Here is a 144,179-nt window from a genome sequence, read left to right as displayed (position 1 = left end):
AATGAGCATTGTGGATTTGTTGGTCATGATTTGAAGTCTAATTGTTTGGATACCTTAACATGTGTCAATTTTGTCCAACTACTTGTGAATATAGTGCTTGACTAGTTGATTTGGTTAGGAAATGTGTGATAGTTCCATTTTTCCTGGTATGTCAATGAATTTTAGTATTGGTTTGCTACTATTAGTAATGTTTATATGATTCATTATTATGCACATTGAGGAGGACGAAGGCATTTGTTCTTTTAGGTAGCCTCCAGACATTGTAGATACATTTGTTCCCTTCTTGCTACCCATGTTGTTGCTTTGACCTTTTGTTGTTTATTAGCCGCATTACAAGCCTATTTTGCCCCATTGGTTACTAGTCCCAAGCTTGGCTTGGGGGAGCTATTAGTGAGTGAGGTGAGGGAGTTGTAGTGTGCTTACTATTTGCACAAATTTGGGTGGGATTTGAGAAGTTGTTTTGTTGTTATTCATGTTTATTTTTGATGAGTTTCAGAGTTATATTTTCTTGAAAAAAATAAAGCATGATGTTATGAAAAAAATAGAAGTTCAAAGAAATAAAAAATGCGAAAAAAATAAGTGAACTTCGAAAGAAAAAAAAAATGTTCAAATGTTCTAGTTGGAGGTTGATCAAAGAAAAATAATTTTGAGCCTCAATGAAATATTCAAGTTGGGAAAATAAAGTTTGTTTATTCACTCTACTTCTTCATTATTATATCTTATGAGTGAAATTGAAGAGTTGGGATTATTTATTATGATTGGAGTTTATTTGGTTGATGTTAGAGTTGGTTATGTAGGAGATGTATGATCATTATTTATTTTGATCATGGGTTTTATTAGGATATGGCTCCTTAAAGCATAGCTTTTCTCTCACTTATTCCCAAATTTATCCTACCCTTTACCCTAGCCTTACATTACAAGCTTTAAAGACCTTCTGACCTTTGTGCATAGAATTATATGAATGTGAAAGTGTTGTTTATCAATGCAAGTTATGATTTGGCATATTTCGAGTCGACTAGTAGGATTGAGCGTTCATTGTTTTATACACACGAGAGTGTGAGTTGGGAGGGCATTGTTCACATTAAAGGGGTGGTTGGAGAGCGATCGAGTACATCTTTTACTCGCCACATAAATGAGAGTTGAGTGTGTGAGCACTAGTCTTGAATTCTATATGCTTTTGTGGTTTGCTCTATTTGACAATTGTTAGGGAAGATTGGTAGTTGGATGGATTTGATTGGTTGACTTTGATACATGTTTGTCAGATTTACCTTAAATCAAATTTGTTAATTTAAATTGTTTTTGGGGTGAAGTATTGATTTATTTATTCATTGCTTTGCTTAGGGACAAGCAAAGGTTTGGCTTGGGGGAGTTTGATGAGTCTATTTTATATATATATTTATTCCCCGTCCCACGGTCATATTTGTGCTTATTTGGGCTCTACGGAGCTATTTTTATTACTAATATACGTTTTCTAGCGTTTTTGTAGAGTTGGTATTATTTTGTAGAAATTTGAAGAATTATGACAATTCCCGAGCTTATTGAGCCACTATGAAAATATTAGAGATGATCGTACCTTATGACGAGTTTTTGAAGCCCAAGGTCGAGCTAATTAAATTTGGTTCGGTGATTAAGGGCTCGTTTTGTTTGGAGTATTAATTTTGTTGCAAGTCCAAGACAAATTAAGAAAAGAAAAATTCAGCCCAAGTGAAAAAGGCCTGTCGAAGTTATGCCCAGATTATGAAGTCGAGGAAAAAGGCGCGCCCGATCGGGCGGCCCTTTGCCCGATCGGGCGCGTGTTTCCGGAAGTCGGTTTAAGCGTTCGTTTTATTTGCTTTAGCTTAGGTTTCGTAGATTAGTATAAATACTCTTTTGTGGAGCTAGTTTGAGTTGTCTTGGATCATTGTGTGAGACAATTTTCCTTAGATCATCTCTTTTCTCTCTTACTCTCTCTCTACTTTTCTCTCTCTCTCTACTTTTCTCTCTCTCTACAACTCTTGGTTTATTCCATACTCTATCTCCTTTACTTTGGTAACTATTCCTCTCTCTTACTTAAATCTCTTTCTATTATGCTTTATTTAATTGCTTTGTTTAGTTTAGTTTTATTATGTTTGAGTAATTTAATTCTAGGGTTTATGGGGATCCATAATTAATATGAAGGGATAATTTGTTATTGTTGATTATTGATATTGCATGATAATTTCTTATTGAATTGTTTTAATTCTTTGCAATTAGATTATGAATCGAGCAGATGTAATTTGATTGTGAATGTTTAGCGATATTGAATTGATGAATCGAGCAGATGTTAATTTAATATTAAAGGCTATTTTCAATAGGAACTTAGATCTAGTGAATTGCGAGAGCCTGTTAGATCTATGTTGGTTAATAAATTGCGAGAGCCTGTTAATCATGTTATTTATGCAATGTCAATGATTGATTACCCTATTTTACCCCGGAGTATTATTTATTGGTGAACCTATGCCCTAGATCCTTTATATATTATTTTCTCCTTTTTCCTACTCTTTTTAGTTTAGTTTCATATTCAACTTTTAATATTGGTTACTTAAATAATTTAGATTATAATATTTAATTAGGAGTAAAAAGACTTGTTTCCCTGTGGAGATCGACCCTACTTCCCTATCTACTTTAGTTAGTGAATTAGGTAATTATTTTTTATTAGGGGATACGACTTTACCCTGTCAACGAGCCATAGCTAGAGTTGCAGTTTGGGCTAACATAGGGGCTAGGGTTATGGTTTGTACTGTGTTTTGGACTAGATTCTTGACCTCTTGGGACAAGGGGTTCAGGAGAATGAGGTGGGGATTCAAAGTCATTTGGGTGAGGGATTTCTAAGTCATCGGATGATGTATAGTCAAGATGCAAACGTGGAGGTGGTAAGGGTGGCATAGCATAGTTTAGATTATTTAACTTTTGGACTTCATGAGGTGTAAGCCGAAGAGGAATTTCAGCAACTATTGGTCTTGGAATTCGGCTCCAGTCAACTTCGGCGAAATGTAAGTCTGCTTTAAAATTGGTTAAGGTTCCTAGCCATTTTCCTTCATGCATATAGGCTTCAATATTCCACAACCCATTAGGTTTAATTACATTTCTATACTTTCGGATTAATGTATTATATTTAGGTGTGTTGGATAAGTGAACTAAGGCCAGTAGGATGATCCATGGTTCCTCGATCATAAATTTCATATTCCTGTGTCTTTTTATATAAGTAGCATGCCAAACAATGTCTGTTATAAAGTCACGCACAGATATAGCATTCGATTTTACTAGCCTTTGATCAAAGAAATGTCTTCTAATAGTTTCCATCGTCTGTGATAACACAAACTATTTAAGTAAGCAATTCCAATTTCCTCAAGGATAAATCCAAAATGAATACCAATGGAACCAAAATTCCATAACCATACAAATAACTAGACGACCCTAATTATACTTAGACTAATGCACATTAGGTGTTTACAAAATCAAATAGTTTCAATTCATTTTGTTTACGAAAATAATAGTGTACTCGCTTCTTGATATTAGACGGTCGAGCCCGCGTCTCCCAGGAAAGTTACCTACAGCGTCGAGGCGAGCCTTTCCTAGACAGAGAGTCGTACCCATTATAGGCCTCCGAAGAGAACCCGGGCATCCTTTTCTCAATCACCTTTCCAAATAAGAAAATAGTTTTTATAGAAAATAATTTTACTTCGAAGAATGCAAAACTCTATCTATCCTATATGCCCATCTTAAGTCTAACCATAAGTTTTATTTTTCAATTTTAATTTTTCGTAGACCCGGAAATCTGATACCACTTTGTAACACCCCCAAATCTCCCTCTACGTAAATACTATATTTTACGTATAGAAATACCGTAGAGATAGACTTGGGCGTATTACCGCCACATGAAAACGTAAGACTTAATTAATTACTCAAATTGCAGCGGAAAGATAACTAACTTTTATTAATAATATGAATAACCATAATAACTGTTTCAAAATAAACCAATAAAAACTTGTCCATACATAAATAAAACTAATTCCTATCTATGTGATCCCAATCCCGACTCTAGTATGCGCACGAACAATTTCACACCTGAAATCAAGACTGCTTACCAAAATGGTAAATAGGGCGAACCAAAACAAAAGGGAAAACAGATTAGCAAAAACGCTAAGTACGTATAAGTGCAAGGCATGTAAATACTTTTATTAGGCAAACATGCTTTCGAAATAACCATTTAAATTTAAACCTGTCACGAGTCATTTTCCAAAATTAAACTTTCCAAAAAATAATTAAACCTTCCAAGGGTAGTAATATCCATCAATAAAAGCTTTCCAAACCAATAGATTTCCAATTTATAAACTTCTCAATTTTTGATATATTTCTAAACCAATTTTCCTCACCTAAGTGTGCACACCCCCCAAGCAAGTTATACTATACTCGAGGAAAGACCAGATCATACAAAGCTCACGGTCTTACTTAACCAGTCCCGGGTAGAGGGACAATTAAAATATTAAATACTCAGGCTCATAATGAGCTACAAATTAATTAAACCAAGTGATTTATAAATCAAACAACTTTTATTAAATCGATCAACACTTTTAGAGATCAAACCTTCAAATCATAAAATTATATACTTTAACTTGTCATGAAAATTGTTAACTTAAATATTCATACGCAACATTTATTCAAACAATCATTAAAACAAACATTATACAAAACACGCATTCAAAAATTGTATCAAGGACCTAGCCACCTATACGTACCTTGATCACGAGAACAAAAAGGTACGACTACTAAACTTGACCACGATCGAGAGACTCCTCCTACACAAATAAAATAACCTTAATTAATATAAGGTTAACAAAATAACACAAAACCAAAAACATCATTCTATTGTGCATGAACTACCTAAATATTATCAAAATAGTGCTATTAGTATAGTTGGGTGGTCGTTGGTGGCGGAATAGGTGGTTGTTCGGTGGCAACAACTTGGTTATGGGTTGCAGAGTTTATTTAAGCTAGATAGAGTAAGAAGAAGGGGTGATGAAATAGAGAGTAGAGAAGAGAATTTCTGATTTGGTGTGAATAAGTGGGAAGAATTAAGGGTCTATTTATAGTGTTTAAGGGGTAGTAAGATAGAGTTAAAGGAGGATTGAGATTAACATGGGAACATGATAAATGTAAGTTTGTTAAATGAATATGAGTGAAATTTAGTCTAGGTTAATTCATGTAAAAAAAATCCAACGGAAAAGATTAGAGATGGAATTAAGATAGATGCAAATTTGGTTAAGGAAGGTAGAAGGTAAAGTAAGATAAATTAAAAGATTAAATGCTTAAAGTTAAATTGGATAAAGCTAAGCCATGATAAAAACAACTAGGCCTCAACAAACTCACGGCCATTTTTTTTTTTTTTTAATAAAAAAAAACGAAAATCATATATAATAAATATAATAATTGAATTTGATGATTAAATCAAGTTATTATATAAAATATAGATAATATCAAAACTAAGATTAGTTATAATTCATGAGATAATAATCAAGATAAGATTGTTAAGTAATGTTAAGGTAAAATCCGGAAAAATAATTTTTTTTTTAAAAAAAAATAAATAAATAGCGTACAACGTTAACTAACATATTATGGACCGACCAAGATCATAATGTATTCAATTATTCCAAATAATTAGAGAAATTACTAAAATAATTAAGAAAATCTTTCAAAAAAATTAGGGGTATTACATGATTGTTGGCATACCCAAATATGTTCCGAAGTCATCAGTTTTGTCCATTTGAAGTGCATTTGAGATCTCAATCATTGCTGCTACTTCCATATTCTGGGAGAAAAAAAAACTCTAGACTTTGCGTAGCTGACCTTCTGCCCAGAAGCCCCGCAACAATCTGCCAAACATTGTTGAATAATCAAAGCCTGCTCCGTAGTACTAGCCTAAGCAAATAGGATTATATCATCGCAAAACACAAATTTGACAAATTTGGCCCATGTCGACTTGCTCTAATGGGTTTCCATTGATTTTTTATGATAGAGTGTTCAATTACTTAATTTAATCTCTCCATACATAGCACAAATAAGTACGGAGATAATGGATCCCCTTGACGAATACCACGGCCCCGGGTTAAAAGCTTGAGTCAGTTCCCCATTCCACAAGACCTTCATTTTTGAAGTTGTTATGCATTCCATAATAACCTCAATTATCACAAGATGGAATTTGATTTCGAGAAGCGTATCATGAATAAACTCCCATCGAAGCCGATCGTACGCCTTTTCAAAGTCAATCTTAATTTCCATTAAACCACTCGAACCGTTTATTCTTCATCGTGTATTCGTGTGTAACACTTCTTGGACGATCACAATGTTGTCAGTGATTTGTCTTTTGGGAATGAAACTAGTTTTAGTACACAAAGTGAGGTGAGGCATCATTGGTTGATTGTATGTCCAACAGTTGTGTGGTTATAACTTATAAGTGATATGTTGATATATGACAATTTTTTACATACGGGTTAATTATAGGTTTTTTCAACTATGCCTTGAATTAAGAATTTTGAGCATAATTTTATTATTGGTCATTTCTCATTTTTTTTTATAAATAGATTCATCTGGTATAACATTACAACTCGTACGCTTTGTTTGGATAGCAAAGAAGGAAGGAAAAGAAGGGGAGGGAAAATGGAGGAAGGGACGGGAAAAGAAAGGGAGGGGGAGGTGAGCTCCATTTTCCCTCCAAATCTCTCCAATTTTAGAGAGATTATGGTTATTAAAGAGAGAGGAAAAATGGATCCCTCCCTCTCCTTCCCCTTCCTTCCCCCAATCTTTTACCCAAACAAGAGATTTTGTCCCCTTCCATTTCTCTTCTCTCACTACGTGAAAAAACGAATTTGGCACCGGTTCAAACCCGGCCTAAGGCACCGGTTTGAACCGGTGCCTATGTGAGGGGTGCCAAAAAGGGGTTTTAAAAGGCACCGGTTCAAACCGGTGCCAAAACTTGAAATTGGCACCGGTTAACCGGTGCCAAAAAGTACAAAAAAAAATTATTTAACAGTTTTTGGCACCGGTTAACCGGTGCCAAAAGTGCCAACATATTAATTTTTTTTTTTTTACTTAAAAATTAAATCTGTATTAATATTAATATAATCAAATCTATTCATTATAATATTAATATATATATATAATAAAAAAAAATTACAGTACAATCAAATCTTAATAATAACCAAAAGTGCCAAAATATTAATATAATCAAATCTGTTCAAAATAAATTACAACAGCTAAATCAAAATAAAAAAATTACTAACATATAAAAAAAAATTACAATATAAATAAAAAAAAAAAAAAAAAATCAGTTGATTCTTCGATTTAAGATCAATATACTTGCATGTTGATTCTTCAATTTAAGAACTAAATCCATATACCTGCACCAATTAAAACAACCAAAATGAATCGATTAACATGAATTAATTCAAAAACCCAGAAAATCGAAAACAAAAAAAAAAATCAGTTCAAAAATCCAAAAAAAAAACCCAGAAAAACGGGAAAAAAAAAAGAAATTAAAATCAATTCAAAAACCCAGAACATCAATTACAACCCAGAAAATAAAACCCAAAATCAATTAAAACCCAGAACATCAATTCAAAGCCAGGAAATAAAATAAAAAAATCGACAAAAAAACCCAGAAAATGAAAATGAAAATCAGTTCAAAAAAGAAAATGAAAATGAAAATTAGTTCAAAAAAGAAAATGAATCGGAAAAAATATAAAAATTAAAACCCAGAAAATCGAAAACAAAAAAAAAAATCAGTTCAAAAATCCAAAAAAAAACCCAGAAAAACGGAAAAAAAAAAAGAAAAAAAAAACAAAATCAGTTCAAAAACCCAGAACATCAATTACAACCCAGAAAATAAAACCCAAAATCAATTAAAACCCAGAACATCAATTCAAAGCCAGAAAATAAAATAAAAAATCGACAAAAAAACCCAGAAAATGAAAATGAAAATCAGTTCAAAAAAGAAAATGAAAATGAAAATTAGTTCAAAAAAGAAAATGAATCGGAAAAAATATAAAAATTAAAACCCAGAAAATCGAAAACAAAAAAAAAAATCAGTTCAAAAATCCAAAAAAAACCCAAAAAAACGGAAAAAAAAAAAAACAAAATCAGTTCAAAAACCCAGAAAATGCATGTTGTTGTTGTTGCGGCGTTGTTGTTGCATGTTGTTGTTGTTGTTGCGGCGTTGTTGTTGCGGCGTTGTTGTTGCATGTTGTTGTTGATGTTGAGGTGGTGTTGTTGTTGATGTTGAGGTGGTGTTCGAAGAGAAAGAGAAGAGATTAAGGGAGATCAGAGGAGAGATAGAGGGGGTGTTGTTGCGGTGGTGTTCGAAGAGAAAGAGAAGAGTTTAAGGGAGAGCAGAGGAGAGATAGAGAAGGGAGAGCAGAGGAGAGAGAAGGGAGTAAAGAGGCGGAGTGAGAGGAGAGATAAGGAGATCAGTGTTTTAATTAGGGTTATAAAATGAGAGGAGGAGGCGGCCGCTTTTTTTTTTTTTAATAATTTAAGGTCCGGTTCACAAAGGCACCGGTTCAAACCGGTGGCCTTTATTATTTTGGCACCGGTTTGAAGTGAACCGGTGCCTTTTACTCTAGTTTAGCTTCCCACCAATTTTATAGGCCATTTTTGGCACCGGTTTGGACTGAACCGGTGCCAATTAGGGGGTGCCTTTTTGATATTTTCTACTAGTGTCTTCTTTTCCTTCCATTTCTTCCTATCCCAACAAAGTGTTAGATCAAGTTTAGGTGAAGTTTTAGAATTTTGATTTTAAATTTTTTCTTGAATTATGGGAAAATAGTATTGAAATATACAAGGTTTGAATGTTTGATTCATCTTAATGAATTGGGGCTAGAATTCATTTTTGGGCGAGGTTAGTTTACTTTGCCAATTGTCCTATTATAATTGAAGTTAATCTATTCCTTTTTGTGTGTTATATACTCAACTCATATATGTTATCTTGATGTAAAATCCCTTACTATATATTCTGCAAATACAATGTGTTATGGAAGCTTCATTACATACAAATACCTCATTTAGCTTTGCTAATTTTGATGGCGAATTGAATAAACTAACTGCATGTACAAGGAAAACCATAAATGAAAAAAAGAAAGAAAAAAATAGTGAAAAGAAAATAAAGTTCAAATTAAAGGAAACTTATAAGGACTTGTTCACTTCAGCTTTATTTCAGTTCAGTTCAGCTCCAATCAGTTCAGATCCTAATTTCCTTATCTCATAAAATATTCAGTTCATTTCAGTTCAGCTCTGTAGACACCCATTTGTGTCTCCCCAAAACCAAATCCAGTGATGAGTACCTTTCACGTCGAATCATAATCGAATGAAGTGAAAGTGTGGAAAGTTTAGTGTTGCGGATAGTTTTAATTTCTTTTCTCTTCTCTCTGTTTTTTAAAACCTATTTTAAGAAAACAGTCAATCCAGTTTGGTTGGTCCATGATATGGGTCCAATAGTAGTGTAGTTGGATAGGGCTTGAAAAGATCTTTCTAAGGATATATTATAAGCCCAATTCCGATGAATATTGAGGAAGTTATGGGCAATTTACTGAACTGGGTCCGGTTTGAGCCTCATATGCGGCCCAATGATCTAGAGGAGGGCCTAGTATAGATTTATCATTCCTAATGCAATTAAGAATGGTTTTAGTCTTCTAGATTCTTCTAGAGGGTTCTTTTCATTCATAATTCAATTAGCATTGATAAATTGACTTTTGTTGACTTTTAGAGTTTTAATCAGAATAAAAAAATGTTTTTGAGGAAAATACGATTTTATCCTCCAGTACGACAATTTCTATCTGATTTTTAGAAAACGCGTCAATTTCTTAGTGACAGGGTAAAGTCGTATCCCCAAATCAAAAGTAATTCCTAAACCCTCTAACTAATGTAGATAGGGAAGTAGGGTCGAATCCACAGAGAAACGGATCTTTCTATTCCTAATTAACTAATATAATCTAGATTATGAGGTAACCAATATTTATATTTGAATAATAAACTAAACTACGAAGATCAAGAATAAGGAGAAAATAATATATAAAAGGATCTAGGGCTAGGTTCACCAATAAATAATATTCCAGGGTTGAATATAATAATCATTCATCAATGCAAATATTAATCAGATTATAAAGGGCTTTCGCTACGTATTATAATCACACAATTAATTTACCGGCATTAAATCTCATCTTTCGAATCTCGACCTAACCATTTATAAATTAACCTGCCTATTGAAACTAGACCTAAACATTAATTCTCATCTGTCGAATCTCGAATCAATATTGTTAAACTCATGCATAAAAGATCTGCGCAAATCTAGTCACAGAGCATTAAATCAATCAATAGGAAATTAATCTAGCATTGACAATTAACAACAATAAATTACCCCTTCATATTATTCATGGATCCCCATAACCCCTAGAAATAAAACTACTCACACATAGTAGAAACTAAACTATTTAAAGCAATAAAGTAAGACATAATTAAAGGAATAGAATAAATAACTTAGATTAAGAGAATAGAAAAAGTTACCAAACAAATCTGGAATTAAGAGTAGATTAAGAACAAAGGTTTAAGAGAGAGAAAATCTAAGAAAACAATTAAGAGAGTAAAGAAAGAGTAAGAAGGGAAAAGAGAGATGAGAGATCCTAAAATCGTATTACGGAGGAGTATTTATACTCCGTACAAATCCTAAATTAAAACAAACTAAAACGACGCTAATCGTCCCTTAATGAATACACGCGCCCGATCGGGCGAGGCACCGCCCGATCGGGCGCGCCTTTTTGATCGATGTACTAATCTCGCGCCCGGCCGGGCGCGTCACCGGGCGACCACCTTAGCTTTTCCCGCCCGGCCGGGCGCGCCTTTGGGCGCCAGCCTCTTTGGCCGGGCGGCTCACTTGGGCCACTATTTGGACTACGATTGGGCTCCAATTCTTCGGGCCAATATGGGTTTCCTCTTCCGGTCTTGAATACTCGGTCCAAATGCCCCGGTATCACCTATACCGAGCCCTTAATAACCGGTTCGATGGCTCTAACCGGCCCTGGGCTATAAAATCTGGTCGTGCTTCTCTAATGTTCGTGATTGCTCCAAAATATCTCGGGAAAATACTCCAAAAGCATAAATCCCTGCAAAAGTCAACCAAATCTACGAAAACACTAGAAAACACCAATTAGTAATAAAAATGGCTCTAAAGAGCCAAAAACACTACTAATTACGACCAAGGGACGGGGGTAAAATACTATATAAAATAGACACATCACTTAGTCAGCGCCAAACGCCAGCATTAGCGCCTGACGCTAAGCTTGGCGTTAGCGCCTGGCGCTAATGTCGGCGTCTGACACTAACCTCCGTTTTACGCGTCAGAACTCTGTTTTGATTTTTTATCTTTTTGGTTGATTTTCTTTATAAATAGCCTTCTAAAAACTCCGATTTCAATCATCGGTTTCATCAATTCTTATTCTTTCTAATTCTCACCAACTCTCATCAAGAAATTCTTGATTACTCTCTTTCTCTCTCTCTTTTTTCTAAAATAGCTTTCTCTCAAATATAAAAATTCCGCATTCGCAAGACTTAGAAACACCTAGCCATATTCGAAGTTGCCTTCGCCCTAGACGTGAAAGGTTTGATATTTCTGAGGGTTTGGTCCCAAATCTCTCTTTCAATTATTTAATTTAATTGTTTGTTTTATTTTCCTTGGAGTTACTAACGTGTGTATTTTGTTATTAGAAAGAGATACGAGGCATCCAAGTAAGTGCTTTAATGGTTTAATTGATGTTATGATGTAGAAATCATGCATAGATTGTTATTTTGATTCCTAGTATCGTGTTAGGATGTTTTCCTTAATTTGATATGTTTAGGGTGACAACAATAAATTCCTAGTATCATGTCTATGGTAACTTTAATACCAAGTATGATTAAAAGTATGATGTCTTTTATGTTCTTCCTAATATTTATGATTGTTAGTATCATGTTAGGGCTAAATATTTGATCTTTATTGTTTAGTGACATGCTAGGGTTTGTTATTAATCTTGTTAGTATCATGCCTAGGATCTTGCTATTATTATGCTTTAACATGATTATTGGTTATAATTATTATTATGATTATTTTTATAATTGTTATGATTTATGATTATGATTATGTTGCTTGATTATTTATATTTGTTATTGCTTGATCACACCTTTTATGCATGTTTAATTTAAAGGGAATTTGTACTTGTAATCACGCTTAATAAGATAATTAATAATCTTGTTTAGGGTTAATTTTGATTATAATTCAAGTGATCGCCAATAATAGTTTTATTTGTGCATTAATATTCAACCAACATAGATAAATAGGTTTAGGGTTAACCTTATTAATTGCATGTTAGTCAGAAAGCGCACATGAATACGATCAGAATAAAGTAGAGGCCTATTATTAGGGCAGGTTCAATCTCTTTTAGGTTGGATTTATACTTTCATCCCCGAACTACCAGTCATGGTTCTAGACCTATTAGAGTTAACGATCTCCTGGATCGTTAAGGGGCGTAACCTTCACCTCGTGAACGGTTTACAAGTTTCTAAAACTTGTTGGTGACTCTTTTGCTCTATCTTCTTTCCCTTTGGACGCCATCATACTTTAGTGTATGATCATAGTGGGGTTCAAGTTAGGGGTAATGCTTGAAATATTCCCTACAGCGACTCTTTTGCTCTATCTTTTTTCCCTTTGGACGCCACCATACTTTAGTGTATGATCACAGTGGGGTTTAAGCTAGGGATAACGCTTGAAATATTCCCTACAAGCTCCAATCAGTTTTATTCGGCTCAATTAAGTAAATGTGAACAGCCCTTAGTAGTGACGGTTTTAGGGGTGTGCGAAGTGATCGACAAAACATGACTCCAATTTTAGGGACCCTAGCCTAAAATTTAGATATATCAATATTAGTTTTGTTATGTTGTAAAGCTAATATAATGGTCTAGCTAGAGCTCTATTTTGTTTTTTTCTTTTTTTGAAAAAAGATTTTATTAACAAAAAACGGAATTATAACCTATAACAGAACACTAAACAACCTAAAAGACTACAGGAAGAACGAAGAGAACAAAACATTGAAAGAGTCTTGCAGCAAACCAATAGCTGCGGAGCTTGTACAACCAAGAAAATCGAACCACATCCCTACCATGGACCACTAGAAGCCAAAAAACTAAAATAGTCGAGATGGACCAAGAGCGCAGATCATAAACAATGAAGAGAATCCGAACTGGCATTGGAAGCAAAAAAAACTTATGATGGAAATAGATGGGAGACGGAAGAACCCGAAATATGCATCCTATTGCTGAAGAACAGACCTATGACATCATTTCACTTCTAGGGGTTGAAAAGCACATCTACATCCTATGAGTCTATGAACATAACCTATAGAGTCATTTACTTTAACGACTCTATGAGAAACCGTGCATTCAAATACAGGTTCTCTTTTTGCGACTCTATCAACAGAGAATGCAAGAAAATGGAGGACTTTGCTTAGCCCAAATATCAAAGATGGGTAGTCTCCTTCAAAATTTCGCTTAACAGCGATGACTGACCTTATAATCACCCAAACTAACAAAGGGATGATAGCAATTGTATGAATGCCCATATCATCCCACGACCAAGCAACAAGACCAACTCTTCCCTCAAAACCACACTCCTCCTGCAAACTCCATATGCAGGGTAACCTATCCACCCGCGCTAATAACTTCACCCCTTAGAAAATTGTATTAACCATCAGGGGAACATATTCACACCCCGACAAGGCTACTAGAAGGGCCACCAAACCCAACTAACATGGGATTGTGTAAGCTTACAACCCCTAATACCGGCCAACAAGGCTTAGATTACCACGTCAACTCTTGAGTTAGAGTTCTTCTTAGTAGTTTTGGAAGTAGAGCTCTGTTGTTATTTGTGAGATATGTGAGATCACCGGTAACAAATTTTTTCATACAATACTTCAATTTTAGGTTTTTTTTATTTGAAATTTCTATTATTATCAATTAATCTTCAAAATCCTTCATCTCCCAAAATTAATTTTCCTTTTAGATTCTTAAATTGTAATAGTGAAATCTTTAATTTTAAGATTTGATGACTAAATCGTTGTCATTGTAGTGCTCAAAGTGCATTAAAATGTGCCAAAAAAAATATTCAATTGCACAATACAAACAAAATGGAACGACATGAATAGTATATTGATATTATCTTCTTTTGTTTGTTTATAACTGACATATTTATTCATTTACACTTTTTAGAGCACAAATTCAACCACTAACGTTTTTAATTAATTATTATTAAGCAAAACTTATTAATAGTTAATATTTTAAAATTATATATCAAGACTAATTTAACAGTACAAGACTCCACACATACTCACTATGTACTAAACACACAATCAAAATAACGTTTATAAATAGTGCTATTAATCAAAATGTATCGGTTGAAAACAAACAGATTATATGTGTTCGGCTGTTCGTGCCAAGAAAATTCAAATGATAGCAACAACCTCGTTCATCCAATGGACATCCTAATGAGATTACTCAAGCATAAGAGCTCTACATCACTTAATATCTCATAAAACATTAGTACTACCTCCGTTTCGTATTAGTTGCAACTTTGGAATATTTTATGTCTCACAAATAATACCCCAAAGTTGCAACTAATAAGAAACGGAGGTAGTAATTCACAAAAATGGAACATTATTCTACTATTTTGTATTCTTTTAAGGAGGTCATAATCAAATTATTCACAAGGAATCCATCCACAAGAAAAATAAGGTGGTCACTAGAATTAGAATGGCATAAAAGTGGGACCAGAAGATCTAAGGAGAGAAGCATAATGACATAATTGATGTCCTATAACCAAATGATATGTCAATTTTAGCATGTTTGATTGAATCTAATCCAACAAGGAGGATGTTCCCTGCCCCCAACACCCCATTCGTCATCTATCCTCTCTGCACATTCAGAATGTTTTTTTTTTTTTTTTTTTTTTTATTATTTTTTTTTATATTCATTTTTTTAAAAAAAAAAAATCTAAATATTAAGATCTATTTTTTTTTTTTTTTTTTTTTAATTTCTGATTTTCATCCATAGCTTTAATTGTTTGAAATTGATTTAGGTGTTGTAACTAAATATATTTTCTAAGTTAAGTTCACTATTCTTTTTTGTAACATTTGATTTTGCATAGCTTTGCAAGGCATGTTTCAATTATAAATATCTTTAATTATGTACCATTAAAATCATAGAGTACTCTAACTAGTACAATGTAAATCAATTTTTGAGAGAAAATACAAGTTTAATTTATTACCTTGATCGGCAAAAATGTATATATAAACATTAATAAAACTCAGATACTATCATGGTTGGGTTTAGAGGAATTTTGCAATTTTCAATTAGAAATTAGAAGACTGAAGAGCTAGATGTCATTATTAATCGAACTTTGCAATGTAACATGTAGCTATGATGAAATGATGAGAAGGTGGTTGGTTTTTTTTTTTTTTTTTTTTTTTTTTTTACAAGTTATGCTGTAATGTCTTACCTTTGTTGTGCTGAATAATGACAAGTTTAATTCGAAGTTGAGTCATGCTATATTACTTTGCCCAAATAAGTAAAAAATGTGAATCTGACTACTTTCAAACAAGATCAAATCGGGTGACTTCAACCCATAAATCATACGAGTTAATGAGAAGAAATTTATATACTACTATCTACTCGTACAAGAAATGAATTTTATTGACAAAGTCATACTTAAAAAGTTTGTCATAAATGGTTTGATTCATGCTTAATATTTCTAATTTTAGGTAGTCGCAAACTCACAATGCAGGAGCATGAATCATGTTTTGTTTTATTTACTGCATGGCACGTAAATGACAGAAGCATACAAACGAGCGTGTTAAGGGTTTATGCCTGTTCATGTATGAACACTGACGTTGTGCTTACCTCATCTTCTTAACTTTATTTTACTTTTACTGCCCTTCTTTTTTTTCCTTTTTTATTTTTTGTAAAAAAATAAAATTAAAATGAGGTCAAAAGTGAGGTAGTCAAGGGAGTTGTACCCTACTAGAAAATGAAGTTACACTCTCCTTTGTCTCTCCCTTTTTCATTCTTTGCGCCCCCCTCTCCATTTTTTTGGGTCCTTGCTTTTCTTTTTTATATATTTTTTTACTGATTTATTTTTTTACTTTTTTGGTTAAAAAAAAAAAAACAAAATTTTCAATTTTTTGTCATAGGTAAAGTGGTGGTGGCTTGAGAGCTTTCTATCTCTCTTTCCAAATGACTAAATTGCCCATCTATATTTTTTAAGTATTAAACACTTGAAAAGTGGTGAATTGGTGATAAAGTGAAGAGTACTAGAGACTAGAGTAGTATATTTTAAAAACGTTTCATTAAATTATTCACCGTTTTACTAAAAGGATTAGGGTGGTGTTTGGTAAAGACCAAAGAATATATTCCTAGGTTATTGTAGCAATAAAGAAAAAATTTAACCTCTAATGGTAGATTTGATTACTATTAAAATTACTATTTAGGGATTTTGTAAAATCAAATCTTAACCAATGTATAACATACAAAAAAATTACATTACATAACTAAGATGTGTATTATACAACAAATTGTATTATAGGTGTGGTATATTTATTACACTCATCATTTTTTACTCATTTGCTTTTAGTATGAGTTTTTTTTTTCAAATGAAATATGCTCTCTTCACCTGAAGTAGGGTATTTTGGTTTGGTTTATATCAAGCTTTGTTATTATCATATTTGAATCTTTTTTACTTCGTATTCTTGTTTGGCTGGATATGATTTTTTAATTAAATTATACTTTGACTATACTATCAGACTATCAGTAACATTATGCATAAAGATCTTATTATGTTTGTCTTAATGTGTATTTTTTCAAGTATGCAATTGTTCTATGAAGGATTTTGCTAATAAATTCCCTAGGGGCGTTAATTAAGCATTTAAGAAATTTTCAAAAATGGTATTGATATAGGAATGCATGTCAAAATCACGCATCGATCATTATATTGTAATTAATGTTTATTTCAAATTAACTTTTAACTATCTTATCTAATGCTCTATGATGTTCATTAGCTTTTGCCTTATATTAATAGCAATATAAAGTAATTAAGAATAGTAAACAAAAATAAGAAGTTATATATTATCTGATATGGTCTGAACCTTTTTTAGTATGCTCTAAAAAGATTCATAAATACTTGGTAACAAAATATAAATAAACATAATAGTTCTTAATGTATATATATTAGGTTTATTATAAAACTTAATATACCAAAGATTATTTAGAAGTTCTTTGATAACTTAAAATAGAAATACTTAGTTCATTGACATTTTTTTTACATAGAGCATGTAATTATTATAAAACTTAATATATCAAAGATTATTTAGAAGTTTTTAGATAACTTAAAATAGAAATACTTAGTTGATTGACATTTTTTTATATAGAGCATGTAATCAATCACAATTATGAAAATGCATTTCGATGTACTCCATACAAAACAATGTAAGATACCAAGCTAAACTTGAATTATTGATAAGGATATTCATTTCTAGTCTTAGTTAAGGGGGTACAATTCCTACAAGGCTACGAGGGTTCGCACATTTTGTAGATGAGAATATGTATGACACATTGACACTCATCCTCTTTATTCTCAAAGTATTTAATCGACTAACTCAAGTCATATTAATTTATGTTGGATTCAAACCGATAAAATAGTTCTCTCCGTTCCTTAATTATATGCCTATTTATTTCGTTTATTACTCAAATAATAAAGAGAAATAGACATATAATTAAGAGATGACAGAAGGAGTAAGACATATATCATAAATTCATAATCTTAAACACGTCTTTATCATTTATATATTTCTTTTTAATAGTAGATCAACTATACAATATGCTCCTCTTATCATTAGAATTTAGTACTATATATCCCATGATTCAATTCAATTGTTGATCCTCATATATTCTGAAACCGGACTTCTTTTTTGGTGGGGCAACTTTGGAATTTACTTTATGCTTTTTACACCACAAAAGCCCTCAAAGAGCCCCAAAGATGACCCACTCACTCACTCTTTACTCTTCTCTACTCTTTAGTCTTTACTACCCCATATCAAAATACTAGTAAATGCAACTCAATTTCCCCCACCACCCCAAAAACTTAAATTCAATTCCCTCATTAAAACATTACTACTACTACTTGTAGTAGTATCTTTATTATTCTTTTAGAATTCAATCCCTTCTTTCTCTCTCTAAAAAACCATTTTTACAAAAACCCCAAATGAAGACAACATCACCAACACCAACACCACCATCTCCAACCCCTCTCAAAATGTCCAAAGCCAACTTCCCTTGGTCATCATCAAGGAAAGTCCAAAATGATGATACTTTAGATAATAATCAAACTACCCTTAAAACAGAGGAAAACAGGGGAAAACAGGACACTATTAATAATCACCCTCTTAATGACATAATTAGTGATGATAATCACAAAAGTTTAGCATCATCAACAGCTAGAAGAAGGAGGAAATTACAAGCTATTGCTGTTTCAAGAATAAGGTCAGTTCTTACTGCCCTTAACATCAACAAATCTTCACCTTCAACCTTCCCAAATTTAGGGTCATGCCCTAAAGTTATAGGAACTTTGTTTGGGTATAGAAAAGGTCATGTCCATTTTGTGTTTCAACGTGAACATAACTCCGCCCCTGTTTTTTTCATCGAGCTCGCAACCCAGATAACCCATCTCGTTAAGGAGATGGCATCTGGGTTGGTTCGTATCGCGCTCGAATGCGATAAAGATGATCAACAAGAACAAGAGAAATCACAAAAATTATCACAAGAGCATGAGAAGAGGAAGAAGGTGAGGAGGAAGAGATTGTTGGAAGAACAAGTTTGGAGGACTTATTGTAATGGAAAGAAATGTGGGTTTGCTAATAAAAGAGAAATTGGGCCTAATGAGGCTAAGATTTTAAAGGCTGTTGAGCCCATTTCAATGGGTGCAGGTGTTCTTCCTGGGTTTAACGGGTCCGGGTCGGGTTCGGAAGGTGAGCTCATGTATATGAGGGCCCAGTTTGAGAGGGTTGTAGGGTCTAGGGATTCTGAAGCTTTCTATATGATGAATCCTGATTGTCATGGTGCTCCTGAGCTTAGCATCTACTTGCTCCGAGTCTGAGAGCACGGGTACACTCGGGTGTATAACAGACACTCATGACAACCTCTCCTACTTGGAAAGACAAAAAAAAAAATGTTTATGTGAAAAGATTATTGTAAGTTGTAGTGTTACTAAATTTGTTAGGTTTCAAGAGGTTGTTAATAGGGTGGGGATTAGTAGAAGTCTAGTTAACAAGTTGTTTTTTTTTGGTTAATTTATTTGTTTTTTGGGTTTGGGTATAAAAAAAAATTGGAGAAGTGGGTTTTTTACTGTATTTTGTTAGCTTTTTGGGGGTGGAATGTAATGGTATACTAGGAAAAAAAAAAAAAAAGAAGGGAAATTGGTATATTATTGGCATGGTGGTCAATTTAACTCAATGTAAGATCTTTCATGCAATGCAACTCTCCAATTGGTATATTATATTATGAACATGGTCTTTTTGTATGCTTCGTAATTCTCACTGTAACCATTTTGCATAGTTACTACATCAACTTTTGTTTGCGGAAATTAATTTATCTAAGTGAGTTTTAAATGAGATCACGTCTTAAACATTGTTCTTATGCTACACACATCTATGATTAAATTTCAACTAAAGGTCGAAAGGAGTATTGTACTTTTGTCGTGGTATCTAGAAAATAATTTATGATAGTGTGATGTCGATTTGAACAATATACTCAAGTAGTAAATTATTCACTGAAATTACACAAACTTTTTAAAAAATCGGGTGTACAATAATTATTGTACATCCATTATAAAGATAGACTAAAGTGATTAAAAGTTACCCATGAAATAAATAAAAGTTACCCCAATATGCGTTAAAGTAACCCAATTTAAATAAAAATTATCTACGCTTTATTAGTAAAGAGTCACATTTTAAATGACTAAAAATCAATTATTAGTGATTGAATGTAATTAAATTACCTTTATAAACTTTTCTTGTTGCTGATTTATATAAAAATTGTATTATGTAAAGTTACCCAAAAAAAGACAAAAAATTACCCTAAAATTAGCTAAAAGTTACCCTTATACTGCTCGATGTACACTAATATTAGTGTAAACCGGATGTATACAAAAGTTTTTGAATTATCTATTAATTATATAAAATTATTTGATTTTCATAACCTATGAGGAAAAAAGTAAAATTGAAGTACTGTAATTTCTATAAAGATACTAGTCTTAGAAATGTGAGTAACAAGGTTAAGCTTTACACATCACTCAATACTGTTTTGATGCTTCTTGATGTAATTTTGGTCTAGATTTGGTTAATATACCAGGAATTTAATTATTTTTATTTGTAAGAAAAAACAAAAAACATAGCAATATTCTTCTTAGATCATGGTCTCTCTCTTCTAGTTTTGGAATCATCTATAATTCATGTTACCTAATGATTGGTACGGACAATTATGACCATTAGATAATAGTTGTTCAAGAGACCATGTCAAATTAAAGGAATCATATTGAAAACGAGCTACTTAACTATAAGTACCTAATTACTTCTTGTCCGAATTTAGTTCTTTAATACTCCATACTCTATATCTAGTTTAAATTACACTATCAACGACAGTTTGTATGTTTCGGACAAAATGAAGCAAATTTTGTTTATTTTCCTTATTTAAAGGGTGATGATTTTTATATATATTATATAAAATCTAAAAAGCCTATTGTGATAACTTCTTTCATTGTTCATTATTGTCTTTCCTAAGAGAGGACGGCTTAAACCTTTAAGTTGAACATCACTTAAATTATGGGGTTGGATCCAAAGAGTATAAGTGCTTCCAACTTTTAATAATTGTTTTCAGTACTGAAGAAATTTTCTTGGAGAAAGCTAATCAATTGCAGAAAATATTTTCAAATATTGCAGGATTTAGTGCAATGTATCCTTTAATAAAGCTCTAACTAGACTTACTTTTAAAAAGACTCATAATATGGCAATACTTGGTTGAAGAAATGTCCATTGATCCACCTATATAACTATATTATTTTATTTTATTTTTCTTATTTTATAATTTTACAATTGGCCTTAAAGGAGAGTGAAAGGATTTTAAAAAAAAAAAAGGTTGCCAAAATATTTTGGATTCTCAAATACAACCATTAATTTATACATGTATTAATTTAGGAGTGCATGAAAAAATAAACCATGAATGTACTTAATTAATAGTATGATTTTTAGCTTTTGTTTAGCCTTGTAAATATCATACTTTCTCCATCTATATGAAAATAATACGAGTATTATATTCACCTTTAAAGAAGTTTCACAAATATTGCATTGTTTATCTTTAAGTAACATCTCATTTCAATAAGCAAAAACTAAATATACATTGGATATTTCTTAAGTTGTTTGTTCACATGAATTTTATCCGCGTTGTAGTTTTTGTTGTCTCTCTTAATTACCATTTACCCACTTTCAAATATCTCCATAGTTTTACCCTTTTTTTTTTTTTTTTTTTTTTTTTTTTTTTTTGTTAAATAGAGAGGAGTGATTTCATTAAAACATAAAAGTCATACAACATGTATAACCATCTCTTATCAGATATAAATAATCAAAATACTACCTCCGGTCCAAATTACTCGCAAATTTGAAATATTTTATATCTCACAAATAATACCCCAAAATTACGAGTAATTTGGACCGGAGGTAAAATATAAGTATCAAACTCCTGTAAACTAATAACACCGTTTTTTGAACTGCTCTAGAAAAATATATTTTCCCCTCTACTTTTCCCCCTCTCTTTGTGTAGAAGCATTGTATGTTTTGTGTGAAAATATAGTCCCGAGAGACATATAAAATAGTGAGTAATAGTAGGAAACTAAAGTGTAATCATGAAAGTTCACAAAAGCAATTAGTAGCAGTTTAGGAAAGAAAAAATAGATTAAAAATATCAATCTTGATAATAGTGGGGTAACCAGAATATTGTGCTTTCCCATTTTTGACTGCCAATTCATATACTTTAACGCCCCTTTGAGTAGATTTGTCCAAGGTTTTGGCCTATTTATATTAGGATTTAGGAGCATCATCATCTATTTCCCAAATAATTAAGGTGGTGGAACACAATTTGAACACTTAATTAGTTATGCTTTCTGCTCCTAAGTTAAACTAATTAGCAAGTTTTAGGTGGTGCACGTCTTATCATATACGAAGTATAATAATAATAATAGTTATATTAACATTTTAGTGCTATGATCATCAAGGTATGGTTGTATGGAGCATAAGGTATAACACAATACACTATAGCTACGTCTTGCATACTTCATCTGTTTCATATTAATTAGACACACTTTTTTTCCCCATCCATTTTTGATTAATTGTAACGATTCTTTATTTGGTAATTTAGGTCACATGACGCATTTTTATTTTAGTTAGTATTAATTTTCTCTCCCGGCCTGTTTCTCACTTACTCTACTTTTATCTCTCAAAACCAACTTAACATAACTCCACCACACTCTAATTTATATTATAAAAATCCTTATTTTGGTCTCTTTCCTATATTTCTTCTTAAACTATGTGTCAAAACTAGTGTTGTGATTAATCCGAAATGAATATGAGGGATTACATCTCATTGCGTTTGGATTTTTAGTCTTGAGAAAGATTGACCTAATTTTTGTGTATTTTGTCTTAATTAACAGTCTAAATTTCATTACTTTGATTAATTAAGTAAGGTTATTGTATATATTGGCTTAAAAAAAAAAGGTTATTGTATATATAATTAATTTAAAGGTTTGGGAGGAGGTCTCTTACATTAATATAATCTATATCTATAATATATATTAAAAAAAAACCGTTTGAATTAAGTCAACGTACCACATGACACTCTCCCGACCTTCTTTGCTGGCTATAATTTCATATCATCATATATTTGAAAAAATTGGTTTTATAAAAGAAATTGAACTCTCGAACATTATTATAATCTATATCTGTAATATGAGATATTAATATCTATTAGAAAACCTTTTGAATTAAATCAACATGCTCGTGACACTCTCCTTACCTTTTTTTGTTGGATATAATATCATATCATCATACATTTAAAAAAGTAGAGATATGGTGTATACAAGAATTGAACTCTTGACCTCAATATAATTAAACATTAGAAACTTAATTATGGAGTATTAAACTATGTCAAAATATATGTTTATAATTTTTATAAACAAATTAATTAACTTCAACATAAATAACATGCTTAACAAAAATCAACAATAGTAGGATTGAATTTACATGCATGTCATGCACAGTTATAGTAATACATGTATTAACTTGGGGCATAACTTGGTTACTTGGGCCAAAAATGTAGTTTCGTCAATTAAAAATGATCCCAATTTGGTAAGCCTTCCTTAAGTAAGAAATTGTGCTATTTTTAGCCTAGAAAAATCTTAAAGTTGAAACAAATCTATAAAGAGACAAAAGGAAGATAAAGAAGCAAGGCACCTAGGTTTGTTGTTAAATTACTCAGCTTGTCTAATATTGATATTTGTATGATTTAAGAAAATAAAAAAATTCACTTTATGTGGACAAATTAAACAAGTTTTTGCTCCCGTATAACGGTCAAAAGTTTTAAGTAGGGTGGACTTTATTCTCAGGCATAAGCCAAATTTCTTCTCTTTTTTATAAGTGAAGATTTAACACTTTTCTTAAGGAAAACGTTTGTATAAATTTTATAAATCAAAATATACTAAAAGTACTACATTATGTGGAAACAGACTCACACAAACAAATTCTGAACAACCACGAGTATCCTATCTTGCTACGAGGTGATCTAATGTGTTGCATACCCTTTGATACTTTGTATATAATACACAATATTCTTTTTTTTTTTTGGGCTTTGGCTTGTCTATGCATACAAATTTATTTTAATAAAATTGAAAAAAAAATAATTCAAAAACGATAAAATCAAGCTCCATTCACTGGGGATCGATATAATAACCTATAACCTTGACTAATCACTAATGGTACGGTGTTAATAAAAAAAAAAAAAAAAATTAATCCTGATGTTTAAACTTAATTGTGATTTTTTAATTAGTTGTGAAACTAAGGTTAGTTAGTTAAAAGGAAAAATGGAATCTAAAAATCCAACCTTTGGCCGGTCTGACAATAAAAATTCAACCTTCGTTTAATCTCACAAAAATCCAACCTTTGCCCCCTACCTTCTTTGACAGATCCATTACCTGTTGATGACCGATTTTTGTAAGTTACATGCCACGTGTCAGCTATTAATTGGTTAATTATTTTTTTAATTATTTAAAAAAAAATTAAAAGAAAAAAAAAAAACAGAGAACCCCCATCCCCACCGTACCCTGCCACCACTACCACCTTAGAGTGGTCGGTTTTTGAAGGGGAGGGGGTAGGGTGGTCGGATTTTGAAGGGGAGGGGGTTAGGGTGGTCGGATTTTGAAGGGGAGGGGGTTAGGGTGGTCGGATTTTGAAGGGGAGGGGGTTAGGGTGGTCGGTTTTTGAAGGGGAGGGGGTTAGGGTGGTCGGTTTTTGAAGGGGAGGGGGTTAGGTGGTCGGATTTTGAAGGAGAGGGGATTAGGGTGGTCGGTTTTTGAAGGGGAGGGGGTTAGGTGGCCGGTTTTTGAAGGGGAGGGGGTTGGGTGGTCGTGGTTGGGTGGTTTTGGGTCGGTGATCGGAAAAGATGGAGGGGAAGGAAAGAGAAAGGAAGGAGGAAGGAGGAAGGAGAAAGAAAAAAAAGGGAAAAAAAAAAGGTTCAAGGTCAAATGGATCTGTCAAAGAAGGTGGGGGGCAAAGGTTGGATTTTTGTAAGATTAAACGAAGGTTGGCTTTTTATTGTCAGACCGGCCAAAGGTTGGATTTTTAGATTTCATTTTTCCTAGTTAAAATGTCTATATGTGGATCAAGAAAAATATGGATGTTGGATCGTTGGCAGTTAAGGGTAAGTTTCTATTGAATTTTGGAGGGAAATAGGGACCAAAGCTAGCTATACTATCGCTTCTCTAACTAACTACAATGCCAAATTTTGCCTATGTAATTAAAGGGATCTTTATATCAATATCAATTAGTTAACTTCAATGTCAAATTTTGAACCTAAAGTTTGGCGGTTAAGATTATTATTGATTTCTATTGAATGGAATGTGGTGGAAGTACAGTCTATCTATATATATCTATATAATCTTTTGAAAAGTAAATCAATCTTTAAACCTAATATGATTAGTGATTCAAAGCATATTTTAAACATAATTAGTAATCATATGATAATACTTAATGACTTAGTGCATATTAATGTCAACTAGTACAACACTCAAGATAAGAAGAGGGGGAAAACATCTTAGTCGTGCCTTTGTTTTTGTAGTTATTCTTGTTTGATTTATAACGTTAAAAAATTCCAATGGTAAATGGAATTTAAAGCAAAATTTAAATAAAAAAATATATATTATCATATGTGATTTTGTTTGATTCTCAATGTGTAGCTTTTAATTCAAATATCAAATTTTTAAATGATATTAATTGAAGTTATTGTATATGTCCACTTCACAAGTTCAAAGGAGGTTCTATTTCAAAATCATATGGCAATAGATGGAGTAGCCCCGTTGCCTTATAAAGTGTTTAATTCTCTCCTTTTCAACCAATGTGAGACTCTTACATGTGATTCGGGCTGGCTAGCCTTCTCATGCTCTTATACCATTTAAACATGGGTCTGAGCCACACCCGCAAACCAAGAAACAGAGAGTCCACTTCACAAGTCTAAAGAAGATTTCATCCCAAAATCACATGACAATAGAAGGAGTAGCCCATTTGCCTTATAAAGTGTTTAACTTTCTCTTTTTCAACCAATGTGAGATACTAACATGTGGTAATACTTGAGACGTCTATTCTTCAATACAATATAAGCTTCGATAAATATGTGCATTAAAACTTTGTAAAAGTGATAGCAAAAGGAAAAAAGAGGTCCGGACGACTTTGTAATATTTATATTTCTTCATCGGGAATCAATAATTTTGCTAATGATAAGCCTCTTGAAGGTCCTGATTAGATTTTAAATAGGCGAATTTATTTATTTTTCTATAAAATAATACCCTCTTCATATGAATTTTTAAGTATTAACTCAATACTAATTGAGAATATAATAGCGTTTCGAAAAATTTATTGTTTCATAATTTACTTTATATTAGCATCAATCATGGAGAATCACAATAGGATATAATTTGTAATCAAATTATTATTTCAACCTGTTATCTATTTCATACTCCTTGGCATACCTAATTTAACTTTCACGGGATTCAAAATTAGTTTTTCTTATAATCAATAAGGAAATTTCATAAAAGAAGTTTGATTAAATATGATAAAATATTCTTTGAACAACTATTAAAAATCTACAATATAATTAAATATCATATGAGAGAATGAATGATAAGTCATTATATCTAATAGCTTTACCAAGTTGGTTCCTAATCATATCCCTTGTTACATTATGATCCAATTTGGTGATGGATGCTATTGTTATTTGTTATTTAAATAATTAATCATGTACTTACTTGTATGTGTTATGATAAGCTCATACACTTAAATTAGCAAGTTGTTATTCTTAATTAATCCTCATTTAAGGGCTTTGATGAATTTGATGTAAAACACTAAAGAGTAGAGAGAGTTTTCTCAAGGCAAAGTTTAAATAAAGAAAACAAAGAAGCAAAGGTAGGGAAAAGTGGAAATAAAGAGAGACTATTGTGTTAGAGTAGGCCTAAATTTTGGAGAAAAAGGTAATCCAAAGTGATCAAAAACTTGCACAATAATCGAGGATGTATTTCTGATGATGATCTTCTCATCATTCTTCCAAGATCAAAAGCTATTTTGTTGCCTGCAAAAAACAAATGTTAGGCTGGCCTTTGTTTCCGACAATTATTGTTTTAATCAATGCTTAACTCTTATTCACATATCTTAAAGTAAGATTAAGACTCTATTCTTTAGAATTGTTCTGTTTTGTTCTGTTCTACTCCGCTGAGATATATTCTATTCAGTTCAAAAGAACACGGCTTAAGACTCCCCTTGGCTAACCATCAAATGTTTTTTAAATTTTAATATAGCCGTAAGTCCTATTCAAAAAAAGTAGTGATAGTGGTAGCGATAGCGGGTAGTTGTTGGAGCATCAGATAATTCTCAAAATAGTTTTTTTATCTCACATGTACAAATGAATAAATGATGACTATATATTTTTTTAAAATCTTTTGTGATGTATGAATGATTGTCCATCCAAAAAAAAATATAATGATTTGTGGGGGCTGATAATCAACAAAGAATGAAATAGGAGCACTGCTCGAAGATTTAAGTGTGAGGCCTGTTATCACTAAGGAGAGTAGGAAATTAGAAAACCAAACGACAAAAGTAGAGCAATAAGTATCTCAATTTCTCATTAATTTTCCTAATTTAAAGTACAACAAAGAAGTCAATTAGCTAATCATTAGAAACCATAGAACTAAGCATTAAGCAATGTTACCTAATTCATCCCCACCTAGCCCCCCTCCCCCCTCCGTCTTTTTTTTTTTTGGGACCTATTCTGATATATTGAAGTGAGCTAAATTGAACTGATTTAAGTTGAAATGAATTGTTTATAAGAGAAGGAACTAAGGAACTGAACATAACTGAAATTAAGCTGAAGAGAACATGCCCCAAGTTAACAAAATTAGGTAGCGAATTGTAAACTCATATCGAATCACATATATATCGAATCAAGTAATATTGGTTCTAAGATCATGGTCCTATTTTGCTTAAAAAGTCAAAATATTTTACGATTTGAGAAAGATAAAAGAGGTTTCCACTTATCAAAGACAAAACTTAGTTATTTCAAAAATCGAAAGTGATGTTCTAACCAACTAAGCTAAGTCATCCGCCCATGGCTCATCCCATAATCCCTCATACAGTCTCCCTCATGGAATAGGATCCACTTAAGAGCCTGGTAGTGACTAGTGTGGCTTAAAGGGGCCATGCATATAATCGTAGGCTGAAGTGAAAGATGTTACAACAACAGGTAATGAGACTAACGACAATAAGTCAATAACTCTAATTTTTCTAAAGCAGTTGGGCCTTCACTTGGCCTACATACTACGTCTACTGAATGAGGATTAGCGTTCATATTAGTTGAGCAAAAATGTTGGGTTCTCACTCTTTATTTTTGGATAAGTACATGTTGCTTTTGATTAACGTGTTAATGACAATATTTACAAAATGAGGATTAGCGTTCATATTAGTTGAGCAAATAGGAAATGTATTTTGGATAAGCAAATAGGAAGCTTGGTCTAGTGGTAAGGATTGTACCTTTCTAGAGACACTTGGGTGAGAATCCCTTACCCTTTTCCCTCACTCTCAAAATATCTTTCCCGTAAATACTCATCAGATCAGAAAAAATAAGTTTAGATCAGACCAGATTAGGTAATAAAAAATAAGATGAACCAAACAAGCCATGAGGTGTTACCAAGGAATACCAAACTCAACTAGCCTTAATTCTTGCACTTTCACACTATTTATACCCTTTCACCAACTTAAGTTTAAATTTATTATTATTATTTTTTTTCATGTTTTCATCTTTTAGCATCCCTCACTAAATTTGAAATATTTTACTATTATAACAAGGTAAATTTGATGTATTTTAACATGATCTCACCATTCTAATGAGGTTTGATCTCATGACTTACTATCATAAGGAAAAGAGGTAACTATTAATTGAATCACCCTTCAACCTTTGTTGTTCTTGAAACAAAATTACAAACTTTTTATAAATGATTTTCTTGTTGTCTTCACATGAGACCTAGAGCCATTTGGAGCAACTTCTTTATTTCAAACAAAGAGCTTCAGAAAATTACTTTTCATTTTGCTTCAACATCTCATAATAAAGAATCTTACATAACTTTATCAAATAAAAAAAAAATAAAAAAAAACCCCTCTACAGTAGTAGTTTTATTCTATCCTACTGTCATTTCAAAGTGACTGTCCTTCTGTAAATGGACATGGTAGCACAACAAGAAAGTTCAACCATAATTCTAGTACAATAACAAATATAGAAGCCATTGACATAGGAGAAAACCATAACAAATTTTCATAATAAAAAAGAATGAAAAAATGATTGTGTTCTTTTCAGGAATTCTCTGAAGCAATGGCTTCATAACCACTACCTGCAGCAGTATTGCTGAACCACTCACATGATTCGATATAGCTCCTTCTCTAGCCCGGCTTGTTTGTATGTTCGTTTGTTTGTTTGTTTTCTTCCTTCGAGCATGGTCGAAAAAGAAAACAGAAGCAGCAGGCAAACTGAGGACTTTTCTTTCTTTTGGCTTGAACCACCAACTAACAGATTGCCAGCTGAATGTATTCCTGATCCGACCTTGAGATCAGTAAGGCGCGCCTTTCCTGTACATCATGTTCTCTTTGTTTGCTGTCACTGCCTGTAGGGACTAAGCCTTTGTCGAGCAAAACCTGGCTGTATGATTGTAATTGATGATGTGCAGTCCAAGGATCAACACAGACCAGATACATGGATGTTTAAGCTGCATCAGTGGCAGAATAAAGAAAAAAACTAATACACAGAAAAATAAATCCAGGAAATTTTTGCAAATTCTTTCTTGTTATAATAAAGCATCCCTTTTAAAGGTTAATTGAAATTTTGAAAAGAAGAATTTGGAGGTTAAATGAAAAGTTCAATGTAGGAAGCAATTTTTATCAGATTAGCTTTGAAATGGTTTGTATATTAGCAAATATGTCGATTATAGCTTTAGTTGAAAAAGGATCTAAACCATCTGATTAACATGGAGATTTTTTTGTTTTTTTGATGAAAAGTTGAATGTAGGTGGTTGTTTTCTACAAGTTAGCACAGATTTGCTTGTGTATGTTGAGAATTCTGTTCTAAGCTACATAATTTCTTATACTATTCTTCAGGAGATTTGAATAACAATACCTGAAGAAGCATGGAAGGTTGAGCAGTAGGATCAGCATTAACATGGCTTCTTGTTTTTCTTCCATTCACGGTAGTGACTGAAGGACTATTAGCTGTTGTTATGTCCCAAAAACTCCTTTTCTTCGCCGCTGGTGCAGGAGACAAAAACCTATGACTAGAAGTTTTTACTTCTGTGTTTGCTTCCTTTGACCTTAAGCTTGATCTAGTGACTATGCTTTTCAATCCTTCATCTCTCGGTCTCACCCCTTTGGATAATTTCGCAGTTAACTCCCTAATTTTTTCATCCTTTTTCTTTAGTTGCAATGCATGATCTCTCTTCAATCTTTCCATCTCTCCTTCTAATGTTTTCACCACCAACTGTAGTTCCCTTACAGCTTCTTCAGATTCCTTCTTTCTGTTTGGTTCTGGTGTTGTTCGCAATGGAGTCCTTGACCTTTGCTTGTTGGATGGAGGAGTAAGAATAGACCTAACAGAAGGAGGAGTTGGTGAGGCATTAGCAGCTAAGGAGTGAGCTTGAACACTTAATAGCTTCTGCTGTTGCCTTGCTAGTTGTACTCGAAGTTCCCGGTTTTCCTTCTGTACTTCGAGTAGCAGTTTAGCCTGTTTGGTTCCTTGACCTTTGCTTGTTGGATGGAGGAGTAAGAATAGACCTAACAGAAGGAGGAGTTGGTGAGGCATTAGCAGCTAAGGAGTGAGCTTGAACACTTAATAGCTTCTGCTGTTGCCTTGCTAGTTGTACTCGAAGTTCCCGGTTTTCCTTCTGTACTTCGAGTAGCAGTTTAGCCTGATCAGCATCAGATTGTACCAGCTCTTCATTCGTTTCATATCCCTGTAAATCATACAGAACCAATCAGGACATATGCTAAATTTCTCTTGCATATTCTGATTCATGATGCTCATCTAGAGTATATATATCGTTTTATTAGACTATATGTACACTCTCATATCCTAGAAGGTACAAGCACTCTCCTTAATTGCAAAGTAAATAGAGGCAGTAATGTTTAAACTAGTTTGATGCATTGAAGAGTAAAGGTGAGTACCTTGTTCCGAATTTCCTTGGCTCTATCAGCCCAATGAAGGGTATTTTGTGTTTCACCAAAAGTAAGGTTGTTAGGGCTGATATTTGCAATCATAACCGTGTTACAAGCTCCACCTAAAGAGTCCTTGAGAAGTTGAGTGAGCTTGGAATTTCGGTATGGTATGTGCTTCTTTCCTTCTACAAGGGCATTGATGCAGCTGCTAAGTGCAAGAAGTGAACGGTTAATGTTGGCACCTTCTACTGATCTCAGGGTTCTCTGATCTGTAGCTAGGGCTCTCTCTGAGCCTGCTAAATCGATCAATGATAGCTTCCCTATGCGATTGATTACATTCAACGAAGCATCTCTTGTTCGATACTCAATTGTAACCTGCACAATGCAGCTCATTATGTCATTGATCTCTTCAAGTCACTAGTAGTAGAATTTGTATCCCACAAAAAAAAATAACTTAATTGATCATTTTCCAATATAACATCCTCACAATTAGGAAAACTTAGTTCAGATAAGGGCTACCCTATTATCAATATACAACTTTAGTATGAGTTACACTAAATTCAGATAAGTTTTGATCAGCATTTTTCAACAAAGCAAAGCTAGAAGAAGCTGAAAAGGCAGGCAAAAGTACTGATGTAGTTACCTGCAATATAGCATGGGATCTGGAAGATGTCTCGTTAGCTCGAGTTGGTTCAGTAGTCCTATTCTTGTTTCCTTGAAGAAGTAATGCCATTACCTGTCACATTCAAACACAATTTACTAATTTCTCAATCACTTGGCAAGTAGTATGAAAGCTATTAGCAAGAAAAAGACTCACCTCATCGGTAGAATAGGCTCTATACTGTGATAACCCAGCTGCTATGATTCCCTAAAGTTTAAACAAGAGAACATAATACATTAGGCCAAAACAATGCATGAAGTATGCAACAACAGAAAGACAGATAAAAATTACCTGTTTATCTTCTCTAAGAACCAAAGGTCTTCCTGGAGACAGTAAATCTCTGACAGTCTCATTATAAACCTCTAAGTAAGATAGTTGTACAACATGATTACCATCATAACTTCTCTGCCTAATCTTGGTAAATAAATCCTTGATTGCCAACACCATTACCCCTGGACTCTCTACTGTTCCGAGCATTGTATACGTTTTTCCGGCTCCTGTAGCACCGTAACAAAACACTGATCCATTCCTCCCTTGCAACACAGCTTCGACTAGATCTGCTGTTCTGGAATAGCAACATTTTTAAGGTTTCAAATTTCATGCTGCAAAAACTTTTCAGTCACTCTTTTTGCTGATTGACATTCTAAAGAAACAACCTTGTGTAAATGTGTTTTCTTAGTACATATCCTAAGACTTTGATATGTGAGTACCACTCTCATAAACATTGTAGTAAGTAATCTAAGTATTAGTGCTTCATTTTACTCTTACATTCACTTTTACTCATTGTGTTATAGATATTATTATTCCATAATTGGTCAAAATAATAATACTCTAAACATATAAATTAATCTATAATTACATTGACTCTTTGCTAATATTAAACTATTACTTAATTTAACCAAACCAAATTGGGAGCACGTTGATAACAAAGACAATTTCTTTCTAATTATGTAATCATCAAATTGAACAAACTAAATTAAAAACTAACACTTTTTAGCTAGTTGTTGACAAGTTAACATCAAAGACGTCTAACATTGGAGGAAAAACAAGAAATTAACATAGAAATAGCAAATAAATGGATTCAAAACCAACCAAAACATCAAAATAATCAAGAATTCATATGAAATTGAAATAAAAACTAAAAAATTAATCATGAAAACTCACGTAGTTGAATAAACATCCATCTGAGAAGCTGACTCAGGAAAAGAAGCATCAAAAGTGAAATGTCTTCCCCTCAATCTCTTCAACCTAAGATAATCATTGTTATCCGAAGCGAATTCGGTCAAATAAACATCTCGGCGATTGATGATCCTAACACAGCTTCGACACCCGGTTTCTTTCTCTCTTCTCATCATAGGCCTAAGCCTAACAAACACCAAAATCCTGCTATTTCTACTATTACTCTGTTTTTGAAACAGGGGATCCATTTCTTGGCCTAATGACAATTTTCTTTCCCTTCTTGTCTCCATTTGTGATCCCAGTGACAATTTCCTTGCCACCGTGCTCGAAACAGGCGCCTTTCGAGGGCACGTAAACCCGACTATTCGATCCCCATTGGCTGCCACAGCATTCTCCTTAGCATCATCCAATGCTGAATTTGGGGATTGGGGTATAACATAGGTTTTTGTCACTGTTGCATTGGGCATTGAATTTTCTTTCATCACTGGACTTTTTTCAGTTGTTGCAGGTGGTATTGATGCTGCAATTGCTTCCTTTTCTTCTTTTTTCGATGAATCGGGTCGATATTGAGGTGGGATTGGAGGGAATTTCTGCTTTCTTGAATCAATTTCTTCGATTTTCATTGACCCATTTCGATCAAGAGCTGGAATTGGAGGAAATTTCTGATCTTGGGGTTTAAAATTATGATTTTTAGAAACAATTGAGGATGATTTTTGCTGCTCATATAGAAGAGTTAAACTCTTCAACTTCTCTTTCAAACCATGATGAGGGTTTCTCAAAGCATGCGCCATTTTACTATTCTCTGTTTGCTCTGTTACTGTTGTTGTTGATCCTCCATTTTCATCTTCTGTATTAAAAATCTGAGATCTTGTTGAAACTGGCATTTCTTTAACTGTTATAACCTTTTCTTGTCACAATCTAAACATACCCTTTTGATCTTCTTGCTAACCCAGATGTAAAAATCGGTCGAAAGCTCGAATCTTTTCGGGTTTTTTCAGGTTTTTGGGGAAGAAGAGAGGAGATTTTAGAGGGATTGAATTAGAAAGAGGGGAGCATGTTCAAGATTATGTGAGTTTTGGTGAGAGAAAGTTTGGGAGTGATCTGAGCCGTTGGTTGGTGGGTCATGGACGGCTGTAAATAGTTGAATTTGAAATGTGCAAGGATTAAAGTGTTATGTGCACTTCCTTTTTTACTTATGACACACCAAAGCTGCTAGTTTTTCTACTTTTAGGATAAAAATGAGTGTGGAAATAGTAAAATAATGGGGTGGTCAATGTTGGCTTTTTAAATTTTTGAATTTTTGGGGTTTGTAACGGTCATAATTATGAATTAAACGGTCGATTGGATCGTGGGTCCAACATTGCTGTGTTCACGGAAAGTTTAATTTTAATTATTAATATGGCAGGCCATAGACATATTATAGTATGATGAGCTTTTAATTCTATATTATGATAAATAAATCTTTATTCAATCTTGGTTTCATATCTCTTGGTTTAATATCACATCTTATTCTTATTCTATACAAAAGTAGCAAAGTCATTTTCTGTTTGTTTGTACTTTTGCACTAAACTTGGTACATTTTGTTCTTATTAACTTACTTTGAAGTCAAATAATCCCAAATCATTTGGTAAGTATGGTAGGGAGCAAAGTGAGTATGTGTGTTGTTGATTTGATAACTTGATCATTGACAAGATTTCTAATCATGTCCTATCATCACTCATATAGTGCTAGTAATTCAATATTGCAAGACCAAAAAAAAAAAAAAAACAACTTTTATAGTTTAGCCCATTCCTTTAGCTTCCTCCAAAATAGGTACTTGGAGTACTAATAATGTACCACAGAAGGAGGAAGAATTGGTATATCCGTAACATGATATTAAACTTTTCCTCATGATCTTGAGAAAGAATTAAGTCATTAACATAAGGGATTATCCTCCAAATCAAAGAAACTCAAGAATACTTTATGTAATAGCTAAAGCTTTAACTATTAAACAATCTATGTGCTCAATTTTTAAAACTATTTATTGTGAAACTATGTGATATTTAATTATTGTCTCTCCATTTAGAAATTCCTAGCTCCACCATTGAAATGAGGTGGTAAGAATTTTTAGGAGCCAACTAAATATTAAGGTAATAAGCTAACAATATGGTTTAGGACTTAACATTTCTTCAGCTTATTTGTACAATTAGGCCAACAATACGCAATGACACATACAATTTAGTTACAAAACAGTTGGGAAGGGATTAAAACCTAACCACCCAGAACTGATCTTCGAATCTGAATTTGCCTAAAGGGTGAACCGGGTACAACACCAAAAAAAACTTGGGGGGAGGGGGGGGGGGGGGGGAGGGGGCTGGTGGATGCCCGGCCCCGGTGGCCCAATTAGCGCCTTTATATTTTAAAGGCTGGCCCCCATAGGTATATGCAATAAAGGTGGACTTATGTAATGTTTTACTATTTTTTTCTAACTTCTTTTTAAGGGAATTTTTTTTTTTTCTCACTTGAAATTACACGTACTATTATTTTTACTTTATATTATTTTATTCCTTCAATCTTACTTTTATTTGTTTATCAATTGTATTGATTTCAAACTTTCTTTTATTATTTTTTCTATATTCTAATTTACTAAATTAGTAAATTGCATAACTTTTTTAAAAAAAAAATTATTCTTTATTCTTATATATATTTTATTGATTTCTCACCAAAAAAAATATTTATTTTATTGATTTTTGTGCAAATAAACCACAAGAGCACTACAAAATATAAACGGGGAGGACATAGGAGGAAATCAAGCCTATACTCTTATATCGTACACAAATCCTTCGCTTGAATCAATAAGGCAAGACTTCATAGGTTGTAATGTTGATTATTTTGATGAAATACTTTATGTTGCTTTATAAAGTATAGTCAAATCTAATTTATAATATCGCAAGTACCGTCGAAAAATAAAATATTTTGTTACTTAATAAATCCCGGACCCCCAAATTTCATATCTTGTCTTCGCCCTAGCAAGTGAATAGAGTTAAATTCTGCATTTTTATTAATTTGCATGTATAGACGACATACGCATAAATTATCCATCAATATCTCAATAAATAGAGAATCAATTCAGGAAAAGAATGTATCGTAATTCGTGAATATATTTATGACAAATTCATGTGCAAATCATTGTAATAAATGTCTGATTTTATCAAATACGGAGTATTACTACTTTAGGCTCCTTATGTATTTCCTTCTTTATTTCAAATAAATGAATGTTATTATGCCTTTTTATAGTAGAAAATAAAATGTGATTATCTTCTTTTAGTATAAAAGGGTGTCCTCTCCAACAATCCAATACAAACATTACAAGTCACAAAGATTAATAGGAAATTAAGAAAATATTAGCAAGCCATATAGTAAGTGAAAATATGGAGATGAAGAAGGTGATTAGTTTCCTAATGTTGATGGCTATTATGGTTGTTGCAACTAAAACTCAACCGGCCTTAGCCACCCGACGTGACCCCATTAGCCCCTTAGCCTCAAACAACCTCGTTACTCCGAATGTTGTTGGCCTCCAATGCGTAGATGTTGGGCAACCATGTGATCTACTCAACCAATGTTGTGAACCTTATTTTTGCAAATTAGATCCGGGATCTAGTGATGGCATATGTACTTCTCGACCCTCAATATAAACATATGTTAAGTAAGAGATATGTAGTTCCACAATATAATGACATTAGAATAAATTTTTTTTACTCTTTTATTGGTTATAAAAAGAGGAGATGATTAGTTTTAATTATTGTTATTCTCAAATTGATTCTTAAACAAATTATTCTTATTATTGTGGTCTTATATAGTATGGAGTACTAATTTATTTACCCGTTGTTTATCTTCTATCAGTTTTTTTGCTTTTTGATTTGATTGACATTCTTTTTTTCGAATTCTAATGATGCATTAATCAATACTCCTTAAATAAAAGTGATGCACAACTATTATTTTAGGATTAACTTTAAGGATATTTTTAAAAATAACACCAAAAAAAAAAAAAGGGTTAAAACACCACAAAAAAACAAAACTTTTATCATAACACCACAAAAAAAACCCATAAATTTGATTTCACCACCTCTTAACGGATTCTTGGATGAAATCCATTAGAGGAACTCATAATTGACATGCAATATCCTATTGATTTAAAAAAATTAAGTAAATTAATAAAAAGAAAAATTAAACAATAAAGAAAAAAAAAAACCCTAACCCCAACAGCCCCACAACAACCACCAGCAGCCGTACACTCCCACCACACCAAAACTGTCGATGTCGGTGGTAGGGCTGGCTGGGTTTGGGGTTGGTTTTTTTTTTTCTTTTTTTAAAAAAAAAAAATTCTTTTTCTTTTTATTAATTTAATTTTTTTAAACAATAGGATATTGACACGAGTCAATTATGGCCTCACTAATGGATTCCATCCAAGAATCCGTTAATTGGTGGTGAAATCAAATTTGTGAGTTTTTTTTTTCTTTTTTTCCCTAAAATATCCTAACTTTAAAACTATATATTATAGGTAGAATATACCTATTGGGAGCGGATTCCGAGCAACCTACAAATTAGGAAAAGATGAGTCAAAAGATCAATTACGCATAATAAATAAACGAGCTGAAAAGGAAACAAGCATGGTCAAAGATATCAAAGAATATTCAATAGAATCATATCAAGGATTTGATTTGATTGTTCAATCAAGAAGTTCACGATCAATTAAAGATCTTATGAAATCAATCTAGAGTTCTAGACCATAGTACGTATCAATCAATTAAAGCTAATTCAGGGGAAAAAATCACTTGATTGATGAAATACTATAAGCGCAGTGGTCAGAACTGAGTACGGACTTAACTGCACGTGTATTTAAGTCGATCGCCCTTCTGAGCCTTTCTAAGTAAGGCAGCTTCCCTTCAAAGCCCAAACCATTTGATGACGTGTAATTAATGTTTGGGCAACAAGCACAATTTCATCTCATGATTTAAGGAGCGAATTAAGAAATGAAATTTTATAAAAGATGAAAATGTCTATCAATATTGGCAGCATTGCCAAGACAAAGAATTCGAAGAGTATTAAATAATTACCTTTATTAGATTTACATGGAATATAAAATAGGATGCTCTTTGTAATAGAATTGATTCATACATTGTCTAATACAATTTACAACACTTCTATACTAAATCTGATATTACTCGTCTTTACTCAGAAATGTCTTTCTTACTTTGATCTTTGTTCTTTGCATTGATTTATTATCATTATCATAGTTTTATTATTTTATTTCTCTTAACTCATTCATTTGGAGGTTGTGTTTATTTTCTTTTGGGAGATTTGATTACTAAACCTCCTTAAGGGAACGTTTGGTTAGTAGATTTTAGGTATGAAAAACCCGTACCTAATGTTTATTTAAGAAAAATCTAATTTTTAAATACATATCTCAAAGACTCAAACCCACAAGGTATGGGTTTTAGAAACCCAAGAGGGGTGAGGTGGGTATGGCTCATACCACACCTTTAGGTATCAATCAAATAAAAATAAAGAATTCATTCCTAAACAACAACTAAACATAATGTATATTAAGAATCAAGTTCCAACCCCATACCACCCTAACTTCGTTCATTTGCTAATTTCAAACCCATACAACATTGTGAACCAAATGCCCACTAAAACCTCTAACAAATTCCTAAAAACTCGTTACTAAGATTTGTCTCCTTATAAACCCATCTTTTTAAAAGAAACTTCCTTATTATTTTGTTATTGAGGTCATACCTTAAACAAAAAGGTAAATATCTGGGACGACCTTTAATTTGAAGGCAAACTCAAAAAGGTAAATCTCTGGGACGACCTCTGAAGGCAAACTCTTATCAAAGTTAGGATTATTAGATAATAACCTGTAGTTTGGTAATTCACCTATAGTTGAAATACCATGTCTAATTGTTTATACACCATATAAGTAAAAAAAAATGATCTATTTTGATCTTATTAGATTCAAATTGATATGAATTTTCAATACATACCATCAACTTTGTATAATTTTTACTAATGCACAATCAAAGAAATTAAAGATTGCGTATGAAGCAAGTAAATAAATAACACTTAGAAAAACAGAGGTGAGTTGAGGACGAGGACAAGGTCATTCAACACATAGGTGATATTAAGTCTAAAGTACAAGTCTTATAACTAATTAATCTATCATAATATGATATATGTCATAAATCTAAGTTTTTTTTTTTTTTTTTTTTTTTTTTTTTTTTTGAAGGAAATCTAAGCTATTAAGTACACGTCCTATATAACTCGTTAATCAAATACTTTGTAATTGCCAAACAAGTCCATAGATTAGATTTCCTTATTATTTTTTTTTTGAAGGAAATACTTTGTAATTGCCAAACAAGAAACTTAAATTATAATCCATGAAATAGTGGTATCAGATTTCCTTAGATTTTCCTTAATTCTTACTCCGTAGAAGATAAAATAGTCCATGAAATAGTAATATAGGAAATTAAACAAGAAACTTAAATTATAATCTCAATCCCTCAAAACATGACTAATTAACATGACTAAAATCCATTGTTAAACCAACCTCAAAACATAACCTATCCAAATTCCTAAACAAATATGCATAAACCAAGAAACAACCTTAAACAAACACACCTATCATATCATATGAAATTAAACCCAACAATTAACATAAAAATAAACCCAACAAAACCCATCTTATTATTATTATTATTATTATGAGTTGCACCACTTTTCTTGTCAGTGTCTGGTGCAGCTGTATCATCACCAGATTGTTGATCATCACCAGGAGCAGGTGGACTTTCCACGTCCAACACCTTGATAATCATCTTCTGCCCTCTCTGGCAGTGTCCGGCCACGCCGCTCAAGAAGTAGAACAACCCCGGCCTGTCTAACACGAAGGTGGTGTCGCCGGTGTTGGCGAAGAATAGAGGCTGAGATGATCCACATTTGCTGTACTCAGCATCTGATACCACCATCACTGAGTCTTTCTTGTACTTGAAGTCTGCCAATATACACAAATTGGTTACTAATGTGCTTAATTATGTGTATGTGTGTACACTCTATATTTAAAGCAAAAGGGTTTTATAATATTACCTCCGTTAAATATTAATTGCAAATTTGAAATATTTTATATTTGACAAATACAGAGTAATATTTAAAACTATGATAACACAAATAACAATTAATTACACCATTTTATTATATGAAGTAATTAGGATATAATACAAATAAAATGCAATAATAATTCCTACAAATTTTTTAAGACTGGTTTTCTTATGTACTAATTTTAGATCAAACATTATTGATGGTCCGTCAAAATTAATTAGTAAAAAAATCTTGCTAACGAACGCCCCCGGGGCATTGGATAGGGCGTTGAAAGTACTTAAAATGGTATTGATTTGAAAAAACATGACAAAATCACACGTCGATCAGCGTAATTTGAAAATTTATTCTACGAGTGACAGAAATATAAAAATAACGCTACATAGTATGTTTTACCTAAAACATGTATCATTAATTTTTTGAGAAAAAATATATCATTAATTCGTTACTCACTATTTTCCTCGAAAAAAAAAAAAAAAAAACATTACTCACTTGTCATACGAACTACTATCAAACTAAAACTTACGGTACTCATAAGAAATTTTGCTACAATATTTCATTTTTTACAGTAAGATTTATCTTGTTAAATTTTCAGGCATAAAAATGACTTAAATCAATAATAACATGATAACTCTACATAATCAAGATAAAAACAAGCAGTTAATTCCACTACTTTTGATATTGAATCAAAGTACTCGTACTATTTTTACCACTAACATTAGCACACAAAAATTAGCAAGTCATACTATAAATATGAAATGAGAAATACCAAGGAAAATTTTACATATACATTTCGTTACATCCATTCAAATCTAGTTGTCACATTAAAAGTTGAAATTACACTAATACACGACAATTAAAATAGAACGATACTTACGTAGAGTGTCATTGACCTTGAACCGATTCTTTTGAGCCCAATCATTGTAAACTTGAGGGCGTTTCAAAGGAGGAACTTCCCATCCTTTGGTTAAACTTTCACCAACTTCAAATTCAGTACAAACTCCATAAAATATTAAAAGGGAGAAAATGCATAGAAAAATTAGAGAGAATTTGGTAGAATTTCCCATTTTCTTAATTAGGTTTTTTTTTTTAGTTGAAAATTGACTGTGTATGAAAGGGGTAACGTTGAGGTATATATGAAAGAGTTTGAAGAGTTTGTTGGAGATTATTAGGAGAAAATTATGGGTTATGCAGTTAACCGACTCACTAAACATGCATGATTATCATTGACTAAGTATTCACTTAAACGGTTATTATTTTACCTTCATTTTGAATTTGGTTTTTGAATTAATTATGTGTAGAAATTTCAGTGAATATTCTAGTTTGCATGAAGTTGGCAATTAAAGTGAGTATTTTTAGGTCAAATTTTTGCATTTGCACATGTGTCAGTTAAATTGTAAATAGTATATATGTAGTTATGCATAGTGTTTTAGACTTTTAGCCAAGTAAATTAAAGTGTAAATAATTTAGTGTGAATGAAATTAAAAATATATACGTAGTATATAATTTAGTTTTTTTTTTTTCTTTTTTTTTGCACAATTTATGTATTAATTTTGACTTGATTTTATACAAACATGTACATGTTATAACTCTTATGAAGACAATGTAGTACGATGTTGTATTAATTAAATTGTATATTTCATAATATTTTTTGTTAAATTTATAATTCTCATTACTAATACGCAATTACATATTGTAATGGTCATATAATCATATATCTATAGTACTATATAAAGAGAAAGGCTTTTTGGGTGATAAATTTGGCTTTTCCCAAAATGCCCTTCTCAATCTTTAAAATTACCTCAAAAATGCACAACTGCTTTTGTTAAAAAAAAAAAAAAAAAAAAAAAAAAAAAAAAAAAAAAAAAAGGCATAACTGCTCTTTTACGTGAAACATGGAGTTAATCACTTAACTGTAATGGATGAACAAAATTGACGAAAAAAAAAAATCATTAAGCATATCATTGTTAACTGGCTAACTGCTAATATATATGCATGTTTATCCTAATACAAGTAGTAAAAAAATATAATGGACTATGTCATTTCTCACTAACTACTAAGCATTTGACGATTTTTTTTTTCCTCTGAACAAATCTCCAATACTCAAAATCTGTAACACCATAATTGCTCTTTAATTATACTTGCCTCATTAACCTTTCACAAAAAAATTTGATTAACCCCAAAAATTTATTATTTCGTCTAATAATAAACAATTAAAGTCGATTGTCATATTTCAAGAAACTATCTTTTATTTAAAAACCATCTTTTATTTCAAGTATTCATCTATTTCGGATTCACAGATTCTATAGTTTTAGTGTATGTAAAAAATAAATTTATCTGTCATTGATTCACAGATTCTATAGTTTGTTTGATGATAAAAAAAAAAAAAAAACAACGTGATTGCATGATATTAGTTTTTGTGATTATAATTAAGATCATGTTTTTTATTTTTATGTAAACCAGTACAAATTTTTTATTTTTTATTGCAAAATATCAAATTCATCTTCTCCTTTCCATTATTTGAACCCCGTTTCAAATGCCTAAATAATCAAATTGTATGATATTCAACCTATCATAAATGATAAAGGAAAATATAGGCGAAAATGGTTCTTCGTGAAATGGTATGTATAAATAATTTTCTATTCTCACTTTATACTACACAAGCTAAGAGGCACACGCTACGCGTATACAGTAAAAAGAAAATTATATTGTACACGCGTAGCGTGTACCTCTTAGCTTGTCTTACTAAATGTAGCAGTCGATCAAATCTTTGCATCAAATTTTTTTTTATAAAAAAAGTACTCGTATATTTAAAGGTAAAATTTAATTGAATACTTTCACTCAAGAAAGTGATACATTATATTATTTCAAAACCGTTCAAATAAAACAAGCAAGTCGATTAATTAAACTAGAGCGTATCCGTGCTTTTTCTTTTTCAATCGTATATATCAATTCATTTTTTTTGAAGCAAAGAGAGCGGGAGCATATATCAATTTATTACTATGATGACATTTTTTGAAGCAAAGAGAGCGGAAGTTACTGAATCTATTTAATGGAAGTTATAGAATAGGAAGTTATAATGAAATTGATAGTTTTTTTTTAAAAAAAAAAATTCTTTAAAAAAAAATTTCAAAGAAAAGTAGAGTTAACATAAATTCAGGATTAATAGATTGGAGTGAGTAGTTTATTTGTCCATTATTAAGTGTTCAAAGATCAAGCATTATTGGTAGTACCACACTCCTTTTCTATCCCTCCATTACCAAAAGTGTTCTAAATCTCAGCTACATTAGCTTTCTAAACAGAAGCTTAGCTAGCAGCTTATGCAACTGCAAGCCTTTCCACCTTTGAACTTGCTGATGAATTCTTTGCTGCTTTGCTAAGTTGCTGCCTGACTCCGCAGTCCTCCCAGGCTCCCACCTATGTCACACATAGAAGGAACGAAACCCCCCCGGAGAAAGCTCACTCTTTGTCCTACGTAGTATTGAATTAGCTACATTTGGCAGGTGATATGCAAATTGAGGGATCCAAATTTGATCCGAGAAAGTTCATGCCATATTATCCCAGCTCTCTGAGACTCTGTGTCCCGGACAAAAAGCATACACAAGGAAAGATCATAGCATCACAAATTAAAGCTCGGTTTTGGTTATGGAAAAACAAAGAGCAAGGTAGTTTAACTTGTTTGGTTAAGAGGAGTAGAAACAAAGAGCAAGATAAAGCATACAATTTGATCAGTAAGTCAAAGCTCGGTTGTGTATAGTTATACACTGCACCCCTAGGCATATGTCAGCATAATTCTGTTTAAAATGCCTTCTTCTCATAAGACACTAGGCCATGGACTCCTCCTTCAACTTGTGCTGCACCAGTTCGAGCCTATAATCGGACCATTCAAACAATTCAGATCACATGAGCATAAAGAAGTTTTAGAGCACCTCTCTCAAGTATTAAAGACTACTACACGAAAGATTACTGGTAAATCAAATGAAGCCATACCTCCAGTCTTAATACTTCTGATCTCAATAGATCATGGGCTGACTGAAGTGAGGAGGCACCAAGATCCTGGAAACCTTGTTTAACTGCATGCATTGCATATGGAACGAACTTTAGAACAGAACCCTTGTCTGCAACAGCTCCAACAACACCTTGCGCAATTTTAAGCTTAGACTTGTCCCCAAGATATCGCTGATCACTTCCTTTTGTCATTGCTTCCAAAGAGCCCATTCCTCGATATTTTTTTAGACGACGACCATCCTAACACAAAATCTCATCTCCAATTAATCAGGTATGAAATACTAGTTTTCTTGACTTTAACTAGAGGGAATACTGTACTCCAAGTCTCCAGCTACAATTAATCAATCATAGACAGGAATTCACTGACAATACATGAAATGCCTAGAGACTAGAGTAAAGAAATCAATGTTTCAGAATATTATGTTAACTAACTACTAATTATGACTATATGAGGGATCATAAAGTATCCAGCAGCACATACCTGAACTACATAAGCACCAGGAGCCTCATTGCTACCAGCAAGATAGCTTCCCATCATCACAGTAGAAGCCCCAAGAACCAGGGCTTTAACAATGTGTCCGGAGTTTGATATGCCCCCATCAGCAATGACAGGTACACCACTTTGTGAAGCAATAGATGAAACTTTGTATACAGCAGTAGCCTAGTATCCAAAGAATATTTTGTCAGCAATATAGTTAGCTAATCACCAAAAGTACAAAATAAAGGAAAGGAGAATCAAGCGAAGCAACATTAAGAATCTCAAGACTCAAAATCATGAAAGCACAAATTAGAGCTTAGACGACAGAGGAACTTAACACAAAATGAAAAATCATGTAGCATTATAATTAGACAACAGAGTGTTGATTTAAACAACCGTCTCCTGAGGTTAATCTTCATTTCTACCTTAAGTGAAAATATGAAACAAGTAACAATGGCAAAATTTTAGCCATGATAATCTATTCATCTCTAATACGAGTACATTTATTGATAATTACCACTTTCTCTATAATGTTACATCCCTTCATACACAGAAAAGTCATGCCTATATCCCTCCCTGATCAATAAGGATTCAAATTAAATGAATGCAATAAGAATATACAACAACAATAATAACAAAGCCTTAGTTCCAAAATGATTTGGGGTTGGCTAGCATGAATCGTCATAAGGAACTGTCCACAAAAAATGAAAGAATGCAATTAGAAAAAATGTAACATTATGATAACTGAAGCTGCTATAACATTTACTTGTATAAATTTGAGATTTGACATTCCATACATATCTAATCATTAACAAGTATAGTAAACATAAGTTTTCAAATAACAGAGGCATTCAAAAAAGCTAATTTAGAGAGGACTGAAGAGTTACCTGCCCTCTACCCACAGCACAGACCTCCTGAGTGGTACAAATTGACCCAGATCCCATACCAACTCTCAGCCCATCAACTCCGGCTTGAATCAAGTTTTGAGCTTGGTATTTAGTCACTACATTCCCTCCAATGACATCCAATTCTGGGTATGTCCTCTTTATATATTTAATCATATCCAACTGATAAATAGAATTTCCTTGAGAACTATCCAACACCACTGCATCTACACCGCCCTTGACCAAATATTCCAACCTCTCTTTATCCGAGTCTCTGGTCCCTATTGCAGCTCCCACCAAGAAATCCCCATTAGGTGTTAATGATGGCAAACCTCTCTTTGGATATTCTTGAAACCTCTCAATATCCTTCAATGTGATCAAATCGACAACTTCCCCATCACTATCTCTCACAGTTGGTACCAATTTAACCCCTTTCTCTCCCAAAAACCCAGCAATTTGGTCCAACTGATAGCTACTTGGCACAGAAATGTCCAATTTCGACATATAATCACAAACCCTACCATCCTTATTCTTCAAGTATAACCAAGCAGACTTCAGTACATACCCCAAACCCCTTGAATTCCTGCTCCCCGTCTCAGTAACCAAAATCACACTCGCGTAACCAAAATCACCCTCTGACTCAATCACATCCGAGGGAGACTTAACCTCAAAATCCGAAACAAAAGGAATACGATGGGACTTGGCAGACTGAAGGAGAGCAAATTGCTCAGAGGGGGTATTGTTGGAATGTAAGATACCAATCCCACCAAGGGACGCCATAGCTACTGCCATGTAAGACTCGGTGACAGTGTCCATAGGAGAGGAGACACAAGGGATAGATAGAGAAATGTTTTTGGTAAGCTTGGTTTGAAGCTGAACTGAATCCGTTGCAAAATCAATATAATGAGGGAGAAAGATAACATCATCATAGGTATATGAATACCCCTGATTAAAAAGGTTCTCTGCTGAGAAACCATCTTCAATTATTAGGTTTTGGGGTGTTCCTTCCATAGCTTCAAAATCAGAAATCAATGGTTCAGGGTTTTAAGGGAGGTGTAAACAATCAACAAGAACTGGAACAAATCAGTAAACAACTAAAAAAACAAAAAAGTATACCCAGATTCTACCCTTAATTCAGATTTTCAAGCAAATTTGTTGTTACAATTCATAAAAACATAAATCAACAAAAACCCAGATGAAAAATCAAACACCCAATAATCTATTAGTGAGAATTAACACTCCTATCAATTAAAAATTATCACCCACTAAGCAGAAATTGGAATTAGCAGTAGTATAAAGAATAGAATAAATTGATTTCATTCATTTAATGTTTGTAGTTTCATTCGTATTAATCAATAAACTTATAACTAATTGACAGTAAACTTGCTTTGAGTAGTATGGTTTGATAATTCGAAAGGCAGCCATTTTGTTAAATTAAAAATAAGTTATTGAGACTGAAAAAAGAAGCAGATAATGATAAAAACATATACCGAATAAATGGCCGGAGTTTGAAGAAGTCGCCGCCGATTTTATACTGTGGTTTGTAAATTCCGGCGACTGCTTGTGGCACGATGATACGCCTCTGCTTACCACAGTACCTTTTTGTTCTTTTTAAAAAGTGAACTTTCCTGAGATACCCCTTGGGAAAATTTTCAAATTACCCTTGTATTTCTTGGAATGTCTAAAATACCCCTTAAGATTGTACTCCGTAATTTATTTTTGGCTTGGATTACATTAAGGGGGCGTTTGGTTCACAGAGTGGTATGGGTAGGGATGTCAATGGGGCGGGGCGGGGCGGGGCGGATGTTGGCCTTCCCATCCCCATCCCCACCTAATATTTTCATCCCCATCCCCATCCCCGCGGCGGGTCCAATTTTCATCCCCATCCCCGCCCCACCGGGTACAACTCCAAAACCATCCCCGCCCCACCCCCACTTGGATATCCATCCCCACCTAATCCCCACCAAAGACCCGCCTAATCCCCACCCAAGATCCACCTAATATCCGTATCTCAAATACACAATCTTACATAATTAATACGAATTATAAAATAAAACATTCTATACACATTTTGTGTTATAATATAAGTGTCGTACAAAGTATTATAATTAATATTGTATTTCATGTAATTATTTTATAAATAATAGAATAAAAGTATGTAATTTTGCTTTAAAAGATACATAGATGTGGGTATGAGGTGGGGATGGGGCGGGTACGAAGTGGGGCGGGTGGGGCGGGGCGGGGATGGGGCGGGTACAACTTAAAATCCACCCCCGCCCCATCACCCATGGCGGGTATGATTTTTATCCCCATCCCCGCCCCACCACCCGCCAAACCGAGACCCATCCCCGCCCCAATGGGGCGGGGATGGGGCAGGTCTCCTACTTGACCCGCCCCACTGACATCCCTAGGTATGGGGTTGGAATCAGGAATGGGGTTAAGGTGGTATCGGGTTGGAACTTGATACTTAATACCATGTGTTTGGTTTAATTCTGGAATGAAATATCTCACTATTTTCTCCTTTTATTTGATACCTAAGGGAATGGAATGAGTCAAACCCACCTCCCCCCCAAGGTTTCTAAACCCCATACCTTATGGGTTTGAAATTCATATTTTTGACAACCAAACATATGGTATGGGTTTTAGTCATTCTAAACCCATACCTCATACCTATATTTCGTGAACCAAACGCCCCCTAATAATTCCTCCCGTTTTATTTATTTATTTTTATTTTTAAAGCAGCACAAGAGCGAGTGATGAGAATCGATCTCAATATCTTTTGAAATCAGGAGGGGAGGTTTAACCGACTCGACTAAACTTGACACAAATGGAGGGAGGTTTTGCGGGTGACGGGGTGGAAAAGGTATAAAAAGTGTACTCGCCACGAGTGATTGAGCGGATAATAGGGTGAGCAAAAATTTCGGGTATTCGGAATTGGAACTGAAATTAATTAGGAACTTGTGCATGCGGAATCAGAATTGGACCCGGTGATTATATTTCGTAAATTACAATTCCGGGTAATAAATGAAGGAGCCGATTATTGCATGAGTAAGTCACACTATCACATGCACTCCATCTAACAACCACTCATGCTTTTTTCCCTCCTTGTTTTTTAAAATTCACAACAAACCCTAGCAATATAACATTTTACTCAATTCAACTTACTTCCCCACCTAATACTATATGCCGATCAAATCAAACCAACCCCTTGCTTATTAGTTATTTTTTTAACACAAAAACGAAAATTAGATTAATTAAAAGGCCATAGCCAATTCTTTATATATAAAAAAAAAGGTCATAGCCAAGCTAAGTGTTGGAAGTTCTTGAGTGAAATACAAAGAAAGGTGAGAGGAAATAAAAGAGATAGTCCTAGTTTGATAATTTACCAAAGCTTTATGTCGTTTATTCTTTGGAGTAGTTTTGTACTACTTGTTTGAGAAGCGGTAAGTGGGTTATGGACATCTTATATATCTCCTAATACCCATTATTATTGACGGTTTATTGTTATTAGAATATTGTATCTATTACAATATTCATGGTCTATTCATTTGAATTAAGTTATTGACAATGTCTTTAATATGAGAATTATGCTCATCAATGACGGTTGTTATGGCTCCTTAATTATCCCATTAAAAAGGAGTAACTCCTCTTAATTGTTGCAGCCTTTTCCCTTTGATGTTGTTGCCACTTTCTTCACCTATTGCTATATATTTTCCATTCCCAAGTTCAAATTGATATATACAAAATCAGAAATATTCTCTTTGATCTTCTCTTTAAAAATACTCCTTTGGTTTTTGGGCAAGTATTCTGAGTTCCAGTCGGGTTTGTGAGTGCACACAAATTCCGGCGCCGTGCTTATCCTGGAGGGCGACCGCTTGATGTCTACTGCACCGGGGTAGCGCGGAATCGTCTTTTAGGTCAGTGGTTCACCACGACGCGGCAATTGTCAATTTGGTCTACACAACATTGAGATAAGTATCTTCCGTTTAACTGCTTATTTTCTAACACTAAGTTCATAATTACCCCCCAAGTCCCCCGTCAAAAACAAAACAAAAAACAAACCCCCAAGTCCCCAACAAATATAGCAATAATAAGCTGGGTTTGTAGTCTTTGTACCAAAAACAAGCCAAATAGCAGGTTTGTATATATCGTTTATGAAAATGAGACTAGAGCATGTATGGGACACAAGATACTACCAAAGTCAAATTAATTAAATGTGATTATAATTTCCATCCTTAAATAAACTAATTCATGTGAATACGACTGATTAATTTACCATACTGTAAAACAATTATAAGGAAAAAAAAAAAACTACTTCGTAATAGAATCATAGCTCAAAATAATATTATTCTCCATAAGCACATATGAGATCCAAAGATATTGTGATACATACACTAAAGTAGTAAACTATACCATCCTCCCATTATCCCGTACATGACAGAATTTTATGACCTTGAATAATTTCATCCTATTGTCTAGATACTCATGCTCCAACCCAACCATGCGAGCACGAGAGACACGCCTTGTTTCCAAATCAAAAGCATAAAAAAAGCCATGTGTATTCAGCCAGTATAAAAAATATAAAAGCCCCCTAGTTTGAAAAACCCTAACCCAAATGTTTGAACTTCATTGAATCTTGAAGCAATAAATCCTCCCTTAGTTAACACATTACTTTCTTTGTTTTTTTTAATTGCAATTTGAGTTGAAAATAGGGCTATAAACAATCCGAGTCGAGCTGAGTTTTAGTCTGTTCGAACAAAGCTTGATAAGAAAATTTGGTGTTCGAGCTATTCCGAGCTGCTTGAACGAGCTTTCAAAAATCTTGTTCAAGCATGACTCGTTAAGGATTTGGCATGTTTGAGCTTTGTTCACGAACGTGCTCATTTGTATTTCGAGTTTAAGGTCGAACTTGAACGAGCTTTATTCAATAAAGGAGTCCAATATATATATCATTAAACTTTTAAATTTTAATGCATCTACTTAATTTTATATGAGAAGTTTTCATTCTTTCTATAGTAAAAAGATAATCCAAAAGTTTTCATGCCTATATAAGATGCAATAATTTGCAAACTTTTCAAATATATACGTGTAAAAGATACATAAATATACTAAAGTAGTTTTAATATAATAGAGATTTTTTGAGCTTGAGCAAGCTTTGACCGAGTTATTATCAAACGTGAACAAACTTATAAATATGCACAAATGAGTTGTTCACGAGCATTTTCGAGTCGAACATGGTGTTGTTCGAGCTTTGTGCATTTATTTGACTAGGTTAAGATTTTTGTTCAAGCTTATTTGCTACTTAATAAACGAGTTTTGACCGAGTTTGTTCACGAGTAGTTTATGAACGAATCAGCTCATTTACACCCCTAGTTTGGAACAAGATTTAAGAAAAAGGGTAAAAGATGGATAATGTAAAAAATGCCCATGTGAAAAAAAAATGAGAGAGAAAAGGTGGTGGGTAATAATGATTGTTATCATATGTGAATGAACAAGGGTAATAGAGAATTTTGTGTGTGAACACAACTAAAAAATGAAAAAACATACAATGTAGGGAAAAAAAAACATACCATGTAGGGAAATTGTGCAATTAATATACAACTTTCCAAAAAGAAAAATAGTAAAATTAAATAAACGGAGGAAGTATATATTTTTTAAAATTTCGTTTCACTTAAGCTAATTTTCTAATAAATCCTAACTTTGTTCAAAATTTTGATTTTTTTGAATTATCAGCTTTATTTATAAAAAACAAAGTAAGTCAAGCTTTCGAGAGCCAACACAAAGGAGTCCAATAAAATGGCTTGGGACTAAGGGTCTGTTCACATTTACTTAATTTCAATTTAGTTCAGCTCCAATCAGTTCAGTTCAGTTCAGCTCCAATTAATTCAGTTTAGTTCAACTCCAGTCAGTTCAGCTTTTAATTTCCCTCTCTCATAAAATATTCATTTCAGTTCAGTTCAGCTCCAATCAGTTCAGTTCAGCTCCATTCAGTTAAATTTCAGCTCATTTCAGTAAATGTAAATGGGCCCTAAACAATTCTTCAGCTCGTTTTTACAATCAAGCCAATATTAAAGCAATAACACCATAAACAACTATAAGATATTTTTGGTTGGTGCCTACAACATAACAAATATATATCATATAATGAACAGACATATTAAGTTTCCCATATTTTCGTTAATCTATATGACATACACATAATTTATTTTTTTTCTTGAAGGTTTTTTTTTTTTTTTTTTTTTTTTTTTTTTTTTTTTTTTTTGAAGGCATGGCATACATACACATAAATCATTGACCCATATCTCAATTAATAAAGAATCAATACTAGAAAAGAAAGAATCATAATTTTGATATATTTCCTTCTTTAATTCAAACAAATACGGAGTAAAAGTTAATTTAATATGCCTTCTATAGTAGAAAATAAAAAGTGATTTTCATATCTTTTAGTATAAAAGGGTGTCCCCTTTAACAATCCAACACATTTTCTAATCAAAAAGATTAATAAGAAATCAAGAAAATATTAGCAAGCTATATAATAAGAGTACAAGTGAAATATGGAGATGAAGAAGGTTGTTAGTTTTCTAATGTTGATGGTAATTTTGGTGGTTGTAACTAAAACTCAACTCGCCTCGGCTGTTCGACAATATCCCATTAGCCCCTTACCCTCAAACAACCTCTTCCAAGCGCTAACTCCGAATGTTGATGTTGGCCTTCAGTGCATAGGTGCTGGCCAAATATGCGGAGATATGAGAAATTTTTGTTGTCAAGGTTATTTTTGCAAACTAATTACTGAAGCTACCGGCATATGTACTTCGCTACAAACGTTACCCCCTATACCACCCCCTAGTTAAGTAAGACATGTTACGTTAACATAGAATGTTAGAATAAATATATTTCCTTTTTAATGGTTACATAAAAGGGGGATGATTAGTATTATTGCTATTCTTAGCTTGTTACTATGATTAATATTATACGAGTACTACTTTATTTTTTTAGTTTTTTTATCTTTATATTACTCCTTCCGTTTCATAATGTTAGTCCCATATGGAATCAATCACATAAAAAAAAAAAAAAAACAAATATATTTGGAATCTAACATTAAAGTACAACAGATTTCATAATTAGTTTACCTTATTTAACTTTTTTTTTTTTCATTAGGAAAATACAAGTCATAATTGCATAATTTAAGGTAAAAGTTTTCTTACCTAGAGTCAAGTCATCAATACACAATCAATTAATTACAAAAAAAATCAAGTTTAAATGAAATATATTTAATATGGGTAGATGTTTTTGAAACGTCCAAAATAGTATATGAGACTAACATTATGAAACGGAGGGAGTATTTTATTTTTCAATTTCAAAGGAAACAATATATTTTCAGGAAATATTTGTTTAGACAAAGGCGAGAATCGAGGGAAAAGAGAGGTACAATTGATAATGGGGTCCATAGTAATGTCATTTAGTGGGATTTGGGAAAAGAGGTTGGAGTTTTTATGTTTTTAAGTCGTTGGTAATATAAAATTAAAAAAACATGAGGTGACAATTACTAAAATGTGAACAATAATTGGTGATATTTTTCAAATTTTCCTTATATTTATTATCATAATCCTTTAACATTTGGAAAGGTTAATAACATAATTATACAAATAAATGCCCAATTAATCATGTGTTACATTCTCCTAACCTTTTCTAAACTTAACTTATTAACCTTCATTAGACCTCTCCGATAAAAACTTAGGGTCTTTTTACATGTACTGAACTGATTGAAACTGAACTGAATAGAGGTGAAATGAATATTTTATGAGAGAAAGAAATTAGGAGCTGAATTGAACTGAAATTAAGCTGAAGTGAATTGCTCCTTAATTAGACCCAATTAACCTTGATTAAACCTAAGACCCTATTCACTTCACCCTAAAAAAAATAATATTAAGTAAAAAAAAATTTAGATCAGTAAAAATAAGTTCAGTTCAGTTCAATAAAAATAAATTCATTTTAGTAAAAATAATTTCATTTCTGTAAAATTCAGTTATCTTAAAGAAGAAGTATAATAAAAAAATCAGTAAAAATAATGTCAATTCAGCAAAATTAATTCCAGTTCAGTAAAATCAATTTAAGTTCGGTAAAATTAATTTAAGTTCAGTAAAAATAATTTAAGTTCAACTAATATAATTTTGTTTCATTAAAAATAATTACAATTCAAAAAAAATAAAGTGAAGTAAAAGAGGCCTAATTAACCTTAATTTTTATTTATTTATTTATTTTTTAAATAGAACAACACAAAATAAAACCCAAATCCTCAACTTCATGAATCTCAACTCTCAAGAAATAAAGGCCCATTTTACACTTACAATTAGGAGTACAATTTTTTAGTAACTTATCAAAGAAAATGAAAAAATAAAAGAAGATTACATTAAGATTGAAAAATTGCACTATTACAGTTTATACCCATCAAATTTGAAGCTACAGTTGAGCCGCAAACGCTGAGTACTAAAGAATCCAATCTTATTCATTACAATGGCGGTCAGAAAATCATCTATCATCGAATAAGCTAACAAATATAGAGCAGAGTTGATTACCCTCAGCATAGCCATCCATTTGGTCATCACATTTTTAATTAATTTCTCTCTCTTCCACCTCATTAATGCCCAGCTCCCATACCCACTTATGCCCATGCCCTCCCATTGGTTGCCCTCTAATTTTGTGGTTATTGATTTCCTCTTTCTTACCTTACCTTTTTTTTTTTTTTTTTTTTTTTTTTTTTTTTTGAGAAGTCCAGATTTCCTCTTTCTTACTTTTACTCTACCCCACCATAACTATATGAATTAAATAATTAATAATAAATGATTACATTATTTAATCAACATTAATTAAACGTAGTTAATAATTATTCATTATTAATGTAAATTGTGATCTATTAATCGTTAACTAAGTAAAAAAAATGATAAAATGATACGATAACATATTATTTGACAATACGATAATAAATCTTAAAAATACACCAATACATAGAACATTTCTTTAAAAAAAAATTTAGCATGATATTTAAATAAAGATAGCTAAAATTGGAATAATACATTACTATCGATTATTATGCCTATTATTACCCCCAAACTTGAGCCACAAATGTTCCACTAAATCCGATTTTAGGGCTCTATGCATATCTTCATCACGATCACGAGCTCTATTAGACATGTAATTATCCAAACTTGCAATTCGATTTTTACTATTTTAATATTGAAAGGGTTCATTATTATTTCTGCTGCTTGAAGATGGAGGTGATGCTTGATCATATTCAGTCGGATCATAATATGTTGTATATGTATCTCGTTCATCCTCAACGATCATGTTGTTCATAATAATGCAAGATATCATAATTTTTCCCAACATTGATGCATCACGAGCAAAAGCGGGATTTCTTATTATTGCAAAGAGAGCCTGTAATACCCCAAAAGCACGCTCAACGTCCTTTCGCATACTTTCTTGTTTCTTGGCAAAAAGACCCTCTTTTTTTTTTTTTTTTTTTGACAAAAGACTCCTAAAAGTCATGACACAAATGGTTTCCATTTGGAGTTACCATAGGCACCATCTCAATATGTTGTCGTAGTCATCACGTAGAAAACGAGCACGACTAATAGGAAGCAGAGTCGCAAAAATTTGAATCTTATGAAGTATTAAGTACAATAAGATTAATAAAAATACGAGAAACATTAGTGGTAGCATTTACATCATATCAACAGAGCGCATCACTGAAAGCCTACACATATATACGAAGCATATCCAATAGGCACATCAAAGATGCTTCAAAGCAATTATGTTCAACTAAATCAAAGAATCAACTACATAGCTTATGAACACAACTCATATTCGGCATTCATCAATTCGGCTTTTCAGAATCTGAAAAGCAGGATTAACCCAAGCACCACAGCTACATTGCATGCCAGCCCAGTTGAAAGAACCTAATCGAGACTTGCACCCCATGCAATAGAGCTTCTCCCAAACATATCCTTCTTGAACTGGTGTAAAAGTAAATTACCAAATTTAGCATCTTCAAAAGTTGGATTCATGATTACTGTATTGAAAATAATAATAATAAAGACAAAACCTAAGCCAATACTCTTACTGTCTTACCTGTTTGCATCCACTTCAAAGGCTCGACAAATATGGCAGAGCATTCAGGCAACGAATTGGACTCACCCTTCTTCTTTCTCCATCCAAAGCTTTCCTCTCCCTTACCTTGCTCATGTGAAACTATACTCTCTTGTGAAGCAACAATTTGACGGCATTTCTTACAGCGATAAATTAGCTTAGTTTCCTCATCAAGATGTACTTCGGAGCTAATGTCAGAGATTACGGCTTCTGTCATTATATGAAAGCAGGTGATGCTTTTTAACAACCTAACAAGTTAGGAAAGAAGACAGATTTGTTGAGAAAGATATACGAAGAAGTCAAAACAGCAGCTGTTCCACAACATTAGCAAAATTCAAGCCATATTCAGGAACATGTAAGATGCAACATCAGCTAACAAACAATAAACACTCAATCAATACAGAAATATGTGCATCTGTTATTCGCTTAAATAGTGTTTAAGATAAGTAAGAAAATTTCAGCAGCTTCACTTGTTACTCATCATAGCATTCATGTCATCTTGCTTTAGTGGTCTTAAAGATGATTAGTCCCGAAGAGAGAACTGAATTATACAAATGGGAAGAGGGGTAGGAAGGAAGTAGCAAGGAATATTGCAATCAATCAAAATATATGCAGAAGATAATTATCAGGGGTAAAAAATCTAGAAAAGCACAAAGACTATAAAAGTTCTCACGCAAAGTTCTGAAACATAATATGCAAACTAAAGACTGCAGAATCTTCTTAGTCAATAGGCCATTTTGATCTTTTCAACAATATCCATTATATACAATCAAATACAAAGAACGAAACAAGATAAATCCAAAAGCTTAATACGTAGTATATACTGAGGACTATATTATTTGGCCTAATGTAAATCTCAGAATCTGAAGATGCTATAGTTAAAATCCTTCCAAGATTATTTCCCCCAAATTATTAAAACCATATCAAATGGAAAAATATGCCTAATACTGCCTCTAAATTAGTTTCAGAGCAACAACAATGATCTCATTCCAGCCAAGCAAAGTTCTGCAACAAACTCTCGTTTTACACATATTAAAACATATTACTCCGTAATGTGTTTTAGTATGTCCAAATTCAAAATTCTACCGATGTACTCTATTAAACACATTATTATAGTTGTGGGTATGTCATTATCATCTCAATAATCGATCATATGCCACATTTAGAATCAATTGTGATGTTGGCGAAACTTGAGGTTACATCCACTTGGAACTTGGGAAGGCATTTTTGTTTATCAGTCTCTATTATCAAATATTGAAAACCTATATTTCCCACTCTACCATATATTATTCTGATGATGGTAATCCAAAATCAGAAAAGCTATGTGTTAGCTTCAACATTCATATTGTTGTGTCAATTTTATAATAACAATTAACAATCCAATCACTACATGAATTATGTTCTAAAAATAAAATCAAAGCCTATGACACAAGACAGAGCATGAGAATAAACGTATTTCTTTGTTGTACCTGCATGAGCAAAACTGCAGAAACAAGTTAACTGGAAAATGAGAGGGTACCCACCTGTTCTATGGATCGCGTAAATTCTTATCAACAGATTTGACTGTAGATTCAAGTTTTGAAGCTCAAGTTCGACACACTGAATGGTTAATGAATTGAAACCTCAAGAAACACGTTGGTTGTTTAAAATTCGTAAACAATCACTGAGAGATAGACAAGGATATGAATTACTTGTTTAATCCTTCAAAACAGAATGAATGAATAGCCCTATAAAATTAATGATATTTCCTATTTTTAGAGGAGTCATTGAGTCAAGCATCATTCTTAATCAGAGGATATATTAAAAAAAAAAAAAACGGGGCGGCGGGGGGGGGGGGGGGGGGGGGGGGGGGGGGGGGGGGGAAGGCTTTACTCCAAAACTCAAACTCCAATAATAGTACAAGAAACAAGTTGCAAAGAAGTCTTTATTCTTGTTTAAGCAGCAAATATCCAACTTTCATTTAATACCTTGACTCAAACACACAAGAACCGAAAATAAACATCAGTGTTTAAATCGAATAAAAATCAATATCAATGTGTATAATTAATTAATTTGGGTTAAAAGGTCTTCACCAAGAAACAAACTAAATCCAATTAAAACTATCACAATTGTTCTTCAAACCGATTATAAAACCTAACAGAAAAATGAAACGACGAAATTAAAATTAAATAGCAGCAATTGAAGACAAACAAAAATAGTGAGAGTAAAAAATACCCAAAAACATTATATAATACCCAGAAAATACAAATATGACAATCAAACTACATGTTAAGGAAAACCCAAGTAGGATTTTGAACAAAAATTATAACTTGACGATTAAAAAGGTCGAAAATATTACGAATTCCGAACAAAAATCTAATGAATTCATGATCAAATAACAAAAGGCATATGTCGGAAAATAGGAATTCATATATAAGTATACACACATGAGTTGTACAAGATTGGCACACAAAAAAATTGATGAAAGCAAAAGAGAAAAGAGTACCTTAGAAGATGATGTTACTCCTGTCAGTGTATTGTGTGCAACAAGATGGTGAAGTTATTCGATGGTGCTCAAACTGCCCAAGTGCCGGAGAGGGTTCCTTCCTTTGGGCAATTAGGTGTAATTGAATAAACCAAATAAAACAACGGAAATAATCAAAGGTAACACTTATTTATCTGGGGGTAATTTTAGCCAATTTAAAGTGGGAAAATTTACTTGTCACAAACAAAAAAAAAAAAAATGGAAAAATTTAAGTTTAAAGTACGATAAATTTAATAAGGATAGCATGATTACCTTTGCAGACACACTAGATTTGATTTTTTACTGTTTTTAAATTAGCATCTTTATTCGGTTTACAAAAATACGTTGGTAACACTTAGTTATGTCAAGATAATTTTGATCATTGGAAAAATTGTCACCATTAATCTCAACTTTGCCTCGTTCGCCAATAATAATCCCTACTTTTGATTTTTTATCATCATTCCCAACTTTATACCTATTAATTTTGATTGCACCCAGCCGGTCATCCAACCTAATATTACAGGTTACAAGACACGTGTCAACCTATAATTGGCTTAAAATTAAAAAAAAAAAAAACCCAAAAACCACCCATGCCCAGCAGCTGCCACCGCACCCAGCCCCCACCCCCTATCTCGGAAAACACCACACCCCCACCCTATCAGAAAATCGGCCCAATCTCCGAAAACCCCTCCCCCGTTGCCGGAAAACGGTGCCCAGTCTTCCCCCTCACTCGAAACCCACCCCTTCCCTTCCCCCACCCCACCCCCAAAAATCCCCTTCCCCTCCCTCGAATTTCACCCATTTCCCCTAACCATCGGCGACAACCAGCCATGAAATCGGCCACAAACGGCCGAAATTGGCCGGTTTAGGGTTGAAATCAACCATTTAGCTCCAACATCGACCGATTTCAGCCATTTGTGGCCAATTTTTGTGGTTGATTTTGGGGAGGGGGTTGCTTTGTGGCCAATTGAGGATAAAAAAGACCAAATAATTAGCTAGGCGTGGCACTCAAATTTTAGTAGAAAGGAATGACGACTAATTTGTTCACACGATGCTCAGAATAGATAATTACAGGGAGAGGAGGTCGTAGGCAGTGGCGCATAAATGAAAGGTCAGGTAAGGACAGAGTAATAATTGGACAATAATTTTTCCAAGGAAGGATGGTTGCCAGGAAATGAGAAGGGGGTTGGGGGACTGGGGAGGAGAGATGTGAATTCCATGAGGGAAGACTAAATTTTTTAGAAACATAATATAGGGAGCTAATAATAATGTGCCATGTGGCCAACTAACTTGCTTAACCAGTTTAAGTCACCAGATCATTTTGAGAAGACACTGCTATAAATTAACATAGCTTAAGCATCAATATATACATGGCAAAAAATAGGAAGATGATGATTTTTTGATTAATAAACTGAATTAGAGCACTTTTGTATGATTAGTCCACTTCCTAAAGGTGGATTCTCTCCTAATTTAGCTATCTAAAGCTAACCCAAACATCCAACAATATTCAACATATTGATCTCTTCCCTAATCTTCTCTTATTTATAGCATTTCATTGCAGACCCTGACTATTGTTGAATAACACAAATAAGGATTAATTTTTGTAGTCCGACTATAGTTGAGATAGCTATTAATTATTCCTAGAACAAATCTTTCAAGGGTAGAATGACAAAACATCAACTGGGGAAAGCTAGGCAATTCGCCAACCTGTCAAAGAATGAAGTATTGCAATCCATCTCTGATGCAACTTCTATTAAATTTCTTCTGTGCGACTACAAAATATCATTGTGAACCAGGTTATAAAACATACTGAAGCTCGTATAAATTGTCTATAACAAAAGTCAAAGCACAAAGGATGGGATTATGGGATACATTAAGTTAAAATTGTCTCATACGCAGAGTAATGATCAAAAGCACCAGATAGCTCCATCAATATCGCAACTGATTGGTAAATTTTGGCACTAGTACTACTTCCACCTTACTCCTCAAAACCCTCATAATATATAACAAACACATCAAAATATCCAGCATCTTTCATATTCTCAGTTAATCCTTTCAGTATGGGATATATCTCATGTGATAGTTCCATGGATGAATCCCCTACCAAGAAAGGTTCGAAACCACTTCCTAAATCAACCCAAGCACAACCTGGGGACTTAAGCAACCCTAAGTCCCTCATATATGTTCGAACTCTTGCCAGTTTGTCCCAACAACTAGCAGCAGTGTACATATTAGCAATTAACACATAGAACCCTGGATTTCTGGGCCTCAATGCCAACTATTTCTCAGCTACCCACTCTCCTAAATCTATATTCCGATGGATTTGACATGCCCCGATTAGAGTAGCCCACATATCAGCACTTGGTTCAAAAGGCATTGTTTTAATGATCTCTTCTGCTTTCTTAAGCAACCCAGCCCTACCAAAAAGATCCACCATGCATGCATAGTGTTCCAAACAGGGTCTTATGCCATACACACTCTACATTTTTTCAAACAACAACTGACCCTGAATCACAAGACCAGAGTGGATACATGCTGACAAAATTGCAACCAAACTAATAAGATCAGGTTTGATTCCAGAACTATTTGTCTCTTCAAATAGTTTCAATGCAACTTCTCCCTAACCTAGAATACCATAGCCAGTTATTATATAAGTATATGTAACAATATCTTTCCTAGTCAAAATATTAACACTGTTTGAGCCTTTGAAACCCTTGATGTTCTTGCATACATATCCACTAGGGCATTCCATAATAGCAAATACTCACTGAAATCTTAACGCTTGATGATGAAGCAGTGGAGTTCTTTTCCATGTTGCAGGTTAGCTTCTCGAGCACACAAGGGAAGAATGCTGGCTATAGTAACATAATTTGGTCTAAAGCCACAAAGCAACATTTCCCTAAAGAGAAAGGAGGCTTCTTCATATTTTCCATAATGTGCATAACCTGAGATTATCGAATTCCAAGAAATTATATCCTTTTCTTCAATCTGTTGGAATATAATATGTGAATGTCTGTGATCTTGACACCAGGCATACATGGTAATTAATGCATTCTGAACATTTAGAAAATTAGCACAGCCACCACGGATAATAAAAGCATGCATCTCTTTCCCTGTTTTTATAGATCTCATGTGAGAGCAAGCGCTCAAGCCACTGACCATTGAAACAACATCCAACATAACAGCACAAGTTCTCATTTGATAAACCAAATCAAGTGCTCTATCATAGTTTCCGGTTCGCAAACACCCACCAATAATGGTGTTCCATGTTATAATGTTTAATTCAACATTCTCAAGCCGCATCTTCTCAAACAGCACAAATGCCTCTTCCCACATACCCTTGCATATCTAGATATCATAGAACTCCATGAATATCCATCCTTATTGGGCAAGTTATCGAACAAGACACGAGCAACGCCAACTTCGCCACATTTACCATACATGGAGATCAATGCATTTCGAACACAAATTGACTCCCCATAATTGCTGACCAAAATGGAGCTATGGACTTCCTTACCAAAACCAAGATCTAATTGTTCACCACATGCCTTTAGCACAGATGGATAAGTAAATTCATCCGGTCTGATCCCAAAATTCAACATTTGTCTGTAAGTACACAGAGCTTTATTTGAGAGTCCATTTCTTACATATGCAAATATAAGGATATTCCAAACCAAAGATCCAAAACACTAGATTCTTCAGCTATCAAATGTGCCTCAGGCAATAGATTAAAAGTTGAGTATAAAGTGACAAGCTTAGGAAGTAATAGACTATGTTGATCAAGACCCAAACATATGATCTGGGAATGGAGCAGCCTACCCTGTTGAAGTGACTTGTGTTTTGAACAAGCTATAAATAGGGAATATATTGGCTCTAAGATTTGATCATGTGCAGCAGAAGCAGTGAAATGAAGTTGGATCAAAGAGAAGGCTCTAAATGCTTTACCGAGATCACCATGACTAATGCATTCCTTTAGAGATATGAGAAAAGGATGAAACATCAATCTTTCCATAGTTTCAAATGTTTTTTATGCTCTTCCAATATCAGCAATTAATTTATTGCACCCAGTATGTTTGATATTTTGTTTCCACTTAACGTTCCAAGGTAAAAAGGGCTCAATCCAGAATATAAACAACTCTCTAGGAGACAACCATGAAGGAGAATGTGGCATGCACAAGGAAGAACATTATTTCTAGCAATTGGTGAAATGTACTCCTCATACTAAAAATCTTTGTAGTTGACCCGTCAAAAGTAAACTAACTTTTACCTGCAAACATATTAGCGAAGTTAGACTGACAATATATGAGAAAAATGGCATGATGGAAGAGCAAACATTGACATAACAGTATTTAACTCCTGTCATGAACAAATAAGTATCTCTGTTAGTGCTAGTACCAATCTAACTCATGCCCATTTCTAGGTATCTATGAAACAAAATTACTGGTAAATTAGTAATAATTGGACAATTATTTCACACCACCATTTGAGGGTGTGATGCATCACACAAAGACTGTTTATTGTTTTGATAACCCTAAAGGTTGAAGAAAATCTTGGTATTTTCCTTAACATAAACTCTAAATCTTGCTTAATTTTTGTTTAAACTTGTCTAAGTCTTGCTAGTAGCAGCTTTAGCTACAATCAACTATTGGAAAATCCATGTGCTATGATTCGAATATTCAATGCTAAGCTATTATATAAACGGGAATTCTCGTGCACAATGCTCAACAAACAACTTCAATCTACAATCAAATTACTGTAATTCAAACTATCTTTAAAAGAAATATCATATTAAGATTTCTGTAATCTATATAAATAAGACTCAATCCATATAATTCAGTAGTCAAAGCCTTAAAATGGCAAAAACTTTCTAGATCCTAACTCCACTTTTTCTATCCATCTCAATACTAATCATCTTGATCCAAGTCACACCTGCTAAAGCAAAGTATAGCCAGACAGAATTCATAAACGAGGTCCTAAAAGGGCATAATGCTGTCAGACAAGCAGTGGGGGTGTCGCCTCTGAAGTGGGAAAATTTGCTTGCTAAATATGCCAAGATATACTCAAGGCAGAGGTGACACGACTCTAAACTGATTCATTCTTTAGGTCCATTCGGGGAAAATCTATTCTGGGGTTCAGGGAAACGGTGGATGACAAAGGATGCAGTCGCAGCATGGGTGGCAGAGAAGCAATGGTATAACTACGATAACAACAGTTGTAGCAGTGGATATGCCTGTGGGCACTACACCCAAGTTGTATGGAAGCAAACCAAAATGGTTGGATGCTCCAAGATTATATGTGATAGCGGGAATTCATTAATTACCTGCGAGTACTATCCTACAGGAAATTATGTAGGGGAAAAGCCATACTAGAATCATGATTTACATGCTTAATTTCTCTGTGGTCGCCTACATTGATTACTCAGAGTGAAAAGTATTATATTTCCAGTAATACCTTTGATTATATTTTCCCTATTTTGTGTATTACATGTTGTGCAATCAGTGAGAAAGAGGCAGATACATATCAGGCTCTTCATGGAAGTCGTTCTTATTTTCTGAAGTTCCTTAAATGTGCAGTCAAAAATAGGAGTAACAACTAACAAGAGCTGTATTACCTTACACTTAAGCCCTAAATAAACAATCAACAGTAATAAAATTTCATAATTGCTATTTTCAATTCAAATGATCCAGGAATTGCAAAACTAGCAGTTAGATGCCGATTGGGAATAAAATAAACCAGAATTTTTTTTTCAGGACATTGGTAGTTGACGAACGGATATGATGTATTCAGATATAAGAGCAGTAAGCAGTTGCAAAGAGTCAAAAGATATACCAAGAAACATGATGAATTGTACAGAAAAATATTGACAATCTTAATTTGTTTATAAATTGGATATGAAAGCTTAATTTGTCAGAAAACTTCCCCTACACCATATGTCCATCTACACAATAACACAATCTTATAGTTGCTATACAATTTACCCCAAAAATGGCCTAGTAACTGTATTAAGAAAATTTCACCTTAGTGCCTGATTGAATCTAAACAACTCGTTTTAGACAAGACCAGATTTAAACACATACAAGCCTAACAAGGCATTGTAATGGCCCTTCTCGATTTCCTCCTCTTTCACCTGATGCAACAGGAGTGACTCAATGATAAAATCTTCCCAATCAATAGTATCATGACCTTTCTTCCTCTTCTTTTGGCTATTAACATTTTCTACAGTGCTTATATCATCACTACTACGTGATTGAGCATCCAACCCATTATGCAGGAAAGCATTACTGGATGTAACAATCGGGGGACTGATAATGCTATTGATGCGCCTCTTAGCCTCTCTTATCTTTTCCCTTCTCTTATTTACTGCATTACAACCACGAATATAAGACGGTGGAAGCACATCCAATCCAACATCTTTCTCCAACAACTGCTCCATCAAAAGCTTTTCACACATATCTGACCTCCCACTCCACCACTCATCAAAAAGTTCAACATCTAATCCACCTAGTCTATCTCCATAGTCAACTGTATCATTCTTTTTCGTTAAATTACAATTCAAAAACTCAGACTTGAACTTTGAGTAAACTCTAGCCAATTCTCCATGTGAAACCTTCAAATTCTCCAATCCTTCTGTTCCATTTAAACATCCCAAGCCATTATCAACAGCACTATCACCACCATCAATCCCTTTATACTCAACTTCCTTACTCAAACACTCCTCAACTACATCACCCAACTCAAACCCCGGACTCCCATATGAAAACTTTGATTTCTCTCTACCTCGATCCTCCATCGACTTCATCTCCATATACTTCAATACGAAAGGTGCATTCTTCACAATATTCTTAGCATTCACATCACTCCCCCAAGGCAAATTTTGTGCAACCTCCACCATTGCTTCCAAAAGCTCCTTATACCTCAACTTACAAGTCCTAATCGCCACATTCATCTCCTTGGCCACATCCTCAATCCGAACCTCAATCCCATTCACCGCGCCCACAAAAACCAACACCGCCACAGCAACAGGCCCCGGCCTCCGGCCTGTACTCAAAAACCACTTAATAGCACATTGTGTCACAAAAATCCCCTGTTTCACCATCAAATCAATCTTCTCCTCTTCAACCCCACTAAACCCAGAAAACCCTTTAATCATCTTCTCCAACAAACCCACCAAATCAAATTCCTTCAACTCTAACCCTAAAAAACCAACTACCCTATTCACCATTTTCCCCATTTCATACAATTCACAACCCACAACCCCAATAACCTCAGAAATAGGCAATGCTTTATCATTCTGACGCATAACAATGTAACAACAAGCACCAACAAGAACAGAAAACCAATTACCTAATCCAAATTCACCATCAGTTACCTTATTTATCATGGATTTAACTTCCCGGATTCGGGTATCGCCGAAGCTGAGACGAAATGTGATGTCCTCAATCATCTGATTGGATTCATAGAGCTTTCTTTCCTTGTAAGAGTAATCATTACCGGTACCAGAAGTTCCGACACGAACAAAGGTGCCTTGAGGGCCGGAAACACCGCCGAATGTATGCTGGTAATCGTCGAAATCTTGGACAATACCGCAAGATGAGCATACTGTTCCGCCGGTGACGGAATCGGTGACGAGTGCCTTGGATTTACAGCTTCGGCAAGCTGCCATTGATGAAGAATTGAGGTGAGACCGTGAGAGTGTTTTTTAGGGTTTTCTGATTTTAGGTTGAATTTCAGAATTTATAGGTTTTGTGCTTCTAACATCGCTCATTAAAACGATGTCGCTTTATAACCCACCCCGAAATCCCCTTAAACACCCCACCCGCTTGTAGAGGGTTATTACTTTATTTGACAGAGAAAAAAAAAAAAAAAAAAAAAAAAGCAATAAAATCCCAGAGTTCAAAAATGGCAGAAGATTCAGAAAAGAGATTTCACAGTATCATGGACAAACTCTTTCACTCTCCTAAATCTAATCTTCCTCTTTCAACAAGGTACTTTTTTTTTTTATTATTATTCTTGATTTTAATCCAATTTTATATGTTTTTCAATTCAATTATTAGTCCCTTTTCTCTAATTTGTGGGGATTTTTTTTCAATATTTTAAAATCTTATAATGGTTGGGAACTGTATTAAATATGATTTTGAGCTTATTAGGGTTGGTGGGATTAATGGGTTTTTGTGTAATTAAATTTATGTTGTTATATGAACTTAGAATTGTTGGGAATTCTATGAAATATGAATTGAAGTTTTCTGGGTTCTTGGGGATAATTATTATTGTGAATTGGGGTTTGTTTGAGCTTATTATACTAAGCTGAGCTGCTGTGTTGTAAGAACTGTTTGTTATTTGTTTCGAGAATTTGCAGTAGCATTAGAGTTGATTAAATAATTGATAGTATTTAGCTAATACTTGAATAATTACCTAGCTTTTTATTTGGAAGAGTTAGAACTAGGTATTGACTGTAGTTTGTGGATTATTATTGGTATTAAATGCTTTTTCCCCCTTCATTTTGTGGGGGTTTTGGTGAATAGTTCATCAAGTGGACAGAAAATGAGAGGGCAGAAGCGCCCCTTTTCAGCAACGGAATCGAATTTCAAAGGGGATAAAGGTGAAGGTCAATATGCAGCTCAAGCACCACCATGTAGACCTTGGAATAGGGAAGATCTTATGAGGAGGTTAGCTACATTCAAATCCATGAGATGGTTTGCTAAACCCAAGGTTCGATTCTCTATCAGTCATTTATTGATTGTTCTATGAACTGCTGCAAATTGGTATATTTTGTGATATTTCCATTTTCTTATTCAAATCTATACTAATATATTAAAAAGTATTCTTGGAACAATATATGTGCCACGTGAACTTATTTGCAATATGGATTTCTGTAAGAACTAATGCCTTTGTTCATACTAGGCTGTGGATGCTGTGAATTGTGCAAGGAGAGGTTGGGTTAATGTAGATTTCGACATCTTAGCCTGTGAAATTTGCGGAGCACGTCTACAATTTTCTACTCCTTCAGCTTGGAACCAGCAACAAGGCATGTTCTTTGTCTTTGCTACCTTCCTTTAGTTATTGTTTAGGTCCTTATTTGTTTTCTACTTGTCTAGGAAGAAAGCATGTATCTTCAATATTATAGACAAACATGTACTTAATTTACCTTTCATGCTTGCTTTTGGGCAGTTGAGAAGGCAGCTTTAGTTTTTAGCTTGAAGTTGGAGTCTGGACACAAGCTGCTTTGTCCATGGATTGACAATGCTTGTGATGCAAAGTTGGCATTATTTCCACCTATGCCTGCACCTGTGTTGGTTGATCACTATAAAGAGCGTTCTTCTGCATTGTTGCAACTTTCAGCTCTTCCTGTAATACCAGCTTCAGTTGTTGAGAGCATGAGAAGCTCTCAGTTGAAACACTTTCTCAAACAGTCAATAGCTGTGGAATGTGGTTCAGCACCTAATGATTCATGTTGGACAGAGTATCTCGGGAATGACGCTGAAGTTGTTTCTGCTGACTTGTACTATCAGGTATATCTAGCACTGTGTTTGGTTTACTTCCTCCCCTTCTAATAACAATTTTATAAAAAGTGCTGCTTGATATAATTTGGTAAAGGCACCTTGACAATTAAAGCAAACAAGAGAAAAATAGAGAAATATATAACCAGTGACAGTAATGAGTTTTTTTTTAACATTGTTATTATATCTTTAGATCACATCTATAAGTCTTCTCAACCTATATGAGGAATACTAAAATTCATGTGAAGTAGGTGGTGAATAAAACTATTGTTATGCTATAAGTCTGTAAGCGTGTCCATAATTTTTCATAAAGTGGCTAGCATGTTGGATCAATTTGGGTGCTACAAATTCTTTTGACTGAATCCAAGGTTGGCCGTAAAGTGGCTAGCATGCTGGTTCAATTTGGATGCTTCACTTTTTACCCTTATGCCTTACTGCTCTAATTGATAATGGAGGAGTAATGTAGACCCTGGCAATGGGTGTAAACATGCTAGGTCAGCCTAGGTGTTTGTCGTGGTTCTTGTTGCAATGAGGACTATGAGGATAAATTAAGGCCCTAAACCTGTCACAAGTTATTACCATAATGCAAAATAGGTTAAAAGAGCAACAGTAGAGGTTATTTGTAGCATTTCTCTATTCTCATCTGCTTACTAACCTTCCTTCTCTCCCCTCTATCCTACAAATATTTCCAATAATGAAAGTGCAATACTTACTTTGTAGTGCTGTAATTTTAATTGGAGTCATATGCATGCATTGTTTTTTATAAGAAATTCTTTTTCAGTATTCTAATGTTGAATATACTAGGTTGAGTTATTTACAATGACATGTGGCTGATGTGCAGGCTCATAGGTTATTAAGTTTATGTGGATGGGAACCTCGATTGCTTCCTTACATGGTTGATTGTGAGGACCAGCCTAAACTGTCTGGTAGCAATGACAACACCTCCAACTTGTCTCATGCAGCAGCTGATGAGCAGAGCAATAGGCTGTCTGTGTCCATGTCTGGTTCCAATGAAAGCATTAGGGAAGACGACGATCCTGGGGCTTCCAGTTTCTATTATGATCCTAATTCTACTGTATTGGATTGCAAGCTTTGTGGGGCAAGCATTGGGTTATGGGCCTTTGCAACAGTTCCTCGGCCCCTAGAATTGGTTAAAGTAGTTGGTCAAGCTGATATTGGTGGTAGAAGCAATCTTGGCAGCAAGACATCTGCAATTGAAAATCATGCCAACAATGGTAAAAGTGATCTTTCTGCTGCAAATGGAGAAGCTGCATCACCGAGGAAAACAGTGTTGAATTTGACAATTGCTGGTGGACCTCCTCCAACTAGACAGAACTTCAGGGCAACAATCTCCTTACCTGTTATTGGTCGTAATGTAAGGACTCGACTTTCTTACATGTCATCAGATGTAAGTACTGGTGAAGAGGAACCTATAGCTTTTAATGCCATTATGGACAGTTCAACCAAGGACAAGCAAAATGAAGAGACAAACTCTGGTGTAAGTAGTTCTGAGCCACAAGATAACACACCTTCAACTGCCGATATTGCCAAATCACAGGAGATGATTGTAGATAGTACGGCATTGAGGAAGGTAAAAGTTTCAGGATTATTCTGTCTGGTACAGTGCATTTTAATTTTAGCAGAAGTCTTAACATTGTTTAATGGGGCAGGAAACATTAAGCTTAACTAGTGGTGAACAGAACGAGAATGAAGTAAGAGACATTGCAACGACTACTTCACAAAAGGACATGGCAACATTGAGTGTTGGTGAGTTATTTTGGTCTCACTGCTTCCCTCTTCAGTTTGTGTTTGGTTAATCACTGTCTTCTGTATTTTATTGCTACTTTTAGAAGACTTTCGCCTACCGGATTTTTCCTCGCACTTCATTCTAAGTGAACTTAGACAAACGTAAAAATTTCTGGGTCTCCTGTGTAGCGAAGAGACCTGAAATTACAGGCTGATTCAAGCCTCTAAATCATAATGATATTTCTTGGTTAATCTCTAGCATTCTTGCTCATCTGATACAAGATACTAATGGATCAAATCCTTAAGCTGCAACATGTATTATATGTACGCTTTCACATCCATACATTGGTCACAAATGTAATTTATTTCGTCATAAGTTTTTGGCCATTGGGATTCTTTGTCCAAATTCACTTCCAGAAGAAAGTGCACTTGTTACAACTATACAATTCAAGAAAGAGCACAATATCCTCTGATTGTTTTTTAGTCTTCATAGGACAAGTCCAGGCCTAGCAGTTTGTCTACTTAACCTTGCTTTTTCTATAATGCCAGCGAAGGATCATCTTCCACCTAGGATTCTTGCTCACATCAAATTAAGCCTTAGCAAATGAGTATGTAGTATAATTTCTCTGTTGACACAGTTTGCTAGCTCTATTACCATCCATAAGACGTTAAGGCATGACCTAGGTCTATTTTCTAAACCCGTTCTAGTGGTAAAAGCTCTAGATGTAGTACACTTGAAAATTAGATAGTTATCATAACACACTAGATTTGATGTGGGATACAAGTGGGTTTTTACACTGTCTGTTTCCCTTCCAGGCACTTCACTAATCTCTATTAGGTTAGCATAATTTTTCATGTAGGAATGTAACATGTGGAAATCTTTGAAGCATGTTTAAACTAAATATTCTGTTATAGATGGTGATTATTTTACCGAAAGGTTTGCCACAAGCCTTATTGGATCAAATTCATCAAACATTAGTTTCGTAGATAAGGAAAATAATCATGATTTCTATCATTTTTTCCCTTGACAGAATAAAATTTAATCCTATGCTTTGTCTTGAGTCACCCAGGATCTGTCCCCTAGCCCTACGCACGCCTTAAATCCCCCCTCCCCCCTGTTCTCACTTCATGTATGGTGCATGGCTACTGCACATCTGGTGAAAACCTCTGGCTTGCAGTACAATGGAAGATTGCTGGTCCACAGTGGACTGGGGAATTGACACAGATCTGCACTGGCTACTGAACTCAATTTTTAGTCACTCATAGGCCTGTGATAAAGGAAACTAAGTTCCTTGGCAGTTGGAAAGCAGATGCTATACAGCTTGCTAAATTAAGTTGATCAAGCGTACCAGTCTTTCTGTTCTAGGTATGTTAGCTGCCATTAATAGGTAGGCCAACTATGATTTTTTCTATCATATTAAGGGAAGGAGGTAGAACCGTAGAAGGGATTGAATAATTTTGGTCTTGCAGGACAAGTATATTTGAAAGTTGAAGAATTTTCCTTGATGGGTAGTGACTAATTCTCATTTGTTGCCTGGACTTTATTTAGTTTGACTTCCACTTCATATGCCTTGTGAAGTGATGTAATATCTTAGAATTTGGCTTTTTATAGTGATTCTAAGTTTATGAACCCTTTTCCACTCTCATCTTTTCTTCATTAATAAACCCCCCTTAATCTTTCAGCTCCCTATCTCTACCATTGTGACCTTTGTGAGTAACGTTTTTTGCAGAAAGCATGGGCCCTTTTAACTTTTTAGCCCATTTTTTCACTGTCCACTGCCTCTGTTAGGGTTCTAGTAGGAACTTAATCTGGATAAGTTCTTGGACCATTGGATCCCTTACCGAAAGTTAGTGAAGTTTGTGGAAGTGATGAGGAGAAGAGAAATTAACATATTGTGTATCCAGGTTAAAAGGTAAAATAAATTATGAGCCAAATTAGTTTTCCCCTCAGGTTATAAGTTATGGTATGTAGGATTGAATAGGACTAGGAATTGGCATTATTGTTGTTGATAGGATAATGGAGGAGGAGCTTGTGGTTTATAGAAAGAGTATTTGGCTGATGAGGGTAAACTGTAAAATTAATATATGGGAAGGCAGGGAACTAGATTTTAAATGCTGTAAGCGTGTATGAGGTGGCATGGAAATGCCAATTTTGGGAGAACTTTGATGATGTGGTACAAGAAATTCCAGTGACATAAGTTATTTGTTGATGGAGATCTATAAGGGGAATTTGGGGACAAGTTGTAATGCATATGAGGCTCCATGGAGTATTGAGGTATGGAAGGAGGAATATAGCCAGAGAGACCATTTTGGATTTCACTCTTTCACACAGTCATGTCTTGTTCCTAGCAAACACATGGTTTAGTGAGAGGGGCTTGGAATTGGGGACTTTTGAAGTGGAACAAATGCAACTTGAGTCCTAATTGGTTGGGAGGAAAGGCAAGGTTGCCTAGACTGTAAGGTTATTCCAAGGGAGAGCTTTGCTACTCAGCCAATCAACGTAGCCTAGACATGTACACTATTCTTAATTGTATTCTTGCTGAGAAAAAGAAAAAGGGTGATTGTGAGAAATGGACAAGTATAAAGTAGCATATTCTACCTGGATTCAAAGGAGAGGTATATAGTAATATAGTTATTTATAGGATGGCAAAAGGAAGACAAGCAATTAACAATGACCTTTTTATGGTAAAGTGTGTAAAAGATTAGACCAAATGATTCTGGTCCAAAATGCTAACATCAAGGAAATTGTTCTAGGAAAAAACCAGCTAAAGAGCAGATGAGAAATCAATTCAGATTGACCCCCACAAGCTACATGTGAAATTGCATTCTGCATTCTTTTAAGTTGTGTGCTATAAAGAGTTGGCCCTACAGAATCAGCAACAATATAGAACACCATCTAAGGACTGCCAGCATATAACTTTTTAATCTACTGCATCCACTCTTTGTAACTTAATCTAAATGCTATTGAGGTCTCACCTCTTGCAAATCCTCTGATTTGAACGTGTGTTTTGCTGCTAAGATCTCTGTGCTCTTCTAAAATATTGAGCAGTGCTTGTTCTTAAGTATCTCCAAAATAGTGCCTTAACAACTCTGATGACCTTTTTAGTCAGGAGGAAAATAGTGCCCTAAAGTTTCCAAGCAAAACAATTTTTTTTTGATACTGTAGCAAGCCTGAGTAAAAGTGATCGGGTTCCCAAGAATTGATTCTACTTAGGAACTTTTAGCCTTTTCGATTTCCTGCTATGTTTTTCCATTGCATAAACAAGCTAGTATGCTATAATTGGATCACCTTGCTTAATCCTGTTTTTGCTCAAAAGTTCTTTAGAAGTTCACTTGATGAAAGTTTGAAATGGAAAATTGGTTAAACCTTCCTTAACAAAATTTTCAAATGTAGGAGAACGCAACTCACAAAGTACCTGCTGCAAAAGTTATCAATTAATTGAATTGAAGATCAATTTTGATTACGAGTCTAGGGGACATGTGTTACTCCCTAGTCCCTATCATCCTTTTCCAATTCTAGGAACCATAAAAAAAATTGGTATCTTTATGCCATTTGGGAACTTGGGAAATAAATGGAACAAGTATAGACAAGGACATATCTTTCCTAGTCTGTGAGCAGCTTAAGTTGCCTTTTAATCTCTCAAATATTCATATAAGGATTCAAGGAGGTAGATGATGATAAAGATTGCGGGCTTTGTTTTTTTACTCATATTTTTGACCCACTCTGTCATGCTTGAGGTCAGAAATGTGCAGTTATGGATTTTATTTATGTCATTGTGTCATTTTATTCACACTCTTTACTTCTTCAGTTTTCTGTTATTACTTTCATCTGCTGAGATTGCTCTGCAACTAGTGCACAAGAATGATCAATTATGCAGTGTTGAGATTAATTGGGAATAGAGGTATCAGATGTGAAACTTTATATTTTCAGACCTTTTCAATATAGACGCAGCGCTGTTATCCCTAGTTTTTTAGGCTAGCACTTGTCTGCCTTAAGAAATAATCTTGCTAGTGTATACTTATTTTTGTTTTTTAACTATGCTTAATTTAACCAGCAATATTTAACAGTGGTTTAAGGATGACACATTCTTTCTATATTTAACAGTTTTTAACTTTTAAGGATGGCACTTTCTTTCTAACATATGAATTCGTTCTCTCCAGATGAGGATATAAGCCGGCAATCACCCAATAAGAAGATGGAGTTTCATCCAATAAGGCAGCACCGGCACTTTTGCCCTTGGGTTGCATCCACAGGGACTGTTTCCCCAGGATGGCAACAAACTTTGTCAGCTCTGCAGAAAGAAAAAGTGTTTACAGTTCCAGAATTGGAGGGTTCTCCTTCTTCTCCATCTCCATCTCTTATCATGGTAATACAGAACCTTCATTTCCAAAGTTGCTGTTTTAATAGCCAAGTTACATTTGACGTGGTGATGCAAATTCTTTTTGTCCATTTTCTCTATTCTAGTTCTCTACAAATACTATCATATTGAGCAAAAACTACTGAAACTGTCTTTATATTAAAAGTATGAATCAGCCATTTGCATGACCAGTGCAGCTATGAACTGGTTTTGGATGATCCCATATTCTCATTTCTTTAATCATACTTCATTTTCTACTCTTTTTCCTCAATTATTCCTGTTGCCTCGGAGAGGTTGGGGTGGGGGGGAGGGGATGAGGATTGTGCTTCTCTGTTAGTCTGTGGCAGATTTTGAGAATAGCTATTTGGTTCAAGATGACAACCATTCTACATGTATTTTTGTAGGTTGATGATCCAATTACGTCTATTAGAAAACTCTTTGAGTCTCCACCAGCTAAAAGACCGAAACATGCTTCAAAATAATATTTACAGTTTGACCAAGATAGCTGATGCTGCTGCATGATCTCCAAGACATACATCTATTTCTGACCTTTACTATGATGTAGTAGGTAAATGCATCTTCCTGCATCAATTTTAGGTTGGTATATGGTCTCTGGATTTCTATTATTTATGGGACCATGTCAGTGGTCAGTTACATAAAATTGCAATGGAACTTTTGAAACAAAATTGTATTATGTTCCATTTGATTACTCTTATGACAAAAATGATGAACAAGAATGAGATCTGAGTGAATTCCTGATGTCATTCTAGCAGGCCACAATTCGTGATTATCACTTTTGAATAAGGACGGTTGAAACCCCTCTCAGCCACTACAGCTCTCTTGTCACCAATCAACTTCGCCACCCTGAAATTTGTAGAACCAGGCAAGTTTTGTTAGTATAGACTAGTATGATGTAAGACAAACAGTTCGGAAAACTAATTGCTGAAATTTATAGTGAAATCACCCCCCCTGCCGTGTGTGTGGGTTCCTTTTGTTGATATCATTGTTAAAAGCTTTAGGATCTATTCTCTTTCTTAATTACTGTTTCATTTTATAATCCTTTTGAATGATTAATTGGGTTGTTAAAAGGTTTACTCTGATAATTTATTTCCATAGACATAACCTTCAAATGTAGAAGGAAAATGTGGAAAAACTTCAATGCAACGTTCTGAAAATTTGAAGTTGGAAATTTTTTCTTGTAAAGCTGAAAAATTGAAGCCAAAAGAGGATTTTTCTGTGTGTTATTGTGTATGGAGTAATTAGTATTAGCTTCACTCTTTTGGCAAAAAAAAAAAAAAAAAAAAAAAAAAAAAAAGCCTATAGAAATTGCAGTATAGTTCTGTGTGTAATTTGTATGGAGTAATTAGTATTTTCCCTTACCTAAAATATGGAGAACTAGTGTTTTCTTGCACTGTCTTGACCTGACCAATCTTCTCCACAACATCCATTCCTTCAATCACTTTGCCAATTACCAATGCTGACGAATCGAGCTCTGGTGAGTCCTTTGTTGCTATGGTGAACTCTGTGCCGTTTGGCTCCACCCCTACCTCCTCCTGATCAATCTTAAGCTTCCCTTCTCTGGCAACTAACTTTACTTTAGGCGGCGGTTTTAAAGGATCCCTCACTATGATGCTCACGGTTCCAGCCAAGTTCTTAGTGCCAGGACGTTCTTCATTCTCTCTCTCCAATTCTTCAACCAACTTATCGTTCTTGAAGCTCCTTCCTGTTCTGCTTGCAAGCTCAGCATCCACCCCATAAGATCTAATTCCACCATGTTGAACATAGTTTGGCATGATCTTTACAAACTCTTTTCTTCTATAACTTATGCCCGCTTTTCCACTGACAATGTCACGAAATGTAGCTGCTCCAACAGGTGCATTTCGCTCATTTAATCCTATAATGATCCTTCCTGTCGGCTTCCCATCAATCGACACGTCAAGAAAAACCTGTTTAGTTGGATTTACTTTGGTGCTTTGAGAAGTTCCATTCGGAGTTACCTCGGGTTCTTGTTGCTCAATTTCACCTTTGTTCTGTTGTGGGGTTTCCTCAGCTGTGGGAGTTGCTTCAGGTTCTTGTTGCTCAACCTCACCGTTGTTCTGTTGTGGGATTTCCTCTGTTGTGGGAGTTGCCTCAGGTTCTTGTTGCTCAACCTCAGCTTTGTTCTGTTGTGGGACTTCCTCTGCTGTGGGAGTTGCTTCAGATTCTTGTTGCTCAACCTCACCTTTCAGCTGTTGTGGGATTTCCTCTGCTCGTGCATCCAAAAAAGGATGTGAATGCAGAGTCTGAGAGGTCAAGAGGAGCAGAGAAGAGTTTGTAAAGATTGTGAGCTCTCGGCGTGAAAACTTGTTGCATTGTTTAGGAATCGGAGGAGAAAGGCCAGCATGTACACTCTGGTTTTCAGGCATATATGGTAATTTTCGGGTGTGTAAAATCTGCGCAGGCGATTGTGCGAGTTTTAGATGTTGCAGCATCCTTGTAGCTCTAATGGAAGATAGCCTCTGTATCTGTCTTTCTCTCTTCTAATGACTTAAGTAGTGAATTACTCTTACTTTGTCAAAGAAAACAGGAGATGATATTGTGGATAAGATATAAGCTCATGAATGTTGGGCATCTGCACATAAGATTCATCTGAGACCACAATTACAAGTGTTGGTAGGCCATCCTCTGATTCTCTTCAGCCCCAAAACTCCATACCCCCTATTTTTTCTCCTGAATGGCTGATTTTTTTTAATGCATAGGTGATAAGACGATTTGTTTGTTAATAGTCGGTACTAATTATAGGGAGAGGTTTGATTAGTCTAAACCGAGAATGAGAGTGTTTAGTTGAGAAGGGATTGAAAATTTGAAAAACATAAACTAATTTCTTATACACATAGGTTTAAAAATTATTTTTCACAATACTGTCAACATAGGCTCGATTTTAAGGTTCGATATTTGTTAGTATTCAACTGCTAACATTTGAATGGCTACAATAAAATTGTGGTCATTGTATTAAAACAAATCATAGTCGTTAATTTCTATTGACTAATGTGAACCGTTGATATGATTTAAATTTTATTTTATTTTTAAAAAAAAAGTTTTCGATCTTATCAGTTTCTTCTATCTAAGTAATTTTTTTCCTCAAAAAATTCAAGCAACTCTATTTGAATGCCAGAGGCAACAACTGATCTAATGTCATATCAGTAAATAACTATGCACAAAAAGCACTTAGAAAAATAGACTAGTGGCTCCACAATAGCGTTGTAGCAATTTTGTTATCCCATCCATTGAAACAAATGGAACTTGGCAATTGCATGCCAATATCTAACTATTGTACGAAGAATTTGAAACCAATTCCCAATCTCCCAACTATTTATTCAGAAATTCAAGCCATAAAAAGCTAATGGCATACGGAGTAAAGCAAAGGGTGAATTTAGGGCCTGTTCATATTTACTGAACTGAGCTGAGCTGAACTGAACTGAGCTGAACTGAACTGAACTGATTGGAGCTGAACTGAACTGAACTGAAATGAATATTTTATGAGAGAGGGAAATTAAGAGATGAACTGATTGGAGCTGAACTGAAGTGATTGGAGCTGAACTGAACTGAAAATAAGTAAATATAAACAGGCCCTTAAGAAAAATTACACTTAAGAAGACAACAATGATTGGTCTTGGAGCCAATAGCAAATAATTATAATCAGTATACATGGATCACAAGCAAAGATTGAAGAGACGAAATTGATAAGGTAGTTTTTGTCATTTCTTTTAAACTACATTAATAATTCACATTAGTCAATATAAATAAACGGGTGTGATTTGTTTTAACACAATGGCCACAATTTTATTGTAGCTATTTGAAAGTCCGCTAACATTATGGTAGTATAATACTGTTAATACCATTAGAGATTCTATATTACTATAACTAAAAACGCCAACATTGTTAGCAGTTTTATACTAGTGAATATCAAACCTTGAAATCGAACCTTCGTGAACGATATTGTGAAAAATAGTATTTAAACCGATTTATATAAAGAATTAGTTTGTATTTTAACATTATTAAGATTGCTCATTTTTCACTCACTAAAAAAATTTCAAATGTTAAGATTAAAAGTGAGGGAGGAAGTAATATGGAGTATGATCACCAAATTATTAGCAGTCAAAAGTGCCTAAACGGCTAAGCCCTATACAAAATTTTGAAGTATTTGATAAACATATGCTAATTTGAAGAATTGGTTTGCTCTTTTTCTTCCTAATACTTCCTTCGTTTCTTTAACTACCGATAAGCAAAAATTATGAAGTTGATATTTGAAATATATATTGTGATTAATCTAACAAGATCTTACATGACTATATTTTTCATTACGTATAAAGCACAAAGCACGGTCAAAGGAAAGTGTGTGAATATAAGTTAAATCAAAACGTCTAACTAATAAAAAAACGAAGGTAATAGTACGTATAAAAATGCAACATTATAATGATTAACATTAACCTTTTCATTTATAAAGATAACATTATAATGATTAACATTAACCTTTTCATTTCTAAAGATAAAATTCTGAGAAAGAGTTTACTTAAATCCTAAAAAAAAAAAATAATAAATAAAATAAATCGTTTAATGTTTAGTAAAACAAAATTCTCAATTTATCCTAACAATCAAATATAAATTTCCTCTTCTTTACCTTTCCTATTAGAACTTACTAGCGTTCCTAAATCTTTCTTTTTCTTATTATACTACATTTGCCCTAGCCTAATCTACCCTTCTCCTCTATGTCTACTCCTTCACCCTTGCTCTAGTCTTTCTTCTCACACTACCGTAACCACTCACTGCAACCCTAACCTTTGTTTACGAACCTCAAACTATTGACAACCGGCAGCAAACGGAGCACATAAACAAGCCAATGAGAACAGCATGACGTATCTCAATGTATTTTGAGCCAAGCTGCTCTAGAACAGAGTGAAATGATGGAATTGTATTCCTGCAAACTACGCAGTTACGCAGCAAAGGAAACACAGCTGCTCCCTACTCCCCAAATGTTTAGGCAAGTACTTCATAATGATTGGTTTCCCTCTCTTTCGGTCTGAGACTGCCAAAGTGCTAGTAGAGTTGCATCATTTTCAACACTAATCTCTGGTTCTCAACAGTGTTTATGTTTCATGCGATATAGCTAAAAATGAAAAATAGAGGGAGTATAATCGATACTTGCCATCAATGTCAAACGATAGTGGCCAGAATGAGAAAACAGGCTATACATATTCCGCAACTGCTAGATTAGTAAACTCCTAATATCAACTTCCATGTAATGCATGAAAGAATATAACTGACAGTGTAGATGATTGCAGAATGAATCAATAGTTCTACAGACATTAGACAAGGCACGACTCAGTTTCTGTCAGAATATAGAAGATGGCAGTGATGTCCAGCATAATAGATCTTGAAGATATGAGCACTGGCCCTTCCAACACCACTTGGAAACAGTCCAATAATGTGCCTGAGAGACCTGGACAATGAAGTCCTCAGAACTCAGAAATATCCAACACCTCTTAGCTCTTGAATAGGTGGCTGATGGAAATCACTACCAACTCCTAAAAATACAACACGGCCTGCAACAATGAAACAACAGAATACATAAGATGCCTCCCCAAAAAAATCCCTGCTTTGTAGAATACATTCCGGGTTGCCATCTATGTAATGTGAATCTCTGATCACCACCAACCCCATTCCAAGAACACAAAGGAAAAACAAGCAACAGTATCAACAACAAAGTGCAAGGACAAAGGGTTCAACCCCAAAATATGTTCAGAACTACAGTTTTTTTAATAAACTAATAGGAAGCAAAAAAGCGTAGGACACAAATTTTGGATAAATGTCAGAACATCAATGTAAAACATACCATTTCGTCGAACTGCGATTTCCCTTACACGTTTAACTATACCAGAAACTTGATCAGTATAGATTTTGGTCTCCAGATTTCCCTCCAGATAAAGTAGTGAACTGCAACATGAATGAAGCTTCAGATATTAGTTGTATGAAGGCAGGCACGAGAAACGATTCCAACAGGTCAAAGCAACAAGTGCTGTTTTTTCCCCCAAAAATCAGTACAAAGATACATACTACCTCCATTAACTTTTAGTTGCAACTTTGGGGTATTATTTGTGAGATATAAAATAATTCCAAAGTTGCAGCTAAAAGTTAACGGAGGTAGTATTAGTGTTTGTTATTGCTATAACCACTTAACTATAAATACATATTTATTTTTATTTTTTTTATTGGGTTGGTAAGAACTGCCCTACTGGTTTGGAACCTCTCACGGATCAACAAGGCCTGGTTAGTAGGCTAGCCTCTTTGAGCATGGTGGGTTGTGAGGTAAGGCAATCCCAACCCTCAAGACACCCTTAGTGGAGATTGAACCCCAACTTCAAGTTTGGAAGGTCCCTCCTTACTACTAACCCAATACTTCGTTGATACTTGAAATGTAAATTGGCAACATAAATATCACTGTTCATACAAAGTGTTGTGCCAAGAGGGCCCTTAGTGGGGAATTGGGGATTGAACCCCAACCTCAAGTTTGGAAGGTCTCTCCTTACTACTAACCCTATACTTAGCTGGTACTTAATATTGTAAATTGGCAACATAAATATCACTGTTCATACAAAGATTACAAACATATAGGTATACAACTCTAGCAAAAGTATTCTGAAGAGAACTACAAAGGCCATCGTGATTTTAAAAACAAAAAATCAGGGAAGTGTCAAATTGACCACTTTACTTCTATCATACGCGCAATTTTGACTGAAGCAAATAGGGCTCCCAAGCTTTGTTTTGTGTAATCGACGCTAATTCCAGTTTTTTTAAACTTCAAAAGTTATTCTTTATTATAAGTGATTTAAAATGTTTTTCAAGCTATATACATACACACACATATAGTATTGTACACTGTATACATTAATACAACGGCCCTTTTTCCTCATTTCATTCTCTATCTTCAGTCATAGTGGAGCTTTGGAGACTTTGTTCTAAGTTAAGGCATGATTATGATGACATGTTGTTTAATTGTGTGTGTGTGTGTGTGTGTGGAGAAAGCCTCTCTCTCTCTCTCTCTCCACCTGCCAACCCCTGTTGACAGGTTGCTAATAGATGTACGTGGAGACTCAAAGCTCTCAAGTCCATGAAATTACTCAACACCAACACATTCTTAATTAGTTATCTTCTAAGATGAAAGGTTGGATATCATAATGAAGGATTGAAGGCACTATTAAGCTTGATAGTGCCACAACAATATGTCTCATCACAATCAAAATTCATATTCTCTATTGCAGAATGGAGGGAATACCAAGAACACTCTCATAAACGCACACAAACAAACCAACAAACCGTTATGAGTTCATTACAATATTTTAACTTCTGGAATCCCCAATTCTTCTGTCCTTCCTCACAAAATGCCAGCCGAATTAAAATCAATGTTCTCCATGTTGAAAACTTATCACACAACTAATAAGAAATAAAAAGTTTCTTATTCAATACCAAACAAAGAACAATGCAGACAAAACTGACTAGTGAAAGTGTGAAACCAGCATGGTATATAGATCAAGAAAAGAAATTTACCCAGGTTGAGCATTCTTCAGCACAACTGCACCCAATGTTTCCGGATATATAGCAACTCGATGCCATTGAACATTACAACGATCAGCATACTCCCTCGGCTCTTCATTTGGGAACGGAATCCGCTCATTCCTAATTCCACCGGTTCCTAAAGTAGTGAGTGTCACCAACTTCCCATTCTTCAGCCTCTTCTGTAACGGAATCTGCCCTACTTGTCCCACCAGTATAGCCTAATTTATCATAAAACGCAAACTAGGATCACTCAATTATCATCCAATCAAATCAGTATACCTTCAATACTACATTTTCATATGGTCTCCCGCTTTTCAACGAAACCAAACAATCACAAAATGCATAGATCAAACAAATCATTCCCATTAAATTACTACATTCATCTAGCATATATCCTAGGAGGCTAATCTCGAGACCCTTAACCCGACCACAAAATTAAAGGATTTTCTCAAAATTAATACAATGCAGGCAGATATTCTTTTTCTTAGGGTCGGTTAAACATTTATACACCGATCAACACATGATTTTGTCGTATAGTCTATGTTACTTTGACTTTTCATTTCACTTTAAGTACCCATGACGACGCTCAGACATGGATATAACACTTCAACACTTATTCTATACCAAACAATTACAAAAATGCATAGATCAAACAAATCATTCCCATTAAATTACTACATTCATCTAGCATATATCCTAGGAGGCTAATCTCAAGACCCTCACTAATACCCGACCACAAAATTAAAGAATTTTCTCAAATTTAATACTAGTACAATGTAGGCAGATTTTTTTTTCTTAGGCTCGGTTAAACATTAATACACCGATCAACACATGATTTTGCCGTATAGTCTATGTTACTTTGACACTTCATTTCACTTTAAGTACTCATGACAGACCCTCGACACCCAGACTGGGTATAACACTACAACACTTATTCTATACCAAAATAATGAATTCTTTTTACAAAATAGACGAGTTGGACACTTGGACACACCAATGCCCGAGTCCGAGTAACATAATGTAGAGTTAGCCCTTAGGACGGCATATATCACAACCAAAAAGAATGCAAAAATGGATAAAAATTAAACCTTGTAAATGCCGATATCTAAGCCACCCTCAAGAACTGTCTGAGTGAACGGGCGCTGCCCAGCAGAATCAGGGGAAGCAGCAGCGAACTCAGAGGAAGAAGGGGCCGAGTTATCAGGGCTAAACTCGGTTGATTCAGAGTTCGAGTTAAGAGTTGGTAACTCACTATCATCTGGGGTTGAATCAAAGTTGTACACTGGGGTTGAAGGACCATTGGAGAAGAAGGAAGTGGTAGTGTAGTAAAAGGGTTTTTGATTTGAGAAGAGATTTCGACATAGTTTTCTTGAAATTGATGTCAATGAGCTTGAGGTCGCCATTGATGGATGATAGTGAGGTTATTGATCAGAAAAGAGGGAATTGAATTTGTAAAGTTTGGGGGTTTTAAACCTGAGTAAAACCCTAGGGAAATGAAACAAATGTTGGGTCATGGGGTGGAACCGTGGAAGCACAAAAATGAAAAAAAAAAAAAAAAAAAAAAAAAAAAAGGAAAGTTTATCGATTGTACGTTTATCTAGTGGCATTATCGTAATAAATGTGTCAGAATTTACATTTAACGTCTAATTATGCAGCTGCCCCTGAAGTTATAAAGGAAAATTAGTCAATTACACATTATCAATAAATCAACAACTTATTATTTAATATGATCCTCACTAACGTGGATATAGTTACAAAAACGTCATGCTGATTGGACATATTTATTGATATATTTACGGCTATATCAAAGTGATAAATTGAGAGGGACTCCCTCCAAGCTCCAACAAATGAAATTAACATTATATTTCATTATTTCATACCTCTCAAGTTTATTAATCGGGGCTTGCTCCACAAAAATGACAAATTAGAACGTTTAAAAAACCTTGTGGGGAGTTTAGGGTTGTTAGTTGTTTGAAATGGGATGAATAGAACTTGAATTTGTCCTAATGTTTGATTGACTCAAGCATGATTATTTTTTAACTAAATTGATAATTAGTGAGCAATAATAATCAAAATGAACAATTTTTTAAAATACTGGGATATCATATCTTGCCGTTTCCAACTCTGTAGGTTGCAGCATTCCCTTTGCAACCGTATATCCACCTCACTTAGGATTTTAACTTTACTAGGTTAGGTCCCGTGCCATGCATAGTAATTTTCAATACTATTAAGTTTTTTTTTACTTTCATATGTTATATTCATGTCAATTGAATGCTAAAGAATAACAAAAATGACAGAAAAATATCACACTAAGAATTATCAATATGTATCTTTTTGGGCAAATCTTATTGAAGTATCCGTATAGTATTAATTGATTGAAATTTTAATCATAAATTATTCAAAGAAATGACAAAAGTATCATTTGTTGATTTGATTTCGTATTTCATTACTTAAGCTTGTAGCTTCTATTACATAATTTTACAACCAAATCAAGAAAATAATTTATAATGTTGTTATAATAAACCTATGTAATACAGTACATAATATGCCTTTCCGAAAAAAAAAAAAAAAAAAAGGTCATTTGTTACTAATTATGTTAAGAAAATTATTTTCTATTCTTTTGCTTAAGTTATAGTTGTCAATATTTTTTTGTGGAAAGTTATGTCAAATCTTTTTCCTAAAAAAAATGTTGTATTAAAATCTTTTGTTTTAATTTGTATATAATTTTTATTTATATGTAGAAAGATTTGATTTGTTTCTTAAAAAGAATTTTTTTTAAAAAGAAAAAAAAAAGCTAAGGACACACAGGAACATGACCCGTGTCATTATTGTTGGTGTGTCCTTTAGTATATAGTTATTGATGATTGATTGATTTTGCAACTAGGTTAAACACTTAAACCCCGTGCATGCAATGCACGAATATTGAATAATTATAATAACAATATGATTATTTAAAGGATAATGATTCGATTCACCAAGTACAATATTAAATCGTATAAAATATATTAAAACAATAAAAACATGTGAGTGAAAATATTTCAACATGTTATAGTTATAGACCTTACTTAGCTTTTTGCTGACGTATGTGCTGTTTTAGTGTGCTATTTGTGTTTGCGGTCATTTTTTTTTTTTTCTCATGGTGTCCCTACGACAATCTATTTTGGAATTTGTCCAAGATTGTCCTTAATGGAGAGCAGTCAAGCTTTTCTAAGCAGATTGATTAAGTAAGCATAGCTAAAGGAGCTCAAGGTTTCGATTAGTACAGTGTGCTATAACGAGTTTGTAAAGTTGTATAAATAGCTCACCTATTTAATTGGGTTGTAATTATTGTGATTTTGTAAGCCTTAACACTTGACAGGTTGTAGAATGTGGCAGTAATACCTCTGATTTAGGTGTAAATTTATGCATTTTTATTTACTGCTTATTATTAGCTAGTAAATCGGGGGTGTTACAGGGACAGGGTGGCGGCTATGGCTGGGTTGTGGTGGTGGGTGGATATTTTACTTTTTATTCTTTGATAATTAATTAAATATTTATTTTAAAAATTAAATCATATAAATGGCAGCCAATCCTAGGTTGCCACGTGGAAAATGGTATTTTGTAATATTTTTGATAAATTCAAGGACATAGGGTGAATTTGAAAATCTTGTGAGTATATGGTGAATAAAAAAATAACTCAGGGTTATTTGGTAAAAAATTCGTTATTAGAATTTTCATCCTCTTTTGTACATTTGATTAGTTAGATACTTAGATGATTATTTATTTCAATTTTCAAGTGTATTTTTTTGTAAAGTTATTATTTAAAATTTCAAATTTTGTATTGATGATACATTAAACATATTGATTATGAATTCTTGAAATTAACACACACAACACGTGCATATAGTGCTAGTCATAATTTAAGTTACTTATCCCTACCTTATAAAAAGTAGAAAATAACTCTTAGGAATAGTGTGCTACCAACTATACCCTCAAAAATATGTACAAAATTGTGTACAAAAATGTATATTTACTTTTTTACCCTCATTAATATGTTTACTCTCATTAATATATTTAATTGGTTTTTTTTTTTTCCATTAAACATACCATCAATTAATACAAAGTTTTTTTTTTTAACAAAAACTTGTAATGCCTTTTTTTTTTAAAATAAAAAAATTATAATGTTTTGTACTTCATATATTATTAATGTTATTTAAAAAGGAAAAAAAAAATTGTATATACGAAGACTTTGTTTATTACCACGAGATGATTTATTTTTACTCCTTTGTGGTTGCACTTCTAATTTACAATTTTGTTGTCCTTTAATTATTACAAATATTGTTAAGGTTTATTAGCTTTTTAATTGTACATTATTTGATGGCACGCACATAAACAATGTGGAATTTAAATGACATTCATATTAAAAATGATATTTGAGCAGATGTTATCAAAAGGTATAAATAACTTTAAAATCCTAAAATCAAAGGAAATCAATGATAGAAAAAAAAATGTATTAAATATGGAGAGAATTTAAGAGGAAAAATATAACTAAGTGGTTATTGCTTTAGTATTAGATATAGATATTAGATGGTTGTAGAACATTGAACTTACATTATTAAGTTTTTAGCTACAACGAACATTTCACATATTATTACTCCGTATGACCAAGCTAAAAAAAAATTCGTTTAAAGAAAAATACGTTAAGTATTATTGAATCATGCAAATCAATTAAGAGTTATAAACTAGCTTAAGATATGAAGGGATGCAAATCAATTAAATATTACTTAATAATAATTTTGAAATAAGACTGTTAAACTTTTGAGGGTTTTAAAAAATAATTATCATTTAAGATTTTGGTGGCTTTTTTTATATTTTTACACAACCACTATATATGCACATAAACCAAATACTACCTCTGGTTCAATTTACTCGCAACAAAGGAATATTTTATGTCTCACAAATAATACCCCTTTGTTGCGAGTAAATTGAACCGGAGATAGTAGTACGTATTAAAACTACCAGATCTACCACCCAAACCAAAGGTGTAACTACGCGCTAATACAACTTTTATGCAAGAGCTAACTCTTCTGCGCGCATCGCGCGCGTAGGATACCCTACTTTATGGAAAATTGACATATCACTTTCTTTCCTTTATTAGTTATTGAATTCAATTGGAGATAAATTTGATTGATTGAAATTTCATATTTGTTTATCAATTGATTTTGTGTAATGATTGACATAAATATAAAAAAAAACATGTAATTTATTTAATTTTGGACATATTTTAAGTAATTGATTATTACGGAGAATTTTTTTTTACTTGCTGAGTGATTGATCTTTCCGTTTTTGTTAATCCATTGATTTTTTTAATTATCATAAATTTAGTATTTACAGGAAACCGGGGCACCATTAGCCCCCTTATCTTGGCTTATATAATAGAGGTTCAAAATATTTTAGTACCCTTAAAATAATTTTATGATCCCGTCTTTAAACAAAGAGCACATGAAAAGAGTTTCCTCATCACCAATTCTCAATTTCTCATGCCTTAATTAAGACTAATAATAGAAGGAAATAAATAAATAAATATATAAAAGAGTCATGCTCAACCACAAGGATCTCATTCAGTAGAATACCTTTCATTTTATTTTCTTTTTAAAAAAGTACATTTTATTTTATTTTTTATATTTTATTTTCCCCTTATAAAACTAAATTAAAACAACTAACACTCATTAAATTATATAGTCTCTTCTTGTTCACATCATCCCTCTTTTCTCCTCTACTACTCTACAACTCTATATATATGCTTCCTCTTCACCTTGATCAAGACATACATCCCCCCATTTCTTGCCAACTCTTCTAGAACTTCTCCACCCTCTTCTTCACAACACAAAAAAAAAAGATATATGATGGATGAGAGAAAAATAGTAGTGGTGGTAGAAGAATCAGAAACAGCAAGAACAGCTCTAAAATGGGCGCTACAAAACCTCGTTCGATACGGCGACGTGGTGACACTCCTCCATATATGTCCTTACTACCCTCCTAGGTTACGTAACAAGAAGAAACTTAGGCTTCTTCGCTTAAAGGGTTATCAATTAGCTCTTTCTTTCAATGACATTTGTACCTCTTCATCTATTAATGTAAGTTCATGAATTTAAATTATATTACATAGTTTGTAATAAGAACAATATATATGATTAGTACTATTATTAATTGGTAATTATATTGATATATTATAGGTTTGAATTATACAGACGAAAATAGAGATAGTGGTGACAGAAGATGATGCAGAAGGAGAGAAAATGGTGGGGTTGGTTAGAGAAATGGGTGCCTTTGCTTTGGTTCTTGGTCTTCATGATCATAGTTTTTTCTACAGGTCAGTTTTTCCTACCCTTCAATTTTTATTATTGTCCCCTAAAAAAATTAATTTTTTTTTATAAGACGTTGTTACTAGGTTAGTTGGTCAAGTCTAGGCAGATACTCATAATATAATCCCAAGATATAATTCTGTCTACATTACTAATCTTTATGTTTTTACTAGGTTAGTTGGTAAAGTCTCGGCTGATACTTATAATATAACCCGAGATGTGATTTTGTTTAGGTTGCTAATCTTTATGCCGTTTTCGGGTGAGTAAGGAGAAAAACTTGTGGAGTGTTGGTTTGAAATGGTCCCTGGAGAAAGTAGAGAGAAATAGAGTAGAGTAGTTGAATTAGGATGACAATTAAATTCACATGATAGATGGATCAATCAACAACTCAAATGTCCTAGAAATGTATTATGTCTCACGCGCATTTCATTTACTTTCCTTTATGGTCTTATAAAGATTAGTATAATGCCAAAGTTTGTTTCATTGTTTGGTCTTCTTTTGCACTTCATTCCTTTACTTCCTTCTTATTACCCATATAATAAGGCAAAAGCTAATAAGCGCTCCCGGGGCGTTAGATAAGAGAATTAAAGTGGAAATATTTGAGTAAAATTAACATTAATTACACCGAACGACGCGTGATTTTGTCATGCATTCCTAACTTAATACCATTTCAACCAATATAATTACTTTTTATCTAACGCCCCGGGATGCTCGTTAGCAAGATCCATATAATAATAAGTCGCGCGTTATTAATAAAGTCGTGCATTTTATTAGGTCGTTGTCTTTGTATAATGTGTCACTTTTGATACATGTGTTACACTTTTTGTATTACAATCTAAAATTTTATACTTTCTTCGTTATTTTTTACTTGATCCGCTTTGACTTTTACATTATTTACCACCTCTCCTTTGACCGTCTTTTGTGAATGATATGTAAGGAAAAATATATTCATATGATATCTTTTTCAATTCGTCTTAATAAGTACTATCGTAATATACAACTTTTATAATTTTTACTTATGAAATTTTAAAGTTATTGATCGCTAAAGTTTTGTATTGGCAAGCGTGATAAAAGAAACAGGTCAGGTAAAAAAAACATAGGAATTATCAATTATCTACTTGGTATTAATTTAATAATCTAATCAATCATTAAATTAAACCTTGCATATAACAACGTTGAGTGATCTGAGCTATTATATTCTAATTTAGTGTTGGGTGGTTAAGTATTACTCTTCCAAGTTCCTAGCAAAACAACACTAGTGCTACAACACTCGCAAAAAGCCAAAGTTCTAGCACACCAAGGGGTTGTTTGGCAATTGGCGGTTGGCGGTTGGCTGTTGGCTTATTTGTTTGGCTTGTTTGACTAGCTGGAAGTATTAGCTGCATGAGTTGGCTTTTTAAGTTATTGTGTTAAGCTGGCTGTTTTCAAAAGTGTGGTAAAATTATTAATGATTGTTAGCTGTTTATTAGTTATAAAGTGGGCCAACAAGCCAAAAGCCAATAAAAAAAAGCTACTCTTATTAGCTTTTGGCGGAAAAGCTAGCTTAAAAGCCAACAAAAAAGCCAACTACCAAACATATTTTTTGGCTGTTTGACCAAACTTAAAAGCCAAAAGCCAAAAGCTTGGCAAAAGGCCAATTGCCAAACAACCCCCAAGTGTTTTTACTTTTAGCACTAAGATCATCATAAATATTGTACATATAATGTACTGTCAAACGAATATTTAACAATTACCACTACACTAAGTATATCCTTATAATATCAAATGAAAAAGAGTAATTTTCATTATTAATACTAGTTTAATTTCTTAAATGTTGATGATTTGATTTAAGCTATTTATGCTTTCTGTTGATTAAAAAAAATTAATTAGCAAGTATGCATTTGATTTGGAAGTTGTGGTTTTTTAACCACTCCAAAACCTTACCAACCCCATTTTAAAATACTAACTTTTTTTAGTAAAGGGAGTGAGCTAGTCATTAAGCAAATTATATATATGGAGTGACAAACAACATGAATCAAGAATTTTCTTTTTTTTAAGGTAGATTATTTACTTTGGTCGGTCATTAAAATAGAATATTACGTATTAAATTCATCATGGAGTAGCTTTAATTTTTTCCCTCTTTAATGGTAATCTATGCATACAAGCTGAGTAATACATGCATTTTTATTGTTTTCTTTATTTAGGGGTCATGTTATTTGTTGTTTTAGCACCTTAGGCTCATGCATGGATAAATTATACAATATGTGAAAGGAAAGGGTTTAATTAGAATTATAGATTTTAATCAAGGCAACATTACAAGGAAAATTGTTATAGTGGAAAATTGTTTTGAAAAAAAAAAAAAAAAAAAGACTAGAGGGAAACACTCAAAACAAGTACGTAGTATATTGTTGTACTTGTGACATAGACTGAAGAAATTTGCTTGTTTGAAATACAAAAAAAAAAAAATGTTATTCCCTTCATCCGTATTTACATGGCATCTCAAAATAATGTGTATGTTTCTAAAAACAATATATAACTATTACGGGACGGAGGGAGTATGAAAAAGTTAATACAAATCCGGATTCTCACAGGTGTACTTGTTGTTGAGGGACTGAACAAAGTCACATTGGTCATTCAAGCTTTTGCATAGTTGTTGAGGGACTGAAGGAAGTCACATTGGTGACATAAGCTTTTGCATAAGATCGATGAAATTAATACAAAGATCTTGATAATCTTGTCAAAAACAACACAAAGACAATTTTATAAGTCACTTGTAACAGAAAAAGATGGTAGGCAATTTACAACTTACAAGTAACATACATAAGCCAATTTACAACTTACAAGTAACATACATAAGCCAATTTACAACTACAAGTAACCTAAGCAAATCCATAAATGGGAGAATCAATACAAATCAATGATAGGCAACCACCAACTGAAGATGATTATTAATTGCCCATAAAAAATTTCTTAAAAGGGATAACTAGCTAAGTTTAACATACAATTAAACCCAATATTTTCTAGGCTTTAAGAAACATAACTCCAACCAATTAAATCAAAGGGCACTTAGATGGGAAAAGTGGGCTTGAGTTGGGATAATAAGAGAAAATAAACGTCTCTTATAACAGTTTTAGGGTCTTTTTACATTTATTGAGCTGAACTGAATTGATTTGAGCTGAGCTAAACTGAACTGAATAGAGCTGAAATGAATATATTATGAGGGAAGAAAATTAGGAGTTGAACTGAACTGATTAGAGCTGAACTGCACTGAACTGAAATTAAGCTGAAGTGAATAAACCTTCAATCAATATCAGCCCACTAAGATTCTCCAATAAATAACACAGATATCCAATGAAATAGCCTCAAGCATAACAAACTTGAACGTCAAACTAAACACCGTGATTAGCTAACCCGTTGGTTGTCCGATTGGGAAGGAAGATGAGTACGTGTTCTATTCCTTTCAAGGAAATAAAACTCTATAGCTTTCAAGATGATTTTTTTTTTTATTTGACAATGAGCTTTCAAGATGACTAATTGACTACTACTATTACTACCTCCGTTACATATTATTTGCAACGATTTGACATAAACTAGAGAGGAAAAATGTCCAATCGTTGCAAATAATATGTAACGGATGTAGTATTTTAAATTGTACGATACCCCTCATACTAGCATAAGCATAGTAGTATAGTACTAAAAATAATAAATTTGAAAAATGACAAGCATGTGTGTGGTGGCCTTCTAACTCTAATACAAACTTTTCTTGTCGGAATCAAATTATTTTCGCCAATGCCAGTATATCAATGTTATCATATTTATGAGTCCTACGTGATACGATCATCAATTGTATTTATTTATAACACCTATTATTAATTAGAAAATGTAATTGTTTGTCTGGATCCTAGTTATTATATTTTGGGAAAGAAATAAAAGATTGTTGAAAAGAACATGGCAAGTACAATAATATATTTTAGAAGTGTTTGTGATTTTGTCATCAATTTTTAGCTTTATATTTTTTGGTATTACATTGATATATATTATTTTGTCTCTTTCTAAATGGGCTATGTTATAGGAAGTAAGTGTCAAATAATATTCTTCACACAATAGTTAAATTTATGTATCCATGAAGCAAATCAGCCTCAAACCCTTAACACGATAATACTCAAGAGAGCTTACTAGCTTAGCTCGATTATTGTTATGTAATCCACCTTCCTTAATTAGGTTTGAACGGTTGAACCTATGCAAGAGCGGTTTGTGCTATTGCGTGGGTTCAACTTGGACATTTCACTATAATATAAATACATTTCATTTCTAAACTCGGTAGTCTATTGATCACCAAAACAGACGTCTAGAAAATTTATTAAATCATGTTAATCAATTTACGGAGTAACAAAGTTAATTATTTTTCTTCCTTACATTTATGTAAAAATATTAATTAATTTAAATTAATTAGTCGATAGTTCGTTTAAGAAAATATACAAATGTATGGTCGACATAGAATATGTTACTGTAATAGGAACGAACAGGAAGGTCCACAAAGATACTGATAAAATGAAAAATTGACCTTTAAAACTTGGATGAGGTTGCTATGGTTATTAGCATTATCCAAGTCTCTATCTCAACCAGTAAGTTGGCCATGACATATCTTTAAATAAAGTTGACCACTTTATTCTATTCCCTATTTATTTGGTCTCGTCAACTTTTACTACTAAGAACCCTGAACAATGGTGAAACCGTGAAACAATTAGTCCCAGTATCACAAATAATCATCGCATAAATATGCTAGTTAATTAAGTTAGTTTTAACTCTTTTAAGATGTTCGGAAAAAGTTGTCATACTATTATGACGTATTTTTGACACAATTAGATAATGGTTATAGGGGTTGAAATATTGTGACAATTACTCTATTAGTCCTTGATAAAGACCGAGCCATGAGAAGTCTTGGTTGTTTTGTTTTGATTGTACACATTATAATCCTCAATCAATTTTATCATAGTGGTACCATAATACGTTAGTAGAATTTGTTATGTACATCCGGGTATAGTGTATATCCGGGGTCATTTGCTCATTCAATCAACAAATGAGTAAAAATATACTATACCCGGATATACATAATATGCTCTCTACATTAGTGGTTGGGTGTTGAGCTATAAATCGTCACCATTCACAAAAATCACAAGAAATCATGAGTATTTTAGAATCTATATATTATGTGTTACATAATCTATTTAGACAAATTATAAAAAAAAATACATTATTAGTGATGAGTGATGACATTATTTGATAATGGCAGGTTGGCAATGAGACATGATAATATAACAAAGACATTGAATTGCAAAGTTCTTGCAATAAAACAACCAAGGCCGTCATGTTCATCGTCATCGGCTAGACTGACTACGAGTGCAAAATCATATGCATGCATCACTCAACTCGAAGCTTCACTCACTTTGGACTTTTCTCAAATCGAAGTTGCTCCTTTGCAGTAAGATTCTCCCTATTCCCTCCTCTAATTATTCTCGCTTATGTCAATATGGGTAAAGTTTCATATGATCCGGACTTACAATAACTAAATGAAATACGAGTATTTATTTTCAAGGATGGCTTATGAGTATTTAACTATTAAATATTCGAAAATAACTTCTAATGAATTTGAATAAAGGTCATCAGTTTTAAGATCAAAGAGTGAGGGATAGCTCAAGTGGTTAGAGCTTCCTTCAGTTAATGAGAATAGACTCTAGGTACATAATTAAAAAGTACGTGGTTGATTAGATTGTACTCCGTAATATAGAACATATTGTATTTTTTTTTAGCGTAGAGGTAATATAGAACATATTGTATTTTTTTTAGCGTAGAGGTATGTAGTTTTTTATCTGTTTTTTTGCCTTTGTTCCCCCTTGTATGGCTGGGTATACTTTTTTAATTTTAAATTACATATTACCATAGGATTCTTTCCTTTTAATTCTTAACAAAAAAAGAGGATAACAATCATGTTAATGGGTAATATTGTACATATAGATATAGACAAATATCAAAATTAAACAATCTGCTATGCTAGTGTCAGGCAATTTTTATTTATTTTGTTCTTATCTGTAGAAGTGTAGAACTTATAAGATAATAACATCAGATGTTAATTAAATAAGCTAATTAAGGTTAAATGCATATTAGTCATAGCATACATGAACATTTTTAATACATTATATAATTTTTGGAGTGTTCTATTCATTTATTTTATTTTATCCGTCTAATTTAAATTTACATATATGTTTGATATATGGTTAAACGTTACTCTATAATAAGAAAAGTAAGAAAAAAATAACTAGAACTATGAGAATTCATTTCAAAACATATATGAAGTATAATGTCGAATTGCGTCTCTACTATTCTCCAATGCTTTAATCAACTAGTTTAGTTAATTTGCATATACTCTATCACGGCACACTCGAACTAAATAATGTAAAACAAACGATAATAATTGAAAACCACAAAGTATGTAAGTATATTATCCTGTTTTTGGTGCAGAGTTCCTGATATAATCCCACAAAAGATTCCATACCAAATTTGTCCAGACCCTTCTGCAATAATATGGAGATCCAAGAAGACAAGGAGAAGATCACCCACACAAGACTAACTTGTTTATCATTATTAATCCATACTTTTTTTTTTTGGTTCTCTTTTTATATATCATTTTATGTTATTTTCTTTTAGCTAGGTTTGATATGGGAAAAAATTACCAAAGAAAAGTAGTTGAAAAAATTGAAATCATGCAAGTGGTTGCTTTTGAAATTAAACAGAAAAAGTGTTGATACTATACATGTAGAAAGAAAACATACATTGTGGATTTGAGGGAACAAGATTTGGTGGAGCCACACCCCATTGATATCCTATATCAACGAAAATCTGTTGATATAGTGGCATTGTTGTAATATTTGAGAACTTTTGCTGAATTCCACATGTTCAGTAGTGGAATGCTGATGTGGACTCCGTTTCTCCAATTTTTTTGATTTATACTTGTAACGGCACATTGTTGACGGAGAGTTTAACGCCATCACCCCTACCTTGTTGAGATCCCAGATGGATGAGGAGAGAGAATAACGGGTTTTGCTCGTGATAAGAGTTAACCCTGTATCTTCGTCCCACAGAAACTCAAATCGAAATACAATTTCCATTTTCGTATCAATTCGCAACGCTGTAATCATGGATTGCAGGAAAGAGATAGTTCCAAATTTCGACATGGAAGAGTAGATCTTACGGGATAACACGCTTTCCATTATTGATGAGGAGAGAGAAACCCATTATTGATGAGGAGAGAGAAACAGACGTTAGAAGAGAGCAACAGACGTTAGAAGAAGATTCCGTTTTAAAACATTCGCAACGGAGTACTTCTTACGGGATAACATACTCTTTCCATTTTTATCCTTACTTTAATGACTGATAAGACGAAAATGCCCTTATATCAACGCGCCAGGTTGATAGAGGATATCAATATGTATTTGCTCGATTTGGTGGTCTAACTTATTTCAGGACCCTTTTTATGTGTGATGAGATGAGTAAGTGACTAAGTCTAGATGTGGGTGTGTCAATAAATTCAATTGCTGCATAGCACCTTTGTTTCTCATATGTGGCTCTAAGGCTCTTGCTATGTATCATCTCTATTCTCTTTATCTATGATTCATTTCGTACGTAATACTTTTTTTTTTCTTTTCTTTTAACATATACTTTGTCTATTTTAATTAAAATAATCTCAACAATAACTTAGAACATTTTAATAACGGGTTATTATTTCAAAATCTCACCTATCGATCATTATTTCATTTCGTATGTAATAATCAGTAGGTGAGATTATTAAATAATAATAATAATTGATAGGCGGGCTAACCCTTAGATCACCCCTTGGACTAGCCCATGGTCCGACCCAGCTTAGCCCTTGAGGCCCATGGCCTGGGCTTGAGGCGCACTTGGGCCTTACGCCCTTACATTAATTCCAACCAGTTACCCCTGGTTGGAGTCGCACAACACAAATGAACGTCTACCAGAAAAAATTGAACATTTATTTTTGAACATTGTAATGTATAAAAAATAAACGTTTATAATATATATAAAAGTAAAATAAAGAAACTATGAAACTGAAAAAAAAAAAAAAAAAAAAAAAAAAGGATTGTGCATCTAATATTATGTAACTGCACATTTTAGTTGTAAATAAAAATGAACATATAATGTTATTGTTTATTCTTCAACATTTTTAAGGTTCAATTCAAGTGAAATACCTTGATTTGTTTAACACTCTTGAACGGATATCTTGCAATTCGTTGAGCTATATGATTTAATACCAATCAAATAAATCAACAGTATGTTTTTTTAATAAAAGGAACAAAATGCTAATGTCTAACATTATTAATGCTAAACATTATTAATGCTAATGTTAGTAGAACATCCTTAACTATAAAAACGAACATTTTATACAATTGAATAAACACAAAAATTTGTATTAATTTAAAAAAGAAAATGAACATTTATTTTATAAGAATGAACATCATACGACAAGAAAATGAAAATTTATTTTATACGAACGAACATATTACTGCATGAAAATAAACATTTAATTATTGAGAAATACAAAATCATTGTAATCGTAAATATTCATTTTAGTAGCGACCTCGTAAATATGTAGCTGGGCTCGACCTCAGCTAATAACGATAGCCAACCCAAAGCCATCATTTCTCCTCTAAAGAAGACCAAGCCAAAGAGCTTAAAGCATAGGCTTGATTATTAAAAAAAATCAGAACCACCTCAACTACCAACGCAGCGTCACGGCTCCTGTAATTTGTTCAACTTTCTCTCTCATCGGCTGGCTCATCAGATCCGGCGCCTCAGCTTCCCGCTTTTCTTTCAATTTCTCTCTCTTTTTTCTCTCTCCTCTGAAGAACAACCTTCTTCTGCTGCTACTACTACTCTCGCTAATGCCGCTCTTTGGTACTTTCTCTCTCTTTTCAATTCCTTGTTTTTGTTCTCAAATTGGAGCTTAATTGTGATCATGATAATGTATTATGTTATTAATAGTACAATTTTATTGAATTTTCAGGTAGTTTTTCTCTCAATTTTATAATTGATCAACTTTTATGGATAAGGTGATCTTTGAAAAATCATCTGATTAATTTCTTGTTTTTTTTTTTATTAATTGAGGAGATTTCCGTGGTTTTCTATTGATTATTTACTAATTATATTATGAACTTTGAATCAATTGTATGATTGTAATGTAAAATTTAAATTTGAAAACAAAACCATAGCTTTGATTGAATTAAGTTAGTCAACTTTATACAAAGAGGTTTAGAGAATCACTAGCAAGTCAAATTTGATTCTGAACATTTGCTGGTTATCTACCTTAGACTTTTGTTTTAAACATATCATCTTGGTAGTTAAATGCGCGAAGTTACATGTCCTTTGATTTATCGAACCTTATCACTATGTAATTTTTATCTTTTGTATGGAAAGATGAGACAATGCATTGCTATAGCTACTCGGAGAATATGGAATTTGTGAGAGAGAAAGGTGTCACCGGTTGTGTAGGTATTATAGACAACTAATTGAAATGTATAAGTATAATAAATCAATCATATACCAAGTGCCTCAATACCAAAAGTAATCTTAGGCAATATACTCTTATGATTGCAAATACGTTGTTTTTGTAACCCTAAGTTGGAATATTGACATTGAAGACTTTCTTAGCTTTATTAAGTATAGAATGTTAAGTGATAACAATTGAATACATACTAAACCAAGTAGCGTGCTTAATTTGGAATGGTTGTTTTCATTAGCTCTTAATGTCTTTTTCCAATTTTTATTTGCTTCATGTAAGTCATAAGTATAAGGGTATAGTTTAATTCATTTAGCTTGAGCATCTTGACAAGGTAAGCAACATCAAATTATTGCAATTTTGATCTTTATTCTTGTAGAGAAGTAACAAGTATGTGATAGTTTTCATAGGTTCCTGATGAAAGATTAGTGTAGAACTTCAAAAAGTCCAAGTGTATGAGTTGATAATTTACTTCCCTCGTTTACGGCGTGGGACAACACAATGCATACCACTAATATGAGGTTCTCAGTCTCCCATCATATATATATGTCAACGATTCTAAATTTAGAAAAGAAATTGAAAATGGGTCCAAGCTCCACATGAAAGCGGATGAGAATTTATAGATGTTTAATCACTAACAAAATCATGTGAATCCATCCTGAAACCCATTAGTAATGGAATGGGGAATTACTTTCTTAACTTGTGGTCATTTTCTCTCTCTTTTAAATGCACGCACATACTGAACAAAGGGACTCACTGATGCTCCTAAAAATTAATTGCTGTTTATTCATGTAAGGAACTGGAGTATTGTGTGATTGCAGTGTACCTTTAAAGTTAAAGGGTAAACTCTTCATATATGGATTAGAATGTTGGGGGCATTTAGGAAGGGTCATATTAGAAAGATAGGTTTAGCAAGAATGCGTTTATTGAAATGAATGTGTGGAACATCTTAAAAGAAAATGTTGTAATGAATATATTTGGGGAAAAAAAGGTGAGAGATTAGGGAAAATCGGTTTGGTTGGTATTGACATGTATGGCAACTACAAGATGCACTAGTAAGAAAGGTAGGGAATTGGGATCATGTATTGTAGATGAAGCTAAGGGTGCTCGTGGATGAAGGGAGTTAAAAATGATATGAGAAAATTGGGTTTACATGAGGATATAGCACTTGATAGAAGAGATTGGAAGGAGAGGATCTTTGTTGACAACCATCATAAATAATATATATTGGTTTATGCAGCCAAGTAGCCAACCCCGACATATTGGGATTACGGCTTTGGTTGTTGTTGCAAGGATATCACATTAATGTGATGGAAAAGGGAAATTTTTCTCTAGAGCTTAGTGTCAATTTGTGGATGCCTAGTCAATATTTGGATGCTTATGAATGCTTTTCATGACCTGTTGTGAATTAGACATAATTTGCTTCACCCTACACATATTAGAAATGTTTTCCACATGTGCTTACTCTACTGTTTGAGAATTCAAAGAAGTGTCACTTAGTTTCTATGCAGTGTGAATATGATATTTAATGCCATTGATGCAGTTTATGGAAATGCAATTCAAAATCTTTAAAGAATGATGCAATATGCTATCTGTTGCAGCTATTAGCGTGAGGTTTTACTCTCTGAGAAGCTCCTTGCTATGAGAAAGAATAAATCAAAGATGTCACTTTTCTAATGGGAGATTTAGTTTGTAGTTGTGCCGATTTGTTGATCATCGGAAGTGGATTATTTGCTTAGGACTGAGGAAGATTATGGAGTGGAATGGTAGTACAACTTTCCGGAACTTGAAAGGTAAAATCTTTTTCTGGTCCATAAGTCCATATGTCTCTAAGAACCGTGGAAGTCTTGCTCTTCATAATCCAATTTTAAGTTCAATAATAAGCTGTGTTAATCAAGCTCTGTAATTCTTGAGATTATGTAACTGCATTTGCTTCAGATTTGTGGCTTCTTGAAGTGTTTTAGATAGGAGGCGTTGGATTTGAACACATAAGGCAATTCTCCTTTCATGATTTTTTTTAGACAGCTGACACGTGATTCCTGCTTTTAATATTAGTGTTTGATAAAATACGATTATAGATCACGTATTCACGTGTAAGTTCTCTTATTTGTTAGATTGAAGTATAATTCTTTGCAACTCTTACTGGAAGAATGATCATAGATAAACAGAGGTATATTATAAGCTATCTGCCTTTTTGAATTACAAGAGAAGCTGTAATTTGTTGGATGCTAGTATACTTATCTATATGTGCATTTAATCGTTCTTTTTTACTGAACCTTTAAATAGTCAATTATTATTAAACTAGATTTCAATTAATTGTGCTTTTGGCTATTGAGCTTTTTTATACATTGATGGAACCTAAGAAAATGATTCTGTTTGGTGAAACTCGTGGAAAGAAGAGTCTTCTCCAGCAGAAATAAAAGAACAGCAATGGCTTTTGTGTGTGTGTGTGGGTGTGGGGGGGGGGGGGGGGGGTGTGGAAGGTTTGCGGGGCACAAAGCTGCTTGACAGGAGAAGAGAACTAGAACTGGAGAGGTACATTTTTTTTATCCTTTCCAGAAAGTGTTAGCTCCTAGGGATTGATTAAAGTTACAAGATGGGCTTGCTGATGTGATGTTGGTTGCTGGAACATTAAACTGGGAGTATGCTCATTGAACTCATCCAAAGCAAGAACTTCCACAAGAGAGTTGGACTGAGATTCTCATTTGAGCTTTAATATATATCACAGCTAACACTATATATATATAGAATGATCTAATCTCATACTCTCCTCAATTATCTACTTCCCTTTTTTTTTATTCTGAATTCCGAAAAAAAAAAAAAAAAAAAAAAAAAAAAAAATCCCCATATCTCTCCCTCTCCTCCCTGTCTCAACTCCTTCACTCTCCTCCTTATTTATCTCTTACTCTATCCTTTTTTTTTTCCTCTCATATTTCAAAGGATTTACATGACTGTGATAATGTCCTGGACAATATGCATAGTAAGAATACATGTGATTTATATCCAAGCTAGAGTAAGATTAAATATGCATAACTTTAAAGCTATATGTGCATTTATTATGTAAAAAATGTGCATAATTTACAAATTATATGCATATTATTCAACTGAAATCTGCAATTTCTTAGTATTAAAGATGCATATTTGAATTATATGCACATATTGTTGAATATTCTCTAAATTATCAAGGTATGTATGTTCGGCCAATTGCTCAATGTTTTTCACAATTCCTCGTTTAATGATACGAGTTCGGGAGTACAATGTAACAATACTCAATAATAAATGAAAATTGAAAATCCGATCAAAGTAGCAAAGCCAAGAAATTTGATACTTATTATTGGGATTGTAATTTGCTCATAACTATATTTACTTTTTTTTATCTCTTGAATTAGAAGTTAGAACTGTAAATAGGCTTTAATGGAGGAGAGAGAAAGTGTTTGTTTCAGTGAAGAGGAAAATGAAAGTAAAAAACGAATGTGCATAATTTTCGATTAAATGTGCATAAATTTTGTACTAAATGTGCATAATTTTTGTGCTGAATATGCCTTTTGCGCAGATTCCTTCTCATCCTTCTTATTTTAAGATCCTTCTCATTGGATCTCAACCCTATATATGTATGTATGTATATATATATGTATATGTATATGTATATATATATGTATATATATATATATATATATATATATATATATATATATATGTACATATATATATATATATATATATATACATATACATATATACACATATATATACATATATATAAATTTCAGAAATTAATGGGGTTCATTAATGTTTCAAATTTGCAATGAGCTAAGATTTGCTTAGTATTTGCTTGCTAGTTCGACATGTGAATTCTTAGCAAATTTAGGTTTTCTCTAATTTATTATCAAATTGTTTTTGGATTTGGAATGTTGGTTAGAATAAGCTCTATATGTTCCTAGATGGATTAGGTATAGTTGTGGTGCATCTTTATTATTTATACTAGGATTCTGGAGAGTTCCCTCATATTCACTAGACAGTTTGATGAGTTAAAAATTCAGCACCTTCAGTTTCTTAGTGATATTGAAAAATACATTGCTCTTTTTAATGATCATAAGAGCCAGAGAAGATTCATACTAAGCTTCGAAGCATCAAACAACCTTAATGATTTTTGTTTGAAGAGTTTTCATCTTCTAATGCATGTTTTCCAGAAATCCTTGAAGTCGGTTGTGTTTTTCTCTGGATTTTGGCATTTTGCATTGAAGCACAACCCCCCCTCCCCCCCCCCCCCCCCCCACCCCCACCCCCTCCCCTCCTTGTATATTTTGTGAGCGTTTGCATCCGACAAATGAAAGTGAGGAACATAATTCAAATATAAAGGCATGCTCTTTCTTAGATCTAATGATTGTTGATGAAAACTATAACATTCTCATTGAAAATGCTGCCAATCTTTTCATTTTGCAATGCTGGACCATAATTAAATGATGTTACTCATGTCCTTGGTCTGAAGCTAGGTACAATAATGATTATCTTCTTCCTTTCATATTTCCTCTGACCATATTTAGCTTATATGATAGCTGGTTTGCCAAAGCTTCACCTTAAGGTCTCAATGCTCACTCCTTTTTATGCTGTTTTAGAAAAATGAGAAGGCAGTAAATGTAAATTAATCCTTTTCTCAATAAGTGATATGAATATTGATATATCAGCGACTTGTCTTTCTTGTTTGTTTATGTAGACATAGAGCCGAAATCTGTGATGGATATGGGAATCATTTCAAATATTGATGCAGTTAATGTGGCCTTGATTCCTTCTGAGAAAGGAAATGACAGTCCATCATCAAAACCACGAAAGAAGACTATGACATCGGTATATCTCAAATACTTTGAGACTGCTCCTGATGGAAGGAGTCGTAGGTGTAAGTTTTGTGGACAGGTGTACTCCATTGCAACTGCTACCGGTAAATTTTCTTCTCCTGCCCTTCTTTATGTCTAGATGAATCAAAAGTGTATATAAATATTAACTGATTCATTTTATTCCCTTCTGATAGCAAATTCACACTGAATAGGGTTAAATTGGTATGAGATCTTGTGATTATGACGCAATATATGTTCCTATTCACTTATATATATGAAGCATAATTGAGTAACATAATATCTTTCTGGTATTCCCTTTCATATATCCCTCATTCTTCAAATCCAAACAAACTTCTGAAAAGTAAGATTAAGAAAATGCTGGGGTAATTTCCTTTATCTCCCTTATTTCTACTGTAAATGTTTTTCTAGTGATTTGATATCTCTTCCAACTTGATATGATGACCTTGTCATTGATGTATTTCTTATAAATAACACTTGTATATTCTTTAATCTTTATTCATTTTGTGCTGATTTGTCATATATAGTGATAATTATGCGCATTGATCTTTGATCATTGTATAACACCCTCTTTAATTTATCTTTCTGAAGGTAATTTGGGAAGACATCTTGGCAGTCGCCATCCAGGATATGATAAATCTGGTGATCTGATCCCAAGTACTGCCCCACTGTCCAGTCCCGCTGTAATAAAAAAATATCAATCTGAAGCCAAATCACCAAAATTTGATCATGATCACTTGAATTGGCTGCTTATTAAATGGCTAACTTCGTCTTCTCTACCTCCCTCAACCTTGGAGGAGCCCTGGCTGCTAAACTCTTTCAAATTTGTAAACCCCTCCATTCAGTTATGGTCTAAAGAGAAGCTCCAGGGTGTTTTATGTGAAGTTTTCAGGAGCATGCAGGAAGATGTACGGACAACATTGCAACAGGTGTCCTCTAAGGTTGCAATTGCTCTTGAATTCTGGACTTCTTATGAACAAATTTATTACATGAGTGTTACGTGCTATTGGATCGATGAGAGCTGGACTTTTCAAAAGTTCCTTCTAAATGTTTGTCGCATACCGTATCCATGTAGTGGTGCTGAGATCTATCATGCTTTAATTAATGTCTTAAAAAATTATAATATTGACGACAAAGTCCTTGCTTGCACACATGATAATAGTCAGAGTGCAATGCATGCATGCCACAAACTAAACGAATATATGGATGGGAAAAAGGTGGGCCCTTTCTGCTATATCCCCTGTGCAGCCCAGACACTAAATATGGTGATAGAAGATGGTTTAAGAACCACAAAACAAATAATCTCTAAGGTCAGAGACTTTGTAATAGAGATGAATGCTTCCCCTGTGATCATGGAGGATTTTATTCAGCTAACAACAGCTTATCAAGAAGGCATCTGGAGATTCCCCCTTGACAATTCCATTCGTTGGAATGGACATTACCAGATGATGGATATTGTCCGCAAGGTAAGCACCTTCTGTAAAATACTCCATAAGAGAGATGAGTGCTAGTCAAATTCAAATGCCATATGAAACAAATTACAGAAAGAGTGCCTAATGCAATTGGGTAATCTGTCTTCATTTTAGGAGTTCGGGGAATGGGCTGCACCAAGAACGAATTTATAAGAACCTTGGGAAGTTGTTGGGGGGGGGGGGGGGGGGGAGATAAATTGGGATTATGTAGTAATAATTTTTTTCTTCTGAAAAATGTCCAATGAATCATCCTAGCTAAACTGTGAATCTGTGATGTACATTTGAAAACTCGGGTATTACATCATCTATTATTCGAATGTGGTGATCAATACTAATCATTGAGTTTGGATTTTGCTTTGCTTTAAACCTGCTAAGACAACATAAGTGCTCTTCATAAAATTTTAAATTATCAAATTGGACAATAGGGTTACTGTGATTTCTATAACCTTGCCTTTCAGTGCATGTGTCTCCCCACTGTCATTCTGTATCTGTCTAATTTCCAACTTATATACTTGGAACAGAATTCCTATACTAAATTTAATTGACAGAGTTAAGTGTAAAAGGTCCTTTAGAAGATCATATGGATAGACTTTGAGGTTGAGGGAGGTATAATGGCTGTCTATAGCAGAGATCAGCTTCCGTGTCTTTCTAAGATTGTTGTGTTCAATTATCTCCTTATAATGGTTAATGGCTTCAGTGGCTGTAAAAGAATTGCTCAAAAAGATCCTAATATTTGAATCTAAATTTAACTTACTTCATACTTCCTCTATTATATTTTAATATTGCAACATCGGGTGATTTATGCTTCCCAAAGCAAAATTTAAATCTTATTATTATTATTTTTTTTTATTTATTATATAATAGTAAAAATTGTAAAAAAAATATTGATATTGTGAAATTATATACTGAGACAAATCTAACAAGACCCTACATGACCATTTTTTCTTACATATATACATATAAATCACAAAGGAGTGTGTGAATATTGAATAGTGTCATAAGTGTCAATGTTGCAATATTGAAAGCACAGAGAAGGTATTAAGTAAGCTTTTTATTGACCAATTTGGGGGGAGGGGGGTGTTAACACAGTTTTACAGCAGCAGTCTTGTGGTATAAGGTTTAGAGTCTAGTCAAATGTATGGCTTCTTTTTCTTATATGTTTCTTGTGCTAATTGATCAAGCTGAGGCTGATTTTCTCAAATTAGATCAGTTCTTCTTCTGGTTTCTTCAGAACTTGTACTTTGAAAGTAAGGTTTTTTTTTTCAAAGTAGGAAGAGACGAAACTTTTCATTTGCCTTCCATCTTTCTTTATAGCTTTAAAATCGTGATGTGGGTGTCAAAATTGCTACCGCCTGGAGAATGTGTGATTGTTTAGTGTCTTGGCATTATAATTTTGGCTTCTTGAAGCATCACGAAGTTTATTCCTCTTGGGGATGATACCCAATTTTTGTGGCTTTTTTTTTTTAATTTCGGGAATGTATCACTTTGAGTCTTCATTCTTTAAAAAATGTTCTAGGATACAATCATGTGTTGTTTGTCTTTTCAGTTGTCATTATCGAAATGTAGGGGAATGAAACTTGGAAGTATTTCTCCATAACTGTAAAATTTCCTGTCTGCAATGAATTACTTTTGTAAACCCAAAGCTGATATTATGAGGAATAGGCCTGCTATTGAGTTCATTGAGTTCTCTCTGATGGAGTTGAGTTCAGTATTATATAAACGCAGTTTTTGTCGTTGTATACCACGTATCTGTTATTTAGGGATTTCAAGCGCTTGGGATGGTTGGTTGCTGTCCTTGCTAAGGGGGAAAGGGTTGGTGATTGACTTATGTTTATATATATATTCTTTTTCTTTCGCTGTGTTTGTATTTGTACCTTTTTGACAGATGACAAAGAATTTTATGTAAGTTTACATTGTAGTGCAGGCCAGCAAGTCCATGGATAGCGTCATTAGGAAGCATGAAGACTCATTAGGTAGCAGAATGCTTCTAAATGCTGCTGAAAGGAATGCAGTTACCATTATGCATGGATACTTGGAACCCTTCTACAAGACCACGAGTGACATATGTGCAAACAAGGTTCCCAGTATTGGCCTAGTACTGTTTTTCATGGATCATATATCTGAAATGATTGCAGCATGCAAGGATTCTTGCCATTATCCAGATTGGCTAAAGAGTGCTGCTGAGGAAATGTCGCTAAAATCCAGCAGTTACAATGACCAGGTTTCCAATATATTTACTTACATGACAGCTATTCTTGATCCTCGGATCAAAGTAGAACTCATCCCAGAAACACTCAACTTAGAAAACAATTTGGAGTCTGCAAGAACCCATTTCCTTGGAAATTATTCGACCAGTCATTTTTCATCTGTGAACAATATATATGGTGCTTCAGAGAACGAAGATGGTGGTACAGTATCTTTTGCAGAGGAAATAGCCCGAAAAAGACGGAGGGCTAGCATGAGTGTTGCAACTGATGAGCTGACCCAATATCTGTCAGAACCGCCAGCTCCACTAACAACAGATGTTTTGGAGTGGTGGAAAGTTAATAGTGTACGTTATCCACGGCTGTCTATAATGGCTCGGGACTTTTTGTCAGTGCAGGCAACATCTGTGGCACCTGAAGAACTCTTCTCCAGCAAAGGGGATGAACTGGAAAGGCAACGGTTTGGTTTGCCTGCTTCAACTGCACAGGTTCTACTCTGTGTTAAGTCCTGGGCCGAAAGTGGCATTAAGTTGAAATACAGATTAAGTGAAATTGACTATGATATGCTTATGGAGCTAGCTACTGAAACTGCATCTGTGAATTGTAAAATAGGTTCTGACAAGAAACAAAAATAACAGAGTGCCTGACTAGAATCTATGAGTGTGTATGATAGTTTAGATAGAGGTAAACCAGCTATTCTGATTTGTAAAGTGCCATATAATTTACGGACCAGCAGCTAACTTGTTGTAAGATTTTATTATTCTTTTATAAAATTTACGTGTGTAGTCGGATACAGCATACATGTGTATTAGAAATGGTATTGTAGAACTGTAGAAGGATATCTGAGTTAGCATTGTATTAGAAAATATCCATGTATTTGAGAAGTGATATTGATTGTTGTAGTAAGTTGTATATTGTATTAGGTTTTATTTTATTTATCTCATTGACTGTTGAGAAATTATTTATTATTTTCTCTGCCTCAAAATAAAAGAGAGATTTATTCATTATTCTTATACAACTGTATTTATGTTATGTTAGGATTTGCAATCTTCCATTTTCTTCTCTTCATGTCCTCTCTCTCCAAATCCCTAGTTTATCTATCTGTCATTTAATGTGAATATTTATTTGCTTGCTTCAGTGTATATATGTTGTACATTGTACTCGGGAAATCAAATTAAAAACATTCACATTAGATCAGAACATCATATTTATATACTTCAAAAAAAAAAAAAAAAAAAAAAAAAAATCAGATTTATAACTTTACTAAATATCTTGAATTGGAATTAAATACTTGAAACAAATTTAACAAGATCCCACTTTATTTTTACTTTTATACATTAATCTTAGGAAATTTTAACTTTTGCTACCTGTCAAAACAGGTCGAATCCACTTTTGCTACCCATCAAAACTTTTATTTTATTTTACTACCTAACATATGCCCTTTTTTTAAATTTTGCTACCACTGAACGGAATCCGTTTATAATTCCGTTACCACCTTCCGACCACCACTCCCTCCTTTGCCACCGTACAAGCCTCCCTATCAGCCACCAAAATTAAATCAACCACCCAAGAAACCAACCTTGCCCCCTCCCGTTAGCCACCCAGCTCCCTACCCCGACCGGCGACCGGCGAACCCATCCCACCCCTTTTCCCCCACAAACGCAACCCAGCCCCCTCCCTTTTCCCCTGTTGCCCTGACCCTAGCCACCACACCGAAACCACAATCAAAGATCCGAATCGCCGCAACCACCACCACTACCACCACTCTTCTGCAACATTTTGCTCCAAACCCTAACGAATCGACCCGCCTTAACCTTTTCGGCCACCCTAACCCCTAAACCACCACACCGCAACTTTTTTCGGCAAACTTTAATTGATTTCTAGACGAGGTTCGATGGATCTGCGATTTGCTCTAATTTCGGGAATTGATGTGGGTGGCAGCGATTGGTGGTTTGAGTATCGGTGGTTGGGAATTGATTTTGTGTGGGTTGAGTGAGGAGGTGGCTGCAGGGGTTGCGATTGTGGGCTGGTATTTGGAGAGGAGCTACGCGTGGTGGCTGATTTGGTTGCGAGAACGGGGAAAGGGAAGGGGGGTGGGTTCGGTTGGCAGCGTAGGGGTGGGGGAAAGGGAGGGGGGTGGGTTCGCGTCGGCGCCGGCCGAATCTCTGGGCACCGGCCACCGGCAGGGGGGAGGGAAGGGGTGGTAGTTGAGGGGAGGGGTGGCAGGGGTGGGTGGTTTATTTTTTTGTTTTTTTATTTTTAATTTATAATTATTATTATTATTATTTTTTTAAAAAAAAAACTTAATAGAATTATTAACGAATCCGTTAAGTGGTAGAAAAATTTAAAAAAAGGGCATATGTTAGGTAGTAAAATAAAATAAAAGTTTTGATGGGTAGCAAAAGTGAATTCGACCTGTTTGACAGGTAGCAAAAGTCAAAATTTCCTTAATCTTAAAAGAGATCAAATTTGTAGTCAATCCATAACATCAAATTAGATCAAACCGTGTCAAAATCAGACAAAAATACCTTATTTTATATGGAGTATAAAGAGAGCATAGTTGCCCACTTTTTAAGAGACATACCATAGTAAATTTCTGCTGTTTTTTTTAGTTTGATGTGGAACACTGGAACTGTGAGTTGAGAATTTGAGATCAATTTTTTTTTAAAAAAAAAAAATTTAAAATAAAAAAGCAAATGAGTGTAGCAATCAAGCACTATTATGAATTCATGATAAAATAATACTTGTAATTAATAATAAGGAATCAAACTTGAAAAGAGATTAAGCTACTCCGTATATATATGACTTACACCTTATATCACACCTACTATAAGTGTAAAACTTTAAAAAAAAAAAAAAAAAAAAATCATCATACTGAATTGTGATTAATTATTCTAGTTGGCTAAATCATTCTAAACAATGTTCAAAATAATACATAGACAACGATTCCTGTCAAAGAATGCTGGATCAAAACTGCTTGGTGCAGTTCATTAGTAACATGAAATGAGCCTTCACTTGTATACTGGGATCAAATTTATGACATTAAATATGAGATTCAAACCTAACACCTTTACAGTAGTTAGCCTTGTTATCAACAAGTATTTAAACACAATATCTGCACATTAAAATAGGTGTTCTTTCCCATATTCACGCACAATTACTGGCACGCTCGTAGGTGGAATCTGTATAAAACAAATACTGTAATCAGAAATTGAAGAATAAAAGTAGAGTATCAAAGGTTGCAATTTTACAAATTTGCATCAAAGGTCAAGAAATGACAATGGTTTAATCTTTAATTGTTAATTTTGTAACATATGGCATAGTTACTTGGTTTAAGAATCTGGAAAAAGTAGGATGCAGGATGATTACTTGACAGACAGCATGTTGTTCCATAAAAGCTAGGTAAGCTAACTATAATAAAGAATATAAGTTACATAAAAAGGAAAACTTAAACAATACAGCACGATTCACATTGCTGTACCAATAAAAATGATAGATATATGAATTTTCAAGAAGGGTAGAGTATTATGAATATAAGTAACAAAACAGGTGTGGGGCAATAGTATTGAAAGCAAAAATTTACCAACCAACAAGAAGCAGCTTACCATGCCATAGTCAGTAACAATCAACGATATGTAATCTGAGGGAGTAGCATCATATCTGTGAATGACATCATTTATGTCATTAGGTCTAAAAATTACAATACTATTTATGTTTTATCCAAAATAAGAAAGGAATATAGAAGTATGATACTCACAATAAATTTAGGAGCTGCAAATTTTTCTTATTCACCCAATCGTCCAAATAATTTAGATCCTTTCTACCGGATACCTTAGCTATAACGTCAGGATCACCTGCAAGGAACACACTCATCATTATAAAAAATCTGGGAGCTCTATGGACACAACTCGATAAGAGAGAAAAGTTAATTACCAAGTTCATTAGTACATATGGAATCAAGTAGGACTCTCTCATGAAACTTGTAGGCTTCACAGCAAATAAGTACAGGAACACGGAATGAATGAGCAACCATAGAAACACATGCAGTTCCAATTCTTGAATAAACTATTCCATTAGACAATATGGAAGCAGCACCTAAGAAAACTTTTGTGACTTCATGCATGACATAAGAAACTGCATTTATATGCGTGTATGTACAGCTCAACCCTTTTGCAATTAGTCTTCGAAGCAATCTTTGACCTTCAAACTTTGGTCGTGAATCAACTATCACAACACGGAACTTTTTCCCAAGCTCATGGGCATATACCAATACCATTTCAACAACACTAGAGCAACCATAAGTAAGAAGAACATCACCGTCCCTAACTTTTGTGACAGCCTGTTGCACAATTACTTTGTCTGCTATTACGATTTTTTCATTAATAAAACGATATATATCAGAAGATAATGTAGCTTTTGTATCCGTCTCAGTAAGATTTGAAGGCAACTTTGCAATGCGGGCCTTTACGTATCTTATTGCATTACCCATACTGATAGAGAGGGGGCGGCATTCATTTAAAAATGACACGTAGCTACTGATCCTTGTCGCTAGATCTCTGGTTAGAATTTTGTCTGCAGGGGTATGGTAGTCTTCAATGGCTTCTTTAAAAGCATAGAGCATTGCAATACATCGTGCATTACTTCCAGATACATCGCCCGACAAATATTGCAAACCCACCTGACATCAAAAGCAAATACCAAGTATATTTAAGTATTTAACTATTTTGGTTGAATTTGATCAACTAAATTATTCTTTCTCTAAGCTCTAAGGCTTAAGATTGAAAAATACTCTAAATCACATTGCCATTTAGCTAGCTAAGGTAGGAAAACAACTGACAAAGTAGGGAACTCTTGGTTGTCTTGTAACTTGGCTTCTGGATTTAAAAAATGAGTTGCCAGATAAACCAATTTCTTTCTAAAAAAATTATAAAACTGTTCAAGTCTAAATACTCCACCAGATAGCTCAAGTAACAATAAGTCTAAATCAATGTTCTTATGCGTTCGTATGAAAAATAAATAAATAAATAAAAATCTGGAAAGGGCATGACATTTAATATGATTATTACATAATGTGAATTCCATATGATATTTAATAAACAATAAAATACTAGGAAACTTAAAAAATGATGCATGGTGTTCTCCGACTCATCATTACTTTAGACAGTGAAGATGTTATGAACCCAACCCTTTCCATTCAATCAAGAAGGAATAGATTTGGATATCTTAACTAATGGTTAATAACATCTATGAATCTTTCTTTTTTTTATATATGTTTATTTTGACTTCAAAATTAACCTGTCCTCATCTTGTTAGTCACATTCTTCAAAGGTAATAACTAAATTTTGATGAGCCGAGAACTTGATATACCAATGCTGAACTCATAAAAAACCTAATAAGTTATATATATTGATTATTGAAAAATTAACAGATAAAAAATGACATTGAATCTAAGCCCATAAAGATGATGTTTACCATAGTAGGTCCTTTTCCAATTGTGCACCAAACCAATCATTCTAAACCTTGGATTTGTTTCACCCATGATAAGCGCCTTGGAAAGGCAAAATAAGGAAGGAATCTAGATGCCGTCCAAAATTTAATTATGCATTGGCTTGCGCAAGAAGTGGATTACAGACACTCAATGAATATGATGATTTAGATATAGAGTGAGAAATCAGTGTAAGCAGACCAACAGTAAAAATGAGAAGGGAGGTAAAAGTATTCATTCAGAATTGTTCCTTCTCTTTCTTCTTTTAGGGTTTTACTGGTAAATCAAGTGGTAATTTCACAATTCACAGCACCATTAAAACAAAATATCAATTAATTTCAATATTGCTTCTTAATGATCTCCTTCACGATATCTCTGTTTAAACACATTTTTTAATAGCCTTCAAAAGTCTATAAAACCCACTTACAAAAACCAAGGCCAGCTCACTCACAAGCCAATCAGATAGGAGAAGAAGGTATCTAGCTTAAGGCATTCTTGACTGTCTCATAGCTATAATTCTGTGGTGGATTTTACCAGTGACATTTGAACTTTATTTAATTACCATCTTTAATGCTGATAAAAACAAAAATCAAATTGATAAAAAAAGCTGGTAAGTTAATGTACCTTGTACACAGCAGGATGAACTGAATCAAGATTGAAAAATTTTGACTCGAGGTCACGGAGCTGATTTCCACGTTCATACTGAGGCAAATGCTGAAACAACTCCACTCTGTTTCTAGCTTCAGGTTTGTCAATAACAGAGCGCTTTTTAGCCTTTTCCACTCTGCTCTTGTCATCATACTGCATCCGAGGATGGTAAACATCCTTCTTCTTGTCTTTCTCCGTTGGCCGATCACCTCCTTTCCTTTCAGGTACTGACACTGAGGATGTTGCCAAAGGAACATCTTTTTTCTGTGGATACTGCTTAGATGCTTTGGTTGGCTTTTCAGTGACAGGAGGTGCGACTCCAGAAGCCGCAGCTGCAATAATCATACCCATCACTTGTTTAGATCAATCAACGTCTTGCTAAATGGCCATGTATACACAGTATTAAAAAGAAAGTATCCAAAAATATTCCAAAAATTATAAGCACTAAGTGCAATATTTGACAGCAATCAAACAAAAGTTCAAACTAATGACTAACCCTCCCCCCCCCCCCCCCCAATCTCATACACACACGCACAAAAATAAATGAAAAAGTCTGAACCTTTTTTAGTAGATTTTGCAGCTCTCTGAGCCTCCTGTAAAGCGCGCCTTTCAGCTTTGCTAGTTTTATCCTTCAACGGTTTGGAGGTCACCTTTTTGTCTTCATGGTGAGACACTTGTACTTCTGATATATTTCCTCCCTTCTCTGCATCATTGGTTTCATTAAAAAAACTGCAACATAGATCATGTTCAAATATAAAAAGAGATACTTACTAAAGGCAATTTAATATAAAAGTAAAATGATTCTATGAATGCAATGTGGGAAGGAAAAGAAAAGGAATAAAAACAAACTCACAAAATGCATATATTGACATCTACACCTTTACTACTCAAAATAAACAAGCTTTGTTAATGCATAGCAAATTTCAGCTTTTAAAGTTCACATACAAATCAATTTCAATACATTGATGTTGCCAACCAGCAAATTATGAATGCAAATATGTTGGAAGGATCAGAATCAGAAAGCTTATTACTTCGCATCAACTCGATCCATTCCGCTACCAAAACACAGAGCGAGATCACAATGGTTGAAATGAAACAACTTAGCTCAGATCATGAACTGAATCTTTGTACAAGGGAGCTCTTCTTACAATGACTAAAGTCCGAAAACGAAAAGCAAGATTTAAAAAATTAAAAGCTTACACTATCCCAAGAATCTTCTTATCATCACGAATCAAACATAAAAAGCCTACGCAACTACACACCGCTTGTAATCAAGATAATAAAATTCCCCAATTCTGCTCCCAGAAAAGCATCAGATTGCAGAAAATGTTATCATATCTTAAAAATAAATTCGAATATGACAGCCCAAAAGCATTTATACCATTTGCCCAATAAATATAAATAACAAAAATTCATCATATAATTTGTAATTTTCCCACAATACAATATCATCATACACTTTGTAATTTTCCCACATTACACTATCATCCAATTTTGATTTTTTTTTTTTTTTTTTTTTTGCAATTCATCAACAAAATGATTTTTTCCAAGTTGGTTATAAGCGGGTTAACCATTTAAGTTCACAATAATTTCAAAAGTATACAGAACAAGAAATTAATCCTTAAATCAATTCAAAATCCCAAAAAAAAAAACATAAAAAAAAAACTCAAATCAAAATTATAAACAAAAAAAAATTACAACAAATAATGAAAATAGATTACTAACCATGATGAATAACAGTCAAATCAGCATCATGACCAGATTGTTCATCAGCAACAGGAGAATTAACACCAGACATATCAAAACCAATACTATACTTCCCAGAACTACTCGGAACCCAGTCGTCGGAAAAATCAGGCTGAGTTGACTCAGGCGAAGAAGCGGCGAGGTAAGAGTGAGAATCGTCGTAAACACGGCGAGCGGCGGATACAGTGGCGGCGGAAGAGGCGGCGGAGTGGGCGGGGACAGGAACAGGGAGAGAAGTGGAGGCGACGGCAGCGGCGGCGGCGGCGGAAGTGTCAGAGGGGATCGGCGGAGGAGGGATCATCACCGGAGAAAGGGCGGAGTCGTCGGCGGCGACGACGGTGGAGACGGTGGCGGAAGAATTAGGGTTTAGGGTTGGGGTAGTGGGATTGAATGTGAAACCAACTTGGCGGATTTTTGGGTCGATTCTTGCTCTATTTTGGGGGTTTCGTCGAGGTTCCATTTTCGTTTTTTCTTTTTCTTTTTTTTTTAGGAGGGGAGGATTGGTTATTTAATTTTTGATGGTTTGTTTTATTTTTATTATAGGTGAATTTTATTTAATTTTTTTTTTTTTTTAAGGAAAATTTAATTTTGGTGATTATTGGAGAGAGTTTGGGTATTGAGATTTAGGAGAGAGAAAAGGGGCAAGAAAAGGAAGATAAACTTTTTTTTTTTTTTTACTTTGAATTGTTGATTTGATTTGTGTTGAGTTTAGTCTTAGGTTTGATTTGGGGTTGATTTTGGGAGTTTATTGATGGATATGGTTAGTGGGTAATTAATTGGACTTTTTTTTTTTTTTTTTTTAATTTGAGGAAAAATTAATTGGATTTGTTATTAATTATTACGAAGTATAATTTTTTAAAGATTTTTAATTATTTTATGATAGAGTTAAGGAAATTAAATCGTTTTTGAATTGAGTTTTTTTTTTTTTTTTTTTTTTTTTTGGTCATTTGTATAAAAGTTATGTTAGCAAATAACCATGTCAATGATAAGACTTTAATTTGTTGGTTACCTTAAAGGCTTTTATCACTACTATTCGGGTTTTAAAATGGACTTCAAACAAAGATTTCATTTGAAACACTAATGATAGTTACCAACTTTAAAAACTTCTTGAGAGTTCACCAATCCTATTTATCCTAGTCAAACATTAAAAGTAAAACTAGGATTGATATTAATATGACATTTTTTTTTATCTTTTAGCTAGTTTATTTGTAATACTTATTTAAAGTCATTTATATCTTCAATAAAATTTAGAGAGATTTGAAGTTTAAGATATTAACGAGCATTCACTATCAAGGTTTGGTTTGACATACAACCGAGACTTGTATACCCTCGAACACGCGACATTCAATCTTAATCACGAATGTTCAAATTCCTTCCCTTGATTTACGGATTAAGCTACTTATTTTTATTAGGTTTTTGACCGCCTATCAAAATATACATATGTATTAGGTAGTTCATAAATAAGAATTATTTAAGAACAACAAAGCAATTTTATAGAGGAAAAAAAAAACAAGGTTTTGTTGGTCGGCTTTTCAACAAAGTACAATTACATAACATTGAAACTATTTGCTACTCGCCTACTCTTATAAGGAAGCTTTGATCAAGGTTTTCAATTTCAAACTAGCAGTATTATATTTATGTTAAAATCATGTTAACTATTGCCAATCATCAATGAAGTTTTTGAATTACTTAAGAGAGACAAATATTTTGGTTCATTTTTCCATTTTCCTTTCTTTGTTGTGATAAACCTAGGATAGGAAACAATTTTACACTGGCTTGGTAGGAAGTTAATACTCCGTATAATTTTAAGCGATCAAAGGAAACTCGTTATCCTTTTGTACGTAATATATGCCACATATTCCTCTTCACGCTTCCCCACTTCTCTATTTCTCTCTGCTTCCCTTCACCTTCCATTTTCTTCCATTTTTATCACATAAGTTTTCGTTTAATTAATAAAATAAAGTAAAGCCCTTTTTAAAATCATATTTTCCATGAAAATGGTTTTATTTAAAAATTGATATTTTGTAAAAATATTTGCAATCAAAATAAACAAAGCCTAATAGCACTATCATTAGAGAAAAAAAAATTCCCTCTTCTCCATATCACTAACATTAGATTTTTAAAGGAAAAAAAGAATTTTTTTCATCTCACCAACAACAAACCAAAAAAATTCCCTCACCACTCTCTTTCTTAATATTTACTATACCCCGGCCCACTATATTCTCTCTCTTACTTATTTTCAATTTTTATATTAATTATTACTATCCATAATATTTCCTACCCATAAACTTGACGATAATTAAATTGTAATTAATTAAAATTGTGACTTTAATTAATTACGAACTAATTAAATAGTAATGATTATTGTAAGACACAATTAATTAAATTAGAAATGCATTACATTAATAAAAAGTGAAATATGATTATGATACATGATGATTAAAGCATCATTAGATTTTAAGGATTATTTTCACCAAACATTTCCCAAATGTGCTCTATCAAGTCATCTTTCAAGAATTCATGAGTTCGTCTATTATGCATAACGTCCCTTATCTCCAAGTATTTATTAATGTCGATAGGTCGTCTTGTTTGAAACTGAAATTTCTCATCATTATTGATGGTACCGCTTGTACTAGCTTCACCTCCTAAACGCGACATTAGGCGATCTGTTTCGTAATATCTTCTTGTTACTTCAGCATTCTTATAAGTATCTCGTTCATCATCCTCTACTATCATGTTATGAATTATTATAAAAGCCTTCATAACGTCAACTAACACATCTTCATCGCAAGCAACAGCTGGTTGTCGTACAATTGCAAACCTCGCTTGTAGGACACTAAATGCACGTTCATCATCTTTACATACATCAGCTTGTCGTTCAGCCAAACGCATATGCTTATGAGTTTGAGGATTGGTAAATCCTTGCACAAAAGTAGCCCAACTCGGATAAATACCATCAACTAGGTAGTAAGCCATGTTGTATTTATGGCATTGACATTAAACTTCACCGGAGGTGCTCAATATTGCAAAACATCAATAAAACTGGTGAACGGTAAATTACATTAAGATCATTACAAGAACCCGGAATACCGAAAAAAGAATGCCATATCCATAGATCTTCATTTGCAACTGCTTCTAAAATGAGAGTTGTGTTATTATTTCGTTTGCAATATTGACCTTTCCATGCATTTGGACAATTCTTCCACTTCCAATGCTTACAATCAATACTGCCAATCATCCCTGGAAAAACCTCGTTGGTCATTTCTATAAAGGATCTTTTATAGGTCTTCGTCCGTCAGGCCTCGTAAATATTCAGCTTCAAATTCCTTAATTACCCCATCACAGAAATTTTATAGGCGTTTTCGTGCAGTTGTTTGACCCATACGTAGATACTCGTCAACTGCGTCAAGAGCCACATCGCTGTCGTGCATTTTTGGAGTCCAGACAACCCCAACTTCCCAAATGCATTTCGCCTTTCTTGGAAAAACTCATCATTTCCCACAATCTTATTCACGATCTTACAAAACATAGGTCGTTTCATCTGAAACTTCCAGCAAAACTGACTCTCATTATATACTGGAGGATCCGCAAAGTAGTTTTTGAACAATTGGCTATGCCCTTGTTCATGATTTCTATCCATTTGAACCAGAACATGAGCATTTGTATTATTGCGTTGATTTTGAGTGGAGGTGTTGGGTAAAATTTAGATGGTAAGTGATTATTGACAAGGTTGTCAATAACTTGGTGAAATTCTTCATTATTATCAAATGAAGAACTTGAGATTGAAGAGCTTTTTTGAAACAACATTTGTGTTAATTTTAGTAAATTTCTGTGGATGATGTTTTGAATTTGTATTGCAAACCATTCACATGGTTTTTATATATAATGAATGAGGCACATTTGTTCATATAATATGTTCAGAAAGTTGACATAGAAATTTTCAATGTTAGGGTTATTATGACTACACAATGACAAATGACATAGATGTGACTATTTAGAGGCACACATTTCATTGTGAAAATGACTTTACATTTTCATAAAGACTAGACAATGCCATAAAACATGAATTACAGATTTACAGAGTACCATAAAGATTACACAATGTCATAAATAAGACTACATAATGTCATAATTAAGACTACATAATATCAGAAACAAGACAACACAAATGTCATAAATAAAATTACGTGGTACCATAAAAAAAACAACACTACACAATCCAAGCCAAAATACTAAGGAAATAAGATTACCCAATACCATAAAAAACATCACCACATTGTACAGTTCCTCGAGTAATTTCTACTTAAACCTCTCTTCCATTTTGTTAAGCGATGTCTTAGCCAACAACACTTGCAATGTATCGAATTTTCGATTTAGTTTATATGCCTCCATCTTCTCTTGTTGCATTTGGAGATTTTTCTCCTCCAACTCTAGTTGTCTTTGCTCCCTCATTTCCTTTTGCATATCAAAATCAAGTTTCTTTTGTTTAAGGGTAACCTCAACATTGCATTTATCATTGTAAACTTTCATTTGTTCACCAACAACAATCAAATCTTCTGATGCTACCCCTTTGCCTTTTCTTCTGGCCTTGTCTTCCTTAACAGTTAACACCATCAGGGCGACTTATACCCCTAGATACAAAGCAACTAGTAGTATCGTCTCTAGTTCTTTTACACTACCGTTGCTTTCTTCAACTTCTTTTTCCGCTTTGTGTCAGCATCAACTTTCTTCCTTTCTTCCTTATATTCAGACCCCAACTCATGAACTTTCTTCACTTTGGATATCCATTCACCTTTCCCCACACATATTCAAATTTAAAATTCCTTGGTGAATTTTTCGAAACAATTCATGGGCAAATTTTTACCACATCACTATCATTGTACCCACTTCCCATTAATTTACCAGCTTCTTCCATAACACTTGCCTAGATGAGTAGGTCGACAATCATCCTCCTCCAATGAGTCTCCAACATGTTCTTGTTCCTCTTTGGAATCTCATGTGGTCGAGATAGATGAGCCGCATGATATTCTAGATGTATATTTCTCCAAAAGTCAACAAATTTTCTATCTTTGCCAATAATTGTGTTTGTGTAATTGTTGAAGTAAGCCTCAATTAGAGCTTTTTCTTTACCAGACCAATCATGGGTGTTTGTTACAACTGGAATCGGCTTATTTTGCTCTTGGGGATACTGTGGTGTCTCTGGAACAGTTTCTTTTTCATCGCTAATGAATAGACTATTACTTCCTTTATAGACTTGTGGAGATTGGTTGAAATTTTGGTGAGTTAGTGGAGTTGTTTCTTCTAGAGGTGGTTGTTGTGGAGGAATATAGAAAATTTGGAAAAATTCCCTCCATACTTTTGAAAAAACTGAGAAAATTGTAGATGATTCATAAGTGATGAAGGATCAAAGTCGTTCACATTTTGTGAACGATTGAGATTATTAGGATCCATTTTTACTTTAAAAAAGGGAACAAAATAACACAAAAAATTTAGGGGATAAAATTTGATTAAACACTTGAATGATACAGTTAAGTAATCTAAAGAGTGGAAAACGATATTCTCATCTGTATCAAAATATGGAAAAATGGATGTCTACTTATAGAGAATTTTTTTCCTGTCGGTAATTTTTTTTTTTAATAATTTTTGTATACAAAATAGTCGTTTTACACTAAAATGTTAACATTTTTACTGTTAAAATAAAGCTCTTCCAAAAAAAAAATGACATTGTAAGAAGATCATTGGCTAACATTTAATCTCACTACAACCTTTGCAATTTTGCCGTTGAATAATTTTGTATATTTATTTTTTTGGTGGGCCCCACACGAAATTAATAAAAAAAAAAAAGACCAAAACTTGCGCCTTACCCCATCAATAGTCAACCCATAGCAGCAAGAACGAAAGTTGAGAAATTATTCTCCAAGAGAAAAAAATTCCCAATTTTTCTAGAACTTTTTTTGAGAAATTTAGTTGGTAGGGTACTTTTTTGGGGGAAAAAATATCTAGAGGAGAAATTTTCCTCTGCTGTAAGTGATCTAAATAGATATTCTATATTTATGCTTTAAAAAAAAAAGATGTTCTATCCTTAACCTTTATAAAAATGCAAACTTGATACTGTAGCTTATGAATAGTAATATGTGGTGCTATTACAGCCTTGCCCCCAACATTAATGAATTGCCAATTTTGCTCCTATTCCTAATTGGTTGATGACTGTTGCTCTTCCACAGTCCCACCGACTTCCTTTGTTGTCTCTCTCATATCATCTCCTCGGGGAAAAAAAGGTGAGGTGCTTTGTAGGGGAAACAAGGAGAGAGAAACCTAGAGAGAGAAAAGTTTAACACCTTCAGAAACGATGGCGGTGAGCTCAAAACCACCAATCAAAGGGATGATTGGGCTTCGATTCTTCTCAACGTTTTTGGTTTTGGCGATGCGGTTACTAAGGTTACGATTGTGGAAGATGATCAAAGGTTACATTTCCTCCATTAAAGCAGCTTCTTGAGGTAAGATCTTTATCCTTTTTATAAGCATCTAATGTCAGTTTGACAATCTGGGGTATAGCCTTAATTTTAATAGAAGCCCACTAATCCTTTTTTGTGCTATGTTTTTTTGGTAAAGCTTCTTAATTAATTTTTTGAATTTCGATTGAAAAATCGAACTATTTTTTGATGAAGGACTGGTGATGAAACTATTAAGAGGAGAGAAAATGCGATAAACGGTGGCGGAGGTTATGGTGATGGCGAAGTTTTTGGCATTAATTTAATGAAGCTCATAAACTTGTAAGATATTTTCTCTCCTTCTATTTGATGTGGTTGAAAGAAAGATGAAAAAATTGCTCATTTCTGGGAAATTAGTCTTCAAAATTTTTTTCCTGGGTTTTTGCTCAAACTCTTTAATTTAGATGTTTGTTTGTAATCATCGAAAATCATTTCTCCGTCTAGCATTTCATCGTTAATCTAATTAGGTTCTTATTCTACTTGGATTTGTAAATAGTCATCAGGCTTGTTTGGAATTTGAACAAATTAGGGTGTATTCTTATTTCTTCTGGACTTGCTCTTTCATCAATGTTCAATTTCCAGGTTTCAATTCAATTTTACAAAGTTAATTATTCGGGATTTTCTTTGTTTGATTTATTGATGATGACGGCACCTCCGCCTCCTATTATTGCTCATCTTCCTCTTGCAATTTTCCCCTTTTGAGATCTTTAAGGTATACATATATTTCTCATTTCCTAGATTTTGGATTGTTCATTTCCAATTCTTGTTGCTACTTTCACCTTTATTTGTTAAATGTGAACCTTTTATTGATTATATCATTGCCACTTTATTAGATTTTTTGCGTGCATTTCTGGATCGCACACCACTCATTACTGGGTTTTTATTTGTGTTTGCTGAATAAAGCTACTGGGTGATTTTATCTTAAAATAATATGTTGTATGCTGGAATGTGAGGTTTAAACTGAGTAATATTACAACATTGCACGTTTATTGGAATATTAGGACCGTTGGCTTAGAATATATAGGACGTTGATCATTTACAGAAGAAGCTGACTAATAATATCAAAGAGAATTCAAATATCTAAGGAGGAGCTTTCTGAGGCTCAGAGATTAATAGTAAGTTTTACTATATTTACAATAAAATTTATGTTTGATAGTCTCTCTTTTCTTTTTCCAGACATATATATATCAGCTCCACAAATCGGAGGTTGCAAAGGTCAATTTATTTCTCTCTCCTGTACATTGGTGTGTAAGACTTATTAGGCTTAGTTACTAGCGCACTACTATGCTAGGTGGACCGTGAACATACACACTTACAAAATCACCTGCATACTTTTGCTTCTGTTAGAGACTTATGTTCTTTGTTCTTCCCTTGATTCATTTGTTAAAAGATTGTGATGCATCTCATATTCTGTTGCAGCAGCTATGTATTTCTTGTTGTGGCAACTTGATAATAAAGCTGACTTATTTTACTGAACAAAGGGGCAAAGAGTAGGAGTGTTCTTTTGTTAATTAGACTTAGATTCATTGTTTTGTACTTAATTACCAAATTGGCTACCGCTGTATATATATATATATGTGTGTGTGTGTGTGTGTGTGTGTGTGTGTGTGTGTGTGTGTGTGTGTGTGTGTGTGTGTGTGTGTGCGTCCGTCCGTGTGTGCGTCCGTCCGTCCGTCCGTGCGCCGTGCGCCGTGCGCCGTGTGTGTGTGTGTGTGTGTGTGTGTGTGTGTGTGTGTGTGTGTGTGTGTGTGTGTGTTTATTTTCTATTGCGAAATTTGACATTTAGTTGCAACATTAAATTCCTTTTATCTGCTTTCACCATTATGCAGAACTCAGAACTAGCTAAACAGCTTGAATACATGCTAGGATTGAGGTGAAGAAACTCGGGTATTATTGGATGTTCGATCTTTTTTTTAAAAAAAAAATATTTAATTTCTAGAAAATTTTTCTGTTAATGTTTGTTTGTGTTTTGTGGAATTGATGAAAGTTTACTTTGATTGATTGAGAAACAAGATCAGTTGAAGTTAGGCGATTTTTTGTGAAATTTGAACTATTTTTATTTGGCAAGTGAATTGGTGAGAGTTTTGAGTGGTTATATTACACATTGATGAAGTATTTTGTTTTTCAAGAATTTTGGGTGATGCTTAAATTAGGTTTAATTGCACCTTTATTGTTGAATTCGGTTTGGAATTTTGTTTGTTTGTGTTCTTTTGTTGAATCTACTTGTAAAAATATGCAGGGAAGTTGATTTGTTTTGTGCTTTTCTATTCTGAGCTTTCTCCAACCCTCCACTGAAGCAACTCCTGGACTTTCATCTCCATTGAAGAAGCTTGATATGTAATTTGATGATTCTCCGAAATCTAGGCTTAATTCTCTCTTTTTCACTCTCGTGTTCTAATTGTTTCAATATTCAGCTCTTTGATTAGATTTTTCCTTTTATTTGACTGTTTACTGATTAAATTTTGTTAATTTCTGTTTCTTTCGCAACTGTATTTTCTAGGTCTTTTTCTAAAAAAAAAAAAAGGAAAATTGCATCTGAGTTTAATTTAGTTTTACTGTTTTTTTTTTTTTGGCTGAAAACTAAGTTAGGATACAACTCTCTTATCTTCATTTCATTATTCACCACCCAAACAGAGCTCTTAATTTCAAGAATTGGTGAGCCCTTATCTTTCCAGTCATCAACCCTTCTCTTATTCTTATCACTAGCGACCTCACAGGTTTTTTTGCCATCTTTTTCTCTCCATTTTTGGTAACCTTTAATGTTATTGAGCTTTGTTTTGATGCAGTTTGGTGAGTTTTACAACGTAACTGAACCTTTTCTTTTACATTTTGCCACTATTTTGGTGAGTTAATATAGTTCATATCAGATGGTGAAAGGAATGCATTGGACTGAGTACTTGTATAGTCGTATGTTTAGTTGTTCTTTGGGGAAAAAAAAAAAAGGGAAAATACTCTTACAAATTAAAGAAAAAAAATGACAACCATAATTGTGGTTTAGTGCCTTGATTAGGTAAGAGCCAATCATGAATGACCAAGGTGTGAGTTGACATTGGTAACCAAGCATAATTAATTCATATTTTTGGGATGGTTCTGATTATATTCCATTAGTTCATAATAGAATTTTTTTTTTATCCAATTTGTTCTTTTTTTTTTGTTCATTGGAGTTTTATCATTATACGCACGTTTGTTGACCTTGTTTGTTCTTATTTGATTTTACTTCACTTGATTTTTTTTTTTTGCAAAAATTTTTTGCTTTTGCAATTAGAGATTCATTCATAAAATATTGGTCCCCTGAAGTCTTTCTCATATGGTTTAAGGATCAATGCAAACCAAATGCCACATGAATGGCTAAGAGTAACTATGAAATGGTCAACTCTGATGTCCTTGGTTGATTTTGAAATAAGGGCTATCGAATAAATCTCACTTTTTTTTTAAGGGGGGGGGGGGGTGGTGGTGGAGGGGGTGGAGGTAATAAGATCAGAAGCTCTGGTGAATAGTCCTTTCAGTTTTGATGGAAAAGTTGGATTTATGTCTAATGTTATTCTTTGAGAAGATTTCCCTTGCCAATTGTTATTTACTACTTATTATAATAATGTTTTTTGTGCAGGTTTGTTGTTCTGGACATGGAAAGAAAGGTGCACTTTGCGTTATTTAGCACTCAATTTGGCCTAAAACAATTAATGAGGTGTTTTCTGGTAGATTTATATGGTATTTACTATTTGTTCTTTCCTATCTATGCTAGCCCTTTTTTAGAAGCAGGAAACTAATAATTTATTAACCATGTCATCATGATTACTAAATTATAGGGTTATTAGATGTTCATACAATTAAATGAGTTGGGTTAATTATAGTAATATCTTTTCTAGGAATACTGCCTTAGTATCCGAAACTAATATTATTAGACTTTAGTTTTTAGAACAACAACATGATCCATAGCTGAGGTGTGAGGTAAGTACTAATTGAAATTTTAAATAAAAAATATTTGATTTTGAAGGCTTTGCTCGTATTGTGTTACTATTCTAATTTCTTTGTATCATGGTGCAATTTTTATTTTTTTGTGTTTATTGGCAGTTTGTTGGGAGCCATTAGGCAAAGAAGAGTGCAAGAGGCAATGACACAGCGCGACGGAGATAGTTTGACATAAATACTTGATTGTGTCGGCTTTTTTATCAGATCTTTAAACCCTTAAATGTAATATTGGTTTTATTAACAAGTATATAGTCTTATGTTAGAGAAATGAGATATTGTTGTAAAACTTTGTTCACATAGATTTTTCAATTTTGACTCAAATGTTAGAAATAGTGACATTTGTTTATTCACCATTAGTAGTATTCTAAGTTTGTTTAAGCTCTTTTTGCTTATTAAACATTCAATGTTATTCGTTAACAAATGTGGTTTTGTGACAATAATGGAAATGTTAGCTAATTTGTAGCATTTTTAAAATAAAACGTTTACCCTTATAGTAAAATCGTGTTGCATTCACAAGTAAATATTTTTTTTTTGGTAAATGTTGATATAACCATAGTTATGATAGATGAAGTGGAAGGAGGAGAGAGAGAGAGGAAAAAAGGGAAGGAGTAGGAGGAGAGAGGGGGGAAAAGAGGGAGGGAGTGGGAGGAGATAGAGAGAGAGAGAGAGAGAGAGAGAGAGAGAGAGAGAGAGAGAGAGAGAAGGGTCCATATAGAGAAAGAGAGACAGATGAGCCAGGAGTAAAGGGATAGGGAGACAAAGAGAGAGAGAGATAAGGGTCAAAAGAGAAAGAAATAAATCAATTAAGAGAAAGAGGGGCATAGAGAGAGGGATAAAAAGTGAGATGAGTCGGGAAAGAAAGAGAGAGAGGGAGGCTTACCAAATCGCTCAAATTATACAACAGTGGATAGGAAGGAGAAAAAAGGAACATTAAAAAAAAAGTTAGTGACTATCATACAAATAAGATCCCCTAATCATTATGTTAATACCACTCCAAACTACGAAACACGATTAAAGCATGAATCTTACATATCTTACCGTCGAGGGGGGGGGGGGGGGGGGAGGCACGTAGCGCGTGCTAAAAAGTAAAGTTATTCCCTCCAACCGTATCACCTAAAAATCGTACATAATTTAATTTAATCAGCAAATTAACTTTAATACATACACATTTGATATTTCTCATTCATTTTATACACTCCGTATCAGTTACAAACTCTAAAAATTATAATTTTCAATAGAAGAACCACTCGAAAATTTTCTACTTTAAATAGTCTAACAAATAGATATACAATTCTTTTATATATTTTACATTTAATCCATTTTACATAACTTTAGCCTCTAATATTGCATTTCCTTATTACTAATCCTTATTATCACAATCATTTTAAAATAAATATCTTCGAAAATTATTTAGGTACTCAATAAGAAACCATATTATGTCGTGAAATAATATCTAAAACAATAGTATACTTTTTGAAAAATCATTAATTCTAACAAATTTTTGATAACTTCACTTATAACAATTGTTTTTCCATACATATATCTCCATAGAAACTTTATCACTAATCCTTGTTAGTACTTACAAATTCTTGTATCCTTGCTATTACAAAACCCGAATACAACCACGAATATTACAATAACCGAACACAACTACGAATTTTACTTATCTTATAAGCTTTATCACTACCCCTTCTAACAACTTATAAATTAAAACGCCTCTATAATTACGCAACCTAAACCATATCACGAAGACCTCAAAAAAGGAACAATTTCACGAATCATACTTATCTTGTCGTCGAGGGAGCGCGCGTGCTCCAACGACTAGTATTTATAAGTGTGGATTTCATACCCTTATCTCCTAATCATCATTGCAATAAATACTTGGGCCTAAGATCAATTTAATGTGATTTCACCATGAACCATTTGCCAAGATGTGTTCCGTATATTTTATGGAAAGCAAGCTACGAGTATATGGTAATGTCATGAATTTTGGACTGTCCAAGTACAATACATATTTTGTATTTTTATTTTACTCCGTATTATTTTTTCTCAGGTTCTTAAATCTTATTGGTTTTTGAAGATCACTAAATATTTCATTATACCACATTATTAGGATAGTATCAACATATATGGAAGACAATTTATGATGATAATTAATTAACTATAAGAACTCCATTTATTGAAGATATATATATATATATATATATATATATATTTCGTAGACACCCAAATGTGTCTCCCTAAAACCAAACCCAGTGATGAATACCTTTCACGTCATTTGATTATCGAACGAAGTGAAAGTGTGAAAAGTCTAAAGATGAGGATGTTTTTATTAAAATATTTCTCTTTCTGTTTTCAAAAATATTTCTTTTCTTATCTTATTTATGAAAAATAGTCAGTCCAATTTGGTTTGGTCCATGATAAGGGTCCAATAATAGTGTAGTTGGATTGGGCTTGAAAAGAGCTTTCCAATGATATATTAATTATGAGCCCAATTCCGATGAATTATGAGGAAGTTATGGATTAAATTAAATTAGGCGCAATGATTTTAATGTGGCCAATGATTTAGAGGAGGGCCTATTAATTATTATTCCTAAAGTGATTAGGATTTATTTTAGTCTTCTAGGAATATCTAGAAGATTCTCTTTAATTCTAACTAGTTTTGTGCCCGTGCGATGCCCGGGTTGTTTATTGAATTTTAAGATATATTTTTAATCTATATGTCAAATTTTAAAACATATCATTGTTACAAAATTAGTTAGGAATTGATGTGTTTTTGTGACAATTTAAACTTGTAGACATGTAATGACTAATAATAATAATAATATTGGTAACCCGACCTGATTTACAGGTCTACACACAGTAATAAAATTATATTAGACTGTGCAATATATTATTTTAATTGATTAGAATATATTATAAACAATGGATGTGGTACATTTTGAACTAATTCCTTCGCTCCAGAAAAATATTATGATACAAAAAATAAATTTATATAATAACTTATATAAGTTATAATCTAATTATTTTTTGAATAAAATTATAATTCAATTTTTACTTTATAAAAAAAAAAAAAAATTCATGATAAAAATATTGGTACTTTATCAAAAATAAAACTTTAAATTAAAAATTTCATCCTAAAATTCTATCCAAATTTGATCGAAATAAAATTCTAAACTAACTTTTTTATCCTACAAATTGAATTCTATATAACTCCATCCTACGTGGCACGACACTTAGTAAAAAGTTGGAACGCCAAGTGTCGTTGTCTCGTCGCTTGACTAAAAGTTTAGCTTTATATATTAGTTATATGATAAGATTAGGATTGATGATTATATTTTAAAGATGTTTTATTTTGAATAAAATATATTAAATCTGATTTTAAAGCTGCTTGGATGCATAATTACCTGCAACCTGTTTTAAAGGTAATTATGCGTGTAAAAGCGCGTTGACTTTTGAACCAGCGCGAGACGACAGAGTCGTCGCCAGGCGCTGACCTTCGTCGCATGGCGCTGGCCTTTTTCGCCTGGCGACGAACTCGTCGCCTGGCGCTGACTCTTGTCGTTTGAGACAAAAGGTATTTTATTGTGAATATGATTTTCTTCGATCCCGTGCTATTTTTCCTACAAATAGGGGTTGTATCTCTCTGTTTTCGAATCATCTACATCTACAATCAACACCCAGAATTCTCTAATTCTCTCTCTCTCCCTCTAAAAGCTAGAAGCTTTCTCTCTTCTTTTTCTAAACCTTCCCTCTCTAAAAATTCCTCAATCATTAATTCTAGAAACACCTAGCCAAGTTTGAAGTTGCCTTCGCCCTGACGTGAAAGGTTTGATATTTCTGAGGGTTTGGTCCCAAATCTCTATTTCAATTATTTAATTTAATTGTTTGTTTATTCTTTTCCTTGAATTTACTAACGCGTGTATTTTGTTATTAGAAAGAGGTACGAGGCATCGAAGTAAGTACTTTAATTGTTTTGTTGATATTTTGATATAGAAATCATGCTTGGATTATTTTGTGGATTCCTAGTATCATGTTAATATGTTTTATTACTTTGTAGTATCATGTTTTATTACTTTGTAGTATCATCTTAAAAATAAAATTTAAGATTTTCGAATACATAAAATCACCGATTTCACATCCATTGATCGAGATTGTCCAATTAAAATGTATTATTGTAAGATTAAGAAACAACTCAAATTTGCACGAACCCTGATTTTTGAAAGAAATTTTTTTTAGATGGTGTAGATCAGCTCATTTGTTCATTCTTCGTCGATGCGTGAGTGAATGTAAGAGATAAAGGTCATGATTGATGGTTAATTTTATCAATGAATGAAGAATGTTGAAGAACAATATTTTAATTTTAATTTTTTAATTTAATCTTAAAATTTGATTTTATTAAAAACTGGATTTAATAAATAAATAAATTTGAAAGTAAAAAATAGACTTTTGAAAAATCGGAAATCATTTTTCTAGAAAAAAAAGAATTAAAAATAAAAAAAGATATTTGACCAAGTAATAAAAATAAAAGAAAAAAAATCAACCAATCAAATTTAAGAATGGTGATGGTCATTTTAAGGACGACCTTTGTAGAATTCCCTACCTTATAAAAAGTAGGAGATTGCTCTTATGAATAGTGCACGGACCATTATACCCTTCAAAATGCTTGTTTACCTTTTTATCCCATGTGTAATTAATTTTGCAAGTTTTCTTAAAATCCATCAATTAGGCCACAGTCACTTCACCTTATTTTTGTTGAATTGAAATTATTTTTACTGAAATAAAATTATATATGCTGAACTTAAATTATTTTTACTGAACCTAAATTAATTTAACTGAAATAAAATTATTTTTGCTGATTTTCTATCATAATTTTTTTTTTAAAAAAACTGAATTTTACTGAACTGAACTTATTTTTAGTGAACTGAAATTAATTTTACTGAACTGAACTTATTTTTACTTAATATTATTTTTTTAAGGTGAAGTGAACAGGGCCTTAATCAGAAATTAGATAGAGAATGGATTAATTAAGTTTAGAATTTTCTATATTTGATGGGGGTTATGGTTTAATTACATGACAGTATTAGTCACTAAACAATGAAATGTTGTTGCTTTATGTGGGCGTTATTTTAAAGTAGCTCAACTAAAGTTTAGAAAATTACACAACTACACAACATCTAACACATTTATCGTTTATATGCAAATAACTTTGATAAAATATTATACACAAACCGGCATAGGACATAAAGGACATCAATAATAATAATTCTTCTCAAAGGGATAGTTGTACCGCGCGCATCGCGCGCTTTGGAACCCCTAGTATACAATAAAATTGATGTATAGTAGGAAATTCATCAAGTCGATGTACATACCATGATACCAAGAAGTAAAGAAATAACTAGAGTAATATCAAGAGTATTCTTGTGTATTTGTGTGAACCCTAATTAATTATTATACATATATAGTGTCATGGTTCCCGTATTAAGGAGAGTCGTATCATTCTATTTACATGGTGTCAAAAGTTAGCTCGACATAATAAAATCTCATTCCAATTCACCATTCCTTTCATGTAGTGAAATATTAAGTTCTAATGGCTATGGTGAGGCTCATGCTCCATCCACACTTCAAATCCAACAGAATCTCATTTGGGTTTGGGGTTGGGGGGGGGGGGGGGGGAGCGGCGTCGTGTTGATAAAGTATTTGGGTCTTGACCCAATAGCTTGATTAAGTAATCATTATTACTTCCTATAATTTATTACTTGTTCTACTTTTCTTTTGCGGTCGTATTTTATTACTTACTTCATTTCTGATTTTGAAAACATTTCTTAATATTTTAATAATTTTTTCTCTCATAACAAACCCCCTAACTATTATACTTTAATATTATTATCATATTCTCTCTCCTTCCAACTACCATTCTTTATTCTTCCACCACCGCCACTTTCTTTATATTTTATTATTTTCTACTATTTCATCTAAAACTGCGTGTATGAAAAAATTAAGCTAGTAATAAAATACAAAGGGAGTGCGTGTTAAAAAAAAAGACATAACTTTCTATTTTCTTCCTTTTTGAAAATAATTTTGAGATTATGATGCATTACAATTTTGTGAAGTATGTAATCATGAAAGCATCTATTTATTTATTTCTTTTAAAAAAAATGAAAGCATAAGTAATAAGCTAGATTAATTTTTTTAAGGAAGGAAGCTAGTTATATAAAAAGAAGATGGTTTAGTTGGTTAAGGTCTGTTTAGATTTACTGAACTAAACTGAATTGAATGGAATTGAACTGAATTGTTCTGAACTGAGCTAACTGAAGTTAAGCTGAAGAGAACGTGTCCATAAACCCTTAATTATAATCTTGTTGATCTCAACTCCAAATGTAACACCCTAGAAATTCCTTTCTTTTAAAATACCTGTTTTGCCCTGTTTAAAACCTTAAATAGGAATATCTAAGACATTACCGCCACCGTGAAAACGGATAAGACAACTATCAAAGATACACAGCGGAAGACTAATTTCAAAACCATTCAAAACAAGTCAACTTAAAAAGTCAACCAATGAAAGTAAAGTCAAACCAAAGTCAAACGAAGTAAAAATAAAATCAACCTACAACTTGGAACCATTGTAGGCCCTTATTAACCTAAACCGAAAATCAAAATCCTTTTCGTTAGGCACATGAAATAAATAAAGTCATAAATAATTAAAGCAATAACACATTCTTATACTTATGGAAACTAGCATGATTCGCTCTTTACTTATGCCCATTCATGAAAATGCCTCATCATCTGAAAAGCTTATCTCTACTTGCTCCCACTAATCTCCATTAAAAATGGGTCATCATAGGGCCAAGGTAAAGACAAGGCCAACAAACATACAAAACACACAATCAACAAAGCTGAGTACATAAGCGTAATTAACACACTAACATATAATTTCCTATTAACACGCAACTTACCTGGTTGCACTTGTGTTTCAAGCATACATCCTTCAATAAAAGTTCTCACTAGACACTACACAATTTATTTAATATTGACTACGCATCGAACGGGTTTCCCACTCAACCTCCCCCAAATAAATTGAAGTTACTGACACGGGAGCTAACCGTGTTAGCAAAAAACCACTCATAGGTGGCGGAATTCATGCGCATAATAATAATAAAAGGAATGTACATTGTCCTGTACTCCAGTAGAAGTTATGATCAAATATAAAGTCACATAACTCCCCCCATATGTTCATACTCAAGGTATATACGTTCCAAGAGCTTTGGTGCGTAATCTCTTTCACTTTACGTTATTTACAGATTATTAAACTTGGTGATGACTCTCAAACCATAATCATTCAATTAACAATAATTATTCAATCAATCAAATATACCATTTTAATTCTTGAATAATTAGCGACCGCATAATATTTAATATTGAATCCTTTTTAATTCTACCTCGGTGCCAATGACACCTTAAACGCATAAAGCGCCACAAATCCTATCCCTCGTTGTTAAAAACACCTTAAGTGCACTAAGACACCAACATACAATTTATTCCTCGTATACATAGACACTTATATAGCTCCTTCCTCATGCTTATAACATCAATAAAAATTATATGAACCGTAATAAAAATTCCTTTTCAATATTCCAAATCAAATTAAACATTTAGTTTAATTAAACATGCTTTATATCATGCCATAAATAAATATGTGGTTCATAAATAATACTCCAAGCTATTTATTTCTCTTCTCTTCTCCCTGTTTTTGAAAACTTTATTTTAAGAAAACAACCAATCCAGTTTTGTTGGTCCATGATATTGGTCCAATAATGGTGTAGTTGGATGGGGCTTGAAAAAACCTTTCCAACGATATATTATAAGCCCAATTTCGATGAATATTGAGGAAGTTATGGCCAAAATACTAAACTGGGCCAAAACCGGATTTTACCTACGACCCAATGATCATGAGGAGGGTCCAAAGGTTTAATCCTATTCCTAAACTAATTAGGATTGATTAGAATCTTTTATAAGTTTATAAAATATCTTAATTATCCTTTTTTGAAAAGATAAGATTAAGGAATTTGATTTAAATATAAACTTTCCTTTTTTATAAAACTTTCCTTTTTTAAAGTCTTAATTCTATTCGGATTTAAACATGTTCAAAGACAGTCAGATATTATTTTCGTGCCTCATATTTTTTATCCAAATTTTATATGGTTGGATAGATCTTGAAATTATCTTTCCAATGATATATTATAATAATAATTTCGAGCTATAACGGAAAAGATATGAATAAGATATCAAACTCTATCCAAAACTGATACCGTCTCTTTATTTCGTTCATATCTTTTATTCTACAACATATTTTAATCTGATTCCAATTGGGTTAGAAAGTAGACTTCAATATCTTTCCAACGACATCTTATTCATCTTATTCCGATTCCTGGATCAAAAGATATGATAAAAACAAAATCCGCAAAAACTGCTGTCTACGAGTTTTATTTCGATTCGAATTTGGATTCTTTTCTTAATTCTTCTACCCTCTTTTTTCCTATAAATAGAGGTAATATCTCCCCTTTTTCAATAACCAACTCTCATCAATATTTTCTTGATTATTCTCTCTCTCTCTCTTTTTCTAAACTAGCCTTTTCTCAAATACAAAATTCCGCATTCATTAGATCTAGAAACACCTAGCCATATTCGAAGTTGCCTTCGCCCTAGACGTGAAAGGTTTTAATTTATGAGGGTTTGATCCCAAATCTCTCTTTCAATTATTTAATTTAATTGTTTTGTTTATTATTTTCCTTGAAGTTACTAACGCGTGTATTTTGTTATTAGAAAGAGGTACGAGGCATCCAAGTAAGTACTTTAATGGTTTAATTGATATTATGATGTAGAAATCATGCTTAGATTGTTATTTTAATTCCTAGTATCATGTCTAGGGTAACTTTAATATCAAGTATGATTAAAAGTACGATGCTTCCTATATTCTTCCTAATACTTATGATTGTTAGTATCATGTTAGGGCTAAAGATTTGATTTTTATTGCTTAGTGACATGCTAGGGTTTGTTATTAATCTTGTAAGTATCATGCCTAGGATCTTGCTACTATTATGCTTTAATATTAACATGAACATGATAATGATTATAATTGTTATAATTTATGACGATTATGAATATTAATATTATTATTTGGATAATGATTATTTTATTTATGATTATTATTGTTTTGATTTTATCTATGATGATTATTATCATGATGTTGATTATTTATTATGTTGCTTGATTATTTATATTTATTGCTTGATCACCTTTATTGCATGTTAAAGGGAATTTGGTACTTGTAATCACGCTTAATAAGAAAATTAATAATCTTGTTAGGTTAACTTTGATTATAATTCAAGTGATCGCCAATAATAGTTTATTTGTGCATTAATATTCGACCAACATAGATTAAACAGGTTTAGGGTTAATCCTATTGATTGTATGTTAATCAGAAAGCGCACATGAATACGAGCAGAATAAAGTAGAGGCCTATTATTAGGGCAGGTTCAATCTCTTTTAGGTTGGATTTGTACCATCATCCCCGAACCCTTATTTGGTTCATGACCTTATGGAGTTGACGATCTCTTGGATCGTTAAGGGGTGTAACTTTCACCTCGTGATGGTTTACAAGTTCCTTAAAAACTTGTTGGCGACTCTTTTGCTCTATTTTCTTCCCTTTTGGACGCCACCGTACTTTAGTGTATGATCACAGTGGGGTTCAAGCTAGTGGGATTTAAAGGCTTGAAATTATTCCCTACAGAAGGTTACACCCCTTAACAATCCAGGAGATCGTCAACTCCAATAGGTCTGGAACCATGACTGGTAGTTCGGGGATGAAGGTACAAATCCAACCTAAAAGAGATTGAACCTACCCTAATAATAGGCCTCTACTTTATTCTGATCGTATTCATGTGCGCTTTCTGACTAACATGCAATCAATAGGATTACCCCTAAATCTGTTTATCTATGTTGGTTGAATTTAATGCACAAATAAAACTATTATTGGCGATCACTTGAATTATAATCGTATTAACCCTAAATAAGATTATTAATTATCTTATTAAGCGTGATTACAAGTGACAGGGTAAAGTCGTATCCCCTAATCAAAAGTAAATACCTAAGTCCTCTAACTAAAGTAGATAGGGAAGTAGGGTCGAATACACAGAGAAACGGATCTTTCTATTCCTAATTAACTATTATAATCTAGATTATGAGGTAACCAAAATTTATAATTGAATAATAAACTAAACTACTGAGATCAAGAATAAGGAGAAAATAATATATAAAAGGATCTAGGGCATAGGTTCACCAATAAATAATATTCCAGGGTAGAATATAATAATCATTCATTAATGCATATATTAATCAGATTATAAAGGGCTTTCGCTACGTATTATAATCACACAATTAATTTACCGGTGTTAAATCTCATATTTCGAATCTCGACCTAACCATTTATAAATTAACCTGCCTATTGGAACTAGACCTAAACATCAATTCTCATCTGTCGAATCTCGAATAAATATTGTTAAACTCATGCATAAAAGATCAGGCCTAATCTAGTCACAGAGCATTAAATCAATTAATAGGGAATTAATCTAGCATTGATAATTAACATCAATAAATTACCCCTTCATATTATTTATGGATCCCCAAAAACCTTAGAAATAAAACTACTCACACATAATAGAAACTAAACTAATCAAAGCAATAAAGCAGGACATGATTAAAGGAATAAAATAAACAACTAAGATTAAGAGAAGAGAAATCGTTACCAAAATAAATCTGGAATTAAGAGTAGATTAAGAACAAAGGTTTAAGAGAAAGAAATCTAAGAAAACAATTAAGAGAGTAAAGAAAGAGAGAGAGAGAGAGAGAGAGAGAGAGAGAGAGAGAGAGAGAGAGAGAGAGAGAGAGAGAGAGAGAGATAGATAGATCCTAAAATCGTATCACGGAGGAGTATTTATACTCCATACAAATCCTAAGCTAAAACAAACTTAAACGACAAAATTAACTCCTAATATTTACACGCGCCCGCTCGGGCGCGCCTTTTTGCTCGTCAGTACCAATCTCGCGCCTGGCCGGGCGCGTCACCGGGCGCCGACCTTAGCTTCACCGGGCGCCGGCCTTAGCCTCTTTGGCCGGGCGGCTCTCTTGGGCCACTATTTGAACTACGATTGGGCTCCAATTCTTCGGGCCAATCTGGGTTTCTTCTTTCGGTCTTTAATACTCGGTCCAAATACCCTGGTATCACCTATACTGAGCCCTTAATCACCGGTTCGATGGCTCTAACCGGCCCTGGGCTATAAAATCTGGTCGTGCTTCTCCAGTGCTCGTGATTGCTCCAAAATATCTCGGAAAAGTACTCCAAAAGTGTAATTCCCTGCAAAAGTCAACCAAATCTACGAAAACACTAGAAAACACCAATTAGTAATAAAAGTGGCTCTAAAGAGCCAAAAACACTACTAATTATGACCAAGGGACGGGGGTAAAATACTATATAAAATAGACACATCAAACTCCCCCAAGCCAAACCTTTGCTTGTCCCTAAGCAAAGATCTCATCAATGAATCAATAAATATGCTTCACCCCAAAAGTAAAAATCAAGCAGAAGCGATCCAGGGTAAATCAAATAAACATGCTTCAAAATCAACCAATCAAATCCATGTAACCACCAATCTCTCCTAACAATTGTCAAATAGAGCAAACCACAAGAGCATATAGAATTCAAGACTAGTACTCACACACTCAACTCTCATTTATGTGGCGAGTAGAAGATGTACTCGATCGCTCTCCAACCAACCCTTTTATGTGAACAATGCCCTCCCAACTCACACTCTCGTGTGAATAAAACAATAAACGCTCAATCCTACTAGTCGACTCGAAATATGTTAAATCATAACTTGCATTGATAATCAACGCTTTCACATTCATATAATTCTATGCACAAAGGTCGGAAGGTATTTAAATCTTATAATGTAAGGCTAGGGTAAAGGGTAGGATAAATTTTGGAACAAGTGAGAGAAAATCTATGCTTAAGGGAGCAAATCCTAGTAAAACCCATGATCAAAATAAATAATGATCAACATCTCCTACATAACCAACTCCAACAAAAATCCACCAAATATACTACCAACAATATAAACAATCCCAACTCTTATAATTTCACTCATAAGATATAATAATGAAGAAGTAGAGTGAATAAACAAACTTTATTTCCAAACTTGAATTTTTCATTGAAACTCAATTTTTTTTCCTTTGATCAACCTCCAACTAGAACATTTGAACATTTGTTTTCTTGAACTTCTCTTTTTTTTTCATAACATCATGCTTTATTTTTTCAAGAAAATATAACTTTCAAACTCATCAAAAATAAACATGATAAAAAACAAAACAACTTCTCAAAAACCCACCCAATTATGCAAATAATAAGCACACTACAAACTCCCTCACCTCACTCACTAACAGCTCCCCCAAGCCAAGCTTGGGACTAGTAACCAATGGGGCAGAATAGGCTTGTAATGTGGCTAACAAACAACAAAAAGTCAAGGCAACAACATGGGTAGCAAAAATGGAACAAATGTATCTACAATCATCTGGAGGCTACCTAAAAGAACAAATGCCTTCGTCCTCCACAATGTGCATAATAATGAATCATATAAACATTACTTATAGTTGCAAACCAATACTCAAATTCATTGACAAACCAGGAACTAACACACATTCCTAATCAAATCAACTAGTCAAGCACTATATTCACAAGTAGTTGGACAAAATTGACGCATGTTATGGTTTCAAGGCAATCAAACATCAAATCATGATCAACTAATCCACAATGCTTATTATCATATACCAAGAATCAAAACAATTCTCTCAAGTAAGGGGCACAGGGAAGCATAATTTACAATTCATTGGAACATATTTTTAGATTTTTTTATTTTTTCAATTTTTTTTTTTTGTATTTTTCATAAATAAGAAAGCAATAAAACTTACCTAGAAAGCAGTAAATCTACCCTAAGAAAACACACCAAAAAAATAAAATAAAAGAGAAAAAGAAAGATACCAAATCCAAAATCTCCCCCAAGCCAGAATCAGACAATGTCCTCATTGGCTCGACAACTAGCCCAACATATCTAGTCCTGATCATCCTCATCCATGGAGCCGAAACCTGCACATCCACTGCCACCTGCACCACCTGCACCAGAAGAGCTACCACCAAAATAATCAGCATGAAAACTCCCCCCCGCCGGTCCCCCGAAAGGAATGTCCTGTCCGTACCCATGGAAGGAAGAATAGTCAGTGTAAATACCATGGGCAGTGGGATCCCTATCGTATCCTGGGGTGGAGGCTGAAACCAGTCAGGGTGAATAGCGTCGTCGGGAATGTTGCCCCGACGAGCATAATCATCGTACATAGGGCAGAGAGCTCTACCCTGGTTCCTCTCTAGGTACCCTAACCTCTGGTCTATGGAGCCTACCATCCTCCTAAGGTCAGTATGAGAATGATCGATACGTCCTAAGGCCTGACCTATACTCTGAAGGTCCCAAACTGGGTCAGAGTCAGCATGAGGGACGGATTGAGACATGCGAGGTGGAGAGAATGCCACCTCGGGCTGGGGCTGAGGCTGGGGTGGTGGTACTAGTGGTGGTGGTGCTTGCCCCCTAGCGTTGACAACTAAAATATCATATGTATAGGATGGTTTCCCTGGGGGAAAGGCGGTCAAGTCAGGACTGGGTAGGGGAAAGATGGGCAAAGGTTGCTCGCTCCCAGTCCTAATACACCAGAAGGGTATCTGCTCGCTATCCGGTCGTACCCACCCCAAATCCTCAAAATACCTAGCAGTCATATAGATATCTGGTCCACAGTTGGTCAGTTGGTGGGGTCCATCTACTACAAAACCGGCCTTTTTCACTGCTGTTCGAGTGATAACGCCTCCTAAACGGATGGGGGTGCGAGATGTGGTGCTGGCCGTGGCATGCCTTCTCAGATGGTGAATAATAAACCTACCTATGTTCAATTTCCCGAACCCATACACATAGTGTCCTATGACAGCTAGTTCGTTAGTTTGGGCATTATGGGGCTCGTTCCTAGCTAAAAAACACAAACCCGCAAATCTTTGCCAGATTTTTGGGACAGGGTGATGAATAGGTTTGGTACTAGCATGTTGGGGGTCAAGAGTAGGCAAACTAGTCAAAGCATGATATATGTCACCCATTTTATAGTCCGCATGCCATTGGTGAGGTAATTCAGAATTTAATTCAAATAATTTACAAAATTCTACATAAGTTAAACTAATATTCCTATTGTTCAACCTAAAAATTAAATTCAGCCCATTTCTACTACTAACAACTTGTAAAGAAGACAAGAATTCACAAGTTAGTTCTCGGTATGTAGGATAGTGCATATCAACAAATTTTCTCATGCCAATGTCATTTAAAAATCGTTTTACAAAATCATACAAACCAAATGATTCTAAAGTAGGGCGGTGTAACCACCGAGAAGGAATTACCTCGCGCCCGATTAAGTGTTCTAGCCGCTCCTTTTGCTCTCGGCTAGCAATACGGATCGTCGGCCAGTACAGGAGTGACAGGGTAAAGCCGTATCCCCAAATCAAAAGTAAATACCTAAATCCTCTAACTAAAGTAGATAGGGAAGTAGGGTCGATCTCCACAGGGAAACAAGTCTTTCTATTCCTAATTAACTAAAATAATCTAGATTATGAAGTAACCAATATTTATATTTGAATGAGAAACTAAACTACGAAGATTGAGAATAGGGAGAAACAATATATAAAAGGATCTAGGGCATAGGTTCACCAATAAATAATACTCCAGGGTAAAACATAGTAATCAATCATTGACATTGCATAAATAACACGATTAACAGGCTCTCGCAATTTATTAATCAACATAGATCTAACAGGCTCTCGCAATTTACTAGATCTAAGTTCTTATTGAAAATAGCCTTTAATATCAAATTAACATCTGCTCGATTCATCAATTTAATATTGCTATACTTTTACAAGCCGCAATTGTAAAACGTTAAAACAATTCAATAAGAAATTATCATGCAATACCAATAATCAATAATAGTCAATCATCAATGCATCAATTAACCAGATTGTAAAGGGCTTTCGCTACGTATTACAATCACACAATTAATTTACCGGTATTAAATCTCATCTCTCGAATCTCGACTTAACCATTTATAAATTAACCTGCCTATTGAATCTCGAATCAATGTTGTCAAACTCATGCATAAAAGATCAGGCCTAATCTAGTCACAGAGCATTAAATCAATCAATAGGAAATTAATCTAGCATTGATAATTAACAACAACAATTTACCCCTTCATATTATTTATGGATCCCCATAAACCCTAGAAATAAAACTACTCACACATATTAAAAACTAAACTAATCAAAGTAATAAAATAAATCATGATGAAAGGAATAAAATAAACAACTAAGATTAAGGGAAGAGAAATCGTTACCAAAGTAAATCTGGAATTAAGAGTAGAATTAAGAACAAAGGTTTTTAGAGAAAGAAATCTAAGAGAACAATTAAGAGAGTAAGGAAAGAGTAAAAAGGAGAAGAAGAGATACTAAAATCGTATTACGGAGGTGTATTTATACTCCGTACAAAAATCCTAAACTAAAACAAATTAAAACGACGTTAAACATCTCCTAAGAAATACACGCGCCCGATCGGGCGAGGCACCGCCTGATCGGGCGCGCCTTTTTAGCCCTACAACTAATCTCGCGCCCGGCCGGGCGCGTCACCGGGCGCCAGCCAAAGCTTCTCCCGCCCGGCCGGGCGCGCCTCCGAGCGCCAGCCTCTTTTGCCGGGCGGCTCATTTGGGCCACTATTTGGACTTCGATTGGGCTCCAATTCTTCGGGAAAATCGGGGTTTCCTCTTCCGGTCTTGAATACTCGGTCCAAATGCCCCGATATCACCTATACCGAGCCCTTAATCACCGGTTCGATGGCTCTAACTGGCCCTGGACTATAAACTCTGGTCGTGCTTCTCCAATGCTCGTGATTGCTCCAAAATATCTCGGGAAAATACTCCAAAAGCATAAATCCCTGCAAAAGTCAACCAAATCTACGAAAACACTAGAAAACACCAATTAGTAATAAAAGTGGCCCTAAAAAGCCAAAAAACTACTAATTATGACCAAGGGACGGGGGTAAAATACTGTATAAAATAGACACATCAGGGAGTTGCAAATCCGGGTCGTATTCCTCCCTCGAACTGGAGCTCCTACCGAAAATAGACTGAGCCCTCTTTGAAGCCATGATAGAAATAGGTATGAAAATTTATTTGAACGAAATCTGAAAATTTTTATATGAAAATGTAGAAAATGAAGAGGGGATTACTAATATGTAAGAATTTTTGGATTTGTGTGTGAATTGGAGAAGAAATCTTAGAGAGAAGGTAGAGAGAATTTGAGTTTAGAGAGAGAAAGTTATGGAGGTAGTAGAATGAAATGAGAAAAAAAGAGATGAAGAAAGAAGAAGAAGAAGTCGGGGCGTCGCGCCCGGTTGGGCGGGAGATCGCCTGGTCGGGCGATCTTATTTGGAAAATTCGTTCAGCTCTCGCGCCCGGTCGGGCAGCATTCGCCCGATCGGGCGATCTAAACGCCCGATTTCCTTCAATTCTCGCGCCCGATCGAATTTTTGCCTCTTCTCGCGCCCGGTCGGGCGAGGCTTGCCCGATCGGGCAGACAAAGTTGCCCATATACGACGAGTTTCGCGCCCGATCGGGCGAAAATATTCACTTTTTGGACCTAGCTCTCGCGCCCGATCAGGTGGACTTCGCCCGGCCGGGCCCGAGGCCAATTGTCGAGTTTCTCACTTTCTTCTTTGCTTCAAATTTTGGCTAACTCTTTACCTTTAAACCTGTATAAGCACTCATAAAACTCATTAAACTCCCTCATCTCTCCTGTCATAAGAAAAAGGAAAGAAAAACTAGTCTAAAAAGCATTAAAAATACGGGTTGCCTCCCACAAAGCGCTGGCTTATCTAGGTCCCGCACGACCTTCTTACCAAGTATAACAACTAGGACCCTTGGCCTAACGCTTGATTGGGCGGTTTCTCACCCGGTCTAGCGCTGTTAAGGCTGCGACGCGGCTTCCTGACATGCCCTGTGGGGCGCCAATTCACCTTATCTGGTGGATCCTCCTTGACTTGGACTGGGAGTTCTTCAATGCTACGCACTAAAGATCCTTCTTTGATCGAGGGTTGCTTCAAATTGTCATTGCATTCAACACTTGCAACTCGATCTGGCGGAATACTTACCGTAGGCTCAAATCGCACAACTTGCTTGATTGCTTCCACCTTTTCGTCCTCAAAACCAAGACCAACAGTGTAGAGGGTTCTTTCTATTGCATCGAATTCCTTCTGCCATTTGTCTATCTCATCTGAAAAGGATGCAACACAAGATACCGCCTCCAAGGGATCTTTTTCAAGAGCTTGGGGCTTGTTTGAATAATTTTCAACCACATTAACACTAAAACATTTTTCCTCAGTCATGGAGCTTTTAGGGGTATTGTTAAGATTGAAAATAACTTTATCATCCCCTGATAGTGTTAACTTACCACTTCTCACATCTATGATTGCTCCTGTAGTGTTAAGGAATGGTCTACCCAAAATAATTGGGGTTTGCATATCCTCTGCCATATTAAGAACAACAAAATCAACAGGTATATAAAATTTACTTACCCTAACGGGGACATCCTCTAAAACACCTAAGGGGTATTTGAAAGAGTGGTCGGCCATTTGTAGAGTTATATTGGTAGCTTTTAATTTACCCATATTCAAATTGGAACACACATATAATGGCATGACACTAACGCTAGCACCCAAATCACACAATGCATTATCAATCATTAGATTGCCTATATGACAAGTGATAGAAAAACTACCCGGATCTTTTAATTTAGGTGGAGACTTATTTTGAAGTACGACACTACACTCTGCAGTGAAAGCTACTGTCTCTACCTCACTAATAGACCTTTTCCTTGTCAATATTTCTTTCATAAATTTTGCATACGAAGGAATTTGTGTGATCAATTCAGTGAAGGGAACTGTTACCTTCAAATCTTTCACCATCTCCAAGAACTTACCAAACTGCTTATCCAAGTTTGTCTTCAAGTGATGATTGGGGAATGGAAGTTTGATAATTGGCTTTGGAGCATTGTTGCTCTTATCAGGAGTAGCCACCTTCTCTGGAGTCGTACCCTGCAATGTAGAACTAGATATGTTAGTATTATCCTTTAGCCCTGCAGGGCTATTAACTACATTGTTTGGTTTAACGGAATCAAGATTAGCATTATTTAATAAATCAGGTTCATCAACTCTGGGCATAGGGGGCCCTTCATAATTTGAACCACTCCTTAGAGTAATTGCATATGCTTGATCCGTAGGCCTGGTCGACTGTGCCGGCAGAGCTCCCTGTTGGCGGGCTTGTAGAGTAGCGGAAAGTTGCGCAATTTGATTATCTACAATTTTGTTGTGCACTAGAATTAAATCAATTGTCGCATCTCTACTCTCCATGTGCTTTTGCATATTAACCAACATCGCTCTAATTTCCACCAGAGAAGGGTCGGAAGATGAGGAAGGTTGTTGTGGTTGGTTCTTCTTGCGAGCATTGGGATGGTAATATTTCTGCTGCTGTTGCTGTGGCGCCTGTGGTTCTTGTGGTGGTGGATTTTGAACATTAGTACTCCGGTAGGAAAGGTACGGATGGTTCCGATACCCAGGATTGTAGGTGTTGGAGTATGGGTTATTCTGCCTATAAGCTTGAAAGACATTGACTTGCTCCACGGAACTCCTGCAATCTTGTTCCCAATGACCTAAAATACCACAATTTTCACAGAAAGCCTCATTAAAATTATTATTAATTGCGGAAACATTAGCTACATTAGCAATGCTCAGATTATCTAATTTTTGGCTAATAGAGGTCAATTGAGCTTGCAAAAAGGATACAGAGTGAACACTGTGCTTCCCCTTGTTAGAAAAACCTCTAGGATTCCCATATTGGGAATTATGTATCGCCATATCTTCAATAACCTGACCTGCATCATCAAAATTAAGATTCATAAATCTCCCACTAGCTGCAGAATCTAAAATTATTCTAGAAAAATTTCCAATGCCATTGTAAAAGGCTTGGATTAACTGCCATTGTGCTAAATTATGGTGGGGGAATTCTCTTTGTAGGTCCTTGAACCTCTCCCAAGCCTCATATAAAGATTCATCGGCTTCTTGGGCAAAGTTCTGAATCGCACTCCGTGGTACGGCTGTTCTCTCTGCAGGATAATACTTGTTATAAAAATTCAAAACCAGAGTTTCCCAGTCAGTTATACCAAGTGCAGTTCTATTTAAGCCATTAAACCACAATTTAGCTTTTCAAGTTAAAGAAAAGGGAAAAAGAATCTCCCTGATTTGGTCTTGAGTGACCCCGGGTTGCCTGATCATATTGCAATATTGACAATAGTCGGCAATGTGGAGATTTGGGTCTTCACCCTTGGCTCCATTGAATTGCTTCCTCTCTATCATCGTTATAAATTGAGGTTTAATTTCAAATTGAACCCCATCAAGAGCCGGAGTAGGGGTGAGATGTGGAAAATATGTGAGCTTTGGTTGTGAGTAATCACTAAGCTTCTTTGAAGCCGTCATCTATGATTCTAGATCTGATGATACCTCTGAATCGCTAGAACCAGTTGGAGGATCGCGTGATTATTATTATCACCAGAATCCGCCAGGATTTGCTTGTAGAGATTTTTCTGTCTATGAAAGGAACGTTTGATCTCAGGATCGAATGGGATGTACCCTGATCTGGAACACCTGGGCATAAACAAAAAACTAAAAGCAAATATGAGATTTGCCTCAAAAAACTAACGTTCTCTGAGACAAAAAGAAATAACCTAGACTACGAAAATAATCAGAAATAAAAATAAAACCGTTTCCCCGGCAACGACGCCAAATTTTGACAGGGTAAAGTCGTATTCCCTAGTCAAAAGTAAATACCTAAGTCCTCTAACTGAAGTCGATAGGGAAGTAGGGTCGA

At 33.9% G+C, this 144,179-nt stretch overlaps 10 protein-coding genes, 1 long non-coding RNA gene and 4 pseudogenes across 25 annotated transcripts; 6 read left to right on the top strand and 9 right to left on the bottom strand.

Moving 5' to 3' along the window:
• The first annotated feature begins 18,175 nt into the window (after positions 1-18,175).
• LOC145587704 (protein MIZU-KUSSEI 1-like) lies at positions 18,176-19,657 on the top strand. Its single transcript, XM_081644408.1, has one exon. The coding sequence runs from the start codon at positions 18,344-18,346 to the stop codon at positions 19,232-19,234; it is 891 nt and encodes a 296-aa protein (XP_081500534.1). The 5' UTR covers positions 18,176-18,343; the 3' UTR covers positions 19,235-19,657.
• Positions 19,658-29,080: 9,423 nt separating this feature from the next.
• Positions 29,081-33,985, bottom strand: LOC145587696 (kinesin-like protein KIN-8A; annotated as a pseudogene). The gene is made up of 8 exons (XR_014101372.1): positions 32,962-33,985; positions 32,089-32,362; positions 31,954-32,004; positions 31,780-31,872; positions 31,146-31,511; positions 30,738-30,934; positions 30,106-30,559; positions 29,081-29,698 (listed from the first exon to the last, which is right to left on the bottom strand). The product of XR_014101372.1 is annotated as a kinesin-like protein KIN-8A (transcript).
• A 9,721-nt stretch (positions 33,986-43,706) lies between these two features.
• LOC145600825 (inosine-5'-monophosphate dehydrogenase 2-like) lies at positions 43,707-47,106 on the bottom strand. The gene is made up of 5 exons (XM_081656689.1): positions 46,968-47,106; positions 45,481-46,490; positions 44,597-44,776; positions 44,098-44,355; positions 43,707-43,977 (listed from the first exon to the last, which is right to left on the bottom strand). Exons 2-5 carry the CDS (start codon positions 46,486-46,488, stop codon positions 43,906-43,908), a joined length of 1,518 nt encoding a protein of 505 aa, XP_081512815.1. The 5' UTR covers positions 46,489-46,490; positions 46,968-47,106; the 3' UTR covers positions 43,707-43,905.
• Positions 47,107-55,121: 8,015 nt separating this feature from the next.
• LOC145587677 (putative inactive dual specificity protein phosphatase-like At4g18593) lies at positions 55,122-58,769 on the bottom strand. 2 transcript variants are annotated; one of them, XM_081644391.1, is made up of 4 exons: positions 58,109-58,769; positions 57,147-57,286; positions 55,606-55,871; positions 55,122-55,490 (listed from the first exon to the last, which is right to left on the bottom strand). In XM_081644391.1, the coding sequence occupies exons 3-4, from the start codon at positions 55,838-55,840 to the stop codon at positions 55,336-55,338; spliced, it is 390 nt and encodes a 129-aa protein (XP_081500517.1). In that variant the 5' UTR covers positions 55,841-55,871; positions 57,147-57,286; positions 58,109-58,769; the 3' UTR covers positions 55,122-55,335. The 2 variants fall into 2 exon arrangements, with proteins under 2 accessions (XP_081500517.1, XP_081500513.1); XM_081644387.1 differs by lacking the exon at positions 57,147-57,286 and having other exon boundaries at positions 58,109-58,767.
• Positions 58,770-60,104: 1,335 nt separating this feature from the next.
• Positions 60,105-62,383, bottom strand: LOC145587667 (pentatricopeptide repeat-containing protein At1g71490 pseudogene; annotated as a pseudogene).
• A 596-nt stretch (positions 62,384-62,979) lies between these two features.
• On the top strand, positions 62,980-63,561 carry LOC145587658 (pathogenesis-related protein PR-1 pseudogene; annotated as a pseudogene).
• Positions 63,562-64,000: 439 nt separating this feature from the next.
• On the bottom strand, positions 64,001-65,991 carry LOC145600810 (plant-specific TFIIB-related protein PTF2 pseudogene; annotated as a pseudogene).
• Positions 65,985-74,725, top strand: LOC145600795 (uncharacterized). Of its 3 annotated transcripts, none has more exons than XR_014104323.1 (9): positions 65,985-66,111; positions 66,649-66,835; positions 67,028-67,151; positions 67,295-67,635; positions 68,465-69,214; positions 69,294-69,390; positions 73,531-73,736; positions 74,132-74,295; positions 74,501-74,725. XR_014104323.1 is itself a non-coding variant. In XM_081656662.1 (8 exons), the coding sequence occupies exons 1-8, from the start codon at positions 66,026-66,028 to the stop codon at positions 74,207-74,209; spliced, it is 1,869 nt and encodes a 622-aa protein (XP_081512788.1). In that variant the 5' UTR covers positions 65,985-66,025; the 3' UTR covers positions 74,210-74,725. The 3 variants fall into 3 exon arrangements, 1 of the variants encoding a protein (XP_081512788.1); XR_014104324.1 differs by having other exon boundaries at positions 74,498-74,725; XM_081656662.1 differs by having other exon boundaries at positions 74,132-74,725.
• LOC145600818 (peptidyl-prolyl cis-trans isomerase CYP26-2, chloroplastic-like) lies at positions 74,182-76,316 on the bottom strand. Its single transcript, XM_081656682.1, has 2 exons — positions 75,108-76,316; positions 74,182-74,591 (listed from the first exon to the last, which is right to left on the bottom strand). Exons 1-2 carry the CDS (start codon positions 76,196-76,198, stop codon positions 74,489-74,491), a joined length of 1,194 nt encoding a protein of 397 aa, XP_081512808.1. The 5' UTR covers positions 76,199-76,316; the 3' UTR covers positions 74,182-74,488.
• A 2,576-nt stretch (positions 76,317-78,892) lies between these two features.
• Positions 78,893-82,813, bottom strand: LOC145587646 (single-stranded DNA-binding protein, mitochondrial-like). Its single transcript, XM_081644368.1, has 4 exons — positions 82,409-82,813; positions 81,312-81,538; positions 79,600-79,700; positions 78,893-79,309 (listed from the first exon to the last, which is right to left on the bottom strand). The coding sequence occupies exons 1-4, from the start codon at positions 82,721-82,723 to the stop codon at positions 79,230-79,232; spliced, it is 723 nt and encodes a 240-aa protein (XP_081500494.1). The 5' UTR covers positions 82,724-82,813; the 3' UTR covers positions 78,893-79,229.
• Positions 82,814-87,042: 4,229 nt separating this feature from the next.
• On the top strand, positions 87,043-95,258 carry LOC145600788 (uncharacterized). The gene is made up of 4 exons (XM_081656655.1): positions 87,043-87,436; positions 87,551-87,672; positions 92,937-93,125; positions 94,163-95,258. The coding sequence occupies exons 1-4, from the start codon at positions 87,203-87,205 to the stop codon at positions 94,269-94,271; spliced, it is 654 nt and encodes a 217-aa protein (XP_081512781.1). The 5' UTR covers positions 87,043-87,202; the 3' UTR covers positions 94,272-95,258.
• A 1,138-nt stretch (positions 95,259-96,396) lies between these two features.
• On the top strand, positions 96,397-106,628 carry LOC145587634 (zinc finger BED domain-containing protein DAYSLEEPER-like). Its single transcript, XM_081644363.1, has 5 exons — positions 96,397-96,613; positions 98,816-99,007; positions 101,929-102,150; positions 102,656-103,530; positions 105,461-106,628. The coding sequence occupies exons 2-5, from the start codon at positions 98,968-98,970 to the stop codon at positions 106,373-106,375; spliced, it is 2,052 nt and encodes a 683-aa protein (XP_081500489.1). The 5' UTR covers positions 96,397-96,613; positions 98,816-98,967; the 3' UTR covers positions 106,376-106,628.
• Positions 106,629-108,409: 1,781 nt separating this feature from the next.
• Positions 108,410-114,228, bottom strand: LOC145600775 (uncharacterized). 2 transcript variants are annotated; one of them, XM_081656643.1, is made up of 7 exons: positions 113,599-114,228; positions 112,433-112,576; positions 111,850-112,205; positions 109,674-110,418; positions 109,498-109,594; positions 109,346-109,400; positions 108,410-108,922 (listed from the first exon to the last, which is right to left on the bottom strand). In XM_081656643.1, exons 1-7 carry the CDS (start codon positions 114,077-114,079, stop codon positions 108,863-108,865), a joined length of 1,938 nt encoding a protein of 645 aa, XP_081512769.1. In that variant the 5' UTR covers positions 114,080-114,228; the 3' UTR covers positions 108,410-108,862. The 2 variants fall into 2 exon arrangements, with proteins under 2 accessions (XP_081512769.1, XP_081512775.1); XM_081656649.1 differs by lacking the exon at positions 113,599-114,228 and adding an exon at positions 112,905-113,038 and having other exon boundaries at positions 112,433-112,602.
• A 1,848-nt stretch (positions 114,229-116,076) lies between these two features.
• LOC145575648 (uncharacterized) lies at positions 116,077-116,595 on the bottom strand. The gene has a single exon (XM_081633479.1). It carries the CDS (start codon positions 116,593-116,595, stop codon positions 116,077-116,079), a length of 519 nt encoding a protein of 172 aa, XP_081489605.1.
• Positions 116,596-119,813: 3,218 nt separating this feature from the next.
• Positions 119,814-124,568, top strand: LOC145600748 (uncharacterized). Of its 10 annotated transcripts, none has more exons than XR_014104313.1 (6): positions 119,814-120,116; positions 120,288-120,392; positions 120,693-120,822; positions 121,287-121,325; positions 121,940-122,447; positions 123,718-124,103. It is a non-coding gene; the product is annotated as an uncharacterized LOC145600748 (long non-coding RNA). The 10 variants fall into 10 exon arrangements; XR_014104318.1 differs by lacking the exon at positions 120,693-120,822 and adding an exon at positions 124,182-124,568 and having other exon boundaries at positions 119,818-120,116; positions 123,718-123,818; XR_014104320.1 differs by lacking the exon at positions 120,693-120,822 and adding an exon at positions 124,182-124,567 and having other exon boundaries at positions 119,823-120,116; positions 123,718-123,745.
• The last annotated feature ends 19,611 nt before the right edge of the window (positions 124,569-144,179 follow it).

Source organism: Chenopodium album, chromosome 2, assembly GCF_948465745.1.
Source record: "Chenopodium album chromosome 2, dcCheAlbu1.1, whole genome shotgun sequence".
NCBI classification, from domain to species: Eukaryota; Viridiplantae; Streptophyta; class Magnoliopsida; order Caryophyllales; family Amaranthaceae; genus Chenopodium; species Chenopodium album.
Note: the sequence above shows the minus strand (reverse complement) of the source record. Positions and strands in the feature narration are given on the sequence as shown.

Excerpts from the sequence above, each read along its gene's own strand:
- LOC145587704 (XM_081644408.1), top strand. The coding sequence starts at position 18,344 with ATGAAGACAACATCACCAACACCAACACCACCATCTCCAACCCCTCTC.
- LOC145600825 (XM_081656689.1), bottom strand. The coding sequence starts at position 46,488 with ATGGAAGGAACACCCCAAAACCTAATAATTGAAGATGGTTTCTCAGCA. Across the intron at positions 44,356-44,596 it reads CTGGTGCTTATGTAGTTCAG|GATGGTCGTCGTCTAAAAAA; the intron begins GTATGTGCTGCT and ends ATTTTGTGTTAG. Across the intron at positions 43,978-44,097 it reads CAGAAGTATTAAGACTGGAG|GCTCGAACTGGTGCAGCACA; the intron begins GTATGGCTTCAT and ends GTCCGATTATAG.
- LOC145587677 (XM_081644391.1), bottom strand. The coding sequence starts at position 55,840 with ATGACAGAAGCCGTAATCTCTGACATTAGCTCCGAAGTACATCTTGAT. Across the intron at positions 55,491-55,605 it reads TTTGAAGTGGATGCAAACAG|TTCAAGAAGGATATGTTTGG; the intron begins GTAAGACAGTAA and ends CTTTTACACCAG.
- LOC145600795 (XM_081656662.1), top strand. The coding sequence starts at position 66,026 with ATGGCAGAAGATTCAGAAAAGAGATTTCACAGTATCATGGACAAACTC. Across the intron at positions 66,112-66,648 it reads AATCTTCCTCTTTCAACAAG|TTCATCAAGTGGACAGAAAA; the intron begins GTACTTTTTTTT and ends TTTGGTGAATAG. Across the intron at positions 66,836-67,027 it reads GATGGTTTGCTAAACCCAAG|GCTGTGGATGCTGTGAATTG; the intron begins GTTCGATTCTCT and ends TGTTCATACTAG.
- LOC145600818 (XM_081656682.1), bottom strand. The coding sequence starts at position 76,198 with ATGCTGCAACATCTAAAACTCGCACAATCGCCTGCGCAGATTTTACAC. Across the intron at positions 74,592-75,107 it reads ACTAGTTCTCCATATTTTAG|GGTGGCGAAGTTGATTGGTG; the intron begins GTAAGGGAAAAT and ends TACAAATTTCAG.
- LOC145587646 (XM_081644368.1), bottom strand. The coding sequence starts at position 82,723 with ATGGCGACCTCAAGCTCATTGACATCAATTTCAAGAAAACTATGTCGA. Across the intron at positions 81,539-82,408 it reads TAGATATCGGCATTTACAAG|GCTATACTGGTGGGACAAGT; the intron begins GTTTAATTTTTA and ends ATGATAAATTAG. Across the intron at positions 79,701-81,311 it reads CTGAAGAATGCTCAACCTGG|TTCACTACTTTATCTGGAGG; the intron begins GTAAATTTCTTT and ends TTCATGTTGCAG.
- LOC145600788 (XM_081656655.1), top strand. The coding sequence starts at position 87,203 with ATGATGGATGAGAGAAAAATAGTAGTGGTGGTAGAAGAATCAGAAACA. Across the intron at positions 87,437-87,550 it reads GTACCTCTTCATCTATTAAT|ACGAAAATAGAGATAGTGGT; the intron begins GTAAGTTCATGA and ends TGAATTATACAG. Across the intron at positions 93,126-94,162 it reads ATCGAAGTTGCTCCTTTGCA|AGTTCCTGATATAATCCCAC; the intron begins GTAAGATTCTCC and ends TTTTTGGTGCAG.
- LOC145587634 (XM_081644363.1), top strand. The coding sequence starts at position 98,968 with ATGGAGTGGAATGGTAGTACAACTTTCCGGAACTTGAAAG. Across the intron at positions 102,151-102,655 it reads CTCCATTGCAACTGCTACCG|GTAATTTGGGAAGACATCTT; the intron begins GTAAATTTTCTT and ends ATCTTTCTGAAG. Across the intron at positions 103,531-105,460 it reads TGATGGATATTGTCCGCAAG|GCCAGCAAGTCCATGGATAG; the intron begins GTAAGCACCTTC and ends ATTGTAGTGCAG.
- LOC145600775 (XM_081656643.1), bottom strand. The coding sequence starts at position 114,079 with ATGGAACCTCGACGAAACCCCCAAAATAGAGCAAGAATCGACCCAAAA. Across the intron at positions 109,595-109,673 it reads CATATGTACTAATGAACTTG|GTGATCCTGACGTTATAGCT; the intron begins GTAATTAACTTT and ends TGTTCCTTGCAG. Across the intron at positions 109,401-109,497 it reads TTGCAGCTCCTAAATTTATT|ATATGATGCTACTCCCTCAG; the intron begins GTGAGTATCATA and ends TGTCATTCACAG.
- LOC145575648 (XM_081633479.1), bottom strand. The coding sequence starts at position 116,595 with ATGGCTTACTACCTAGTTGATGGTATTTATCCGAGTTGGGCTACTTTT.